This window comes from Engystomops pustulosus, chromosome 9 (genome assembly GCF_040894005.1).
Source record: "Engystomops pustulosus chromosome 9, aEngPut4.maternal, whole genome shotgun sequence".
In the NCBI taxonomy this organism is placed as follows: domain Eukaryota; kingdom Metazoa; phylum Chordata; class Amphibia; order Anura; family Leptodactylidae; genus Engystomops; species Engystomops pustulosus.
The window spans coordinates 2,556,653-2,700,831 of NC_092419.1; the positions used below are offsets into that span (position 1 = coordinate 2,556,653).

At 51.6% G+C, this 144,179-nt stretch overlaps 4 protein-coding genes across 7 annotated transcripts; 2 read left to right on the plus strand and 2 right to left on the minus strand.

Annotated features, from left to right (window-relative positions):
* Positions 1–15,166: 15,166 nt before the first annotated feature.
* On the plus strand, positions 15,167–27,848 carry EGFL8 (EGF like domain multiple 8). Of its 2 annotated transcripts, none has more exons than XM_072124842.1 (9): positions 15,167–15,201; positions 16,745–16,823; positions 17,226–17,354; positions 17,428–17,540; positions 22,702–22,797; positions 22,934–23,107; positions 23,720–23,784; positions 27,136–27,298; positions 27,664–27,848. In XM_072124842.1, exons 2-9 carry the CDS (start codon positions 16,762–16,764, stop codon positions 27,711–27,713), a joined length of 852 nt encoding a protein of 283 aa, XP_071980943.1. In that variant the 5' UTR covers positions 15,167–15,201; positions 16,745–16,761; the 3' UTR covers positions 27,714–27,848. The 2 variants fall into 2 exon arrangements, with proteins under 2 accessions (XP_071980943.1, XP_071980944.1); XM_072124843.1 differs by lacking the exon at positions 15,167–15,201 and adding an exon at positions 16,549–16,609.
* A 3,690-nt stretch (positions 27,849–31,538) lies between these two features.
* On the minus strand, positions 31,539–85,369 carry AGPAT1 (1-acylglycerol-3-phosphate O-acyltransferase 1). The gene is made up of 9 exons (XM_072124841.1): positions 84,925–85,369; positions 84,523–84,572; positions 60,384–60,456; positions 54,754–54,943; positions 49,648–49,781; positions 49,318–49,493; positions 37,792–37,887; positions 34,811–34,883; positions 31,539–32,373 (listed from the first exon to the last, which is right to left on the minus strand). The coding sequence occupies exons 3-9, from the start codon at positions 60,433–60,435 to the stop codon at positions 32,216–32,218; spliced, it is 879 nt and encodes a 292-aa protein (XP_071980942.1). The 5' UTR covers positions 60,436–60,456; positions 84,523–84,572; positions 84,925–85,369; the 3' UTR covers positions 31,539–32,215.
* A 16,952-nt stretch (positions 85,370–102,321) lies between these two features.
* Positions 102,322–108,227, plus strand: RNF5 (ring finger protein 5). Its single transcript, XM_072124848.1, has 6 exons — positions 102,322–102,492; positions 103,965–103,983; positions 105,081–105,193; positions 105,279–105,339; positions 107,142–107,259; positions 107,903–108,227. The coding sequence occupies exons 1-6, from the start codon at positions 102,392–102,394 to the stop codon at positions 107,995–107,997; spliced, it is 507 nt and encodes a 168-aa protein (XP_071980949.1). The 5' UTR covers positions 102,322–102,391; the 3' UTR covers positions 107,998–108,227.
* Positions 108,228–121,259: 13,032 nt separating this feature from the next.
* On the minus strand, positions 121,260–142,451 carry PBX2 (PBX homeobox 2). Of its 3 annotated transcripts, none has more exons than XM_072124836.1 (9): positions 142,076–142,451; positions 133,547–133,620; positions 124,253–124,497; positions 123,964–124,154; positions 123,746–123,881; positions 123,444–123,597; positions 122,864–122,923; positions 122,516–122,543; positions 121,260–122,049 (listed from the first exon to the last, which is right to left on the minus strand). In XM_072124836.1, exons 1-9 carry the CDS (start codon positions 142,270–142,272, stop codon positions 121,914–121,916), a joined length of 1,221 nt encoding a protein of 406 aa, XP_071980937.1. In that variant the 5' UTR covers positions 142,273–142,451; the 3' UTR covers positions 121,260–121,913. The 3 variants fall into 3 exon arrangements, with proteins under 3 accessions (XP_071980937.1, XP_071980934.1, XP_071980935.1); XM_072124833.1 differs by having other exon boundaries at positions 122,516–122,599; positions 122,835–122,923; XM_072124834.1 differs by lacking the exon at positions 122,864–122,923 and having other exon boundaries at positions 121,909–122,049; positions 122,516–122,599.
* Between the last annotated feature and the right edge of the window lie 1,728 nt (positions 142,452–144,179).

The window sequence follows — 144,179 nt, forward strand, 5'->3', positions numbered from 1 at the left end:
GATTCATCCAGGTCATGATGTCAAAGCAAGATAGTGATTCATTACGGGTAAGAACGGTCACTTTCTTGAGTTTGCTCTGGCGGGACACTGCTTGCACAGCAAAGTCCCGCCACTCGGGCTCGTTGTATCTCAGCTCATAGTTAGACCAGAAGAGCTCAAGCCCCTCCGGCCGAACAAAGCTGATATCAAACTCAGATGTACCATAGGTATGGATCAAGGCAAAGATGTCAGCCGCCTTGAAGTCCATCTTCAGCAGCAGCTCAACTACCCGTACCCGAGGGGGACACACATCACTGCCACACCACCGAAGACGGACCACATTCCTACGGTTAGCACCCGGCCCGGTTGTCGGGAGCGACCATGATGTCTCCCTGCCTTTTTGCTCTCGGAAGGCAGACAGGCCGTGCCTCTCTATCCAAAACGACAAATCAACCTCCTGCCCCGCTACATTGATCGTCCTTTCTCCCTTCTGTAAGGCCTGCAGGAGGCGCCGTTGCAAAAAGCCGTCCCCAGAGCCCAGAGACGAGGATGATTGACCCCTACATCCCCCAGCAGCGACACTGGCATAGCTCTTAATAGGGGCCGCCACTGGGGGAGCAACCGGACCAACCCCTGCACCCACCACATTAACACTACCCACCTCCATGTTACACTCAGCCGCGCCACTCACACCACCAGTCACTCCATCACTCACCCCCAAAGCTGGAAAAGATTCTCCACCACTCACACCATTCACATTATCCACCACAACATTACTGACTCCACTCACACTGGCTGGACCAGCAGCAATATTAGCAGACAAGACCACCTCCGCATCTTCAGGCACAAGGGACGGGGGTCCCCCCGCAGCGCATCGCCCAGAGGGGACCCCAACTTGTGTCACACTTGTGCCCTCCACATCATCGGTAGCAGATGTTATTTTACTTCTCCTGGGGCTTGGTAACATTCGCCGCTGTTCTTTAGCCGGTGTGAGGCGCCGCTGATCTCCAATTTCCGTAGAATTCACATTATCCCCAACACCAACACAGAATAACACTTTTTGTCTGGGAGGTCCGGAGCCCTCAGCCTCAGCGACCCCTCCACACTGCCGCCGCTCCATAACCAAGTGATCAGCGGCAACAGCATGAAGAGGCGCCGAGGCACCGGAAGCTGCCACCAGTGCCGGGCTATCCCCCCCTCCCACCAGGGGACGCACCAGAGCACTGGATTTTGATGTTATCGCCACTGCCGAGCCGCCCTTACTGTCCGGCCTTGCGGCCGATGCCTCCCCTGCTCCCCCACTGTTACCACAAACAGAGACGGAGCCCATCGCCACATCAGATGTCACACCTGTAATCTCCCTGCACCTTTGCACCGGGTCCACAGCAGAACTCGGGGGGGTTTGGGTAGCAGGGCTTGCACAGTGAGCTGACCCTGCGCTTTGCCCGGGGGGGTGTACAGGGAGGGGGGTAAAGATGAAACGTACCTCTTCCTGCTGCTTGGGCCTGGTCTTCGTACTCTTCCTCCGGCTGCTCCCCCCAGCGGCTTCCTCTGGGAGTTCATCACCAAACGAAAAGTTCTCCATGCGCACTGGGGACTAGAGCAGCCGGATCTCCGCCATGAGCGCCCCTCCCTGGCTGCCGGTGTCACTGTCCTCCCCCGAGCGAGGTGTTACTGCTGGCTGTCCTGCAGGGGGCCCACTGCACGAGGCCTGCTGATCTTCCTGCAGGCCGCCAGGTGGGAACTGCTGCTTGTCATCATCATCCTCCTCCTCCTCCTCCACCTGGCTCGCAGGCTGCAACCCCTTCAGCCTTTGCTCTCTGGTATCAGCCATTTGAGCAAATCTATCATCATTTACAAGTTTTTCTTTAAACGGACCGCTGTTGTCTAATATGAAAGTTTTTCTTTTATCAAGCTTAGCAATCTCTGCCTTCAGGTGGTTAATTTCTCCATTAATTTCTATTTTGCGCTTCTTTGGCGCTGTGTTCGCCCTGGCGCGGGCACAACGCAGCTCCTCCCGGAGCCTCCTGATGGTCTTAGTCGCCTCTTCATACTCACAGAGGTGGCTCTGGACCCGGGAGGCATAGGTGGACAAAGACTCCCGGGGCCCCTGCACCGCCCAGCCTCCCACCGCATGGTCAGCCTTACCTCTGTGAGCACTCCGCTTCATGGCTCCAGCCCCGGAAGGACCGCTCTCACCCGCACCATCATGGACGTCCGGCTTCTGGGTTTGCCTCTTTACACTGGACCCAGGGGGAGCAGGAGCAGTATTACTACGACTCCTGGTGGAACGTCTCACCCCTGAGTGCTCCATAGCGCTGGCCGGTTCCTGGCTACCCCTGCCCCCCGCCGGCCTGGCCCGGGAAGCAGGAGCCTGGGGCTTGCCGCTCTGGCTCATGCCTGGAAACCCACCCCCTCCCTGGGAGAGGAGAGAGCAGGCCCCAGGTGGAGGTGGATTATTCCTGGAGCTCAGAGCAGCAGCAGCACACAGCCTCTCACAGCAACAGACAGCTAACGATGTAACGAGCTCCAGAGCTGCACTCACTATTCTGCTGCTGGTGCAGTCACTGTGTACATACATGACATTACTTATCCTGTACTGATCCTGAGTTACATCCTGTATTATACTCCAGAGCTGCACTCACTATTCTGCTGCTGGTGCAGTCACTGTGTACATACATGACATTACTTATCCTGTACTGATCCTGAGTTACATCCTGTATTATACTCCAGAGCTGCACTCACTATTCTGCTGCTGGTGCAGTCACTGTGTACATACATGACATTACTTATCCTGTACTGATCCTGAGTTACATCCTGTATTATACTCCAGAGCTGCACTCACTATTCTGCTGCTGGTGCAGTCACTGTGTACATACATGACATTACTTATCCTGTACTGATCCTGAGTTACATCCTGTATTATACTCCAGAGCTGCACTCGCTATTCTGCTGCTGGTGCAGTCACTGTGTACATACATGACATTACTTATCCTGTACTGATCCTGAGTTACATCATGTATTATACTCCAGAGCTGCACTCACTATTCTGCTGCTGGTGCAGTCACTGTGTACATACATGACATTACTTATCCTGTACTGATCCTGAGTTACATCCTGTAGATCTTTTATTTTATATAAAAGTAAAAAACATAACAATACAAACAAAACATAATATACACTATATACAATATCTTACCTGCTGGTCCAGCCCCATTCATACCTAGCAAAAACAATAACTTACAATACACCGAAATGATTAAACACCAAATACCACAACCCCCACCCAACCGATTATCACAACCTAAACCAAACCAATAAACAAAGACAAGCCACACCCACAAATAAAACATAAATGACTATAAATATACATAAACCCACCCCACACCCTCTAATAACAAACCACCCCACACCCATTTTTATTTTTTTTTTTAAATATATAATAACAAATACACATAACACTAAACTAAACTAAATCCCTCGCCCGCACCCTCCCCTTCCCCCCAGACACTGGTCTAACGTCCAAAGTTTGCGTTAAGTAGTCCAGACCAGTGTCCAAGGTCAGTTCATAAGTCCCACCACCATCACCCCCCTCCCAACCTAACACTATGTCCCAAACCCCACTATATACAATATATACACTAATTACAACATAACAAAGAAAACAGAATACAAATTAAACCTGAACAACATTAATCAAAACCACATAAAGCCCAGGTTCGGCGCCTGCAAGCCCCAACATCACTACATGCCCAGATACAAAACAAAAATCTACAGTGCAGCATCAGCCCAACACCAGGAGAGGAGATGACAGACTAAGGGACACTAAAGGAGAACCCCCTCCAAAGGAGAGAGGCCCTCCCCGTGCCCAGCCTCTCATACTCCAGAGAGCGCACCTTCACCAGGTCACCCAGAATGTTCCTAACCACCTCATCCACCGGGAGGATTTTACGCTGCGTCGATACTAAACACCGTGCGTTCCACGTGTGGTACCTGACCACTAGACTAACTAGGAATAACGTGCAGCGGTCCCGGCCACCAAGGCCTCTGAATGCTCCATAGGCCCACTCCGCATAGGAGAGACCGGCCAACCCGGGCCAATGGATGGAAGCGCCCACCCGGTTGTACACCTCTGTGTTAAAGGGGCACTGAAGCAGGAAGTGGTCCATGCTCTCCAGCAGACCACCGCACTCCTCCCGGGGACAACCCCTTTCCTCAGAGCTCCTACACTTCAGATTGTCCCTCACACACAGCTTTCCATGGAAGCAGCGCCAAGTCACGTCCCAAAACTTCAAGGGGATCCTGATGGAATTCAATAAACTCAAACCCACCCCCAGATCCCGACTTGGGCAATCCCTGAGGGCCAGAGGCTTCTGGAAATGGGTCAACAGAACCCTCTTGTCAAGGACTTTCCTCGACATGGTCCTGATCTCCCACATTCCCAGACCCCACCGGCGAATCACCTTCAGAACCGGGGTAGCGTAAGCCGGAAGATGCCCATGTGGTGTACGAAGATCCTTCACTCGCCCTCCTGTCTCCCATTCCTGGAAGAAAGGCCGAAACCATCCCCTGCAGGAGTATACCCACGGAGGAGCCCATCCCCTGCAGGAGTATACCCACGGAGGAGCCCATCCCCTGCAGGAGTATACCCACCGAGGAGCCCATCCCCTGCAGGAGTATACCCACGGAGGAGCCCATCCCCTGCAGGAGTATACCCACGGAGGAGCCCATCCCCTGCAGGAGTATACCCACGGAGGAGCCCATCCCCTGCAGGAGTATACCCACGGAGGAGCCCATCCCCTGCAGGAGTATACCCACGGAGGAGCCCATCCCCTGCAGGAGTGTACCCACGGAGGAGCCCATCCCCTGCAGGAGTATACCCACGGAGGAGCCCATCCCCTGCAGGAGTATACCCACGGAGGAGCCCTCTCTTTCCAGAGGTTTGCTACATTGATCTTAAGAAAGGTATTCACTAGGAACACCACAGGGTTGACCATACACAACCCTCCTTGTCTCCTCGTGCGGTAAGTAACCTCCCTCTTGATAAGGTTCAGCCTATTCCCCCATAACAGCTGGAAGAACAGACTGTAAACCCGAGTCCAGAGGGGTTCTGGCAACATGCACACACTGCCCAGATATATCAGTAATGGGAGCAGGTAAGTTTTAATCAGGTTAACCCTTTCTCTGAGGGTCAAAGACCAACCCTTCCACTGGTCCACCCTCTGAGCGGCGATCTTAAGCCTGCCGTCCCAGTTTTGCATGGGGTAATCCCCCTGGCCAAATTCGATGCCTAGAACTTTGGCAGAGTCCTGGGGCCCTGGAAGAGTGTCCGGGAGATCAAAGCCTGGATCCCCCTCTCCCAGCCAGAGACTCTCACACTTATTCCGGTTGATCTTGGACCCAGAAACCTCTGAGTAGCGGTCAACCTCTGACATCACCCACTGCGCCTCCCCTCCCGAGGACACGAAAACGGTGACATCATCAGCATACGCTACCACCCTTAGAGTGGCTTCCGGTGCTGCCCGATCCATCCCGACTCCCACCAACGGCCCACGATCAACCCTCCTAAGGAATGGGTCAATCGCGAACACGTATAAAAGTGGGCTCAGAGGACAACCCTGGCGAACACCAGACCCGACCTCAAAAGAGCGGGAAACCAACCGTTCACAAGCGGGAAACTCTCTGCCCCTGCGTACAAAACTTTCAGCCAATTGACAAACCCACCCGGCAGGCCATACCTCAGAAGGACAGACCAGAGGTACTCGTGGTTAACCCGATCAAACGCTTTTGCCTGATCCAAGGACAGCAAGTACCCCTTCCAGTTACCAGCCCTGCCCTGCTCCACTGCCTCCCGGACACAAAGCACAGCACTAAATGTACTGCGGCCTGGAACAGAGCAGTGCTGGGTCCCCGAAAGGAGCCGGGGCGCAAACTGCACCAGCCGATTAAACAGCACTTTTGCCAAAACTTTTCTGTCCGCATTGAGAAGCGCTATGGGACGCCAGTTCTCAATACGAGATCGGTCCTTACCCTTTGACAGGATGATCAGGGCTGACCTCCTCATTGACTTCGGCAGAACGCCCGAGGAAAGACACTCATTGAATACCTCAGTCAAGAGGGGAACCAAGGCGTCCTTAAAGGTCTTATAAAACTCAGATGTTAAGCCATCCGGGCCTGGCGATTTCTTGAGGGCGAGCCCTTCAATCGCCCGGCTGACTTCCTCTTCCCTGATCATCTCTGTCAAAACATCAAGAGAGGGGTCTACTCCTGGCTCAGGGACAGCTTCAGCCAGGAAAGCCGACATCACATCCCGATCTAGATCCTTCCTGCCCAAGAGGTGCCAGTAGAAGGATCTGACGACCTCCAGAATCCCTGATCTGGACCTTTTCAGGGATCCCGTATTGTCAACCAGTCCTGTGACAACTTTACCATTCACTGACATCTTGCAGTTTCTGTAAGGGTCGGGCGAGCGGTATTTCCCGTAATCCCTCTCAAAAACCAAAGATGCGTGTCTATCGTACTGACACCTCTTCAGCAAGGATTTCACTCTGGAGATGTCCTCACGACTACCTCCAGTCGAGACGAGATGCTCGAGTTTCCTCCTCAGGCCCTGATACAGGCGGTACCTGTCCAGGCTCCTGAGGCTCGAGAGCTGGCGGAAGAATCTCGCCACCCTTTTCTTGAGCATCTCCCACCACTCTGACTTACTGCTACAAAGGCCCAGCAATGGTACCTGGCTCTGAAGAAAGTCCTCAAAGGATTGTCTGATCTCCGCTTCTTCCAGGAGAGACGAATTGAGCTTCCAGTAGCCTCTTCCCATCCGGGGGGTCTCTGTAACATTCAGAGAAAACAAAATTAAACAGTGGTCGGAGAATTCCACCTCAACAACGGACACTGCTGAAGAAATGGCTTCCTCCTTTAAATAAAACCTGTCTATTCTAGACCTGCAGCTACCCCTATAATAGGTGAACCCCGTGTGGCCTGGGGTGTGCCGGATGTGGACATCCACCAGGCGAGCCTCACTGGCTATGCTATTAAGAGCGACGCTATCATAAGTCAGCTTGTCTCTGGAACCTCCCCTATCCTGGGACCTCGTGACAGCATTGAAGTCCCCTCCAAAGACCACCTGCCGACTTGTAAAAAGGTAGGGCTTGATCCTCATAAAGAGACACTTCCTGTCCCACTTGGACTGGGGACCATAGATGTTAATTAGGCGAAGTTCTTGTCCCTTCATGAGGACATCCAGGATCAGGCACCTCCCCATTTCTAACTCAATAACTCGTCGGCATTCTACCGGTGCGGTAAAAAGGACCGCCACTCCGCTATACGGCTCGGCCGCAAGAGACCAATAGGAAGGCCCGTTTCTCCATTCCCTCTTAGCTTTAAACACGGCCGCCAAATCTGGCAGCCTGGTCTCCTGCAAAAATAAAATGTCGGCTTCAACACGGCCGAGAAAATCAAAGGCCGCAAATCTAGCCGCATCAGACTTAATGCTGGCGACATTAATGGACGCCAGCGTCAATGGAGTGGGTGCCGCCATCATGAGTGATTGAGTTGGACGGCTTTCTTTTTACCCATCTTACCACCACCCTCGGGAAATGAACACCCCCTTTTTAGACATATTGTGGTGTCCATCTCCCGCACCTCTGATGCTTCAGGGGCAGATCCAGGACCTGCCCCCTCATCCTCGTCTCCAGACTCTGGGCCAGTCTCCCCTCCTGAGGACCCTGACTCCCCAGGGGGAGACTCGGCACCCCCTGCAGGCTCCGCCACCTCTGGCCCTTCACCCTCAGCCCCTCCATCGGCAGGAGAGGCTCCATCCAGGGCCAGGAATCGATTTGAAAGTTCGACCAGCGGGGGGTCGGTTGCACCTTCCTTAGGTACCTTAGTCAGGGAGGGAGAAGATCTTACACCTCCCTTCTTTTTACCCTTTTTCTTCTTTTTGGCGCCACGCTTACGCTTTTCCTCTAGCCACGCCCTATTATCCTCGTCCATACTCTCATAATGGGAGGAGTCTGAGGACGTGGTACCTTCCTCTCTCTCGATCCTCCTGACCTCCTCATCCAGCACATCATCCCCTGGGGCCTCAGCGACAGGTGAGGTCTCCAGGAGAGCGCCAGAGGTTGTCCCAGCAGCCCGAGACTCCCCCCGCTCTCTCTCCTGTTGACGCTTCTCTAGACGCCTTAGCTGGGCAGGCGTCTTTTTCCTGTCTTTCTTCCCTGGCCCCTCCATTCCTCTGCCTCTGCTAGTCCCCTCCCCAGCAGATTCAGCCTCATGGCTTTCATCCGCTGAGGTTGAGCCCGCATTAGCGAAGGAAAGAGGACAACGACTGTACGGGTGACCGAGATCACCACACAGGTTACACCTAATCTGCCCTGTACAGGATGCAGCGAGATGGCCGACACACAACGCACACTTCTGCACAGTGCAGTTTGCGCTGAAATGTGTGGGGTCACCGCACCTGTGACACAGCTTAGGCTGCCCCCGGTAGAAGATCAGGATCCGATCCCTCCCCAGGAAGGCTGATGAAGGGATGTGGGCGACTGAGTTACCTGAACGCCTCAACTTCACCATGAAGGTCCAGGCCCCTGACCAGATACCAAACTCGTCTCGATTTTTCTCTGGTACTCCCATTACCTCTCCATAACGATTCATCCAGGTCATGATGTCAAAGCAAGATAGTGATTCATTACGGGTAAGAACGGTCACTTTCTTGAGTTTGCTCTGGCGGGACACTGCTTGCACAGCAAAGTCCCGCCACTCGGGCTCGTTGTATCTCAGCTCATAGTTGGACCAGAAGAGCTCAAGCCCCTCCGGCCGAACAAAGCTGATATCAAACTCAGATGTACCATAGGGATGGATCAAGGCAAAGATGTCAGCCGCCTTGAAGTCCATCTTCAGCAGCAGCTCAACTACCCGTGCCCGAGGGGGACACACATCACTGCCACGCCACCGAAGACGGACCACATTCCTACGGTTAGCACCCGGCCCGGTTGTCGGGAGCGACCATGATGTCTCCCTGCCTCTTTGCTCTCGGAAGGCAGACAGGCCGTGCCTCTCTATCCAAAACGACAAATCAACCTCCTGCCCCGCTACATTGACCGTCCTTTCTCCCTTCTGTAAGGCCTGCAGGAGGCGCCGTTTCAAAAAGCCATCCCCAGAGCCCAGAGACGAGGATGATGGAACCCTACGTCCCCCAGCAGCGACACTGGCATAGCTCTTAATAGGGGCCGCCACTGGGGGAGCAACCGGACCAACCCCTGCACCCACCACATTAACACTACCCACCTGCATGTTATACTCAGCCGCGCCACTCACACCACCAGTCACTCCATCACTCACCCCCAAAGCTGGAAAAGATTCTACACCACTCACACCATTCACATTATCCACCACAACATTACTGACTCCACTCACACTGGCTGGACCAGCAACAACATTAGCAGACAAGACCACCTCCGCATCTTCAGGCACAAGGGACGGGGGTCCCCCCACAGCGCATCGCCCAGAGGGGACCCCAACTTGTGTCACACTTGTGCCCTCCGCATCATCGGTAGCAGATGTTATTTTACTTTTCTTAGAGGAAGGTAGGAGTCGCCGCTGATCTTTGGCTGGTATGTGGCGCCGCTGATCCCCACCTTCCTCAGCACTTCTCTGCAGATTATCTCCAACTCCTACGCAAAACAGGACTTTAGGTTTGGGAGGTTCGGAGCCCTCAGCCTCAGCAACCCCTCCACGCTGCCGCCGCCCCATAACCAAGTGATCAGCGGCAACAGCATGAAGAGGCGCAGAGGCACCGGAAGCTGCCACCAGTGCCGGGCTATCCCCCCCTCCCACTGGGGGACGCACCACAGCACTGGATTTGGATGGTATCGCCACTGCCGAGCCGCCCTTACTGTCCGGCCTTGCGGCCGATGTCTCCCCTGCTCCCCCACTGTTACCACAAACAGAGACGGAGCCCATCGCCACATCAGATGTCACACCTGTAATCTCCCCGCTCCCTGGCACTGAGTCCACTGCAGGACCCGTGCTGGGCTGGGTAACGGGGCTCGCACAGTGAGCTGACCCAGCGGCCGACTCGGGTTTTACGGGGAGGGGGCTGTAGACTAGACTCACCACTTCCACGGATTTGGTCTTCTTCTTTCGTGGTTTGCTGCCCCCCGGTGCATCCTCCGGCAGATCGTCTCCAAAAGTAAAGTCCTGGAGGTGCACAGGGGACTCGAGCCGTCGGATCTCCTCCATCAGCGCCCCTCCCTGGTGGCTGTCACTATCCTCACCCGGGCCGGCAGAACCGCAGCCAGATGACAAGGCCGCTTGTCCTGCAGGGGGCCCACTGTACGGTACCGGACTTTCCTCCTCCGTCTGACTCTCTGGCTGAAGCCCCATCAGCCGCCTCTGCTTCTCCTCCTCCATCTCCCGGAACCTCTCATCATTAAGGATCTTTTCCTTGAATGGACCGCTCCTCTCTAGCAGGTAAGCCTTCCTCTCCTCCAAGGCCTGGATGTCAGTCTGGAGCCTGGAAATTTCTGCCAGAATCTGCTCCTTCTTCCTCTTTGGGGCAGAGCTTGCCCTGGCATGGGAGCACCTGAGCTCCTCCCGCAGTCTCCTCACCGTCTTGCTGGCTTCTTCGTACTCAGAGAGGTGGCCCAGAGCCCGGGAGGCATAGGTGGAAATAGACTCCCGGGTCCTCAGCATTCCCCAGCCCTCTTCACTGAGGTCAGCCTCACCTCCCTGAGCACTCAGCTTTCCCGCAGTATCCAGCTTTTCCTTGGTACCCAGCTTTCCCGAGGTATCCATCTTTCCCGAGGTATCCAGCTTTCCTGGGGTTTTGGTGCTTTTTGAAGCCTTAGCTGGCCTGGGGGTACTTGGAGCAGCATTGCTGCTGTTCCTCGCAGATCTTCTTACCCCCAAGGCTTCCGCAGCGCTGGCCGGTTCCTGGCTACCCCTGCCTCCCGCCGGCCTGGACCGGGAAGCAGGAGCCTGGGACTTGCTGCCCTGGCTCATGCCTGGAAACCCACTCCCTCCCTGGGAGAGGAGAGAGCAGGCCCCAGGTGGAGGTGGTTTTCCCTGGAGCTCAGGAGCAGCAGCAGCACACAGCCTCTCACAGCAACAGACAGCTAACGAGGTAACGAGCAACACCAGAGATGCACTCACTATCTGCTGCTGGTGCAGTCACTGTGTACATACATGACATTACTTATCCTGTACTGATCCTGAGTTACATCCTGTATTATACCCCAGAGCTGCACTCACTATTCTGCTGCTGGTGCAGTCACTGTGTACATACATGACATTACTTATCCTGTACTGATCCTGAGTTACATCCTGTATTATACCCCAGAGCTGCACTCACTATTCTGCTGCTGGTGCAGTCACTGTGTACATACATGACATTACTTATCCTGTACTGATCCTGAGTTACATCCTGTATTATACCCCAGAGCTGCACTCACTATTCTGCTGCTGGTGCAGTCACTGTACATACATGACATTACGTATCCTGTACTGATCCTGAGTTACATCCTGTATTATACTCCAGAGCTGCACTCACTATTCTGCTGCTGGTGCGGTCACTGTGTACATACATGACATTACTTATCCTGTACTGATCCTGAGTTACATCCTGTATTATACCCCAGAGCTGCACTCACTATTCTGCTGCTGGTGCAGTCACTGTGTACATACATGACATTACTTATCCTGTACTGATCCTGAGTTACATCTTGTAGATCTTTTACCTTCCATATCTATCTGCACCTCCTAGTTATGCTGCCATCAGGGGCAGAGGGAGTGTAGCGCCCACTGATGGACGATGAGGGCATGAAAAATAGAGAAGTGAAGACACGGACAGAGATGAAAGGGAAAGTGTTAGATGAGGGAGCGGAGGGCAGGAAGGAGCAGAGGAAGGAAGCCTTGTGTGCAGGGTGAGGGCTGGGAGCGAGCTGGAAGGTCAGGGCCACATGTCAGATCTGGGTTTCGGGCCATGACGCTGGGGGGCATATATTGGGCATGGTGCCACACACAGGGCAGACAAGAGATCCCCTTGTCTCCTGCCCCCCACCTCCTGAGATTCCAGACAGTGGGGGTAGCGCTGGCACTGACCTCACCCCTCTCCCTCCAAACTCCAATATTCCTCCTGAAAAGGCTTCAAAACCTCCTCGGGACCCTCCTTGGTGCCGGGAAGTGAATGGGGAATATTATACTGGCAGGAGCCCCCCTGCCCGGGGCACACGGGAATGTGAGGGGTTACAGGGGCTGAATGGAGAATATTATATGATACAGGACCTCCGGAGCAGCGCTCCCTTCCATGACCGAGCACTTTCTCATGGGATCTCGCAGCTTTGGAGAAGTTTTTATGCAGAGCAGGAAGACGATAGGGATCCAGATAGCGAATGTTGTGAGGGAAGGGAGACTGTGATAGCAACATGACAATGTGAGCGGACACTCAGCAGCTGGAGGGGATAGCACTGGAGGGGATGGCACTGGAGGGGATAGCACTGGAGGGGATAGCACTGGAGGGGATAGCACTGGAGGGGATAGCACTGGAGGGGATAGCACTGGAGCGGATAGCACTGGAGCGGATAGCACTGGAGGGGATAGCACTGGAGGGGATAGCACTGGAGCGGATAGCACTGGAGGGGATGGCACTGGAGGGGATAGCACTGGAGGGCATAGCACTGGAGGGGATAGCACTGGAGCGGATAGCACTGGAGGGGATAGCACTGGAGGGGATGGCACTGGAGGGGATGGCACTGGAGGGGATAGCACTGGAGGGCATAGCACTGGAGGGGATAGCACTGGAGGGGATAGCACTGGAGCGGATAGCACTGGAGGGGATAGCACTGGAGGGGATAGCACTGGAGGGGATAGCACTGGAGGGCATAGCACTGGAGGGGATAGCACTGGAGGGGATAGCACTGGAGGGGATAGCACTGGAGGGTATGGCACTGGAGGGGATAGCACTGGAGGGGATAGCACTGGAGCGGATAGCACTGGAGGGGATGGCACTGGAGGGGATGGCACTGGAGGGGATAGCACTGGAGGGGATAGCACTGGAGGGGATAGCACTGGAGGGGATAGTGCTGAGGGGATAGCGCTGGAGGGGATAGCGCTGGAGGGGATAGCGCTGGAGGGGATAGCACTGGAGGGGATGGCACTGGAGGGGATAGCACTGGAGGGGATAGCGCTGGAGGGGATAGCACTGGAGGGGATAGCACTGGAGGGCATAGCACTGGAGGGGATAGCACTGGAGCGGATAGCACTGGAGGGGATAGCACTGGAGCGGATAGCACTGGAGGGAATAGCACTGGAGGGGATGGCACTGGAGGGGATAGCACTGGAGGGGATAGCACTGGAGGGGCTTCACATCTAACATTGGCTACAGGCAGGTACTTACCTACTAAGTGCTGGAGAGGTCTGAGGAGATGAGGGTCATCCCTGAGCCCATGAGGATGTGGTCCATAGCGATGAGCAAGGTCATTGGTAGAAGACGGAAGAAAAGGGAGGACATTTGGTGCTACACTGGTTAGTGGGGGCTCCTGGACCCCCTTGAGATATAAGAATTTAGAAAAAAAACGAAAAGACAGATGTTATAGACCGAAAATAATAAGTTTATTTAATGAAAATCAAAATCAAACATGGAAATAAAAACAATTAAAATTCCCATTATAGGGAAAACAGTGGACCCCTAGTGTCCAGCCCAGTATAAAGTGCATGTATAATGTAATGGAGAGTAGTAAAGGACCATAGAAGTGATAGAAGTCACATTACCCATTAACAAGGGCTGGAGGGACCGGGGGGTCACACGTGGCTTCCCCTGAGGGAAAATAACGTATTATTTTTTGTCTATAACATCTGTCTTTTCGTTTTTCTAAATTCTGATTCAATTTTTCAGATGTTGTCATTATTCTCTTTGACCCATTTTTTTGTGAGCCCCCTTGAGATATAAACCATGAAGGTCCATGCAGCTAAGTGCCTTCTACAACCTCGTGAGATGTAGACGGGAGAGTAGGACGTGTGATCGTAGGACCTCAGTGCAACTAAACTCTGAAGGAACCTCAGAACCATGAATTATTGTGCGTCTGTAGAAGACAATATTAGGAGGCCCAATGTCCGGAGGTCTCTTATTACCCCGGCTGAACATCTAAGCATCATGTCATGTGACCAGAGATGGGTCGGGGGTCTCCTCTCATTAAGCATGGCCAGTACAGGAGGGCAGAGGGGTCCAAATGCTGCAACTCATGGCCCAAAGCCCCGGGTCAATGTATAGACCCACCAGTCGGGTTCTGATGACCATGGACTCCTGACTATATCCATGACCCTCACTAGGACTATATACCAGGCGGTCACTAATTAACCCTGGGAACGCTGGCGTGAGATTTGGCTTGGAATTCGGAGCGGCCAATGTTGTCAGGAAACTCAAGTCAAAACTGTGAGGAACAAGAGATTGTGGAATGTGAGGTCCAGTCACAACACGACGATCATCTAGAAGAGGGCGCCGACCCAACAGGCAGCGCGGGGTGTACAGGCAGGAGGAGGGGGCATTAGAGGGCGTCATGGGGGGGGGTCCACATTAAGGTGAATACACTGAGCCCCGCACTCGTCATACAAGGCGATTGTGGGGTCACATGATCCAGGCTCGGCACCGAGGACCGAGGAGTCTCACATCCTCCTGAGGACGAAGAACACTCAGAACTGGAGTCACCAGCAACCACCAGGTGCATGAGGCCTCTCCGTGTGTCTGTAACCATCAAGCATTTCCATTACATCCACTGCATCTCTGAAGAAGAAGCAAATGAAAGAAGGGACTGAAGCTGCTTGGCTTTAATGTGGACTTACAGACCAGTATCAGAACCTTCCTCGCGGCTTCTTAGGGGATCATCTGCTTTAGGCTCCACAAAAGGAGCATTTTTGTCTATTGGGTGGGATTTGGCTCTATCTGCATTTACATGGGGGCAATAACATGAATGATGCTGGGGCTCGTCTGGAGTTTTGGGGTTACTGGGCGTCTGTTCAGTACATCAGAGGGGACATTTTGCACTTAGTGGGCACATGTTGGGTGCAGTGGGGGGTGTTGCTGGCACTACATGGGGGTCACCCATAGCATTGTCCTGCGAGGGGAGTCGCTGTGCACGAGGGGCGGTCACTTCCTCCTCTCACATTCTCTCCTCTCTGCACCACATGAGATTATTCATCCCGGGCAGGACCTCCGCGCTGGTCACAGTGAGTGCATGTAATGTATCCAGATGTAGCAGAGCTGAACGCGTCGCTCTCACCTGCCTGTGATCAGGGCACGCACTCGGCTCTGCTACATCACCGCTCTTTCTGCTTTGCCTTTATACTTGGATCTTACGTCCCATAACAATTTCCACTGGATAATTTTTCAGTTTATTTTATTACTTTTATTGATTTTATATTCAGAACATTTTATATGATATTATTTGCATTTTTATAGTGACTTTATTATTAGTCGTGTTATTGGGGTCATTTTTGGGGGGGATTTTTTTTTTACTTTCTGCGCATCCTCCAGCTCTTCTGGGAGAAAGTTTAATTTGATACAAATATTGTTGTTGTATTTAGTGTTTTTCTTACTTTTTGTTTGTTTTTGCTCAGAAATGCGATTTTCTTTTGTTTTTATTAACTTTTTCCCAGTAATTAACATGAGGGTAGAGAGACCCCCCCCCCCTTTATGAAATGTAAAAATGAAGCCCCTGTCTGTAGTCCTGGCATTGGGACACCCCCAGCAGCCCCTTATCCTGGTGCCCCCTCTGGGTCATTATATTGTAGCAGCTGCATAGAGCGTCCGCACCCTGGCACAGGGTCTCATCCCCCAATATGATGACCCAAGACCACCCTGAGGTGACCCCACATCTCCATGATCTCTATATCCAGCACTTGATAACATCACCATAATATAAAAATACATTAAAACTCTTAAAACCTTCCCGCAGCGCTCCACGCGCTCTCCCAGCGCTGCTTCCTCTCCATACTGAGCCCCTCCGCTTTCCATAAGTGAACAGAACAGGAAATATAAGACTGAGACGGGAAAAGCTGTTGATAAGGAAACTCAATTTTCCGTTTGGTGAAGTTTTTGATGTTTTTGCGGCGCAGAGTGTGAGATGCGGCACCTGTCCACCCATTCATCACATCCTCATGGATTGCATTCACAGCTACGAGGGGGTCACGCTCCTATGTGGGGCCCCTGGATATGTTTTAGAGGGGCCCTTCCTGGCCCATAAGTTACAATACTGCTATTATTACAATTACAGTTACTTGAGTAACAATCCCTGTAATACAAAGAGAACTTGTCTCCACCTCCACAAACTCTCTGGACCCTTCAATAGTCGTCGCTCCACTGATTCCGGCGCACTTGGAATTTTTTCTCTTGCTCCAGGTTCCCGAGGAATCATTTACATTACTGTCAGTAATCAATATCCTAATTAGGCTCTGTATTGTCAGGTGGGCGGTGCCAGGCAGACCGTTCCAGCTTAGGACCGCCCACCTGCAGAAAACTTGAATTTCTCGGAATTGGTGAGGGTTAGAGAAAGAGTTCCAACTGCTCCCGGATCAGCGAATCCGTACAATTCTATAAGTTCTGGGTCGGTGGAGCTGATGAGAGATCATCCTTAAGGTGACATTTGCCTTTAAGTACCGTCCATGTGCTCCATAACCCGCTGCCTGCAGCCCCCGCCCCCTCATCCCCCTCATCCCCGGCATCTATAATATACAGGACTCATTATAACAAGGTCACATGTTCTCTCTGCAGCGGGATCGGTGGTCACAATGTCCGTCTGGTCGGCCCTGGTGCTGCTGCTGGGGGTCTCGCTGCAGGTCTGGGGGTCCAGGTCAGTGACTCTCCTTATTATCCTCCTCCATGATCCTTTCTGCGGTATATACAGTATATTTCCTCCCTTTCCTAATGTTTGTATGTAGAATTTTTCATGAAGTAACAATGTCAGATCATTTTTCATTAGAACTTGTTCCATTTCTCTGTTATTCTGAATTTTTATGACTGCATTTACAACTGGGTGTTATCCTTGGCAAAGGGGAGTGTCCCTACATAGTATGATACAGTCATCCCTGACTAGAGCGTCCCATACTGTGCAGGGGGTGGATCCTGGAGCCTCAGGGGCCCCATGTGAGTCCTGTGACTCCTGATAGTTGGGAGCTGGTGTAGATGTGACTTACTGCTAGGTGTGAATACTCCCCACATCTGTAAGTGTCGTGTCCCGTCTTCTGTCCGGCAGCTCCTTCGTAGGCGTCTGCTCCCGAGCGGTGGAGAGGATCCCGGTCACACACAACGAGACCTTCATCCAGCCGCTGTATCAGCCGTACCTGACCATGTGCCGGGGGCAGCGAGCCTGCAGCACCTACAGGTAAGTACAGGCACCACACGGTGATAACACCCACCACGGATTCCCTCCAATGTGAAGCTTCTGTGTGCCGCAGGACGGTCTACTCCGTGTCAGTCCGGCAGGTGAAGAGGGAAATCGTAAAAGTCAATTCTATTTGTTGCCCGGGATGGAAGAAGAAGGAGCCCGATTCCGAGTCCTGTGAGGAAGGTGAGACTTGTGGGTGCTGATGGGGGTGCTCTATCTGATACGTAGCCCCCCGGGTCCTGTATGTGTGGTGCACGGAGCTCCCCCTAGTGGTGACAATGGGCAGAGGAGATCATGGAGTGTAAGAAAAAGCTTCAAAATTACAGAAACCGGAGACTTTAGTTTCATCAAGTCTATTAGAGAAGTGCTGTAAATCCTCTGTGCTGCTGGGATTCAGTGCTAGGATCACTTTAACCCTTTCACACCCAGGCCCTTTTTTTTATTCTTGCGTTTCCATTTTTTACTCCCCAACTTCAAAAATCTCTAACTTTTTTATTTTCCCATGTGCAGAGCTACGTAACAAATTACCCTTCAAAGTGACGGTATTTACTATATAATTGGTGAAAAAATACATCATTTAGTAGCGAGGCTGTTACTGCAACTGATCCACCCCAACGATGACCTCACAGGGGGCGACAATTGAGGCCAATATGGTGGCGTTGCTGGGATTTAAGTGACTTCGCCAGAGGCATTTACATGGATAACACCCACAATCAGGCGTTACCATTGGGTGTTTGCTGCAATGTACAGTGAGTTACACAGGCTCACCAGATGGATCCTGACATTTAGAGGGCCTTATTCGCAACTACCCCCTTGCCTATACATTGGCAGGGGTGTTGCACATGTGTAGAAGCCCTGTGGTACATCTAGTAGTAGGACCTGCCAGCCAAGGGTTAGTGTTTGGACCCGCCGGCCACGGGGTAGTGCTAGGATCTGCTGGACATGGGGTAGTGCTAGGACCTGCCAGCCATGGGGTAGAGCTAGAACCCGCCGGCCACGGGGTAGTGCTAGGACCTGCCGGCCACGGGGTAGAGCTAGAACACGCCGGCCAAGGGGTAGTGCCGGACATGGGGTAATGCTAGGACCTGCCGGACATGGGGTAGTGCTAGGACCTGACGGCCACAGGGCAGAGCTAGAACCCGCCAGCCAAGGGGTAGTGCCGGCCACGGGGTAGTGCTAGAACCTGCCGGCCAAGGGGTAGAGCTAGAACCCGACCGCCACGGGGTAGTGCTAGGACCCACCGGCCACGGGGTAGAGCCGGATATGGGGTAATGCTAGGACCTGCTGGACATGGGGTAGTGCTAGGATCTGCCAGACACGGGGTAGTGCTAGGACCTGCCAGCCATGGGGTAGTGCTAGGACCTGCCGGCCATGGGGTAGTGCTAGGACCTGCCGGCCACGGGGTAGAGCTAGAACCCGCCGGCCACGGGGTAGTGCTAGGACCTGCCGGCCACGGGGTAGAGCTAGAACACGCCGGCCAAGGGGTAGTGCTAGGACCTGCCGGACATGGGGTAGTGCTAGGATCTGCCAGCCATGGGGTAGTGCTAGGACCTGCCGGCCAAGGGGTAGTGCCGGACATGGGGTAATGCTAGGACCTGCCGGACATGGGGTAGTGCTAGGATCTGCCAGCCATGGGGTAGTGCTAGGACCTGCCGGCCAAGGGGTAGTGCCGGACATGGGGTAATGCTAGGACCTGCCGGACATGGGGTAGTGCTAGGATCTGCCAGCCATGGGGTAGTGCTAGGACCTGCCAGCCATGGGGTAGTGCTAGGATCTGCCGGACATGGGGTAGTGCTAGGATCTGCCGGACATGGGGTAGTGCTAGGATCTGCCAGCCATGGGGTAGTGCTAGGACCTGCCGGCCACGGGGTAGTGCTAGGACCCGCCGGCCACGGGGTAGAGCTAGAACCCGACGGCCATGGGGTAGAGCCGGATATGGGGTAGTGCTAGGACCTGCTGGACATGGGGTAGTGCTAGGACCTGCCAGCCATGGGGTAGTGCTAGGACCTGCCAGCCATGGGGTAGTGCTAGGACCTGCCAGCCATGGGGTAGTGCTAGGACCTGCCGGCCAAGGGGTAGTGTCGGACATGGGGTAATGCTAGGACCTGCCAGCCATGGGGTAGTGCTAGGACCTGCCAGCCATGGGGTAGTGCTAGGATCTGCCGGACATGGGGTAGTGCTAGGATCTGCCGGACATGGGGTAGTGCTAGGATCTGCCAGCCATGGGGTAGTGCTCGGACCCGCCGGCCACGGGGTAGTGCTAGGACCCGCCGGCCACGGGGTAGAGCTAGAACCCGACGGCCATGGGGTAGAGCCGGATATGGGGTAGTGCTAGGACCTGCTGGACATGGGGTAGTGCTAGGACCTGCCAGCCATGGGGTAGTGCTAGGACCTGCCAGCCATGGGGTAGTGCTAGGACCTGCCAGCCATGGGGTAGTGCTAGGACCTGCCGGCCATGGGGTAGTGCTAGGACCTGCCGGCCATGGGGTAGTGTCGGACATGGGGTAATGCTAGGACCTGCCAGCCATGGGGTAGTGCTAGGACCTGCCGGACATGGGGTAGTGCTAGGACCTGCCAGCCATGGGGTAGTGCTAGGATCTGCCAGCCATGGGGTAGTGCTAGGATCTGCCAGCCATGGGGTAGTGCTAGGACCTGCCGGCCATGGGGTAGTGCTAGGACCTGCCAGCCATGGGGTAGTGCTAGGACCTGCCAGCCATGGGGTAGTGCTAGGACCTGCCGGCCAAGGGGTAGTGTCGGACATGGGGTAATGCTAGGACCTGCCAGCCATGGGGTAGTGCTAGGACCTGCCAGCCATGGGGTAGTGCTAGGATCTGCCGGACATGGGGTAGTGCTAGGATCTGCCAGCCATGGGGTAGTGCTAGGATCTGCCGGACATGGGGTAGTGCTAGGATCTGCCAGCCATGGGGTAGTGCTCGGACCCGCCGGCCACGGGGTAGTGCTAGGACCCGCCGGCCACGGGGTAGAGCTAGAACCCGACGGCCATGGGGTAGAGCCGGATATGGGGTAGTGCTAGGACCTGCTGGACATGGGGTAGTGCTAGGACCTGCCAGCCATGGGGTAGTGCTAGGACCTGCCAGCCATGGGGTAGTGCTAGGACCTGCCAGCCATGGGGTAGTGCTAGGACCTGCCGGCCATGGGGTAGTGCTAGGACCTGCCGGCCATGGGGTAGTGTCGGACATGGGGTAATGCTAGGACCTGCCAGCCATGGGGTAGTGCTAGGACCTGCCGGACATGGGGTAGTGCTAGGACCTGCCAGCCATGGGGTAGTGCTAGGATCTGCCAGCCATGGGGTAGTGCTAGGACCTGCCGGCCAAGGAATAGTGTCGGACATGGGGTAATGCTAGGACCTGCCAGCCATGGGGTAGTGCTAGGACCTGCCAGCCATGGGGTAGTGCTAGGACCTGCCAGCCATGGGGTAGTGCTAGGACCTGCCGGCCAAGGGGTAGTGCCGGACATGGGGTAATGCTAGGACCTGCCGGACATGGGGTAGTGCTAGGACCTGCCGGACATGGGGTAGAGCTAGAACCCACCGGCTACCAGCGTTACACAGTCCTTCTGTTATACTTTTTCTAACCGTTGGATATTCTGGCTTTGGCCAAAACAAAAACAAAAACAAAAACTGATCCAAATCCGAAAGTATTAACCTGGGAGCATCGGGGAGACGAGAGAAGACGCCATTGTGGCTGCCATGATGATTGCAGATCCCTACATGTAGATGGGAGAAGGTCTCATCATGACAATCCCCCTGTTTATTCTCTGGTGGATACAAAGAAGCATCTGATCCCTATTCCTGTGTCCTGTATATCCCTGTTTATTCTCTGGTGGATACAAGATCCCTATTCCTGTGTATTCCTGTATATTCCTGTATATCCCTGTATATCCCTGTATATCCCTGTATATCCCTGTATCCTGGGTCCTGTATATTCCTGTGTCCTGGGTCCTGTATATTCCTGTATCCTGGGTCCTGTATATTCCTGTATATCCCTGTATCCTGGGTCCTGTATATTCCTGTATATCCCTGTATCCTGGGTCCTGTATATCCCTGTATATTCCTGTATATCCCTGTATCCTGGGTCCTGTATATTCCTGTATCCTGGGTCCTGTATATCCCTGTATATCCCTGTATATTCCTGTATATCCCTGTATATTCCTGTATATCCCTGTATATTCCTGTATATCCCTGTATATTCCTGTATATCCCTGTATATCCCTGTATATCCCTGTATATTCCTGTATATCCCTGTATATCCCTGTATATCCCTGTATCCAGGGTGCTGTATATTCCTGTGTCCTGGGTCCTGTATATTCCTGTATATCCCTGTATCCAGGGTGCTGTATATTCCTGTGTCCTGGGTCCTGTATATTCCTGTATATTCCTGTATCCTGGGTCCTGTATATCCCTGTATATCCCTGTATATCCCTGTATATCCCTGTATATCCCTGTATATTCCTGTATATCCCTGTATATCCCTGTATATCCCTGTATCCAGGGTGCTGTATATTCCTGTGTCCTGGGTCCTGTATATTCCTGTATATCCCTGTATCCAGGGTGCTGTATATTCCTGTGTCCTGGGTCCTGTATATTCCTGTATATTCCTGTATATCCCTGTATATCCCTGTATATCCCTGTATCCTGGGTCCTGTATATCCCTGTATATTCCTGTATATCCCTGTATATCCCTGTATATTCCTGTATATCCCTGTATATCCCTGTATATCCCTGTATCCAGGGTGCTGTATATTCCTGTGTCCTGGGTCCTGTATATTCCTGTATATCCCTGTATCCAGGGTGCTGTATATTCCTGTGTCCTGGGTCCTGTATATTCCTGTATATCCCTGTATCCTGGGTCCTGTATATCCCTGTATATCCCTGTATATTCCTGTATATCCCTGTATATTCCTGTATATCCCTGTATATCCCTGTATATCCCTGTATATTCCTGTATATCCCTGTATATCCCTGTATATCCCTGTATCCAGGGTGCTGTATATTCCTGTGTCCTGGGTCCTGTATATTCCTGTATATCCCTGTATCCAGGGTGCTGTATATTCCTGTGTCCTGGGTCCTGTATATTCCTGTATATCCCTGTATCCTGGGTCCTGTATATCCCTGTATATTCCTGTATATCCCTGTATATCCCTGTATATCCCTGTATACCCCTGTATCCTGGGTCCTGTGTATTCCTGTATATTCCTGTATATTCCTGTATATTCCTGTATATCCCTGTATATCCCTGTATATTCCTGTATATCCCTGTATCCTGGGTCCTGTATATTCTCGTGCTGACGCTTCTTTCCTCTGATATTTCCTTGCTCCTTCCAGCTATTTGCCGTAAACCTTGCCAGAACGGTGGGACTTGTGTCAAACCCAACATGTGCCGCTGCCCCGCGGGGTGGGGGGGGAGACGCTGCCACGTGGGTGAGTGATCAGTGTACATCATAGAATGTGAATAATACACTGTGCAGGACCCATCTAAGGTCCATAAACCTAAAGTATAGAAATCCCATAACTGTCTCCGTGTGACCTGATTATAACACGTTTTTGTCTTCTGTAGATATAGACGAGTGTCGGCGCCCGTCTCGTTACTGCCACCACTTGTGCGTCAATACCAGGGGCAGCTTCCAGTGTGCGTGTAACGCGGGATACACCCTGGGGCAAGATGGGAAATCCTGTACAAAAGACAAGGAAAACCTTCCCCAAGTGTCGGTCCTGGCCCAACAACCTGAAGGTAACGGAGCAGGGACAGACGGACGATGACATTCATGGGGCCCAGGGTCATGCAGGGCGAGATCCGGTACTTATAGACGCACCATGATCAGGTTTATCTGACCAATGATATCGCGTCGGCCATGATTGTTCATCTAATTATATAAGTTTTCCACAAATGATCTTTCCATTAAAGAAAACTCCCGGAAAGATCGTTGATTCCTTCGCTTCGGCACGACGAGGATTCAGCAGATCCAACCTTCTGATATCTAACGTGTTTCACCACATTTACTCCTAAAACAAGGAATTGCCAAGGAGGAGGAGCTTGTGGAGCTTTATGGCCATCAGACCATGGATAGTGACTATGTACATCTCACACACGTCATGGCCGCTCCTCATTAGCACCATCTCAGTGTCCGACCATCATGGACCTTCTGGGACCTTCCATCATATGAGATGCATCGGGACGTGTGACCGATGACTCCACACGGAGATTGTCCATCACTAGGGATGTCCAGGGACTGTTATTACCATGGAGGTTCCTTGGGGTCCTCACATCCTCCTAGATGACACTCTACTTATTGGGGGCCGAGGTCTCATCACTAATTTCATATTTTTCATGTTTTTTTTATAGAGTCTTCTAATAAGCTTTCCACCGAGGTGCAGGATCTGCGAGGTCTAGTGACGTCCTTGGAGCAGGTGAGTGAGGACATCTACATGAAGATGTATGACCCACCTCTAGGACCCCCCTCTATCTCAGTGATGAGGGTCCTCATAGACCTCTGGTGCCCGGGGGCAGTGAGTGGGGACTGATCATGTATTATATCTAGGAGGGCGACTCCCATAGAAGTGATTGGAGCGGTCACGGACCTTGGCGCCTGTTACAATAGGGGGTTTGGGACCCTCCATTCTGGAGATCGTGCGGGTTCTGGAGGTGGGACACTCATCTACTAGAAAATTAGGATTCACATTTCACATGGGATCATCCACCACCTCCATCCACTCCCTGCATCCACCAATTCCGTCACAGCGGGAATTTTCTCTTTAGCTCCCGCCAAAGTATCTCAATATTAGCAGCTTTCTACTGTCAGGTGGGTGGAGTCACGTTGTCAGTCCCGCCCCCGCTGAGAAGGTCTGCTAAAGCTAATAACTCAATTTACTCAAAGGCTTTAACTAGTGTTACAGGTGACGATGAGGTCCGGTCTGATCTTTGGATATAATTGTATCCACAAAACATCAAGATCTAAACAAACTCACCGTAAATAAGGGAATTCACTGAGAGTGGAGTTCCCCTTTAAGTGTAATGTTAACAGGAAACTGAAGCGCGGCCAATAATACTCAGGAAGTGGCGTTGAGGGTGAAGTCACTGGAACCTGCGGCTGCTCCTGAGGCTTCGGTTCTCTTCTAGTTCTGTACATAGAATCCACTGAACCCACGTAACTAGAGGGCGGAGGTCACACCCCGGGAATTCGCTGAGCAATCACTTTTGTTTGTCGGACTAGTCGCATCTAGACATAAACAAATTCCAATGGAAGGTTCTTACAGAGTTCATTGGGTTCCTTCTTTGGTACCGAACCATCTGTAGATCTTACTGTCAGGACACTATGGGGCTCATTTACTAAGGGCTTTGTGCCGCCCTTTTTTCGGACTGTGCGCGTTCTTCAGCGTTGAAACATCTTGCACAGATATAAGAAGTGTCTGCGCTGTGATTGTGTCGCACGTGATTGTTTTCTCCGCTGCTTCATGCGACACAAATCTGTGGGCGACTGATTCGGACTGAGCGTAGGATTTAACTTTCACATTGTGTCACAATCCCAAGAAGATGGTGAACTCCGGGGACCTGAGCGCGATCTCATACATGGACAATGCACTTTCTATTTAGGTTAAAGGGATATTCTCGTTATATCACACAGGGCTGCTTAGTATCATAGAGAGTAATCAGAGCCGTATGATATAACGAGCCGTGCACCTGTGTGATATATAACGAGCCGTGCACCTGTGTGATATATAACGAGCCGTGCACCTGTGTGATATATAACGAGCCGTGCACCTGTGTGATATATAACGAGCCGTGCACCTGTGTGATATATAACGAGCCGCGCACCTGTGTGATATAACGAGCTGTGCACCTGTGTGATATATAACGAGCCGTGCACCTGTGTGATATATAACGAGCCGCGCACCTGTGTGATATATAACGAGCCGTGCACCTGTGTGATATAACGAGACGTGCACCTGTGTGATATAACGAGCCGTGCACCTGTGTGATATAACGAGCTACGCACCTGTGTGATATATAATGAGCCGTGCACCTGTGTGATATAACGAGCCGTGCACCTGTGTGATATATAACGAGCCGTGCACCTGTGTGATATATAACGAGCCGTGCACCTGTGTGATATATAATGAGCCGTGCACCTGTGTGATATAACGAGCCGTGCACCTGTGTGATATATAACGAGCCGTGCACCTGTGTGATATATAACGAGCCGTGCACCTGTGTGATATATAATGAGCCGTGCACCTGTGTGATATATAACGAGCCGTGCACCTGTGTGATATATAATGAGCCGTGGACCTGTGTGATATATAACGAGCCGTGCACCCGTGTGATATATAACGAGCCGTGCACCTGTGTGATATATAACGAGCCGTGCACCCGTGTGATATATAACGAGCCGTGCACCTGTGTGATATATAACGAGCCGTGCACCTGTGTGATATAACGAGCCGTGCACCTGTGTGATATATAACGAGCCGTGCACCTGTGTGATATATAACGAGCCGTGCACCTGTGTGATATATAATGAGCCGTGCACCTGTGTGATATATAACGAGCCGTGCACCTGTGTGATATATAATGAGCCGTGGACCTGTGTGATATATAACGAGCCGTGCACCTGTGTGATATATAACGAGCCGTGCTCCTGTGTGATATATAACGAGCCGTGCACCCGTGTGATACATAACGAGCCGCGCACCCGTGATATATAACGAGCCGTGCACCTGTGTGATATATAACGAGCCACGCACCTGTGTGATATAACGAGCCGTGCACCTGTGTGATATAAGGAGCAGTACACCTGTGTCATATATAACGAGCCGTGCACCTGTGTGATATAACGAGCCGTGCACCTGTGTGATATATAACGAGCCGTGCACCTGTGTGATATATATAACGAGCCGCGCACCTGTGTGATATATAACGAGCCGTGCACCTGTGTGATATATAATGAGCCGCGCACCTGTGTCATATATAACGAGCCGAGCACCTGTGTGATATATAATGAGCCGTGCACCTGTGTGATAAATAACGAGCCGTGCACCTGTGTGATATATAACGAGCCGCGCGCCTGTGTGATATATAACGAGCCGTGCACCTGTGTGATATATAATGAGCCGTGCACCTGTGTGATAAATAACGAGCCGTGCACCTGTGTGATATATAACGAGCCGTGCACCTGTGTGATATATAATGAGCCGCGCACCTGTGTGATATATAACGGGCCGTGCACCTGTGTGATATATAACGAGCCGTGCACCTGTATGATATATAAAGAGCCGTGCACCTGTGTGATATATAACGAGCCATGCACCTGTGTGATATATAACGGGCCGTGCACCTGTGTGATATATAATGAGCCGTGCACCTGTGTGATATATAACGGGCCGTGCACCTGTGTGATATATAACGAGCTGTGCACCTGTGTGATATATAACAAGCCGTGCACCTGTGTGATATATAACGGGCCGTGCACCTGTGTGATATATAACGAGCCCTGCACCTGTGTGATATATAACGGGCCATGCACCTGTGTGATATATAATGAGCCGTGCACCTGTGTGATCATGGTCAGATTTCCATCCACTGGTAGTTAACATAGAAGCTTTCTATAGAATGACAGCAAGCAGAGATCTAGAAAATTGATACATAACGTACATTGGAAATTTCTATAACTTTTCATCGTACAAACAATAACATTTATTTGCTGAAATGAGAACATCCCTTTAAGTCCCAGGCGGCCATAACAAGATGCGTCTCTTCCACAGAAGTTGGACAGCGCTCTCTCCGCGCTCCAGAGACTCATCCCCATGAAACTATCGGAGATCCGTACGGAGCAGGTGCAGGAATTCTGGGAGAGGATCCGTGGTCTGGATCGCGTGGATTTCCTGAGTGACCAATTGATGTACATGGAGGAGAAGATCGGAGAATGTAAGTGACTGGTGGAGAACGTCCCCCCGAGGGTCTCCTACTCATCATGTGGGATCCACACCTCCAGCCATTCTCACACTCGTGAGTCCATGGTGCCCCACATGATAGTCCCCGAGGAGCCGGTGTGTAGTCGGGACATCTTAGGTACATGACTCGGGTGAACGGGGTTTGGGGCAGGTTGGTGGACGTTACATGCAGAGCCGGATGGTGCCCCGGGTTCCTCCGCGCTGTGCCTGGGGGGCGGTTAGTAATTATTCCGGCACACCGGACATCTTCTCCATTATATTGTCTCCTCCTCCACCGTTATGTCCGGTACCGGCCCATTGATGGTTCCTGACGTTCCTCCTGATTTCTTCCTCCTCCAGGTTCCTGCCGCAGCAATGACGTTGAGATTCCCATTGACCTGACGCGCTGACACCTCTCCGAGACCCTTCCTCCGATTATTTATGTCCCCCACCCTATGGCTCGCACTTATTTATGGCCCCGGTTTCCTATTTATAACCCTCCTTCCTTGACGTCTCGATAATCAATAAATACTATTTGTATACAATGTGCACAGATCCGATTCATCATTTCTTCTAGTGGGGAAAACCTCAGAAACATGGCCGCTGTCATCCACTTCCTGCTGTCCTGCAACACACAGGAAGTGCTGGGGGCGGGTCACTACTCTGCTCAGTGATTGGCTAATAGCAGAGCTCTGAGCGTGTCACGTGACCAGGGGAAGTGTCCGGGATTGGTGGAAGTCTAACCCTTTAATAATTGTTGTATCGGGTCGGAGTCTTGCCTGTTCTTTAGACCGTTGTGCATTGTTCTCCTCTCTCCCACTTACATATTTGCCTCCTTTGTCTATAGACATCTGCAGACTATTCATCCTGCAGCTTATCTCGCCCATTAGTCCGCGGCTCGTATGACGGTCTCGTTCCGTCTCTTCTCGGCATGTGTGAGCCGGAGATAAGGAATCACCCACAATCCTCAGGCCTTCCCCTCCCTTCCTGAGACGTTGGGTGGGGGGCGCAGGGTGGGCCGCATGTAAGGTGCTTACCCCTCCCTTCCCTCGCACAATCATCACAAGATCCCTGGGAAATCTCCGTCTCACACGTCCCGTGGCAGGTGCCACAGACCGGGGGCCAAAAGCTTCAAATAAAACAGGAAATAAAAAATGTTAAATAAAATGTTTTTGGACTTTATTTTGGAAATGTAACGAAATGTCTGAGCTGCACAATGAGGCAAATCCACATCCGTCCTGGCCGGGAGGAGACGCGGCGTCACCTCAAAGATGTTAAAGGGAACCCGTCACCATCTTTACCCCATTAAACTCCTTTCCCCTTCAGGTCGGGAATGAAATGTTCCTTCTAGAATTCCCTCTTTTCTGCGTAATCTCACCACAGTCATGTGAAAATGAGCAGAGAAGAGTCATATTTTGCCTGAGAGGAGTCAAGAGGCCGCAAGGGGGTGACTTTAGATGCCGCCATCTTCAGTTCTCTAGCACCGAGAAGCAAAGATCTGCTTATTAAAAGCAACCCGTCACCACATTTTCACTGATACCACTAGTGGCAGGTCACATAGAGCCCTAGTAACTGACCCCCTTTTTTTTTAACTAAAAATTGTTCCCCTCAGATTCCCATATATTTAACTTTATAATATATATAATTTTACCTGGTATCTAAGCACGGCTACAGTGCGTTGAGGTGGGCGTGGCCTCCTCAGGCTGAATCCATTAGCTCCTCCCCTTGCTTTCTCTTCATGCAGCAGTAATGTCATGTGACCAGGGTGACATCATCGCAGGTCCTTTAGTCTCCGAACATAAGCAAACTGTACACCAAGCATTTATCTCATGAAATCACAGCAGCAGCATGGAGAGGAGCAGAAGTCCATGGAGGCTGCTGTGATATTTTATGTGGTCAGATATGTGCACGGGGTGCGGTTTGCTAATGTTAAAAGGCTAAAGGACCTGTGATGATGTCACCCTGGTCACATGACATTAGGTCACGCCCCTCAGCTCTAGCTACAAGTTTATAGAGAACCTGCCCCCAGCTGTATATGTGAAGATAGAAGAGTCGCATCTTTCAGATCTCCACAGAATGAGCAGTAAAACTGCAGATACAGAACTGGATCATCATCTGCAGATAACATTTCCATCTGGATCTTTAACTACTTGTATTTCTAATTCTGCAGATCCACCCTCCAGCACCAGCACCAAGGTTCTGGGTGCTACAGAACGGAATACAAAGGTGTCTGAAGTGACTGCAGCCTCTAAACTTAACTCATTTCAGGCAAAATGTGACTCTTCTCTGCTCATTGTCACAGGACTTTGGAGATTTTCTTTTAAGTAGGTAAATTTCACATAAAAGAGTGAATTGTAGAAAGAACATTTCATACCCGACCTGAAGGGGGCGATAGTTTAATGCCCCAAATATCAGAGAGAGGATCACAGCGATTCATGTGCAATCTCCACCAGTTATAAGGGGCATTAGACGCCCAGAAGCACAGGGGGGGGGGGGCGCGGAGGGGCTTTATTGGAAATTAAGGAGAATATTTTTACCATATTGCAGCACATGTGGTATTTCTGGGCAGACACTGCTGATCAGCAGCTGCAGGTCTGTTACAGTAGCAGCCAATCTCCATGAGCTGATAGACAGTGGAGCGCTGGCTCCCCCACATGGTGCTGACAGGTACTGCGTCACTCATCACTACACACTGCATTACAGCCCTGTATACTCCTATATACCCCGTATACATTGTACATATGGGATGGGGGTGCACTGCTCCCATAATGCACTGCACCTGCCATCAATGTATAGAATATATTTTATTATTGTAATTACTTGGAGGAGCCTCTAGGGGGCTGCACTGGGGGGTCATGGGGGGTAAAGGGAGTGTGAATAGGGGGATAACGTGTGTATTGCTCGGGTCACTTCCCCATGAATCCATAGAACCAGGACAAGTTCCAGAACCAATGATTGGAGGAGCGGGTCGCACATGGCCGGCGCCGCTCCAGTCACGGTTTATGGCACAGACAGAAGTAGCTGAGAACCCGATATCTCCATCAGCGGCAGAGAGATGTGCGGTCAGCAGCTCTGTACATCGGGGGACCCCCTAGTAGTGACCGCTGAGCCCCCCGAGATCTGCAACGATCCGCAGAAATAAAGAGCAGACACTTTGATGACCCAGAAAAATTTGTGCAATGCTAATTGACATATACATGAGATAATAAGCCCCTCCCTCCCACCACGCCACGTCCCCCCCCCACGTCATACCCACAAGACATCCGCTGCCCACTAATGGCTAGGAACACATTGGCACATGGACTCCTCCTCGCACCGGGACGTGGCAGGTGGAGGGGCCGACGCGAGGAAGGGGCCGCGCCGAGTGTAACAAAACACGGATCATCTCAGGCCACAAGACAAGGATCCGGGGAGAGTCCGGAGGTCGCGGGTCGGTGGTGATGGCAGCACGGGGGCACGGGAAGGCTTCCTGGGGTAAGGGGGGCACAGCAGTTCCATGGTTCCTGCCCCCATTCCAGGTCCATAATATCTGAAGAGATGGAAGGCGCAGGAGGGCGGCTGCGTAGGGGCCACATCCTCTGCCGGCCCCAATCCGGGCAAATCAGTGGAGAACGAGAGAAGAGAGGGAAGACGGAGAAGGAGGAGGAGGGAGGTGGAGAGCGCAGCAATAAATATACATACAGGATAAGGCACCCCCTCACTACCCACTGACAGCCGTCTCCCCCACAACGGAATGTAATCCCCATCATCTGCATGAACCTTCAGGGGCAGTCCCCATCCCCGGGATCACACATCATGGACCATCGGGGGCAGTCCCCATCCCCGGGATCACACATCATGGACCATCGGGGGCAGTCCCCATCCCCGGGATCACACATCATGGACCTTCAGGGGCAGTCCCCATCCCCCGGGATCACACATCATGGACCTTCAGGGGCAGTCCCCATCCCCGGGATCACACAGCATGGACCATCGGGGGCAGTCCCCATCCCCCGGGATCACACATCATGGACCATCGGGGGCAGTCCCCATCCCCCGGGATCACACATCATGGACCATCGGGGGCAGTCCCCATCCCCCGGGATCACACATCATGGACCATCGGGGGCAGTCCCCATCCCCCGGGATCACACATCATGGACCATCGGAGGCAGTCCCCATCCCCCGGGGTCACAGTACACGTCATGGAGCTTCGGGTGCTGCCCCTCCTCGGGATCACAGTACACTTCATGGACCTTCAGGGGCAGTCCCCATCCCCCGGGGTCACTCATCATGGACCTTCAGGGGCAGTCCCCATCCCCCGGGATCACACATCATGGACCTTCAGGGGCAGTCCCCATCCCCGGGATCACACAGCATGGACCATCGGGGGCAGTCCCCATCCCCCGGGATCACACATCATGGACCATCGGGGGCAGTCCCCATCCCCCGGGATCACACATCATGGACCATCGGGGGCAGTCCCCATCCCCCGGGATCACACATCATGGACCATCGGGGGCAGTCCCCATCCCCCGGGGTCACAGTACACGTCATGGAGCTTCGGGTGCTGCCCCTCCTCGGGATCACAGTACACTTCATGGACCTTCGGGGGCAGTCCCCATCCCCCAGGTGTTGCCCCTCCTCGGAGTCACAGTACACGTCATGGACCTTCGGGGGCAGGCCCTATCCCCCGGGTGCTGCCCCCTGTTGGGCTCAGGATCCCTTCATCTTGCAGGTGACATCTTCTCATTTAAAGGGAATGTTATCAATAATCACAAAACTAACGCCAATTCCTATCATCTACATCTCCTCCTCCTCCGAGGAAAGGCGCAGCCGCTCCCGTCCCTTTAGGGTGGGGGGTGTAATGGGATCCGCTCTCTCCTCTCTCTCGGGGGATGGGGTGCCCTGGCCATGGATGACACTTAGGGGCTCAATGTCCGCCCCCGGGCTCCTTTCCTGGGCGCTCGTTTGAAATCTGAAGGAAAGCCTCAAGCATCAGCCCTCGGACTTTGTCAGCCAAATCAGGGACTTCATCGGCGCTCAGCCCTCGGGTGGGCACCCCGGGGAGGATCTGCACCGTACACTTTCCTGGAAGACACAGAAGGAGAACTGTTATTCAAAGAACGACAATAGCAAAACCCACAGATACTGACAAGACCTGTCCTCACACTGCTGTACTCTGTGCTCTCTGCAGCCAGTGTTATGTACTGTCCCTATAGAGATGTGTAATCAGTCCTCACACTGCTGTGCTCTGTGCTCTCTGCAGCCAGTGTTATGTATTGTCCCTGGAGAGATGTGTAATCAGACCTCACACTGCTGTGCTCTGTGCTCTCTGCAGCCAGTGTTATGTCCCTGGAGAGATGTGTAATCAGACCTCACACTGCTGTGCTCTGTGCTCTCAGCAGCCAGTGTTATGTATTGTCCCTGGAGAGATGTGTAATCAGACCTCACACTGCTGTGCTCTGTGCTCTCTGCAGCCAGTGTTATGTATTTTACCTGGAGAGATGTGTAATCAGACCTCACACTGCTGTGCTCTGTGCTCTCTGCAGCCAGTGCTAGGTGTAGTCCCAGGAGAGATGTGTAATCAGACCTCACACTGCTGTGCTCTGTGCTCTCTGCAGCCAGTGCTATTTATTGTCCCTGGAGAGATGTGTAATTAGACCTCACACTGCTGTGCTCTGTGCTCTCTGCAGCCAGTGTTATGTATTGTCCCTGGAGAGATGTATAATCAGACCTCACACTGCTGTGCTCTGTGCTCTCTGCAGCCAGTGTTATGTATTGTCCCTGGAGAGATGTGTAATCATACCTCACACTGCTGTGCTCTGTGTTCTCTGCAGCCAGTGTTATGTATTGTCCCTGGAGAGATGTGTAATCAGACCTCACACTGCTGTGCTCTGTGCTCTCTGCAGCCAGTGTTATGTATTGTCCTTGGAGAGATGCATGTGTAATCAGACCTCACACTGCTGTGCTCTGTGCTCTCTGCAGCCAGTGTTATGTATTGTCCCTGGAGAGATGTGTAATCAGACCTCACACTGCTGTGCTCTGTGCTCTCTGCAGCCAGTGTTATGTATTGTCCCCAGAGAGATGTGTAATCAGACCTCACACTGCTGTGCTCTGTGCTCTCTGCTTTAAGCTAATCCTCTCCCCCACCCCTGTGCTCTATGTAAATGCTTTAGCTATAAATCCCACGCTCCTCATGCGGACGCAGCGGAATGGTTACACATATTTCCCGGGACATCCCCCACTGACTGCAGAAGGTACAGAGCACAGCAGTGTGAGGACACATCCCCTGAGGAATCTACAATCCTGGAATATAAATCTGGATATCACAGTCCTGCTGCTCCATAGTAATGTAGTCGTGTGAGCCCCTCCCTGCTGCATGGTTACACGCTCCGCCCCCTTGTCACACACAGTCAGGGGGCGGCGCTCTTATTATAGCGGTGACCTCAGCCGTCGCTTCTATACACAGCGCACGGAGGAACGTTCAGTCTGGTGAAACCGGATCCCGGCTCCATCCATCCGGACACGCGATGTTACACCGGGGAGCGCCGGCTCCTCCCACATCTATCTCCCCGGGCCTGAGCAGTATACTGACACTGCAGCACTGATCCAGGGACTGGTCTCTACACGCTCTCACCAAGCACAGCGCCGCACATTGTGTAGTGGTCACACTGGGTATTGCAGCTCGTTATCCACAATAACGGCCCCAGACCTGAAAACAGCAGCAGCCGGAACGGCGCTTACTGGACCCGATACTGTGGAGGTCCAATCACAGATCTATAGCACCTCCAGGGGGCGTGCTCGGCTCCCAGCATCAGAAACCCCTGCTTGTGATCGGATGAGATCCCAGGGGGATGCACACAGGATCGGGGGCACCTGTCTGGTCAGTGGGGGGGTCTGGCTGCTGAAGCCCCCGCATATCACAAGAACAGGGGTCCCACTCTGTACAGACACACTGCTGACATCTATGGGAGCCCCCCATTCTTACATTTAGTGGGGTCAATAACCGATCAGTTGCTGCACCCCTATAACACGACTGGAATATTCCTTTAAGCATTTCCCCAGCCCGGGAATGACAGTAGAGATCCCTTTATGTGGAGGCTGGAGCCGGCTCTGAAAGTAATAAAGGACCTTCTGTAGGAAACAAAGGGTCCATTATACTGTACACGGGGGGGTCAGACCCCCAGACACCCCCCCCCCCACCCCGTATACGTCACCAGCAATGGCTGTAGAGGAGAATCCGACCTCAGCGATGGTGGGAACAGAGGGCGATGTGATGGGTATGACTGGGGGGGGGAATCTACATGGGAAGTACCGGACCCCCAGGACCACCTACTGATATGCACCATGTAATGTACTGGAACACAATACTGCCCCCTGGCTGAGATGCAGGGATATGGGGGTGATGCCCCCCGTGCATCCCCCCGGAGCCCCCTGTGCACCCCCCGGAGCCCCCCAATGCACCCCCTGTGCACCCCCCGGAGCCCCCCAATGCACCCCCTGTGCACCCCCCTGAGCCCCTCACCTGTGGTGAACTTTCGGTCTTTCTTGCTGTAGAAATCCTTATAGGAAGACATGACGACTGGAATCACCGGCACCTAAGAGACAGAAGGGGGGAAATAGCGCGAGATGAGTCACATGACAAGTCACATGACACGTAGAACAATGGTGGCCGCACCCCGCTCATGTGGCGCTGCACACAGCGGGGAATTTATCATAAAAAGATCATAATAATGACCCCGGTGTGTGCCGTGTATTCTGTATGTGTCACATGACACGTCACATGACTGGCAGGAAGAAACCGTGCGGATGGCGGAGGATCCGGATGTCTACGACTATACAGACACAAAGATGCACAATTATCAAAACTAGTGCGGGGTCCGGTGCACTATGTGCGGGGGGATGCACTATGCGCAGTGCCGGGGGGTCATGTGATGTCACACAGGTGCACGGCTCGTTATATCCCTGGCCATGTGATGTCACACAGGTGCACGGCTCTCTATATCCCTAATCATGTGATGTCACACAGGTGCACGGCTCGTTATATCCCTGGTCATGTGATGTCACACAGGTACACGGCTCGTTATATCCCTGGTCATGTGATGTCACACAGGTGCACGGCTCGTTATATCCCTGGTCATGTGATGTCACACAGGTACACGGCTCGTTATATCCCTGGTCATGTGATGTCACACAGGTGCACGGCTCGTTATATCCCTGATCATGTGATGTCACACAGGTGCACGGCTCGTTATATCCCTGGTCATGTGATGTCACACAGGTGCACGGCTCGTTATATCCCTGGTCATGTGATGTCACACAGGTGCATGGCTCGTTATATCCCTGGTCATGTGATGTCACACAGGTGCACGGCTCTCTATATCCCTAATCATGTGATGTCACACAGGTGCACGGCTCGTTATATCCCTGGTCATGTGATATTACACAGGTACACGCCTCGTTATATCCCTGGTCATGTGATGTCACACAGGTGCACGGCTCGTTATATCCCTGGTCATGTGATGTCACACAGGTGCACGGCTCGTTATATATCTGGTCATGTGATGTCACACAGGTGCACGGCTCGTTATATCCCTGGTCATGTGATGTCACACAGGTGCACGGCTCATTATATCCCTGGTCATGTGATGTCACACAGGTGCACGGCTCGTTATATCCCTGATCATGTGATGTCACACAGGTGCACGGCACGTTATATCCCCAGTCATGTGATGTCACACAGGTGCACGGCTTGTTATATCCCTGGTCATGTGATGTCAGACAGGTGCACGGCACGTTATATCCCCAGTCATGTGATGTCACACAGGTGCACGGCTCATTATATCCCGGTCATGTGATGTCACACAGGTGCATGGCTCGTTATATCCCTGGTCATGTGATGTCACACAGGTGCACGGCTCGTTATATATCTGGTCATGTGATGTCACACAGGTGCACGGCTCGTTATATCCCTGGTCATGTGATGTCACACAGGTGCACGGCTCGTTATATCCCTGGTCATGTGATGTCACACAGGTGCACGGCTCGTTATATATCTGGTCATGTGATGTCACACAGGTGCACGGCTCGTTATATCCCTGGTCATGTGATGTCACACAGGTGCACGGCTCATTATATCCCTGGTCATGTGATGTCACACAGGTGCACGGCTCGTTATATCCCTGATCATGTGATGTCACACAGGTGCACGGCACGTTATATCCCCAGTCATGTGATGTCACACAGGTGCACGGCTTGTTATATCCCTGGTCATGTGATGTCAGACAGGTGCACGGCACGTTATATCCCCAGTCATGTGATGTCACACAGGTGCACGGCTCATTATATCCCGGTCATGTGATGTCACACAGGTGCATGGCTCGTTATATCCCTAGTCATGTGATGTCACACAGGTGCACGGCTCGTTATATATCCCTAGTCATGTGATGTCACACAGATGTACACAGGGGTGTAACTACAGCTGTAGCAGTCGCAATGGGGCCACCAGGGGCACTTGTGTGACATCACATGACCAGGGATATAACGAGCCGTGCACCTGTGTGACATCACATGGCCAGGGATATAACGAGCCGTGCACCTGTGTAACATCACATGGCCAGGGATATAACGAGCCGTGCACCTGTGTGACATCACATGACCGGGGATATAACGAGCCGTGCACCTGTGTGACATCACATGGCCAGGGATATAACGAGCCGTGCACCTGTGTGACATTACATGACCAGGGATATAGCGAGCTGTGCACCTGTGTGACATTACATGACCAGGGATATAACGGGCCGTGCACCTGTGTGACATCACATGACCAGGGATATAACCAGCGGTGCACCTGTGTGACATCCCATGACCAGGGATACAACAAGCCGTGCACCTGTGTGACATCACATGACCAGGGATATAACGAGCCGTGCACCTGTGTGACATCACATGACCAGAGATGTTAGCATCACAGCTTAGTTATAGCCAAATCTGTTGAATTGCCCCGCCCCTGGGGCACTTGCAGGCTGATGTGCACATACAAAGATGCTCCCCGTATACAGGCGGTCCCCTACTTAAGAATACTCGACTTACATACGACCCCCCTAGTTACAAACGGACCTCTGGATATTGGTAATTTCCTGTACTTTAGTCCCAGACTACAATAATCAGCTGTAACAGATATCACAGGCGTCTGTAATGAGGATTTAGTGTTACTCCTGATTCTTATGAGATTCCAACATTTTTAAAATCCAATTGTCACAGAGACCAAAAAAAGTTCTGGCTGGGGTTACAATGATAAAATATACAGTTCCGACTTACATACAAACTCAACTTAAGAACAAACCTACAGACCCGATCTTGTACGTAACCCGGGGACTGTCTGTAGTTTTGTTGGTTTGTGCTCGCTCCGACCTCCACTGTCTGATATCAGTAGCCAAATGCAAGAATAGAATATCAGCAAATGCCCCGGGCCCCCCCTACACCAGCAGCACTGCCCCGCCTCACCTGTGCCTGCACCGCCAGATGGAAGGCCCCCCGCTTGAATGGCAGCAGTGACCCGTTGTGATTTCGAGTGCCCTCCGGAAAGACCCAAACACGAACCTAAGATCAGACAGAAGAGACACAGAACCGAGAAGATGTTACATCACAGGGGCAAGAGGGCAAGTGGCACACAACACCACCTACACCTGCCCCATACCCCTCATTACTTATCCTGCATTATACTCCAGAGCTGCACTCACTATTCTGCTGCTGGTGCAGTCACTGTGTACATACATGACATTACTTATCCTGTACTGATCCTGAGTTACATCCTGTATTATACCCCAGAGCTGCACTCACTATTCTGCTGCTGGTGCAGTCACTGTGTACATACATGACATTACTTATCCTGTACTGATCCTGAGTTACATCCTGTATTATACTCCAGAGCTGCACTCACTATTCTGCTGCTGGTGCAGTCACTGTGTACATACATGACATTACTTATCCTGTACTGATCCTGAGTTACATCCTGTATTATACCCCAGAGCTGCACTCACTATTCTGCTGCTGGTGCAGTCACTGTGTACATACATGACATTACTTATCCTGTACTGATCCTGAGTTACATCCTGTATTATACCCCAGAGCTGCACTCACTATTCTGCTGCTGGTGCAGTCACTGTGTACATACATGACATTACTTATCCTGTACTGATCCTGAGTTACATCCTGTATTATACTCCAGAGCTGCACTCACTATTCTGCTGCTGGTGCAGTCACTGTGTACATACATGACATTACTTATCCTGTACTGATCCTGAGTTACATCCTGTATTATACCCTAGAGCTGCACTCACTATTCTGCTGCTGGTGCAGTCACTGTGTACATACATGACATTACTTATCCTGTACTGATCCTGAGTTACATCCTGTATTATACCCCAGAGCTGCACTCACTATTCTGCTGCTGGTGCAGTCACTGTGTACATACATGACATTACTTATCCTGTACTGATCCTGAGTTACATCCTGTATTATACTCCAGAGCTGCACTCACTATTCTGCTGCTGGTGCAGTCACTGTGTACATACATGACATTACTTATCCTGTACTGATCCTGAGTTACATCCTGTATTATACCCCAGAGCTGCACTCACTATTCTGCTGCTGGTGCAGTCACTGTGTACATACATGACATCAATTATCCTGTACTGATCCTGAGTTACATCCTGTATTATACTCCAGAGCTGCACTCACTATTCTGCTGCTGGTGCAGTCACTGTACATACATGACATTACTTATCCTGTACTGATCCTGAGTTACATCCTGTATTATACCCCAGAGCTGCACTCACTATTCTGCTGCTGGTGCAGTCACTGTGTACATACATGACATCACTTATCCTGTACTGATCCTGAGTTACATCCTGTATTATACCCCAGAGCTGCACTCACTATTCTGCTGCTGGTGCAGTCACTGTACATACATGACATTACTTATCCTGTACTGATCCTGAGTTACATCCTGTATTATACCCCAGAGCTGCACTCACTATTCTGCTGCTGGTGCAGTCACTGTACATACATGACATTACTTATCCTGTACTGATCCTGAGTTACATCCTGTATTATACCCCAGAGCTGCACTCACTATTCTGCTGCTGGTGCAGTCACTGTGTACATACATGACATTACTTATCCTGTACTGATCCTGAGTTACATCCTGTATTATACCCCAGAGCTGCACTCACTATTCTGCTGCTGGTGCAGTCACTGTGTACATACATGACATTACTTATCCTGTACTGATCCTGAGTTACATCCTGTATTATACCCCAGAGCTGCACTCACTATTCTGCTGCTGGTGCAGTCACTGTGTACATACATGACATTACTTATCCTGTACTGATCCTGAGTTACATCCTGTATTATACCCCAGAGCTGCACTCACTATTCTGCTGCTGGTGCAGTCACTGTGTACATACATGACATTACTTATCCTGTACTGATCCTGAGTTACATCCTGTAGATCTTTTATTTTATATAAAAGTAAAAAACATAACAATACAAAAACATAATATACAATATATACAATATCTTACCTGCTGGTCCAGCCACATTCATACCTAGCAAAAATAATAACTTACAATACACCAAAATGAATAAACACCAATTACCACAACCCCCACCCAACCGATTATTACATCCTAAACCAAACCAATAAACAATAAGACAAGCCACACCCACAAATAAACATAAATGACCATAAATATACATAAACCCACCCCACACCCTCTAATAACAAACCACCCCACACAGATCACATCCCACACCCTTTTTTTTTTTTTTTTTTTTTTTTTTTAAATATACAGAATACACACAACACTACACTAAACTAAATCCCTCGCCCGCACCCTCCCCTTCCCCCCAGACACTGGTCTAACGTCCAAAGTTTGCGTTAAGTAGTCCAGACCAGTGTCCAGGGTCAGTTCATAAATCCCACCACTATCACCCCCCTCCCAACCTAACACTATGTCCCAAACCCCACTATATACAATATATACAATATATACAGTATTTACAACATAACATAAAGAAAACAGAATACAAATAAAACCTGAACAACATCAATCCAAACCACATAAAGCCCAGGTTCGGCGCCTGCAAGCCCTACATCTCTATAACCTCAGATACAAAACAAAAATCTACAGTGCAGCATCAGCCCAACACCAGGAGCGGAGATGACAGACTAAGGGACACTAAAGGAGAACCCCCTCCAAAGGAGAGAGGCCCTCCCCGTGCCCAGCCTCTCATACTCCAGAGAGCGCACCTTCACCAGGGGGGAGAGGACAGACTAAGGGACACTAAGGAGAGAGGCCCTCCCCGTGCCCAGCCCCTCATACTCCAGAGAGCGCACCTTCACCAGGGGGGAGAGGACAGACTAAGGGACACTAAGGAGAGAGGCCCTCCCCGTGCCCAGCCTCTCATACTCCAGAGAGCGCACCTTCACCAGGTCACCCAGAATGTTCCTAACCACCTCATCCACCGGGAGGATTTTACGCTGCGTCGACACTAAACACCGTGCGTTCCACGTGTGGTACCTGACCACTAGGCTGACTAGGAATAACGTGCAGCGGTCCCGGCCACCCAGGCCTCTGAATGCTCCATAGGCCCACTCCGCATAGGAGAGACCGGCCAACCCGGGCCAATGGATGGAAGCGCCCACCCGGTTGTACACCTCTGTGTTAAAGGGGCACTGAAGCAGGAAGTGGTCCATGCTCTCCAGCAGGCCACCGCACTCCTCCCGGGGACAACCCCTTTCCTCAGAGCTCCTACACTTCAGATTGTCCCTCACACACAGCTTTCCATGGAAGCAGCGCCAAGTCACGTCCCAAAACTTCAAGGGGATCCTGATGGAATTCAATAAACTCAAACCCACCCTCAGATCCCGACTTGGGCAATCCCTGAGGGCCAGAGGCTTCTGGAAATGGGTCAACAGAACCCTCTTGTCAAGGAGTTTCCTCGACATGGTCCTGATCTCCCACATTCCCAGACCCCACCGGCGAATCACCTTCAGAACCGGGGCAGCGTAAGCCGGAAGATGCCCATGCGGTGTACGGAGATCCTTCACTTGCCCTCCTGTCTCCCATTCCTGGAAGAAAGGCCGAAACCATCCCCTGCAGGAGTATACCCACGGAGGAGCCCATCCCCTGCAGGAGTATACCCACGGAGGAGCCCATCCCCTGCAGGAGTATACCCACGGAGGAGCCCATCCCCTGCAGGAGTATACCCACGGAGGAGCCCATCCCCTGCAGGAGTATACCCACGGAGGAGCCCATCCCCTGCAGGAGTATACCCACGGAGGAGCCCATCCCCTACAGGAGCATACCCACGGAGGAGCCCTCTCTTTCCAGAGGTTGGTGATATTGATCTTAAGAAAGGTATTCACTAGGAACACCACAGGGTTAACCATACACAACCCTCCTTGTCTCCTCGTGCGGTAAGTAACCTCCCTCTTGATAAGGTTCAGCCTGTTCCCCCATAACAGCTGGAAGAACAGACTGTAGACCCGAGTCCAGAGGGGTTCTGGCAACATGCACACACTGCCCAGATAAATCAGTAACGGGAGCAGGTAAGTTTTGATCAGATTAACCCTTTCTCTGAGGGTCAAAGACCAACCCTTCCACTGGTCCACCTTCTGAGCGGCGATCTTAAGCCTGCCATCCCAGTTTTGCATGGGGTAATCCCCCTGGCCGAATTCGATGCCGAGAACTTTGGCGGAGTCCTGGGGCCCTGGAAGAGTGTCCGGGAGATCAAACCCTGGATCCCCCTCTCCCAGCCAGAGACTCTCACACTTATCCCGGTTGATCTTGGACCCAGAAACCTCTGAGTAGCGGTCAACCTCTGACATCACCCATTGCGCCTCCCCTCCCGAGGACACGAAAACGGTGACATCATCAGCATACGCTACCACCCTTAGAGTGGCTTCCGGTGCTGCCCGATCCATCCCGACTCCCACCAACAGCCCACGATCAACCCTCCTAAGGAATGGGTCAATCGCGAACACGTATAAAAGTGGGCTCAGAGGACAACCCTGGCGAACACCAGACCCGACCTCAAAAGAGCGGCCAATCCAACCGTTCACAAGCGGGAAACTCTCTGCCCCTGCGTACAAAACCTTTAGCCAATTGACAAACTCCCCCGGCAGGCCATACCTCAGAAGGACAGACCAGAGGTACTCGTGGTTAACCCGATCAAACGCTTTTGCCTGATCCAAGGACAGCAAGTACCCCTTCCAGTTACCAGCCCTGCCCTGCTCCACTGCCTCCCGGACACAAAGCACAGCACTAAATGTACTGCGGCCTGGAACAGAGCAGTGCTGGGTCCCCGAAAGGAGCCGGGGCGCAAACTGCACCAGCCGATTAAACAGCACCTTTGCCAAAACCTTTCTGTCCGTATTGAGAAGCGCTATGGGACGCCAGTTCTCAATACGAGATCGGTCCTTACCCTTTGACAGGATGATCAGGGCAGACCTCCTCATTGACTTCGGCAGAGCGCCCGAGGAAAGACACTCATTGAATACCTCAGTCAAGAGGGGAACCAAGGCGTCCTTAAAGGTCTTATAAAACTCAGATGTTAAGCCATCCGGGCCTGGCGATTTCTTGAGGGCGAGCCCTTCAATCGCCCGGCTGACTTCCTCTTCCCTTATCATCTCTGTCAAAACATCAAGAGAGGGGTCTACTCCTGGCTCAGGGACAGTTTCAGCCAGGAAACCCGACATCACATCCCGATCTAGATCCTTCCTGCCCAAGAGGTGCGAGTAGAAGGATCTGACGACCTCCAGGATCCCTGATCTGGACCTTTTCAGGGACCCCGTACTGTCAACCAGTCCCGTGACAACTTTACCATTCACTGACATCTTGCAGTTTCTGTAAGGGTCGGGCGAGCGGTATTTCCCGTAATCCCTCTCAAAAACCAAAGATGCGTGTCTATCGTACTGACACCTCTTCAGCAAGGATTTCACTCTGGAGATGTCCTCACGACTACCTCCAGTCGAGACGAGATGCTGGAGTTTCCTCCTCAGGCCCTGATACAGGCGGTACCTGTCCAGGCTCCTGAGGCTCGAGAGCTGGCGGAAGAATCTCGCCACCCTTTTCTTGAGCATCTCCCACCACTCTGACTTACTGCTACAAAGGCCCAGCAATGGTACCTGGCTCTGAAGAAAGTCCTCAAAGGATTGTCTTATCTCCGCTTCCTCCAGGAGAGACGAATTGAGCTTCCAGTAGCCTCTTCCCATCCGGGGGGTCTCTGTAACATTCAGAGAAAACAAAATTAAACAGTGGTCGGAGAACTCCACCTCAACAACGGACACTGCCGAAGAAATGGCTTCCTCCTTTAAATAAAACCTGTCTATTCTAGACCTGCAGCTACCCCTATAATAGGTGAACCCCGCGTGGCCTGGGGTGTGCCGGATGTGGACATCCACCAGGCGAGCCTCACTAGCTATGCTATTAAGAGCGACGCTATCATAAGTCAGCTTGTCTCTGGAACCTCCCCTATCCTGGGACCTCGTGACAGCATTGAAGTCCCCTCCAAAGACCACCTGCCGACTTGTAAAAAGGTAGGGCTTGATCCTCATAAAGAGACACTTCCTGTCCCACTTGGACTGGGGACCATAGATGTTAATTAGGCGAAGTTCTTGTCCCTTCATGAGGACATCCAGGATCAGGCACCTCCCCATTTCTAACTCAATAACTCGTCGGCATTCTACCGGTGCGGTAAAAAGTACCGCCACTCCGCTATACGGCTCGGCCGCAAGAGACCAATAGGAAGGCCCGTGTCTCCATTCCCTCTTAGCTTTAAACACGGCCGCCAAATCTGGCAGCCTGGTCTCCTGCAAAAATAAAATGTCGGCTTCAACACGGCCGAGAAAATCAAAGGCCGCAAATCTAGCCGCATCAGACTTAATGCTGGCGACATTAATGGACGCCAGCGTCAACGGAGTGGGTGCCGCCATCATGAGTGATTGAGTTAGACGGCTTTCTTTTTACCCATCTTACCACCACCCTCGGGAAATGAACACCCCCTTTTTAGACATATTGTGGTGTCCATCTCCCGCACCTCTGATGCTTCAGGGGCAGATCCAGGACCTGCCCCCTCATCCTCGTCTCCAGACTCTGGGCCAGTCTCCCCTCCTGAGGACCCTGACTCCCCAGGGGGAGACTCGGCACCTCCTGCAGGCTCCGCCACCTCTGGCCCTTCACCCTCAGCCCCTCCATCGGCAGGAGGCGCTCCATCCAGGGCCAGGAATCGATTTGAAATTTCGACCAGCGGGGGGTCGGTTGCACCTTCCTTGGGTACCTTAGTCAGGGAGGGAGAAGATCTTACACCTCCCTTCTTTTTACCCTTTTTCTTCTTTTTGGCGCCACGCTTACGCTTTTCCTCTAGCCACGCCCTATTATCCTCGTCCATACTCTCATAATGGGAGGAGTCTGAGGACGTAGCACCTTCCTCTCTCTCGATCCTCCTGACCTCCTCATCCAGTACATCATCCCCTGGGGCCTCAGCGACAGGTGTGGTCTCCAGGAGAGCGCCAGAGGTTGTCCCAGCAGCCCGAGACTCCCCCCGCTCTCTCTCCTGTTGACGCTTCTCTAGACGCCTTAGCTGGGCAGGCGTCTTTTTCCTGTCTTTCTTCCCTGGCCCCTCCATTCCTCCGCCTCTGCTAGTCCCCTCCCCAGCAGATTCAGCCTCATGGCTTTCACCCGCTGAGGCTGAGCCCGCATTAGCGAAGGAAAGAGGACAACGACTGTACGGGTGACCGAGATCACCACACAGGTTACACCTAATCTGCCCTGTACAGGATGCAGCGAGATGGCCGACACCCCCACACAACGCACACTTCTGCACGGTGCAGTTTGCGCTGAAATGTGTGGGGTCACCGCACCTGTGACACAGCCTAGGCTGCCCCCGGTAGAAGATCAGGATCCGATCCCTCCCCAGGAAGGCTGATGAAGGGATGTGGGCGACTGAGTTACCTGAACGCCTCAACTTCACCATGAAGGTCCAGGCCCCTGACCAGATACCATACTCATCACGATTTTTCTCGGGTACTCCCAGTACCTCTCCATAACGATTCATCCAGGTCATGATGTCAAAGCAAGATAGTGATTCGTTACGGGTAAGAACGGTCACTTTCTTGAGTTCGCTCTGGCGGGACACTGCTTGCACAGCAAAGTCCCGCCACTCGGGCTCGTTGTATCTCAGCTCATAGTTGGACCAGAAGAGCTCAAGCCCCTCCGGCCGAACAAAGCTGATATCAAACTCAGATGTACCATAGGGATGGATCAAGGCAAAGATGTCAGCCGCCTTGAAGTCCATCTTCAGCAGCAGCTCAACTACCCGTGCCCGAGGGGGACACACATCACTGCCACGCCACCGAAGACGGACCACATTCCTACGGTTAGCACCCGGCCCGGTTGTCGGGAGCGACCATGATGTCTCCCTGCCTCTTTGCTCTCGGAAGGCAGACAGGCCGTGCCTCTCTATCCAAAACGACAAATCAACCTCCTGCCCCGCTACATTGATCGTCCTTTCACCCTTCTGTAAGGCCTGCAGGAGGCGCCGTTGCAAAAAGCCGTCCCCAGAGCCCAGAGACGAGGATGATGGACCCCTACTTCCCCCAGCAGCGACACTGGCATAGCTCTTAATAGGGGCCGCCACTGGGGGAGCAACTGGACCAACCCCTGCACCCACCACATTAACACTACCCACCTGCATGTTACACTCAGCCGCGCCACTCACACCACCAGTCACTCCATCACCCACCCCCAAAGCTGGAAAAGATTCAGCACCACTCACACCATTCACATTATCCACCACAATATTACTGACTCCACTCACACTGGCTGGACCAGCAACAACATTAGCAGACAAGACCACCTCCGCATCTTCAGGCACAAGGGACGGGGGTCCCCCCGCAGCGCATCGCCCAGAGGGGACCCCAACTTGTGTCACACTTGTGCCCTCCGCATCATCGGTAGCAGATGTTATTTTACTTTTCTTAGAGGAAGGTAGGAGTCGCCGCTGATCTTTGGCTGGTATGTGGCACCGCTGATCCCCACCTTCCTCAGCACTCCTCTGCAGACTGTCTCCAACACCAACACAAAATAGGACTTTAGGCTTGGGAGGTCCGGAGCCCTCAGCCTCAGCGACCCCTCCACGCTGCCGCCGCTCCATAACCGAGTGATTAGCGGCAACAGCATGAAGAGGCGCCGAGGCACCGGAAGCTGCCACCAGTGCCGGGCTATCCCCCCCTCCCACTGGGGGACGCACCACAGCACTGGATTTGGATGGTATCGCCACTGCCGAGTCGCCCTTACTGTCCGGCCTCGCGGCCGATGCCTCCCCTGCTCCCCCACTGTTACCACAAACAGAGACGGAGCCCATCGCCACATCAGATGTCACACCTGTAATCTCCCCGCTCCCTGGCACTGAGTCCACTGCAGGACCCGCGCTGGGCTGGGTAACGGGGCTCGCACAGTGAGCTGACCCTGCGGCCGACTCGGGTTTTACGGGGAGGGGGCTGTAGACTAGACTCACCACTTCCACGGATTTGGTCTTCTTCTTTCATGGTTTGCTGCCCCCCGGTGCATCCTCCGGCAGATCGTCTCCAAAAGTAAAGTCCTGGAGGTGCACAGGGGACTCGAGCCGTCGGATCTCCTCCATCAGCGCCCCTCCCTGGTGGCTGTCACTATCCTCACCCGGGCAGGCAGAACCGCAGCCAGATGACAAGGCCGCTTGTCCTGCAGGGGGCCCACTGTACGGCACCGGGCTTTCCTCCTCCATCTGACTCTCTGGCTGAAGCCCCATCAGCCGCCTCTGCTTTTCCTCCTCCATCTCCCGGAACCGCTCATCATTAAGGATCTTTTCTTTAAACGGCCCGCTCCTCTCCAGCAGGTGAGCCTTCCTCTCCTCCAAGGCCTGGATGTTAGTCTGGAGCCTGGAAATCTCTGCCAGAATCTGCTCCTTCTTCCTCTTTGGGGCAGAGCTTGCCCTGGCATGGGCGCACCTGAGCTCCTCCCGCAGTCTCCTCACCGTCTTGCTGGCTTCTTCGTACTCAGAGAGGTGGCCCAGAGCCCGGGAGGCATAGCTGGAAATAGACTCCCGGGTCCTCAGCATTCCCCAGCCCTCTTCACTGAGGTCAGCCTCACCTCTCTGAGCACTCAGCTTTCCTGCGGTATCCAGCTTTTCCGAAGTACCCAGCTTTCCCGAGGTATCCAGCTTTCCCGAGGTATCCAGCTTTCCCGAGGTATCCAGCTTTCCTGAGGTATTCATCTTTTCTGAGGTCTTGCTGCTTTTTGAAGCCTTAGCTGGCCTGGGGGTACTTGGAGCAGCATTGCTGCTGTTCCTTGCAGATCTTCTCACCCCCAAGGCTTCCGCAGCGCTGGCCGGTTCCTGGCTACCCCTGCCTCCCGCCGGCCTAGACCGGGAAGCAGGAGCCTGGGACTTGCTGCCCTGGCTCATGCCTGAAAACCCACTCCCTCCCTGGGAGAGGAGAGAGCAGGCCCCAGGTGGAGGTGGTTTTCCCTGGAGCTCAGGAGCAGCAGCAGCACACAGCCTCTCACAGCAACAGACAGCTAACGAGCTAACGAGATACACCAGAGCTGCACTCACTATCTGCTGCTGGTGCAGTCACTGTGTACATACATGACATTACTTATCCTGTACTGATCCTGAGTTACATCCTGTATTATACCCCAGAGCTGCACTCACTATTCTGCTGCTGGTGCAGTCACTGTGTACATACATGACATTACTTATCCTGTACTGATCCTGAGTTACATCCTGTATTATTCCCCAGAGCTGCAGTCACTATTCTGCTGCTGGTGCAGTCACTGTGTGCATACATGACATTACTTATCCTGTACTGATCCTGAGTTACATCCTGTATTATACCCCAGAGCTGCACTCACTATTCTGCTGCTGGTGCAGTCACTGTGTACATACATGACATTACTTATCCTGTACTGACCCTGAGTTACATCCTGTATTATACCCCAGAGCTGCACTCACTATTCTGCTGCTGGTGCAGTCACTGTGTACATACATGACATTACTTATCCTGTACTGATCCTGAATAACATCCTGTATTATACCCCAGAGCTGCACTCACTATTCAGCTGCTGGTGCAGTCACTGTACATACATGACATTACTTATCCTGTACTGATCCTGAGTTGCATCCTGTATTATACCCCAGAGCTGCACTCACTATTCTGCTGCTGGTGCAGTCACTGTGTACATACATGACATTACTTATCCTGTACTGATCCTGAGTTACATCCTGTATTATACCCCAGAGCTGCACTCACTATTCTGCTGCTGGTGCAGTCACTGTACATACATGACATTACTTATCCTGTACTGATCCTGAGTTACATCCTGTATTATACCCCAGAGCTGTACTCACTATTCTGCTGCTGGTGCAGTCACTGTGTACATACATGACATTACTTATCCTGTACTGATCCTGAGTTACATCCTGTATTATACCCCAGAGCTGCTCTCACTATTCTGCTGCTGGTGCAGTCACTGTGTACATACATGACATTACTTATCCTGTACTGATCCTGAGTTACATCCTGTATTATACCCCAGAGCTGCACTCACTATTCTGCTGCTGGTGCAGTCACTGTGTACATACATGACATTACTTATCCTGTACTGATCCCGAGTTACATCCTGTATTATACTCCAGAGCTGCACTCACTATTCTGCTGCTGGTGCAGTTACTGTGTACATACATGTCATTACTTATCCTGTACTGATCCTGAGTTACATCCTGTATTATACCCCAGAGCTGCACTCACTATTCTGCTGCTGGTGCAGTCACTGTGTACATACATGACATTACTTATCCTGTACTGATCCTGAGTTACATCCTGTATTATACCCCAGAGCTGCACTCACTATTCTGCTGCTGGTGCAGTCACTGTGTACATACATGACACCCCTGTATTTCCCCCATCCCCCAGTAGTTTTCCCTCACATCCTCCTTCAGCATGGTCTCTGCGGCTTCGCTCATAACGCTGATGGCGTCATCCGTTTTCTTGCGGTTGATGAAGATGACCCCGGCCAGCCAGCACGCCAGCCCTGCGGTGCCCGCATACATCAGCTCCCGCTTGGCAATGGGCACGCAGCGCCCGGGCAGGATCTCCATCATCCCTGGGGCAGAAAGAGGAGGCAAAATGTTACCATGTGACCCCAGAATAATATATAGCAGAACCCCAATGTCTGGAGCCTATGGGCAGACAGGACTCCAAAATATCCCCCTCTCCGGGTCATGTGATCGGCCCACCCTGACCTCTGCCCTCCTTACCCAGCAGGTCCAGTGAACTCTGGTGATTGGACACGACGACGTACGGCTCCTTAATGTTAAAGTTTTCCCAACCGCGAACCTCGATCTTTATTCCATAGAGATATTTAATGTGCAGCAGCATGAAACGCAGGACCCTGGCGGGAGAGAGGAGCAGCAGTGTAAAGCACAGCACACACTGCACAGAGCTGAGAATGTATGGAGAGACTGTGTCTAAGCCTGCAAGAGCTCATCAGCACAGTACAATATATACACACACACACACACACACACACACACACATACACATATATACGCACACACACATATATATATACACACATATATACATACACTTCAGAGAGTCAGCGCAGGACTAGTGGAGCTCATTATAGCAGGATGGGCGGCCACAGATAATGATGCACGATGAGAAAGATTCTGTCCCATTAAGATCTCATCAGCACAGGACAGACACGGTGAAGCACATTACATAGAAGACTGGATCATAACTGGACAATAAGATCTGATAACATATGGACAAGCAGCTTCTGACCTTCAGTATCTCATCAGCACAGGACGGGCAAAGCAGTCAGAAAACTCTGCAAACAAAATCCTTTAGATCATCTAAACTCTCACCTATAGAATCTCATCAGCAAAGGACCAGAGGTCTCTACAAGGAGGGCAGTAGCTGGGGCTAGGCTCTCATACACAGGATAGACAGCAGCCTGTATACACCGGGGGCAGCTGAGGGCTAGGCTCTCATACACAGGATAGACACCAGCCTGTATACACTGGGGGCAGCTGAGGGCAATGCTCTCATACACAGGATAGACACCGGCCTGTATACACCGGGGCAGCTGAGGGCTAGGCTCTCATACACAGGATAGACACCAGCCTGTATACACCGGGGGCAGCTGAGGGCTAGGCTCTCATACACAGGATAGACACCGGCCTGTATACACCGGGGGCAGCTGAGGGCTAGGCTCTCATACACAGGATAGACACCGGCCTGTATACACCGGGGGCAGCTGAGGGCTAGGCTCTCATACACAGGATAGACAGCAGCCTGTATACACCGGGGGCAGCTGAGGGCTAGGCTCTCATACACAGGATAGACAGCAGCCTGTATACACCGGGGGCAGCTGAGGGCTAGGCTCTCATACACAGGATAGACACCGGCCTGTATACACCAGGGGCAGCTGGGGGCTAGGCTCTCATACACAGGATAGACACCGGCCTGTATACACCGGGGGCAGCTGAGGGCTAGGCTCTCATACACAGGATAGACACCAGCCTGTATACACCGGGGGCAGCTAAGGGCTAGGCTCTCATACACAGGATAGACACCGGCCTGTATACACCGGGGGCAGCTAAGGGCTAGGCTCTCATACACAGGATAGACACCGGCCTGTATACACCAGGGGCAGCTGGGGGCTAGGCTCTCATACACAGGATAGACAGCGGCCTGTATACACCGGGGGCAGCTGAGGGCTAGGCTCTCATACACAGGATAGACACCGGCCTGTATACACCGGGGCAGCTGAGGGCTAGGCTCTCATACACAGGATAGACACCAGCCTGTATACACCGGGGGCAGCTGAGGGCTAGGCTCTCATACACAGGATAGACACCGGCCTGTATACACCGGGGGCAGCTGAGGGCTAGGCTCTCATACACAGGATAGACACCGGCCTGTATACACCGGGGGCAGCTGAGGGCTAGGCTCTCATACACAGGATAGACAGCAGCCTGTATACACCGGGGGCAGCTGAGGGCTAGGCTCTCATACACAGGATAGACAGTGGCCTGTATACACCAGGGGCAGCTGAGGGCTAGGCTCTCATACACAGGATAGACAGCAGCCTGTATACACCGGGGGCAGCTGAGGGCTAGGCTCTCATACACAGGATAGACACCGGCCTGTATACACCGGGGCAGCTGAGGGCTAGGCTCTCATACACAGGATAGACAGCAGCCTGTATACACCGGGGGCAGCTGAGGGCTAGGCTCTCATACACAGGATAGACACCGGCCTGTATACACCGGGGGCAGCTGAGGGCTAGGCTCTCATACACAGGATAGACACCGGCCTGTATACACCGGGGGCAGCTGAGGGCTAGGCTCTCATACACAGGATAGACACCAGCCTGTATACACCGGGGCAGCTGAGGGCTAGGCTCTCATACACAGGATAGACACCAGCCTGTATACACCGGGGCAGCTGAGGGCTAGGCTCTCATACACAGGATAGACACCAGCCTGTATACACCGGGGGCAGCTGAGGGCTAGGCTCTCATACACAGGATAGACAGCAGCCTGTATACACCGGGGGCAGCTGAGGGCTAGGCTCTCATACACAGGATAGACACCAGCCTGTATACACCGGGGGCAGCTGAGGGCTAGGCTCTCATACACAGGATAGACACCAGCCTGTATACACCGGGGGCAGCTGAGGGCTAGGCTCTCATACACAGGATAGACACCAGCCTGTATACACCGGGGGCAGCTGAGGGCTAGGCTCTCATACACAGGATAGACACCAGCCTGTATACACCGGGGGCAGCTGAGGGCTAGGCTCTCATACACAGGATAGACAGCGGCCTGTATACACCGGGGGCAGCTGAGGGCTAGGCTCTCATACACAGGATAGACAGCAGCCTGTATACACCGGGGCAGCTGGGGGCTAGGCTCTCATACACGGGATAGACAGTAGCCTGTATACACCGGGGGCAGCTGAGGGCTAGGCTCTCATACACAGGATAGACAGCAGCCTGTATACACCGGGGGCAGCTGAGGGCTAGGCTCTCATACACAGGATAGACAGCGGCCTGTATACACAGGATAGACACCAGCCTGTATACACCGGGGGCAGCTGAGGGCTAGGCTCTCAAACACAGGATAGACAGCAGCCTGTATACACCGGGGCAGCTGGGGGCTAGGCTCTCATACACAGGATAGACAGCGGCCTGTATACACCGGGGCAGCAGAGGGCTAGGCTCTCATACACAGGATAGACACCGGCCTGTATACACCGGGGGCAGCTGAGGGCTAGGCTCTCATACACAGGATAGACACCGGCCTGTATACACCGGGGGCAGCTGAGGGCTAGGCTCTCATACACAGGATAGACACCAGCCTGTATACACCGGGGGCAGCTGAGGGCTAGGCTCTCATACACAGGATAGACACCAGCCTGTATACACCAGGGGCAGCTGAGGGCTAGGCTCTCATACACAGGATAGACACCAGCCTGTATACACCGGGGGCAGCTGAGGGCTAGGCTCTCATACACAGGATAGACAGCAGCCTGTATACACCGGGGGCAGCTGAGGGCTAGGCTCTCATACACAGGATAGACACCAGCCTGTATACACCGGGGGCAGCTGAGGGCTAGGCTCTCATACACAGGATAGACACCAGCCTGTATACACCAGGGGCAGCTGAGGGCTAGGCTCTCATACACAGGATAGACAGTAGCCTGTATACACCGGGGGCAGCTGAGGGCTAGGCTCTCATACACAGGATAGACACCGGCCTGTATACACCGGGGCAGCAGAGGGCTAGGCTCTCATACACAGGATAGACACCAGCCTGTATACACCGGGGGCAGCTGAGGGCTAGGCTCTCATACACAGGATAGACACCGGCCTGTATACACCGGGGGCAGCTGAGGGCTAGGCTCTCATACACAGGATAGACAGCAGCCTGTATACACCGGGGGCAGCTGAGGGCTAGGCTCTCATACACAGGATAGACAGCAGCCTGTATACACCGGGGGCAGCTGAGGGCTAGGCTCTCATACACAGGATAGACACCAGCTTGTATACACCGGAGGCAGCTGAGGGCTAGGCTCTCATACACAGGATAGACACCAGCCTGTATACACCGGGGCAGCTGAGGGCTAGGCTCTCATACACAGGATAGACACTGGCCTGTATACACCGGGGGCAGCTGGGGGCTAGGCTCTCATACACAGGATAGACACCAGCCTGTATACACCGGGGCAGCTGGGGGCTAGGCTCTCATACACAGGATAGACACCAGCCTGTATACACCGGGGGCAGCTGGGGGCTAGGCTCTCATACACAGGATAGACACCGGCCTGTATACACCGGGGGCAGCTGAGGGCTAGGCTCTCATACACAGGATAGACAGCAGCCTGTATACACCGGGGGCAGCTGAGGGCTAGGCTCTCATACACAGGATAGACACCAGCCTGTATACACCAGGGGCAGCTGAGGGCTAGGCTCTCATACACAGGATAGACAGCAGCCTGTATACACCGGGGGCAGCTGAGGGCTAGGCTCTCATACACAGGATAGACACCGGCCTGTATACACCGGGGCAGCTGAGGGCTAGGCTCTCATACACAGGATAGACACTGGCCTGTATACACCGGGGGCAGCTGAGGGCTAGGCTCTCATACACAGGATAGACACCGGCCTGTATACACCGGGGGCAGCTGAGGGCTAGGCTCTCATACACAGGATAGACAGTGGCCTGTATACACCGGGGCAGCTGAGGGCTAGGCTCTCATACACAGGATAGACAGTGGCCTGTATACACCGGGGCAGCTGAGGGCTAGGCTCTCATACACAGGATAGACACCGGCCTGTATACACCGGGGGCAGCTGAGGGCTAGGCTCTCATACACAGGATAGACACCGGCCTGTATACACCGGGGGCAGCTGAGGGCTAGGCTCTCATACACAGGATAGACACCAGCCTGTATACACCGGGGGCAGCTGAGGGCTAGGCTCTCATACACAGGATAGACAGCAGCCTGTATACACAGGGGGCAACTGAGGGCTAGGCTCTCATACACGGGATAGACAGTAGCCTGTATACACCGGGGGCAGCTGAGGGCTAGGCTCTCATACACAGGATAGACACCAGCCTGTATACACCGGGGGCAGCTGAGGGCTAGGCTCTCATACACAGGATAGACAGCAGCCTGTATACACCAGGGGCAGCTGAGGGCTAGGCTCTCATACACGGGATAGACAGTAGCCTGTATACACCGGGGGCAGCTGAGGGCTAGGCTCTCATACACAGGATAGACACCAGCCTGTATACACCGGGGCAGCAGAGGGCTAGGCTGGAGGATGAGGGTGATGGGGAGTCACTTACTTCATGTTCTCCACGTTGCGCCCCCGCACGGCACATATAGGAATGGCGAGGATAGCCAGCGTCAGGATCCAGCCGTTGTAGAACGCCATCTTGCAGAAGTACTTGAAGGAGACGCTCCATTCGTAGAGCAGCGGGAAAGCCACCAGACAGACCACGAGAAGCCACTGCGCCACAGACAGCTCCATGGCACCTGCCGGGAGAGAGGACGGATCATGTAGCGGAGCAGCAGTGTCGTCACATTATCAGAGGGGCAGAGGTCAGGGTCTCCTCGCTGCCTCACACCTTTGTACACACTGCTTACACTTCATTATTCCTCCTCATTACACTCAGTCTGGCTCCTCTATGGAAACACATTTCTTATGCGCACCCCCGCAGAGCCCCAAGCCCCAAAGCACCCCCCCTGCAGTGCCCCGAGCCCCAAAGCGCCCCCCGCAGTGCCCACGAGCCCCAAAGCGCCCCCCGCAGTGCCCACGAGCCCCAAAGCGCCCCCCACAGTGCCCACGAGCCCCAAAGCGCCCCCCACAGTGCCCACGAGCCCCAAAGCGCCCCCCGCAGCGCCCCGAGCGCCCCCCGCAGTGCCCCGAGCCCCCCCGCAGTGCCCCGAGCCCCCCCGCAGTGCCCCGAGCCCCCCAGCGCCCCCCGCGCCCCCGCAGTGCCCCGAGCCCCCCAGCGCCCCGAGCCCCCGTGCCCCCCTGCAGTGCCCCGAGCCCCCGCGCCCCCCTGCAGTGCCCCGAGCCCCCGCGCCCCCCTGCAGTGCCCCGCGCCCCCCTGCAGTGCCCCGCGCCCCCCTGCAGTGCCCCGAGCCCCCGCGCCCCCCTGCAGTGCCCCGAGCCCCCGCGCCCTCCTGCAGTGCCCCGAGCCCCCGCGCCCTCCTGCAGTGCCCCGAGCCCCCGCGCCCTCCTGCAGTGCCCCGAGCCCACCAGCGCCCCCGCAGTGCCCCGAGCCCACCAGCGCCCCCCTGCAGTGCCCCGAGCCCACCAGCGCCCCCGCAGTGCCCCGAGCCCACCAGCGCCCCCCTGCAGTGCCTCGAGCCCCAAAGCACCCCCCCGCGCAGTGCACCGAGCCCCCGCGCCCCCCTGCAGTGCCCTCGAGCCCCCCTGCAGTGCCCCGAGCCCCCCTGCAGTGCCCCGAGCCCCCCTGCAGTGCCCCGAGCCCCCAGCGCCCCCCTGCAGTGCCCCGAGCCCCCAGCGCCCCCCTGCAGTGCCCCGAGCCCCCCAGCGCCCCCCTGCAGTGCCCCGAGCCCCCCAGCAGTGCCCCGAGCCCCCCAGCGCCCCCCTGCAGTGCCCCGAGCCCCCCAGCGCCCCCCTGCAGTGCCCTCGAGCACCAAAGCGCCCCCCCTGCAGTGCCCTCGAGCACCAAAGCGCCCCCCCTGCAGTGCCCTCGAGCACCAAAGCGCCCCCCGCAGTGTCCCGAGCCCCTGCAATTGAAGAAATACTACTCCTTGCAAGCAACCCTCAGCGCCAGATTGTTATGGAACTACATACAGGGGCAGTGTCGTCACATTGTACTACTGTGGTCCTGTATGAAGCTTCTCCTTGCGGTGACCTTACACTCAGGTCAGATCTGCACAGAACAGTAAATCTCCTGGATAGTCGCCTCTGCCCCCGGGCCGCGCTCCGATAACTTCCCTCATCTCTGCACTTAGTAACACGGCCCATATCTCACAATCTTACCTGCCCCCCATAGGCGTGACGTCACACCCCCCTGCCTCCCATAGAGGCGACGTCGCCCCCCCCCCCTGCCTCCCATAGAGGCGACGTCACACCCCGCTGACCCCCCCGTAGAGGCGACGTCCCCCCCCCTCTCGCCCCCCCCCTCTCGCCCCCCCGTAGAGGCGACGTCCCACCCCGCTGACCCCCCCCCCCGTAGAGGCGACGTCCCACCCCGCTGACCCCCCCCCCCCCCGTAGAGGCGACGTCCCACCCCGCTGACCCCCCCCCCCCCCCGTAGAGGCGACGTCCCACCCCGCTGAACCCCCCCCCGTAGAGGCGACGTCCCACCCCGCTGACCCCCCCGTAGAGGCGACGTCCCACCCCGCTGACCCCCCCCCCCGTAGAGGCGACGTCCCACCCTGCTGACCCCCCCATAGAGGCGACGTCCCACCCCGCTGACCCCCCTATATAGGCGACGTCCCACCCCGCTGAGCCCCCTATAGAGGTGACGTCCCACCCCGCTGAGCCCCCTATAGAGGTGACGTCCCACCCCGCTGAGCCCCCTATAGAGGTGACGTCCCACCCCGCTGACCCCCTATAGAGGCGACGTCCCACCCCGCTGACCCCCTATAGAGGCGACGTCCCACCCCGCTGACCCCCTATAGAGGTGACGTCCCACCCCGCTGACCCCCTATAGAGGTGACGTCCCACCCCGCTGACCCCCTATAGAGGTGACGTCCCACCCCGCTGAGCCCCTCGTAGAGGCGACGTCCCACCCCGCTGAGCCCCCTATAGAGGTGACGTCCCACCCCGCTGAGCCCCTATAGAGGTGACGTCCCACCCCGCTGACCCCCTATAGAGGCGACGTCCCACCCCTCTGACCCCCTATAGAGGTGATGTCCCACCCCGCTGACCCCCTATAGAGGCGACGTCCCACCCCGCTGACCCCCTATAGAGGCGATGTCCCACCCCGCTGACCCCCTATAGAGGTGACGTCCCACCCCGCTGAGCCCCTCATAGAGGCGACGTCCCACCCCGCTGACCCCCTATAGAGGCGACGTCCCACCCCGCTGAGCCCCCTATAGAGGCGACGTCCCACCCCGCTGAGCCCCTATAGAGGCGACGTCCCACCCCTCTGACCCCCTATAGAGGTGACGTCCCACCCCGCTGAGCCCCCCCCATAGGAGTGATATCACACCCAACTAGCCCCCCCCAATAGACGTGACACTACACCCGGCCTATGGCGTTACTCCTCCTGCCAGCGGGGGTCCGGCGGACAATCCCTCCTTTGTGTGGCGTTTCCAGGTCATGTCAGCGGCAGTGTAACCCCTCGAGTGCTGGGGGGGGGGCTCCTGCTGTGTATAAGCCCCACGTTATTTCTGCTTCTCGCAGAGGATTAGGATTCTCCGTCTTCTCGGCTTATAGTTAACCCCGTCCTGTGCCAGAGGGTCATCAGCAGGACCCTGCAGCCCCATGACCATGTGTAATGTGACAGGGAACCGAAAATTATCACTTCCCCTTCACCAAAATATCCCAAACACATGAAAGAGCCGCTTCCCTATTCTACGCGGTGGACGGGGATCCCCCATGACATCACCGATGACATCACAGGGCGCCGCTGTGTGGGGGATATACTAGGAATCCCATATATATAGGATTTCTCTAGTCAGTGAACGCGTCCCCCATGACTCCGACCCAAACAGGAGCCCGGCTACACGTCTAAGCGCCATATACCGCACCATCACATGTTTCCTGCTCTCGCAGGTGTCAGCCGCCTCCGGTCTGTGGTTTGGCCTCCATGTGTACAGAGCGAGGACACAACCTCCAGCAATGACTTTATCACTTGTATTGTTTACATGCGAAGGCTGAGACTTCTCACAGCTGAGGGTTTGTTACAATTGTATTCTGTGTTGGGCTGTAGATGGCTATGGGCACCCCGGGGTGTCACAACGGCTTCCGCCAGGCCATGTCCCCCTAATCCTAAACTCCATCTTATAAGTCACCCTGGTTACCCTGGTCCAGTGCCCACTGCCAGCGCCGCCGGGTGGTCCTGGTCCATCTATACAGAACATGCATGTAATACCACATTCCACCCACTGGGGGCGCCATTTATAACTCCTCCACCCCAGATGTGGCTCCTACATGGATATCATCTCAGCAGCTTCATGTGGAGCAGCAGGACAGGAACTAACATTCTCATCCAATGAAATGCATGTGGGGCGTGTCCTCACACTGCTGCGCTCTCAGCAATGGCCCCGCCCATCTGCAGGTCACTGCTCAGAAGGGAGGGGCTGGGAAGCAGTTTAATGCTGAGAGCACAGCAGGGTGAGGACGCAGTGCACATGGAGAAGCTAAAAACATAGAATATCAATCCATATATCACAGTCCTGCTGCTACTAACAACATCCACAGAGGTCTGAGTACCTGACACTGGCTGCAGTCTATGTTCACACCTGCTGACAGGTTCCCTTTATAGCGTGGGGGAGGTGAAAATTAAGAAGACAGAGAAACTAATAAGTGATCTTCTGCAAGCTGCACAGAGCACAGAGCACAGCAGTGTGAGGAGAGAGTTCCAGCTACAATCCTGGAATATGAATACATAGATCAGTTGTCTAGTTATTTAACCCCTTTGATCTAATCTAATCTAAAAGGGGCGGGCCCTGGACTCCATTAAGGGGTAAGTGTCACTAGATGCAGGAGTCACTGTGACCGGGCACTGCCCTCCGCTGCTGCCAGATCCTGGAGCGCCCATCGCCCGGGAGAGATAACAGCTGCCCGGAATGAGTGAGTCAGAGGCCAGACACAGCCGGGGGGGGGGGTGTCAGCCAGGGAGGAGGGGGGGGAGCAGCCAGGGAGGGGAGGGGGTGTCAGCCAGGGAGGGGAGGGGGGGGCAGCCAGGAAGGGGGGGCAGCCAGGTCAGCCAGGAAGGGGGGGGGGGTCGGTCAGCCAGGAAGGGGGGGGGGGGGGGGGTCGGTCAGCCAGGAAGGGGGGGGGGGGGCAGCGCCAGGAAGGTGGGCTGAGCCAGATGCAAGCATGTCCTGATGAATTCACTTGGAAGATCTTAGCTACAGACAGTCTGGAGAGGGAGGAATCACATCTGAGGTGCAGCCGCTGGCCGGAGGAGGAGGGTTGTTACAGTGTACAAGGATACATCTCCAGGTCTCTGGTCAGCACTTGGAGGAGTCACTGATGGATGATCACTAGGGGAATATTTGGTATAATTTATTCATGGGCTTCCATAGGGCACAGTACACACAGCACTCCCGGGTCCGGGGGGACCGCCGGCCCAATTAACACGTCTGGAGGATTCCAGATTGTAAAGGAATGTGTACGGATGTGGAAATCAACACCAGATTTACAACCCGAGTTCTCATGGGAGATGTCCGGCAGACCATTATCCCCTTCTACCCACCTATAACACATGCACTCTCAGCCAAGCCAAGCATGCATGTGGATGAGGGATTGTCCTGAACCTACAAGAAGCAGGGAGAGTCTAAGAACAATGGGGGAATTAATTGATGTGCCGGCCCCTCCACCGCGGCCCCCTGAAGTATCCGGCGGGAGGCAGCGCCTGCAGACAATTCTAGAACTGCACTACAACCTGTGCCGGACAGGCCGAAACGGGCACCGGCTATAGGTAGTGGGCCGGGATGCCCAATGCTGACACCTCCGCTGCCATGCACGCCTCTCCACGCCCCCTAACCCCCCATGTCCCCTCTACACCCATCCCCCTCCATGACCCCCCCCCCCATGTACCCTCCACACCTCTCCGCGTCCCCCCCATGCCCCCTCACCTCTCCACGACCCCCCCCCCATGCCCCCTCCCTCCTCACCTCTCCACGCCCACTTGGCATGGGGGGAAATAAGGGCAATTCCGGGGCGTGCACCAGAAACTGCAAATATTTCGGGCTTGTATAACAGAAAACTGGCGCCAAGGTGTCCCCCAATAAGTAGACAGGTGAATGCTCTGGTGCTTACCTGTCACAGCGCTAGCCAATGGAGAAGCAGCTTTGACGACATTTGATGACATCACACGGAGCTGGACAGACACCTGCAGAGGACACAAGGACAAGTCACCACAACGTGTCACCAAAATCTACAGGGAAATCTGATGAATAACCCGCTGAACGTCCCAGGACTGAGGTCCCGCTCAGGGACTGCCTGTAATCCCAGGACTGAGGTCCCGCTCAGGGACTGCCTGTAATCCCAGGCCTGAGGTCCCGCTCAGGGACTGCCTGTAATCCCAGGCCTGAGGTCCCGCTCAGGGACTGCCTGTAATCCCAGGCCTGAGGTCCCGCTCAGGGACTGCCTGTAATCCCAGGCCTGAGGTCCCGCTCAGGGACTGCCTGTAATCCCAGGCCTGAGGTCCCGCTCAGGGACTGCCTGTAATCCCAGGCCTGAGGTCCCGCTCAGGGACTGCCTGTAATCCCAGGCCTGAGGTCCCGCTCAGGTGAATCCGGCACCGAGAGATGAATAAACCCCCAGTGCTCCTGTCCTGACCCGGTACTGGAGACCAGCGGCGCCGGGGATGGTCACGGGCAGAGAGATTACATTACAGAACTAACAAACATCTGGGATCATTTACTACAAAATGTGTTGGACACAACACGCTTCACCCTGCCGGGACCCGAGGACAGACGCTTCACCCTGCCGGGACCCGAGGACGGACGCTTCACCCTGCCGGGACCCGAGGACAGACGCTTCACCCTGCCGGGACCCGAGGACGGACGCTTCACCCTGCCGGGACCCGAGGACGGACGCTTCACCCTGCCGGGACCCGAGGACGGACGCTTCACCCTGCCGGGACCCGAGGACAGACGCTTCACCCTGCCGGGACCCGAGGACAGACGCTTCACCCTGCCGGGACCCGAGGACAGACGCTTCACCCTGCCGGGACCCGAGGACAGACGCTTCACCCTGCCGGGACCCGAGGACAGACGCTTCACCCTGCCGGGACCCGAGGACAGACGCTTCACCCTGCCGGGACCCGAGGACAGACGCTTCACCCTGCCGGGACCCGAGGACAGACGCTTCACCCTGCCGGGACCCGAGGACAGACGCTTCACCCTGCCGGGACCCGAGGACAGACGCTTCACCCTGCCGGGACCCGAGGACAGACGCTTCACCCTGCCGGGACCCGAGGACAGACGCTTCACCCTGCCGGGACCCGAGGACAGACGCTTCACCCTGCCGGGACCCGAGGACAGACGCTTCACCCTGCCGGGACCCGAGGACAGACGCTTCACCCTGCCGGGACCCGAGGACAGACGCTTCACCCTGCCGGGACCCGAGGACAGACGCTTCACCCTGCCGGGACCCGAGGACAGACGCTTCACCCTGCCGGGACCCGAGGACAGACGCTTCACCCTGCCGGGACCCGAGGACAGACGCTTCACCCTGCCGGGACCCGAGGACAGACGCTTCACCCTGCCGGGACCCGAGGACAGACGCTTCACCCTGCCGGGACCCGAGGACAGACGCTTCACCCTGCCGGGACCCGAGGACAGACGCTTCACCCTGCCGGGACCCGAGGACAGACGCTTCACCCTGCCGGGACCCGAGGACGGACGCTTCACCCTGCCGGGACCCGAGGACGGACGCTTCACCCTGCCGGGACCCGAGGACGGACGCTTCACCCTGCCGGGACCCGAGGACGGACGCTTCACACTGCCGGGACCCGAGGACGGACGCTTCACACTGCCGGGACCCGAGGACGGACGCTTCACACTGCCGGGACCCGAGGACGGACGCTTCACACTGCCGGGACCCGAGGACGGACGCTTCACACTGCCGGGACCCGAGGACGGACGCTTCACACTGCCGGGACCCGAGGACGGACGCTTCACACTGCCGGGACCCGAGGACGGACGCTTCACACTGCCGGGACCCGAGGACGGACGCTTCACACTGCCGGGACCCGAGGACGGACGCTTCACACTGCCGGGACCCGAGGACGGACGCTTCACACTGCCGGGACCCGAGGACGGACGCTTCACACTGCCGGGACCCGAGGACGGACGCTTCACACTGCCGGGACCCGAGGACGGACGCTTCACACTGCCGGGACCCGAGGACGGACGCTTCACACTGCCGGGACCCGAGGACGGACGCTTCACACTGCCGGGACCCGAGGACGGACGCTTCACACTGCCGGGACCCGAGGACGGACGCTTCACACTGCCGGGACCCGAGGACGGACGCTTCACACTGCCGGGACCCGAGGACGGACGCTTCACACTGCCGGGACCCGAGGACGGACGCTTCACACTGCCGGGACCCGAGGACGGACGCTTCACACTGCCGGGACCCGAGGACGGACGCTTCACACTGCCGGGACCCGAGGACGGACGCTTCACACTGCCGGGACCCGAGGACGGACGCTTCACACTGCCGGGACCCGAGGACGGACGCTTCACACTGCCGGGACCCGAGGACGGACGCTTCACACTGCCGGGACCCGAGGACGGACGCTTCACACTGCCGGGACCCGAGGACGGACGCTTCACACTGCCGGGACCCGAGGACGGACGCTTCACACTGCCGGGACCCGAGGACGGACGCTTCACACTGCCGGGACCCGAGGACGGACGCTTCACACTGCCGGGACCCGAGGACGGACGCTTCACACTGCCGGGACCCGAGGACGGACGCTTCACACTGCCGGGACCCGAGGACGGACGCTTCACACTGCCGGGACCCGAGGACGGACGCTTCACACTGCCGGGACCCGAGGACGGACGCTTCACACTGCCGGGACCCGAGGACGGACGCTTCACACTGCCGGGACCCGAGGACGGACGCTTCACACTGCCGGGACCCGAGGACGGACGCTTCACACTGCCGGGACCCGAGGACGGACGCTTCACACTGCCGGGAGCCGAGGACAGACGCTTCACACTGCCGGGAGCCGAGGACAGACGCTTCACACTGCCGGGACCCCAGGACAGACGCTTCACACTGCCGGGACCCCAGGACAGACGCTTCACACTGCCGGGACCCCAGGACAGACGCTTCACACTGCCGGGACCCCAGGACAGACGCTTCACACTGCCGGGACCCCAGGACAGACGCTTCACACTGCCGGGACCCCAGGACAGACGCTTCACACTGCCGGGACCCCAGGACAGACGCTTCACACTGCCGGGACCCCAGGACAGACGCTTCACACTGCCGGGACCCCAGGACAGACGCTTCACACTGCCGGGACCCCAGGACAGACGCTTCACACTGCCGGGACCCCAGGACAGACGCTTCACACTGCCGGGACCCCAGGACAGACGCTTCACACTGCCGGGACCCCAGGACAGACGCTTCACACTGCCGGGACCCCAGGACAGACGCTTCACACTGCCGGGACCCCAGGACAGACGCTTCACACTGCCGGGACCCCAGGACAGACGCTTCACACTGCCGGGACCCCAGGACAGACGCTTCACACTGCCGGGACCCCAGGAAAGACGCTTCACACTGCCGGGACCCCAGGACAGACGCTTCACACTGCCGGGACCCCAGGACAGACACTTCTCGTACGAGTCTCGTCTTACACAAACATTTAGGGGACAGGTCGTCCCGTGCCGGCACCTGGTCACAGTATAGAGGACATGGAATACACATATATATATAGGGTACAGGTCGCCCCTCTGGTCACAGTATAGAGGACATGGAATACACATATATATATAGGGTACAGGTCGTCCCTCTGGTCACAGTATGGAGGACATGGAATATATATATATAGGGTACAGGTCGCCCCTCTGGTCACAGTATGGAGGACATGGAATACACATATATATAGGGTACAGGTTGTCCCTCTGGTCACAGTATAGAGGACATGGAATACACATATATATAGGGTACAGGTCGTCCCTCTGGTCACAGTATGGAGGACATGGAATACATATATATAGGGTACAGGTCGTCCCTCTGGTCACAGTATGGAGGACATGGAATACATATATATAGGGTACAGGTCGCCCCTCTGGTCACAGTATGGAGGACATGGAATACATATATATAGGGTACAGGTCGCCCCTCTGGTCACAGTATGGAGGACATGGAATACACATATATATAGGGTACAGGTCGTCCCTCTGGTCACAGTATGGAGGACATGGAATACATATATATAGGGTACAGGTCGCCCCTCTGGTCACAGTATGGAGGACATGGAATCCTCTGGTCACAGTATGGAGGACATGGAATACACATATATATAGGGTACAGGTCGTCCCTCTGGTCACAGTATGGAGGACATGGAATATATATATATAGGGTACAGGTCGCCCCTCTGGTCACAGTATGGAGGACATGGAATACATATATATATAGGGTACAGGTCGCCCCTCTGGTCACAGTATGGAGGACATGGAATACATATATATATATATATATATAGGGTACAGGTCACCCCTCTGGTCACAGTATGGAGGACATGGAATACACATATATATAGGGTACAGGTCGTCCCTCTGGTCACAGTATGGAGGACATGGAATATATATATATAGGGTACAGGTCGCCCCTCTGGTCACAGTATGGAGGACATGGAATACATATATATATAGGGTACAGGTCGCCCCTCTGGTCACAGTATGGAGGACATGGAATACATATATATATATATATATAGGGTACAGGTCGCCCCTCTGGTCACAGTATGGAGGACATGGAATACACATATATATAGGGTACAGGTCGTCCCTCTGGTCACAGTATGGAGGACATGGAATACATATATATAGGGTACAGGTCGCCCCTCTGGTCACAGTATGGAGGACATGGAATACACATATATATAGGGTACAGGTCGTCCCTCTGGTCACAGTATGGAGGACATGGAATATATATATATATAGGGTACAGGTCGCCCCTCTGGTCACAGTATGGAGGACATGGAATACATATATATATAGGGTACAGGTCGCCCCTCTGGTCACAGTATGGAGGACATGGAATACATATATATATATATATATATATATAGGGTACAGGTCACCCCTCTGGTCACAGTATGGAGGACATGGAATACATATATATAGGGTACAGGTCGCCCCTCTGGTCACAGTATGGAGGACATGGAATACATATATATATATAGGGTACAGGTCGCCCCTCTGGTCACAGTATGGAGGACATGGAATACATATATATATATATATATATATATATATATAGGGAACAGGTCGCCCCTCTGGTCACAGTATGGAGGACATGGAATACATATATATAGGGTATAGGTCGCCCCTCTGGTCACAGTATGGAGGACATGGAATACATATATATATAGGGTACAGGTCGCCCCTCTGGTCACAGTATGGAGGACATGGAATACATATATATATAGGGTACAGGTCGCCCCTCTGGTCACAGTATAGAGGACATGGAATACATATATATAGGGTACAGGTCGTCCCTCTGGTCACAGTATGGAGGACATGGAATACATACATATATATAGGGTACAGGTCGTCCCTCTGGTCACAGTATGGAGCACATGGAATACATATATATATAGGGTACAGGTCGTCCCTCTGGTCACAGTATGGAGGACATGGAATACATATATATATATAGGGTACAGGTCGTCCCTCTGGTCACAGTATGGAGGACATGGAATACATACATATATATAGGGTACAGGTCGCCCCTCTGGTCACAGTATGGAGGACATGGAATACATATATATATATATATATATATAGGGTACAGGTCGTCCCTCTGGTCACAGTATGGAGGACATGGAATACATATATATATAGGGTACAGGTCGCCCCTCTGGTCACAGTATGGAGGACATGGAATACATATATATATAGGGTACAGGTCGCCCCTCTGGTCACAGTATGGAGGACATGGAATACATATATATATAGGGTACAGGTCACCCCTCTGGTCACAGTATGGAGGACATGGAATACATATATATATATAGGGTACAGGTCGCCCCTCTGGTCACAGTATGGAGGACATGGAATACATATATATATAGGGTACAGGTCGCCCCTCTGGTCACAGTATGGAGGACATGGAATACATATATATATATATATAGGGTACAGGTCGCCCCTCTGGTCACAGTATGGAGGACATGGAATACACATATATATAGGGTACAGGTCGCCCCTCTGGTCACAGTATGGAGGACATGGAATACATATATATATATAGGGTACAGGTCGCCCCTCTGGTCACAGTATGGAGGACATGGAATACATATATATATAGGGTACAGGTCGTCCAACTGGTCACAGTATAGAGGACATGGAATACATATATATATAGGGTACAGGTCGTCCCTCTGGTCACAGTATACAGGACATGGAATACATATATATAGGGTACAGGTCGCCCCTCTGGTCACAGTATGGAGGACATGGAATACATATATATAGGGTACAGGTCGCCCCTCTGGTCACAGTATGGAGGATATGCAATACACATATATATAGGGTACAGGTCGCCCCTCTGGTCACAGTATGGAGGACATGGAAAACATATATATAGGGTACAGGTCGCCCCTCTGGTCACAGTATGGAGGACATGGAATACATATATATAGGGTACAGGTCGCCCCTCTGGTCACAGTATGGAGGACATGGAATACATTTATATATAGGGTACAGGTCGCCCCTCTGGTCACAGTATGGAGGACATGGAATACATATATATATAGGGTACAGGTCGCCCCTCTGGTCACAGTATGGAGGACATGGAATACATATATATAGGGTACAGGTCGCCCCTCTGGTCACAGTATGGAGGACATGGAATACATATATATATATATATATATATAGGGTACAGGTCGTCCCTCTGGTCACAGTATGGAGGACATGGAATACATATATATATATAGGGTACAGGTCGTCCCTCTGGTCACAGTATGGAGGACATGGAATACACATATATATATAGGGTACAGGTCGCCCCTCTGGTCACAGTATGGAGGACATGGATTACACATATATATAGGGTACAGGTCACCCCTCTGGTCACAGTATGGGGGACATGGAATACATATATATATAGGGTACAGGTCGTCCCTCTGGTCACAGTATGGAGGACATGGAATACATATATATATATGGTACAGGTCGCCCCTCTGGTCACAGTATGGAGGACATGGAATACATATATATATATGGTACAGGTCGCCCCTCTGGTCACAGTATGGGGGACATGGAATACATATATATATAGGGTACAGGTCACCCCTCGGGTCACAGTATGGAGGACATGGAATACATATATATAGGGTACAGGTCGCCCCTCTGGTCACAGTATGGAGGACATGGAATACACATATATATAGGGTACAGGTCGCCCCTCTGGTCACAGTATGGAGGACATGGAATACACATATATATAGGGTACAGGTCGCCCCTCTGGTCACAGTATGGAGGACATGGAATACATATATATATATAGGGTACAGGTCGCCCCTCTGGTCACAGTATGGAGGACATGGAATACATATATATATATAGGGTACAGGTCGCCCCTCTGGTCACAGTATAGAGGACATGGAATACATATATATATAGGGTACAGGTCGCCCCTCTGGTCACAGTATGGAGGACATGGAATACATATATATATAGGGTACAGGTCGTCCCTCTGGTCACAGTATGGAGGACATGGAATACATATATATAGGGTACAGGTCGCCCCTCTGGTCACAGTATGGAGGACATGGAATACATATATATATAGGGTACAGGTCGCCCCTCTGGTCACAGTATGGAGGACATGGAATACATATATATATAGGGTACAGGTCGCCCCTCTGGTCACAGTATGGAGGACATGGAATACATATATATATAGGGTACAGGTCGCCCCTCTGGTCACAGTATGGAGGACATGGAATACATATATATAGGGTACAGGTCGTTCCTCTGGTCACAGTATAGAGGACATGGAATACATATATATATAGGGTACAGGTCACCCCTCTGGTCACAGTATGGAGGACATGGAATACATATATATAGGGTACAGGTCGTTCCTCTGGTCACAGTATAGAGGACATGGAATACATATATATATATATAGGGTACAGGTCGCCCCTCTGGTCACAGTATGGAGGACATGGAATACATATATATAGGGTACAGGTCGTCCGAGGACATGGAATACATATATATAGGGTACAGGTCGTTCCTCTGGTCACAGTATAGAGGACATGGAATACATATATATAGGGTACAGGTCACCCCTCTGGTCACAGTATAGAGGACATGGAATACATATATATATATAGGGTACAGGTCGCCCCTGTGGTCACAGTATAGAGACATGGAATACATATATATATATAGGGTACAGGTCGCCCCTCTGGTCACAGTATGGAGGACATGGAATACATATATATATAGGGTACAGGTCACCCCTCTGGTCACAGTATGGAGGACATGGAATACATATATATATATATATATATATAGGGTACAGGTCGCCCTTCTGGTCACAGTATGGAGGACATGCAATACACATATATATAGGGTACAGGTCGCCCCTCTGGTCACAGTATGGAGGACATGGAATACATATATATATATAGGGTACAGGTCGCCCCTCTGGTCACAGTATGGAGGACATGGATACATATATATTGGTACAGGTCGCCCCTCTGGTCACAGTATGGAGGACATGGAATACATATATATATAGGGTACAGGTCGCCCCTCTGGTCACAGTATGGAGGACATGGAATACATATATATAGGGTACAGGTCGTCCCTCTGGTCACAGTATGGAGGACATGGAATAATATATATAGGGTACAGGTCACCCCTCTGGTCACAGTATGGAGGACATGGAATACATATATATAGGGTACAGGTCGTCCCTCTGGTCACAGTATAGAGGACATGGAATACACATATATATAGGGTACAGGTCGCCCCTCTGGTCACAGTATGGAGGACATGGAATACATATATATATAGGGTACAGGTCGCCCCTCTGGTCACAGTATGGAGGACATGGAATACATATATATAGGGTACAGGTCGCCCCTCTGGTCACAGTATGGGAGGACATGGAATACATATATATATAGGGTACAGGTCGCCCCTCTGGTCACAGTATGGAGGACATGGAATACATATATATAGGGTACAGGTCGCCCCTCCTGGTCACAGTATGGAGGACATGGAATACATATATATATAGGTACAGGTCACCCCTCTGGTCACAGTATGGAGGACATGGAATACATATATATATAGGGTACAGGTCGCCCCTCTGGTCACAGTATGGAGGACATGGAATACATATATATATATAGGGTACAGGTCGCCCCTCTGGTCACAGTATGGAGGACATGGAATACATATATATAGGGTACAGGTCGTCCCTCTGGTCACAGTATGGAGGACATGGAATACATATATATAGGGTACAGGTCGCCCCTCTGGTCACAGTATGGAGGACATGGAATACATATATATATATATATAGGGTACAGGTCGTCCCTCTGGTCACAGTATGGAGGACATGGAATACATATATATAGGGTACAGGTCGTCCCTCTGGTCACAGTATGGAGGACATGGAATACACATATATATATAGGGTACAGGTCGCCCCTCTGGTCACAGTATGGAGGACATGGAATACATATATATAGGGTACAGGTCACCCCTCTGGTCACAGTATGGAGGACATGGAATACATATATATATAGGGTACAGGTCGCCCCTCTGGTCACAGTATGGAGGACATGGAATACATATATATATATATAGGGTACAGGTCGCCCCTCTGGTCACAGTATGGAGGACATGGAATACATATATATATAGGGTACAGGTCGCCCCTCTGGTCACAGTATGGAGGACATGGAATACATATATATAGGGTACAGGTCGCCCCTCTGGTCACAGTATGGAGGACATGGAATACATATATATAGGGTACAGGTCGCCCCTCTGGTCACAGTATGGAGGACATGGAATACATATATATATAGGGTACAGGTCGCCCCTCTGGTCACAGTATGGAGGACATGGAATACATATATATAGGGTACAGGTCGCCCCTCTGGTCACAGTATGGAGGACATGGAATACATATATATATAGGGTACAGGTCACCCCTCTGGTCACAGTATGGAGGACATGGAATACATATATATATAGGGTACAGGTCGCCCCTCTGGTCACAGTATGGAGGACATGGAATACATATATATATAGGGTACAGGTCGCCCCTCTGGTCACAGTATGGAGGACATGGAATACATATATATATAGGGTACAGGTCACCCCTCTGGTCACAGTATGGAGGACATGGAATACATATATATATATAGGGTACAGGTCGCCCCTCTGGTCACAGTATGGAGGACATGGAATACATATATATATAGGGTACAGGTCGCCCCTCTGGTCACAGTATGGAGGACATGGAATACATATATATATATAGGGTACAGGTCGCCCCTCTGGTCACAGTATGGAGGACATGGAATACATATATATATAGGGTACAGGTCACCCCTCTGGTCACAGTATGGAGGACATGGAATACATATATATATAGGGTACAGGTCACCCCTCTGGTCACAGTATGGAGGACATGGAATACATATATATATAGGGTACAGGTCGCCCCTCTGGTCACAGTATGGAGGACATGGAATACATATATATATATAGGGTACAGGTCGCCCCTCTGGTCACAGTATGGAGGACATGGAATACATATATATAGGGTACAGGTCGTCCCTCTGGTCACAGTATGGAGGACATGGAATACATATATATATATGGTACAGGTCGCCCCTCTGGTCACAGTATGGAGGACATGGAATACATATATATATAGGGTACAGGTCGCCCCTCTGGTCACAGTATGGAGGACATGGAATACATATATATAGGGTACAGGTCGCCCCTCTGGTCACAGTATGGAGGACATGGAATACATATATATATAGGGTACAGGTCACCCCTCTGGTCACAGTATGGAGGACATGGAATACATATATATATGGGGTACAGGTCGCCCCTCTGGTCACAGTATGGAGGACATGGAATACATATATATATATATAGGGTACAGGTCGCCCCTCTGGTCACTGTATGGAGGACATGGAATACATATATATATAGGGTACAGGTCACCCCTCTGGTCACAGTATGGAGGACATGGAATACATATATATATAGGGTACAGGTCGCCCCTCTGGTCACAGTATGGAGGACATGGAATACATATATATATATATATAGGGAACAGGTCGCCCCTCTGGTCACAGTATGGAGGACATGGAATACATATATATATAGGGTACAGGTCACCCCTCTGGTCACAGTATGGAGGACATGGAATACATATATATATAGGGTACAGGTCACCCCTCTGGTCACAGTATGGAGGACATGGAATACATATATATATAGGGTACAGGTCGCCCCTCTGGTCACAGTATGGAGGACATGCAATACACATATATATAGGGTACAGGTCGCCCCTCTGGTCACAGTATGGAGGACATGGAATACATATATATATATATATAGGGTACAGGTCGCCCCTCTGGTCACAGTATGGAGGACATGGAATACATATATATATAGGGTACAGGTCGCCCCTCTGGTCACAGTATGGAGGACATGGAATACATATATATATATAGGGTACAGGTCGCCCCTCTGGTCACAGTATGGAGGACATGGAATACATATATATATATAGGGTACAGGTCGCCCCTCTGGTCACAGTATGGAGGACATGGAATACATATATATATATATATATATATATATATATATAGAGTACAGGTCACCCCTCTGGTCACAGTATGGGGGACATGGAATACATATATATATATATATATAGGGTACAGGTCACCCCTCTGGTCACAGTATGGAGGACATGGAATACATATATATATAGGGTACAGGTCGCCCCTCTGGTCACAGTATGGAGGACATGGAATACATATATATATATAGGGTACAGGTCACCCCTCTGGTCACAGTATGGAGGACATGGAATACATATATATATAGGGTACAGGTCGCCCTCTGGTCACAGTATGGAGGACATGGAATACATATATATATAGGGTACAGGTCGCCCTCTGGTCACAGTATGGAGGACATGCAATACACATATATATAGGGTACAGGTCGCCCCTCTGGTCACAGTATGGAGGACATGGAATACATATATATATATATAGGGTACAGGTCGCCCCTCTGGTCACAGTATGGAGGACATGGAATACATATATATATAGGGTACAGGTCGCCCCTCTGGTCACAGTATGGAGGACATGGAATACATATATATATAGGGTACAGGTCACCCCTCTGGTCACAGTATGGAGGACATGGAATACATATATATATAGGGTACAGTCGCCCCTCTGGTCACAGTATGGAGGACATGGAATACATATATATATAGGGTACAGGTCGCCCCTCTGGTCACAGTATGGAGGACATGGAATACATTATATATATAGGGTACAGGTCGCCCCTCTGGTCACAGTATGGAGGACATGGAATACATATATATAGGGTACAGGTCGCCCCTCTGGTCACAGTATGGAGGCATGGAATACATATATATAGGGTACAGGTCGCCCCTCTGGTCACAGTATGGAGGACATGGAATACATATATATATATAGGGTACAGGTCACCCCTCTGGTCACAGTATGGGGGACATGGAATACATATATATATAGGGTACAGGTCACCCCTCTGGTCACAGTATGGAGGACATGGAATACATATATATATATAGGGTACAGGTCGCCCTCTGGTCACAGTATGGAGGACATGGAATACATATATGAGTACAGGTCACCCCTCTGGTCACAGTATGGGGGACATGGAATACATATATATATAATAGGGTACAGGTCACCCCTCTGGTCACAGTATGGAGTACATGGAATACATATATATATAGGGTACAGGTCGTCCCTCTGGTCACAGTATGGAGGACATGGAATACATATATATATAGGGTACAGGTCGCCCCTCTGGTCACAGTATGTTGGGTGTCGGGGGGTGCACAGACCTCCGTGCACTTCTCATGGAGACAATCTTCTCCATCTTAAACTTCTCATTTCCCCTCATCGGCTGTGGCTTTGTCTCCTCTCAGTTTTCACTACCCCCCTCATCCTCCTCCTCCATTGGCATCAGTGACCGAGGCCTCGTCTCCGCCACCCCCCCCCCCCTTCTCCCACAGACAGTCGCAGCTGCTGACGTCTTTCCCGGCCCGGATCATTGTCCTATTTACTGGATAACTCCCCACAAACTCCAGGGAATCTTCCATCCTCCATGCCTGTGCCGGGGGACGGAGACCCCCACATACAGAACCCATCACCGGAGACCCCAACAATGCACCCGGATAATGGCTGATACTCACGGGTTTGGGACTTAGTTTCAGGAGTTGCAAACAACTGTGCCATATAATTGCTAAAAATCCAATTCCATCTTTATGGCCGAAGGAGGACAAGTTATTTCCTTCCTCCCTGCTGTGAGCAATCACTAGATTTAGAGGAAATGGAGTATTACACATCCCGGATCACCCCAAAATCAGTGGATTCAGCTCCGATTCCTCACAGTCAGAGAAAGGGGGAGACCGGTAATAGGGCTGGCGGTGATAACCGCACCGTGTACTGGCACCCAGTATTGCCCGGCACCCAGCAGTTACCCGGCACCCAGCAGTTACCCTGCACCCAGCAGTTACCCGGCACCCTATCAGGTCATTATATGTGGTTATAGCTCACCCACCTCCTTTTACAAAAAAAATCTCCAATTCAAATGCAGATGAACAGAGACGAGTCACCTTTCGTCTGAAATAGAAGCCTCACTTCAAACACCTCTCCTTAGGGCTCCGTAGCACTTAGAACAATAGTTCTGGGGTGGAGTTATGCAAAGATGTGAATCTCATCTTTTTAAACAAGACTGTGATTCTGTGTGTTCTAGAACCGGACATTCAGCCGCTGTAGTCGTGGATGAGGCTCCAGGTGAGTTTTAAAAGAAGAAATTCTCATCTTTACATGACACCAATAACATTGTTCTGCTATAGAGTCCGACCTATGGGCATCCGAAGTGAAGTGGCCTCTGAGGTATCTGACCATTTCGGAGTCTCAGTTATAATGATGGTGCGGGACAACAGTGCTGCTCTGCTACATGTGAACACCGTCCAAGAAGTTACAGCCAAGGTTTTATTCTTGATTGTTATTTTTAGGACTTTCATGGTAATTTGCAGGTGGTAAGAACGGTGCAGGCAGGAGGCATCACATGGTCACCAGAGACACGAGCCAAGTCCAACACAAACACACACTCTACAAATATTTGATCCCAAGAAGCAGATCCACACATGGCGGCCATTGCCCGAGAGCCGGCCAAGACTTCCAAGAAAAAAGGTTTAAAGTCAAAAAGAAAGTTTAAAGGAAATTACCACTAGGATCAGGGATTGTAAAAATTATGCAAATGAGCCTGAGGGGCTCCAGGTTCCATTGACATCAGTCTCATTTGCATAATTTTTTTAAACTTTTTTTTAAGGTCCTAAGAAGCTAAAAGTTGAGCAAATCTTCCCCACGCAAACCAACATGAAGAAGAAGCTTCTGCCCTTCCATCGTAATCCGTGACCCCGATGTGTCCCCAAGGCCTGAACACGAAACCAACAAACCAGGACACAGCAGCTCCACACGAATTTCATCCATCATAAGTTTCTAAGAATTTTACTTGACAATAAGAACGAGTAGGAGGGGAAGGGGCAGCGACCTGGACCAGAGGCACTTGGCTGCACATACAGTCTCCTCTAGGAGCAGAGCAACAAAAACAAGGGAAGGACACACAGCGGGGGCGCCCCGGCCTCCAAACATCATGTGGCACAGGAGAAGAGGGCAACACATTACTCCACAGCACACCAGCAGCAGAATAGTGAGTGCAGCTCTGGAGTATAATACAGGATGTAACTCAGGATCAGTACAGGATAAGTAATGTCATGTATGTACACAGTGACTGCACCAGCAGCAGAATAGTGAGTGCAGCTCTGGGGTATAATACAGGATGTAACTCAGGATCAGTACAGGATAAGTAATGTCATGTATGTACACAGTAACTGCAACCAGCAGCAGAATAGTGAGTGCAGCTCTGGAGTATAATACAGGATGTAACTCAGGATCAGTACAGGATAAGTAATGTCATGTATGTACACAGTAACTGCACCAGCAGCAGAATAGTGAGTGCAGCTCTGGGTATAATACAAGGATGTAACTCAGGATCAGTACAGGATAAGTAATGTCATGTATGTACACAGTGACTGCACCAGCAGCAGAATAGTGAGTGCAGCTCTGGGGTATAATACAGGATGTAACTCAGGATCAGTACAGAATAAGTAATGTCATGTATGTACACAGTCACTGCACCAGCAGCAGAATAGTGAGTGCAGCTCTGGAGTATAATACAGGATGTAACTCAGGATCAGTACAGGATAAGTAATGTCATGTATGTACACAGTAACTGCACCAGCAGCAGAATAGTGAGTGCAGCTCTGGGGTATAATACAGGATGTAACTCAGGATCAGTACAGAATAAGTAATGTCATGTATGTACACAGTGACTGCACCAGCAGCAGAATAGTGAGTGCAGCTCTGGGGTATAATACAGGATGTAACTCAGGATCAGTACAGAATAAGTAATGTCATGTATGTACACAGTCACTGCAACCAGCAGCAGAATAGTGAGTGCAGCTCTGAGTATAATACAGGATGTAACTCAGGATCAGTACAGGATAAGTAATGTCATGTATGTACACAGTGACTGCACCAGCAGCAGAATAGTGAGTGCAGCTCTGGAGTATAATACAGGATGTAACTCAGGATCAGTACAGGATAAGTAATGTCTGTATGTACACAGTAACTGCACCAGCAGCAGATAGTGAGTGCAGCTCTGGGGTATAATACAGGATGTAACTCAGGATCAGTACAGAATAAGTAATGTCATGTATGTACACAGTGACTGCACCAGCAGCAGAATAGTGAGTGCAGCTCTGGGGTATAATACAGGATGTAACTCAGGATCAGTACAGAATAAGTAATGTCATGTATGTACACAGTCACTGCACCAGCAGCAGAATAGTGAGTGCAGCTCTGAGTATAATACAGGATGTAACTCAGGATCAGTACAGGATAAGTAATGTCATGTATGTACACAGTGACTGCACCAGCAGCAGAATAGTGAGTGCAGCTCTGGAGTATAATACAGGATGTATACTCAGGATCAGTACAGGAATAAGTAATGTCATGTATGTACACCAGTAACTGCACCAGCAGCAGAATAGTGAGTGCAGCACTGGGGTATAATACAGGATGTAACTCAGGATCAGTACAGAATAAGTAATGTCATGTATGTACACAGTGACTGCACCAGCAGCAGAATAGTGAGTGCAGCTCTGGGGTATAATACAGGATGTAACTCAGGATCAGTACAGGATAAGTAATGTCATGTATGTACACAGTGACTGCACCAGCAGCAGAATAGTGAGTGCAGCTCTGGAGTATAATACAGGATGTAACTCAGGATCAGTACAGATAAGTAATGTCATGTATGAACCCAGTAACTGCACCAGCAGCAGAATAGTGAGTGCAGGCTCTGGGGTATAATACAGGATGTAACTCAGGATCAGTACAGAATAAGTAATGTCATGTATGTACACAGTGACTGCACCAGCAGCAGAATAGTGAGTGCAGCTCTGGGGTATAATACAGGATGTAACTCAGGATCAGTACAGAATAAGTAATGTCATGTATGTACACAGTCACTGCACCAGCAGCAGAATAGTGAGTGCAGCTCTGGAGTATAATACAGGATGTAACTCAGGATCAGTACAGGATAAGTAATGTCATGTATGTACACAGTGACTGCACCAGCAGCAGAATAGTGAGTGCAGCTCTGGGGTATAATACAGGATGTAACTCAGGATCAGTACAGGATAAGTAATGTCATGTATGTACACAGTGACTGCACCAGCAGCAGAATAGTGGAGTGCAGCTCTGGGGTATAATGCAGGATAATTAGTATAATGTATTTGTTCTGTGGAATATCTCTATATATATCCTGCAGGTTATGGAGCAGTGAGTGAGGTCCTGACCCCTCGGGTGACTATAAATCCTAGAGGTCGCAGTGGGTTATGCTGGAACATTATATGAAGGATAGGAGATTTGATGGATGTGAGGACAATATATAAACCTATGAAGAAACATTTTCTCCAGTCTAAAGTCCACCTAGATCTCCCACTTGCTGGGAGGTGAATGTGATCTATTGCTCCCTGTTATCAGCCACTTGTCTGGGTTGAGAACATTCATTCTTGGGTCACTGTAATAAGTAGTGATTATTCCTATGTGTCAGGTAATTGTTGTATGAAGATGTCAGCTCTGAGGTCCCTGTGGTGATTGTGTGACAGGATAATGGAGGCAGCGCAGGATGCCAAGGCCCGTCCTCTATGGCAGGGAATAGGAGAGCAGAGCAGCCAATCACAGAGCAGGTTTTATTTTCAAAACTGCAGTGATGAATTTAAACACTGATTCTGATTGGTTACTATAGACAACATGGCTAACATTTCCTCTGGTACAGCCCACAGCAACCAATCACAGCGCAGCTTTCATTTTCCAGGAGCACGTTAAGAAATAAAAGCTGCACTCTGATAGGCTGCCATGGAAAAACTACTGAAAATTTCACTTCTGTTTTCATGAAGAATTGCTGAATTATCTGATAAGAAGCGAACATGATAAACCACCATCTATCTCTCAGGAAACTGGCGGTATATCTGTATGACGCCCAGCCGCCAGCATGAAGAGGAGCAGTCACCCCAAACCATGGTCTGATGGATGTCTTCTCACCGCAGAGGGTTTGTTACAGTAACATCCGTCACGACTATCCTCTATGAAACTCATCAGCAGAAACCTCTCCAGGTAATAGGTGGAGACCACTGTAACAAACCCTCAGCTGTGGAAGTAACAGGATTCCTAAATTCGTCTTGATAGGGTTGAAATATAAGGAAATAAGGCGCAAAGGACATAATATTCACCCCAAACTACAGCACAGCGGCCTCAGATGCCCTCATCAGTGTCTGCCATTATCAGAGGCACCAGCCAGTGACTGACGCCCAAGCGGCTTTATGGTGGTGTTCACACTAAGCTGTAAACCTGCTCTAAGGGCATGAACCAGGCTGTCATGGCAGATATGGTAATAGACCTACACTGGCGCCTGCAGGGGCTCCAGTCCATCAGGATGATCCTGAAAATTCAATAGCGAATTCGATTCACGGAAGGAACGGCGTTTGTACCACCCTATAGTGCAGGTTATTTCTGATTTAGTCCCAAAGCTTTATTTACTTAATTCTATGGGGCTGCCGAAATCAGAGGCACATTCCCTTAGGGTGAAGACACACATGGCGTTTTTGGGCCGTTTTTGGGCCGTTTTTACTAAGTGCGTTTTCAGATCGTTAAAAACGCATGCGTTTTTGTCCGTTTTTCCGAAATTACGCATTTTTTTAACGCATGCGTTTTTAACGATCTGAAAACGCACTTAGTAAAAACGGCCCAAAACGCCATGTGTGTCTTCACCCTTACCGAACACAGACTACTGGTAACACGGCGTGTCTGAATACGCCCCAACTTGTGATGTTACAGGCAGCAGCGCGGGCGACGCTCTGGGAGCACATCACATGCGGAACAGAAAACTGAGGGATAACACAACTTTTATTAGGAAGTAAAAGTTGTTTTTTGGTAAAATAAGCCCCATCAGCAGGACTGCCCGTGACTGCGACGCTTTCTAGGAACTGATGAGGAAACTGCCGGGGAAAGGTGAAGTCCTGGAGCTAGTAGAACTGATAAGAGAAAGCGGCTTTGATACGACCGCTTGCCTGTGGCTGCACCGCCGCCGGGTATAATGGTGTCAGCGTAGACTTTCTGGATTAAGATCAATTCATATTCCAATTCCATATTGGCCCTTGGACCCAGAGGCTTAGCTCAAAGTGCCGGGGCTGCACTGCCAAATACACAACGGGGCCCCCACTTAAAGCAGCGGTATCATTATGTGCAGAGCAGATTCTGGGCCCCCCCTTAGGATACCTTTGCACCTCCCCTGTGGCTTTGCTCCTGTCTGGACCCACATAGTCGCCATGAAAACACAAAACCGGACAGGAACCAACACCCGGCAGTAGTGCAGCCTTGGGCTTGGATCACTCTACAAGATCTAAAATTACAATTTCCAGACTCGGTAAACGCCATTTTAAAGGAATTGTTCACCATTTTTGTGTCTCAGTTGGTCAACAGTTCCCAATGAGAGGACACACTCTGGCCACAAATCGGATCAGAACAGTGACCCATGAGGGGACTATGAGCTGAAAATCTAGGGGACACGTCACAGCCAATCAGGAGACAGCGCTCGCTAAACGTAGACAATGAAATCCGTGTTCTGACTCTGCACTGCTCGTATGCGAGGCCTAGTCTACGGCCGTTTTTTGAACAATAGAACTTTATTTAGGAAAAAAACAACAACAAACAAACACTGGTTCTAAAAAGCAACAAAAAGTAAAACTATAACTAATAACATTCTACTTGGATCGATTGCTCTCATGGTCCTCAGCTAATCAGGAGATACGGCCGCCCATCCCCCACGACAATAAATATGATCCCGCTATCCGCATCACAATACGTGTAACACCGCCATCGGCCGCCCCTTACTATATGACAGGAGGGTTATTAGCGGCAGTAAACAGGCGCACACAAGACCATCAGGAATTTCCACTACATTTTTTACATTCTTTCATCTTTTTCTCACACATGAGACGTTGCGGTGCGATGACCTTCCATAATACACGCTCTATGTGTCTACAGCACTTACACCACAGGGCAGTAGTCCAGACTGTGACTGCTGAGGTGGAACTACAACTCCCAGCATGTCCTACCAGCCCTGGGCCTCAGCTAACGAGCCGCAGGTTATAGAATGCCTCCTTTTACATTTTGTAAAAATTATTACACGTACGATCCACTCTAATTGGGTGTCAAGCTATCAGGGCATGATGGGAGTTGTAGTTTCACCCCAGCTGGAGAACAACAGGGTCCTTTTCAGTTATATATACGCTATTACATACAGAGCCCTCCACCTGTACAATATATAGACATACAGGCGGTCCCCTACTTAAGAACACCCGACTTACAGACGACCCCTAGTTACAGACGGACCTCTGGATGTTGGTAATTTCCTGTACTTTAGCCCTAGGATACAATAATCAGCTGTAACAGTTATCACAGGCGTCTGTAATGAAGATTTATTGTTACTCCTGATTCTTATGACAACCCAACATTTTAAAATCCAATTGTCACAGAGACTGAAAAAAATTCTGGCTGGGATTACAATTATAAATATACAGTTCCGACTTACATACAAATTTAACTTAAGAACAAACCAAACAGACCCGATCTTGTATGTAACCCGGGGACTGCCTGTATATAACACTATTATACTGTATCATCACATTTTATAACACTGTTAGGCATCAAGTTGACAGTGAATGCTGGGTGTTGTAGTAACAGCAAAGCTGGAAAGCAACAGGTTAAAAGGCAACTTCCTACTCAGTATTATATACTCTATACCAGTGATGGCGAACCTTTTAGAGACCGAGTGCCCAAGTTACAACCAAAATCCGCTTTTTTAATCGCAAAGTGCCAAAATGGCAGTAACGTATTGCTACTTGTTCTTCCAATCTTATTGGCCCCGAGGCAAGCAATACAGTTGAAAGAAAGAGTACAAATTCAGACTTTTGTTGTAGCTTCTCACCAGGGTCTCTCTGTAGAGAAAGAATGAAGGGTCCAGCAGGGGGACCTCAAAAAGATACTGCAACCCTGTCCATGCCTTCTCACTTTTCCCGCAGTACCAAACAGCCAATAAATTGTTCCTAAAAAATAGCGCTGAGAGCAGCATCTCTAAAGATGCCTGGGACTGCAGAAAGATTTGATGGATTTGTTTCTGTCTGGTGACCTCTGTCCTGGGGTGATAACCTGAGTGCCCAGAGAAATGGCTCTGAGTGCCACCTCTGGCACCCGTGCCATAGGTTCGCCACCACTGCTCTATACCATATAATATATTATGCAGATTATTACATGAACAATATGCTGAAACACGTAGTGAGACGTCAGGCAGTGCATGCTGGGATCTGTAGTTTCACCCCATTTGGAACAACAAAAGACTATAATATACAGTCTAAGACATACAGAACCCTCCTCTGTGCTATACACTCCAGTGCTATACACTGTATCCCCCCCCCCAGATCCTCATACACTCCAGTGCTATACACTGTATCCCCCCCCCAGATCCTCATACACTCCAGTGCTATACACTGTATCCCCCCCCAGATCCTCATACACTCCAGTGCTATACACTGTATCCCCCCCCCAGATCCTCATACACTCCAGTGCTATACACTGTATCCCCCCCCCCCAGATCCTCATACACTCCAGTGCTATACACTGTATCCCCCCCCCAGATCCTCATACACTCCAGTGCTATACACTGTATCCCCCCCCCCCCCAGATCCTCATACACTCCAGTGCTATACACTGTATCCCCCCCCAGATCCTCATACACTCCAGTGCTATACACTGTATCCCCCCCCCCAGATCCTCATACACTCCAGTGCTATACACTGTATCCCCCCCAGATCCTCATACACTCCAGTGCTATACACTGTATCCCCCCAGATCCTCATACACTCCAGTGCTATACACTGTATCCCCCCCAGATCCTCATACACTCCAGTGCTATACACTGTATCCCCCCAGATCCTCATACACTCCAGTGCTATACACTGTATCCCCCCAGATCCTCATACACTCCAGTGCTATACACTGTATCCCCCCTCCCAGATCCTCATACACTCCAGTGCTATACACTGTATCCCCCGCCCAGATCCTCATACACTCCAGTGCTATACACTGTATCCCCCGCCCAGATCCTCATACACTCCAGTGCTATACACTGTATCCCCCCCAGATCCTCATACACTCCAGTGCTATACACTGTATCCCCCCAGATCCTCATACACCCCAGTGCTATACACTGTATCCCCCGCCCAGATCCTCATACACTCCAGTGCTATACACTGTATCCCCCCAGATCCTCATACACTCCAGTGCTATACACTGTATCCCCCGCCCAGATCCTCATACACTCCAGTGCTATACACTGTATCCCCCCCCCAGATCCTCATACACTCCAGTGCTATACACTGTACCCCCCCCCAGATCCTCATACACTCCAGTGCTATACACTGTACCCCCCCCAGATCCTCATACACTCCAGTGCTATACACTGTATCCCCCCCCCCCAGATCCTCATACACTCCAGTGCTATACACTGTATCCCCCCAGATCCTCATACACTCCAGTGCTATACACTGTATCCCCCCCCAGATCCTCATACACTCCAGTGCTATACACTGTATCCCCCCCCCAGATCCTCATACACTCCAGTGCTATACACTGTATCCCCCCAGATCCTCATACACTCCAGTGCTATACACTGTATCCCCCCAGATCCTCATACACTCCAGTGCTATACACTGTATCCCCCCCCCAGATCCTCATACACTCCAGTGCTATACACTGTATCCCCCCAGATCCTCATACACTCCAGTGCTATACACTGTACCCCCCCAGATCCTCATACACTCCAGTGCTATACACTGTATCCCCCCCCCCAGATCCTCATACACTCCAGTGCTATACACTGTATCCCCCCCCCCCAGATCCTCATACACTCCAGTGCTATACACTGTATCCCCCCCCCCCAGATCCTCATACACTCCAGTGCTATACACTGTATCCCCCCCCCCCAGATCCTCATACACTCCAGTGCTATACACTGTATCCCCCCCCCCCAGATCCTCATACACTCCAGTGCTATACACTGTATCCCCCCCCCCAGATCCTCATACACTCCAGTGCTATACACTGTATCCCCCCCCCAGATCCTCATACACTCCAGTGCTATACACTGTATCCCCCCCCCAGATCCTCATACACTCCAGTGCTATACACTGTACCCCCCCCCAGATCCTCATACACTCCAGTGCTATACACTGTACCCCCCCCCCAGATCCTCATACACTCCAGTGCTATACACTGTATCCCCCCAGATCCTCATACACTCCAGTGCTATACACTGTACCCCCCCCCCAGATCCTCATACACTCCAGTGCTATACACTGTATCCCCCCAGATCCTCATACACTCCAGTGCTATACACTGTACCCCCCCCCCCAGATCCTCATACACTCCAGTGCTATACACTGTATCCTCCCAGATCCTCATACACTCCAGTGCTATACACTGTATCCCCCCAGATCCTCATACCCTCCAGTGCTATACACTGTATCCCCCCAGATCCTCATACACTCCAGTGCTATACACTGTATCCCCCCCCCCCCCCAGATCCTCATACACTCCAGTGCTATACACTGTATCCCCCGCCCAGATCCTCATACCCTCCAGTGCTATACACTGTATCCCCCCAGATCCTCATACACTCCAGTGCTATACACTGTATCCCCCCAGATCCTCATACACCCCAGTGCTATACACTGTATCCCCCCAGATCCTCATACACTCCAGTGCTATACACTGTATCCCCCCAGATCCTCATACACTCCAGTGCTATACACTGTATCCCCCCCCCCCCAGATCCTCATACACTCCAGTGCTATACACTGTATCCCCCCCCCCCCAGATCCTCATACACTCCAGTGCTATACACTGTATCCCCCCAGATCCTCATACACTCCAGTGCTATACACTGTATCCCCCCCCCCCCAGATCCTCATACACTCCAGTGCTATACACTGTATCCCCCCCAGATCCTCATACACTCCAGTGCTATACACTGTATCCCCCCAGATCCTCATACACTCCAGTGCTATACACTGTATCCCCCCCCCCCCAGATCCTCATACACTCCAGTGCTATACACTGTATCCCCCCAGATCCTCATACACTCCAGTGCTATACACTGTATCCCCCCCCCCCCCCAGATCCTCATACACTCCAGTGCTATACACTGTATCCCCCAGGACTGACCTGTACTCAGAGGGTCCCGCGGGCTCCGGCTTCCTGACGTGCTGCAGACCCTGGGAGGAGAGAAGAGAGAGGATTGGAGCCCCTGGCACTGTGGACACACTATATACAATGTATACTATACAAACTATATACAATGTATACTCTGTTACTTCCTCCAGTTCTTCCCTCCTCTTCTAGAAGTGACAGCTTCCTTCTCCATCACAAAGTTTCTGCCCCCCAGACCTTCTCTTCCCCTCCCAGACTTGCCCTTTCTGTGCTTCTATCCTGCCCCTCCACCCCCAGGGAGAATCTGGTGTCTCCACCATCAGGTACCATCTGCTCCAGCGCTCGCCTCCTCCCCCCTCTGATGCTGATGTAACGGTCCGCTCCTATTGTAAAAGTAACAGAATGGGCTGTACTAACTGTCCACTTGGGGGGGTTGTTGGGATCCAGTGTACCCCCAGAGAAAATCTGGGGGGCAGCCAAGTCCAGCAGCTGCTGCGGGTCTGAGGAGCGATGAATGGAGAGCAGCGGGGAGGGGGCGATGTCACCCGGGAGGGGGCGCACAGGGGATGGCACCGGCCACGGGATGCAATGACAGCACCGGGAGACAGCGGGGGGAAAAGGAGGGAAAGGGGCAGAGGAGGGAGGGGCCTGGGGGACAGGGGAGGGAGGGGCCACAGGACGGAGAGGGGCAACAAAGGCCAAACAGCGGCGGATGCAGGGCAGGAGGCCGCCGGGAGGCAGCAGGGGGCGGCAGCAGCAGCGGGAGCACAAGCCCCGGACACCACCGCTAGCTGCAGATGGAGAGGCACTGACAGAGGGCGGAGCCACGCCGCGGCATCATGGGAAGTGTAGTCCTCAGCCGCCACCGCCGCAAAGCATTGTGGGAGGAGCCACTGATCTCTGCGCTCTGATCCCTGCGGCCTCATTCCCCCCCCCCCCCCCCCCCGGGCATTAACCCCTGCGCCGCCACACTGCTGCCACATTAACCCCTGCACTGCTGCCACATTAACCCCTGCACTGCTGCCACATTAACCTCTGCACAGCACACACTGCTGAATATTAACCCCTGCACTGCCACATTAACCCCTGCACTGCCACATTAACCCCTGCACCGAAACACTGCTGAATATTAACCCCTGCGCCGCCACACTGCTGCCACATTAACCCCTGCACCGCCATGTTAACCTCTGCACTACCACACCGCTGCCACATTAACCCCTGCACCGCCACACTGCTGAATATTAACCCCATGCACTGCCACATTAACCCAGGGCCGGTTCTAGACAAATTGGGGCCCTGGGCAAAACTAGAAGTGGGGCCCCAAAATAAAACAATTTTATGACAAGTCAGTAAGTGGCTCCCTTTAGTATGGTAAAACATATGGATGGCGATAAACAGATGATAGGGAGATGATAGGCAGCACAGTGGTTCCGTGGTTAGCACTACAGCCTTGCAGCGCTGGTCATCATCGGCAAAGAGTTTGTATGTTTGTGTGGTTTTCCTCTGGGTCCTCCGGTTTCCTCCCACACTCCAAAAAATTACTGGCTGGTTGAATAGATTGTGAGCCCCATTGGAGACAGGGACTGATCTGGCGGCTCTGTGCAGCGCTGCGGTATCTGTGTGCGCCATGTAAATAAAGAATTATTAATTATAATTATTATTATTGGTAAATAGAGAATAGGCGACATATATAAATGGTCAGATTATAGGAGATAGATAACTAGATAGATAACTAGACATAATACAAGTCACTTATAGATGTGACCATTGTATTATCTGCACAATAACAGAGCCCTCCGCGCTTCATAGGAATGAGAGGGAGAACCTTATAACATGGGGGTAAGTAATGGAGGATGGGGGGAATAATAACTATATATCCATAACCCAAGCTAATGACATAATACAAGTCACTTATAGATGTGACCATTGTATCAGCCGCACAATAACAGGACCCTCCGCGCTTCATAGGAATGAGAGGGAGAACCTTATAACATGGGGGTAAGTAATGGAGGATGGGGGGAATAATAACTATATATCCATAACCCAAGCTAATGACATAATACAAGTCACTTATAGATGTGACCATTGTATTATCTGCACAATAACAGGACCCTCCGCGCTTCATAGGAATGAGAGGAGAACCTTATAACATGGGGGTAAGTAATGGGGGATGGGGGAATAATAACTATATATCCATAACCCAAGCTAATGACATAATACAAGTCACTTATAGATGTGACCATTGTATTATCCGCACAATAACAGGACCCTCCGCGCTTCATAGGAATGAGAGGAGAACCTTATAACATGGGGGTAAGTAATGGAGGATGGGGGGAATAATAACTATATATCCATAACCCAAGCTAATGACATAATACAAGTCACTTATAGATGTGACCATTGTATTATCCGCACAATAACAGAGCCCTCCGCGCTTCATAGGAATGAGAGGGAGAACCTTATAACATGGGGGTAAGTGATGGGGGATGGGGGGAATAATAACTATATATCCATAACCCAAGCTAATGACATAATACAAGTCACTTATAGATGTGACCATTGTATTATCCGCACAATAACAGGACCCTCCGCGCTTCATAGGAATGAGAGGAGAACCTTATAACATGGGGGTAAGTAATGGGGGATGGGGGGAATAATAACTATATATCCATAACCCAAGCTAATGACATAATACAAGTCACTTATAGATGTGACCATTGTATTATCTGCACAATAACAGAGCCCTCCGCGCTTCATAGGAATGAGAGGGAGAACCTTATAACATGGGGGTAAGTAATGGAGGATGGGGGGAATAATAACTATATATCCATAACCCAAGCTAATGACATAATACAAGTCACTTATAGATGTGACCATTGTATTATCCGCACAATAACAGGACCCTCCGCGCTTCATAGGAATGAGAGGGAGAACCTTATAACATGGGGGTAAGTAATGGAGGATGGGGGGAATAATAACTATATATCCATAACCCAAGCTAATGACATAATACAAGTCACTTATAGATGTGACCATTGTATTATCTGCACAATAACAGGACCCTCCGCGCTTCATAGGAATGAGAGGAGAACCTTATAACATGGGGGTAAGTAATGGGGGATGGGGGGGGGGGAATAATAACTATATATCCATAACCCAAGCTAATGACATAATACAAGTCACTTATAGATGTGACCATTGTATTATCCGCACAATAACAGGACCCTCCGCGCTTCATAGGAATGAGAGGAGAACCTTATAACATGGGGGTAAGTAATGGAGGATGGGGGGAATAATAACTATATATCCATAACCCAAGCTAATGACATAATACAAGTCACTTATAGATGTGACCATTGTATTATCCGCACAATAACAGAGCCCTCCGCGCTTCATAGGAATGAGAGGAGAACCTTATAACATGGGGGTAAGTAATGGGGGATGGGGGGAATAATAACTATATATCCATAACCCAAGCTAATGACATAATACAAGTCACTTATAGATGTGACCATTGTATTATCTGCACAATAACAGAGCCCTCCGCGCTTCATAGGAATGAGAGGGAGAACCTTATAACATGGGGGTAAGTAATGGAGGATGGGGGGAATAATAACTATATATCCATAACCCAAGCTAATGACATAATACAAGTCACTTATAGATGTGACCATTGTATTATCCGCACAATAACAGGACCCTCCGCGCTTCATAGGAATGAGAGGGAGAACCTTATAACATGGGGGTAAGTAATGGGGGATGGGGGGAATAATAACTATATATCCATAACCCAAGCTAATGACATAATACAAGTCACTTATAGATGTGACCATTGTATTATCCGCACAATAACAGGACCCTCCGCGCTTCATAGGAATGAGAGGAGAACCTTATAACATGGGGGTAAGTAATGGAGGATGGGGGGGAATAATAACTATATATCCATAACCCAAGCTAATGACATAATACAAGTCACTTATAGATGTGACCATTGTATTATCCGCACAATAACAGAGCCCTCCGCGCTTCATAGGAATGAGAGGAGAACCTTATAACATGGGGGTAAGTAATGGGGGATGGGGGGAATAATAACTATATATCCATAACCCAAGCTAATGACATAATACAAGTCACTTATAGATGTGACCATTGTATTATCCGCACAATAACAGGACCCTCCGCGCTTCATAGGAATGAGAGGAGAACCTTATAACATGGGGGTAAGTAATGGGGGATGGGGGAATAATAACTATATATCCATAACCCAAGCTAATGACATAATACAAGTCACTTATAGATGTGACCATTGTATTATCCGCACAATAACAGAGCCCTCCGCGCTTCATAGGAATGAGAGGGAGAACCTTATAACATGGGGGTAAGTAATGGAGGATGGGGGGAACATGTGAGTGTTTGGTGTTACATATAACTTTATGGACATGTTCTGGTCGCGGTGTTACTATGTAGCGACATTAGGGGAATGTTCATCGGATCAGTCAATATTCACAAAATAAAAGGCAATAAGAGAGAAAGTGTGTTCTTAGATAGTTCTGCACAGAGAAGGGTTAAAAACATGAATATTAGTTGTTATTATCCCTTATCACAATGTAGTAACATATAAAGTGATTATTTCCATTATCTGTGAGGTGCAGCAAATTCTCCCTGAATCTGGAGGGGGGGGGGGACACTTCAGGGGGCTGTATCTCTGGCTCTGTGATACATAGAACATCACTTCTTTTTTCCTATGAAAGAAGAGACTTTCCTCTTTTATATGAATCTAAATTTGTGTCGGTTGTAATTTTTCTATATATAAAATGGCACCTGATATTCTCACTATAAACCTGAATATCTCTGGATCCCTGGCACCTAGAGACACAATTCAAGATTCATTTGAAAGAAGAGATTCTGGGCAATTGCCCACTTTGCCCACCCATAGCGCCGGCCCTGCATTAACCCCTGTACCGCCATACTGCTGAATATTTACCCCTGCACCGCCACATTAACCCCTGCTCTGTCACATTAACCCCTGCGCCGCCACACTGCTTCCACATTACCCCTTCACTGCCACATTAACCCCTGCACCACCACACTGCTGCCACATTAACCCCTGAACCTCCAAGCATTAATCCTTACTGCACCTCCAAGAATTAACCCTTACTGTGCCGCACCTTTGAGTATTAACCCACTCTTCACCATAGATCTGAGCATTCACTTTTACTTCCCCAAGCCTCTGAACATTAACCCATTGTTTACCAGAGATCTGCCTCATTTAATACTTGCTGCACCACAAGAAAGTGTCAACCCTTTTCTTTACCACGGATTTGCCGTGCTTGGCCTCTTACCTCTGAGGACCACATACCTCTAGATCTAAAGCACATTAACCCCTCCTTCATCCGAGATCCCTAAAGATGCTCAATGTCACAGCACTCACCCCTCCTGCCCCCAGGCACAGATATATAGTGACAGCCATAACCCTTTAGGCAGCTCTGACCCCCTGGATCTGCTCAGACTGGGCCCATTAACCCTTCCCACCCTGCGGTCTGCACCCCTTATACTCCCTGCTGTCCTGATTTTCTTGCAGTTCGGATGACGTTAACCCTTTCCAGTATTTGTGGAAGCTCCCGGCACATAGGGTGGAGGATCGCTGACTACGACAGGAACAGAACACGACAAAGGTTGTGATTGATCCATCAATCAAAGGTCAATTTTAATAATCACATGTCCATCCGCTGCCAATAGGAAGACGTCAAATGGGGAAACTTTGTGCGACTTTGCTGGAGGGAATGGCGGATTAACCCTTTTTGTGTGTGGTTTGGGTTCCATTACTTTTGGATCCTTTGATACAAGTATCAGTCTGCGAGTGACCACATCCGGAATATCTGCGGTGAAAAACATGTAACAAATTTACTGCACATCATCCACAGCGTATAAAAATATCAGAGATCTTATAGAATAACAACTGAGTCTCGCAGACGACTTTCCGCTCGGAAAATCCTCAGGTATCTGGACATTGTGCAGGGTCCTAGGGTCAGACAATTTGTAGTATGAGTCTCTGAACCTTCCTGAAATCCTGAGACTGCAACAATATGTAACATTGTGGATCCGATATCCTAAGGACGATTGTGGAAAGATGACGCAACTCCTTGTCCAGTTTATTGCCCCGGGGATTAAACATAACCTTCCCGAAGCATTAGAAAAGTCCATGCGGCAAGTGTGTTTTGAAGGAAATCTTTACACCTGTGAGGGCGCATTCACACGTTGCGTTTTGGTTGTGTTTTCATTGCGTTTGAAACGCATATACAACAGCTGATGAGAGGTAATTTGCCTAATTACATTACCGTTTACGTTTGTAAATGCAATGTTAACGCATGCGTTAATGCTTTGGTAACGCGTGCGTTAACATCGCGTTTATGATGCGTTTTGTAAACATAAATGTTAACAGTGATGTAATTAGGCAAATCACCTCTCCTCAGCTGTTTAAAACGCAATGAAAACGCAGGTCAAAACGCAACGTGTGAACGCGCCCCCAGCATTTGGTGATCCTCCCCGTCCTCTTGAAAGTGCAAAAGGATACACCCTCTGGCTGGCACCACACGTAGCACTTTGTCTGCGCTTGTAAACGCAAACGCAGACAAAGTCACGCCCACCATAGAAACGCCAATGCGATCGGGCCAAGGCGTTTGCAAGCGCAGACAAAGCACTGCGTGTGGCGCCAGCCTCTGGTTGCAGGTTTTTGCAGACAATGAAAAAGATCCAGCACTTTTTATTAATGAAAAAAATTCTTGCTTCTTTAATAAATCATCATATAAAATCGATCAGCACATAGTGGGATCCACAAACAGCTGCGCGTTTTGAGTAAAAAAAACTCTTCATCAGCCACAAATAGCGCAGCTGTTTGTGGATCCCACTATGTGCTGATCGATTTTATATGATGATTTAATAAAGAAGCAAGAATTTTTTCATTAATAAAAAGTGCTGGATCGTTTGAATCTTTTTCATTCCCGAAGCATTGGTTGTGTAAAAACTACACCCAGTAGCAGCAGGTCTGTGAAAAATGCTCACACTGCTTTGCTCTTAGCTCTCTGCATGTATCTGCTCCATAGGATTATAATTGGATACTCTTAGGGGAGGAGATGTGGAGGAGTTCAATGCAACAGCTAAGAGAACAACAATGGATGAGCACATGCCCCTGAAAGAATCCTGGCAAATAAATCCCTATTTCACAGTCCTGCTGCTACTAACACAGACGTGTGATCACACAGATCTCCAGGGTCAGTATATATCAGTGGCTGCAGCCTGTATGATCACACCTGCTGACAGGTTCCATTAGGCAGCAGTATGGTGAACCCCCACATTGGGGCAGATGCCAGGACTGATGCGTTTGGGGGGTCCCTGGTGAGTGTTGATTTCCCACCTGGGTTGTATTCTACCCCTGGGGTCAGAGGACTACACACCCCTGGGGTCAGAGGACTACATACCCCTCGGGTCAGAGAACTACATACCCCTGGGGTCAGAGGACTACATACCCCTGGGGTCAGAGGACTACATACCCCTCGGGTCAGAGAACTACATACCCCTGGGGTCAGAGGACTACATACCCCTGGGGTCAGAGAACTACATACCCCTGGGGTCAGAGGACTACATACCCCTGGGGTCAGAGGACTACATACCCCTGGGGTCAGAGGACTACATACCCCTGGGGTCAGAGAACTACATACCCCTGGGTTCAGAGGACTACATACCCCTGGGGTCAGAGTACTACACACCCCTGTGGTCAGAGGACTACATACCCCTGGGGTCAGAGGACTACACACCCCTGGGGTCAGAGGACTACACACCCCTGGGGTCAGAGGACTACGTACCCCTGCGGTCAGAGGACTACACACCCCTGGGGTCAGAGGACTACATACCCCTGGGGTCAGAGAACTACATACCCCTGGGGTCAGAGGACTACATACCCCTGGGGTCAGAGAACTACATACCCCTGGGGTCAGAGGACTACATACCCCTGGGGTCAGAGGACTACACACCCCTGGGGTCAGAGGACTACGTACCCCTGCGGTCAGAGGACTACACACCCCTGGGGTCAGAGGACTACGTACCCCTGGGGGCAGAGGACTACATACCCCTGGGGTCAGAGGACTACATACCCCTGGGGTCAGAGGACTACATACCCCTGGGGTCACAGTACTACATACCCCTGGGGGCAGAGAGGACTACATACCCCTGGGGGCAGAGAGGACTAAATACCCCTGGGGTCAGAGGACTACATACCCCTTGGGTCAGAGTACTACATACCCCTGGGGTCAGAGGACTACATACCCCTGGGGTCAGAGGACTACATACCCCTGAAGTAAGAGGACTACATACCCCTGGGGTCAGAGGACTACATACCCCTGGGGTCAGAGGACTACATACCCCTGGGGTCAGAGAACTACATACCCCTGGGGTCAGAGGACTACATACCCCTGGGGTCAGAGGACTACATACCCCTGGGGTTAGAGTACTACATACCCCTGGGGTCAGAGGACTACATACCCCTGGGGTCAGAGGACTACATACCCCTGGGGTCAGAGTACTACATACCCCTGGGGTCAGAGGACTACATACCCCTGGGGTCAGAGGACTATATACCCCTGGGGTCAGAGGACTACATACCCCTGGGGTCAGAGTACTACACACCCCTGGGGTCAGAGAACTACATACCCCTGGGGTCAGAGGACTACACACCCCTGGGGTCATAGGACTACATACCCCTGGGGTCAGAGGACTACATACCCCTGGGGTCAGAGGACTACACACCCCTGGGGTCAGAGGACTACATACCCCTGGGGTCAGAGGACTACATACCCCTGGGATCAGAGGACTACATACCCCTGGGGTCAGAGGACTACATACCCCTGGGGTCAGAGGACTACATACCCCTGGGGTCAGAGGACTACATACCCCTGGGGTCAGAGGACTACATACCCCTGGGGTCAGAGGACTACATACCCCTGGGGTCAGAGGACTACATACCCCTGGGGTCAGAGGACTGATGGGGACAGGCGATTACCCACCCACCAAATTTATTGTTAGCATCAGCACCCGGGGAGCCCATACAGAGGATTCTTGTAGCTGCAGGTAAGAATCCACAGCCGGCAGCTGAGTGATGTAACGCTGTGTACAGATATGTAATTAGTAGGAGAATAGTCATTGCATCTATTATGTCCTCATATATTACTACACACCTGGAGTCCTCATATAATACTACACACCCGGAGTCCTCATATATTACTACACACCCGGAGTCCCCATATATTACTACACACCCGGAGTCCTCATATATTACTACACACCCGGAGTCCCCATATATTACTACACACCCGGAGTCCTCATATATTACTACACACCCGGAGTCCTCATATATTACTACACACCCAGAGTCCTCATATATTACTACACACCCAGAGTCCTCATATATTACTGCACACCCGGAGTCCTCATATATTACTCCACACCCGGAGTCCTCATATATTACTACACACCCGGAGTCCTCATATATTACTACACACCCGGAGTCCCCATATATTACTACACACCCGGAGTCCTCATATATTACTACACACCCGGAGTCCCCATATATTACTACACACCCGGAGTCCTCATATATTACTACACACCCGGAGTCCTCATATATTACTACACACCCAGAGTCCTCATATATTACTACACACCCAGAGTCCTCATATATTACTGCACACCCGGAGTCCTCATATATTACTGCACACCCGGAGTCCTCATATATTACTACACACCCGGAGTCCTCATATATTACTACACACCCGGAGTCCTCATATATTACTACACACCCAGAGTCCTCATATATTACTACACACCCAGAGTCCTCATATATTACTGCACACCCGGAGTCCTCATATATTACTGCACACCCGGAGTCCTCATATATTACTACACACCCAGAGTCCTCATATATTACTACGCACCCGGAGTCCTCATATATTACTACGCACCCGGAGTCCTCATATATTACTACACACCCGGAGTCCTCATATATTACTACGCACCCGGAGTCCTCATATATTACTACGCACCCGGAGTCCTCATATATTACTCCACACCCGGAGTCCTCATATATTACTCCACACCCGGAGTCCTCATATATTACTACACACCCAGAGTCCTCATATATTACTACGCACCCGGAGTCCTCATATATTACTCCACACCCGGAGTCCTCATATATTACTCCACACCCGGAGTCCTCATATATTACTCCACACCCGGAGTCCTCATATATTACTCCACACCCGGAGTCCTCATATATTACTCCACACCCGGAGTCCTCATATATTACTCCACACCCGGAGTCCTCATATATTACTCCACACCCGGAGTCCTCATATATTACTACACACCCGGAGTCCTCATATATTACTACACACCCGGAGTCCTCATATATTACTACACACCCGGAGTCCTCATATATTACTACACACCCGGAGTCCTCATATATTACTACACACCCGGAGTCCTCATATATTACTCCACACCCGGAGTCCTCATATATTACTCCACACCCGGAGTCCTCATATATTACTCCACACCCGGAGTCCTCATATATTACTCCACACCCGGAGTCCTCATATATTACTCCACACCCGGAGTCCTCATATATTACTCCACACCCGGAGTCCTCATATATTACTCCACACCCGGAGTCCTCATATATTACTCCACACCCGGAGTCCTCATATATTACTCCACACCCGGAGTCCTCATATATTACTCCACACCCGGAGTCCTCATATATTACTCCACACCCGGAGTCCTCATATATTACTCCACACCCGGAGTCCTCATATATTACTCCACACCCGGAGTCCTCATATATTACTCCACACCCGGAGTCCTCATATATTACTCCACACCCGGAGTCCTCATATATTACTCCACACCCGGAGTCCTCATATATTACTCCACACCCGGAGTCCTCATATATTACTCCACACCCGGAGTCCTCATATATTACTCCACACCCGGAGTCCTCATATATTACTCCACACCCGGAGTCCTCATATATTACTACACACCCGGAGTCCTCATGTATTACTACACACCCAGAGTCCTCATATATTACTACACACCCGGAGTCCTCATGTATTACTGCACACCCGGAGTCCTCATGTATTACTACGCACCCGGAGTCCTCATATATTACTACACACCCGGAGTCCCCATATATTACTACACACCCAGAGTCCTCATATATTACTACACACCCGGAGTCCTCATATATTACTACACACCCGGAGTCCTCATGTATTACTACACACCCAGAGTCCTCATATATTACTACACACCCGGAGTCCTCATATATTACTACACACCCGGAGTCCTCATATATTACTGCACACCCGGAGTCCTCATATATTACTGCACACCCGGAGTCCTCATATATTACTACACACCCGGAGTCCTCATATATTACTACACACCCGGAGTCCTCATATATTACTACACACCCGGAGTCCTCATATATTACTACACACCCGGAGTCCTCATATATTACTACACACCCGGAGTCCTCATATATTACTACACACCCGGAGTCCTCATATATTACTACACACCCGGAGTCCCCATATATTACTGCACACCCGGAGTCCTCATATATTACTACACACCCGGAGTCCTCATATATTACTACGCACCCAGAGTCCTCATATATTACTACACACCCGGAGTCCTCATATATTACTGCACACCCGGAGTCCTCATGTATTACTACACACCCAGAGTCCTCATATATTACTACACACCCGGAGTCCTCATGTATTACTACACACCCAGAGTCCTCATATATTACTACACACCCGGAGTCCTCATATATTACTACACACCCGGAGTCCTCATATATTACTGCACACCCGGAGTCCTCATATATTACTGCACACCCGGAGTCCTCATATATTACTACACACCCGGAGTCCTCATATATTACTACACACCCGGAGTCCTCATATATTACTACACACCCCGAGTCCTCATATATTACTACACACCCGGAGTCCTCATATATTACTACACACCCCGAGTCCTCATATATTACTACACACCCGGAGTTCTCATATAGTTCTCAGTCCTGAATACTCGGATCACATGGAGTATCGCTATCCGGAGGGATGAAGGGAAGCACAAATAACCAGCAGAGATAATACTCCAATCCAAAAAATACTCAGCACAAGGTTATATCCGAAACTCGTCCAGGCTTTATTAATAATCCAGATCATACATCAGATAAATAGCAAAGATCGACGCGTTTCAGTGTTTCATGATCGAGGCGAATGCCAAAACCTCTGGATCTTTGCTGTGTTTATCCAACGTATCCGGATCCTCAATACAGCCGGAGCCATTTTTGGATAGGAACGTTGTGCTGGATATTTTTGGATTCAAGATGAATCTACTGACCCAGTATTATAGAGGATGAGACCAACCAGGACCCGACTTACACAGCCAGGACCCGACTTACACAACCAGGACCCGACTTACACAACCAGGACCCGACTTACACAACCAGGACCCGACTTACACAACCAGGACCCGACTTACACAGCCAGGACCCGACTTACACAGCCAGGACCCGACTTACACAGCCAGGACCCGACTTACACACCCAGGACCCCGACTTACACACCCAGGACCCCGACTTACACACCCAGGACCCCGACTTACACACCCAGGACCCCGACTTACACACCCAGGACCCCGACTTACACAACCAGAACCCGACTTACACAACCAGGACCCGACTTACACAACCAGAACCCGACTAACACAACCAGAACCTGACTTACACAACCAGAACCCGACTTACACAGCCAGGACCCGACTTACACAACCAGGACCCCGACTTACACACCCAGGACCCCGACTTACACACCCAGGACCCCGACTTACACACCCAGGACCCGACTTACACAGCCAGGACCCGACTTACACAGCCAGGACCCCGACTTACACAACCAGGACCCCAACTTACACAACCAAGACCCCGACTTACACAGCCAGGACCCGACTTACACAGCCAGGACCCGACTTACACAACCAGGACCCCGACTTACACAACCAGGACCCTGACTTACACAACCAGGACCCGACTTACATAACCAGGACCCCGACTTACATAACCAGGACCCCGACTTACATAACCAGGACCCCGACTTACACAACCAGGACCCCGACTTACACAACCAGAACCCGACTTACACAGCCAGGATCCTGACCAGCCGCCATTCCTGTACATGTGACCTCTGAGGCCAGTGATAGGATACTCACCAGTGTATATGTGACCTCTGAGGCCAGTGATAGGATACTCACCAGTGTACATGTAACCTCTGAGGCCAGTGATAGGATACTCACCAGCGTACATGTAACCTCTGAGGCCAGTGATAGGATACTCACCAGTGTACATGTAACCTCTGAGGCCGGTGATAGGATACTCACCAGTGTACATGTGACCTCTGAGGCCAGTGATAGGATACTCACCAGCGTACATGTGACCTCTGAGGCCAGTGATAGGATACTCACCAGTGTACATGTAACCTCTGAGGCCGGTGATAGGATACTCACCAGTGTACATGTGACCTCTGAGGCCGGTGATAGGATACTCACCAGTGTACATGTAACCTCTGAGGCCAGTGATGGGATACTCACCAGTGTACATGTGACATCTGAGGCCAGTGATAGGATACTCACCAGTGTACATGTGACCTCTGAGGCCGGTGATAGGATACTCACCAGTGTACATGTAACCTCTGAGGCCAGTGATAGGATACTCACCAGTGTACATGTGACCTCTGAGGCCAGTGATAGGATACTCACCAGTGTACATGTAACCTCTGAGGCCAGTGATAGGATACTCACCAGTGTACATGTGACCTCTGAGGCCAGTGATAGGATACTCACCAGTGTACATGTAACCTCTGAGGCCGGTGATAGGATACTCACCAGTGTACATGTAACCTCTGAGGCCGGTGATAGGATACTCACCAGTGTACATGTAACCTCTGAGGCCGGTGATAGGATACTCACCAGTGTACATGTAACCTCTGAGGCCAGTGATAGGATACTCACCAGTGTACATGTGACCTCTGAGGCCAGTGATAGGATACTCACCAGTGTACATGTGACCTCTGAGGCCAGTGATAGGATACTCACCAGTGTACATGTGACATCTGAGGCCGGTGATAGGATACTCACCAGTGTACATGTAACATCTGAGGCCAGTGATAGGATACTCACCAGTGTACATGTGACCTCTGAGGCCAGTGATAGGATACTCACCAGTGTACATGTGACCTCTGAGGCCAGTGATAGGATACTCACCAGTGTACATGTGACATCTGAGGCCAGTGATAGGATACTCACCAGTGTACATGTGACCTCTGAGGCCAGTGATAGGATACTCACCAGTGTACATGTAACCTCTGAGGCCAGTGATAGGATACTCACCAGTGTACATGTGACCTCTGAGGCCAGTGATAGGATACTCACCAGTGTACATGTGACCTCTGAGGCCAGTGATAGGATACTCACCAGTGTACATGTGACATCTGAGGCCGGTGATAGGATACTCACCAGTGTACATGTGACATCTGAGGCCAGTGATAGGATACTCACCAGTGTACATGTGACCTCTGAGGCCAGTGATAGGATACTCACCAGTGTACATGTGACCTCTGAGGCCAGTGATAGGATACTCACCAGTGTACATGTTACCTATGAGGCCGGTGATAGGATACTCACCAGTGTACATGTGACCTCTGAGGCCAGTGATAGGATACTCACCAGTGTACATGTGACCTCTGAGGCCAGTGATAGGATACTCACCAGTGTACATGTGACCTCTGAGGCCAGTGATAGGATACTCACCAGTGTACATGTAACCTCTGAGGCCAGTGATAGGATACTCACCAGTGTACATGTGACCTCTGAGGCCAGTGATAGGATACTCACCAGTGTACATGTGACCTCTGAGGCCAGTGATAGGATACTCACCAGTGTACATGTGACATCTGAGGCCGGTGATAGGATACTCACCAGTGTACATGTGACATCTGAGGCCAGTGATAGGATACTCACCAGTGTACATGTGACCTCTGAGGCCAGTGATAGGATACTCACCAGTGTACATGTGACCTCTGAGGCCAGTGATAGGATACTCACCAGTGTACATGTTACCTATGAGGCCGGTGATAGGATACTCACCAGTGTACATGTGACCTCTGAGGCCAGTGATAGGATACTCACCAGTGTACATGTGACCTCTGAGGCCAGTGATAGGATACTCACCAGTGTACATGTGACCTCTGAGGCCAGTGATAGGATACTCACCAGTGTACATGTGACCTCTGAGGCCAGTGATAGGATACTCACCAGTGTACATGTAACCTCTGAGGCCGGTGATAGGATACTCACCAGTGTACATGTAACATCTGAGGCCAGTGATAGGATACTCACCAGTGTACATGTGACCTCTGAGGCCAGTGATAGGATACTCACCAGTGTACATGTAACCTCTGAGGCCGGTGATAGGATACTCACCAGTGTACATGTGACCTCTGAGGCCGGTGATAGGATACTCACCAGTGTACATGTAACCTCTGAGGCCAGTGATAGGATACTCACCAGTGTACATGTAACCTCTGAGGCCAGTGATAGGATACTCACCAGTGTACATGTGACCTCTGAGGCCAGTGATAGGATACTCACCAGTGTACATGTGACCTCTGAGGCCAGTGATAGGATACTCACCAGTGTACATGTGACATCTGAGGCCGGTGATAGGATACTCACCAGTGTACATGTGACCTCTGAGGCCAGTGATAGGATACTCACCAGTGTACATGTGACATCTGAGGCCAGTGATAGGATACTCACCAGTGTACATGTGACATCTGAGGCCAGTGATAGGATACTCACCAGTGTACATGTGACCTCTGAGGGCAGTGATAGGATACTCACCAGTGTACATGTGACCTCTGAGGCCAGTGATAGGATACTCACCAGTGTACATGTTACCTCTGAGGCCGGTGATAGGATACTCACCAGTGTACATGTGACCTCTGAGGCCAGTGATAGGATACTCACCAGTGTACATGTAACCTCTGAGGCCAGTGATAGGATACTCACCAGTGTACATGTGACCTATGAGGCCGGTGATAGGATACTCACCAGTGTGTATGTGACCTCTCAGGCCAGTGAAAGACTGCAGGAATCATATGATCCCCACAGTTCTGGTAAAGTTGGGACCATAATCGATGGAATGGGGAGGCAGCCGGGGCCCAGAATACCGGAGTGGCTGGCGGTTGCGGCCTAGGACACGCTGTGGTCACGGTTCTTGGTATGGGGACCGGAGAGCTGTCCTACAGCCTGGCAGGTCTCCAGCAGGTGGTGTGTGCAGGAAATATAAACGGAGAGGCTGATGTACTGGTTCTCCTTGGGGCAACCCCTTAGTGTCCGTAGTATATGTCCCTGGGTAATGGATGGGAAGCCCGTGGTGGTGACAGCAGTATCCAGGGATAAGACGGAGGCAACGTTGTGCAAAAGTAACTCACGGTTGTTTATTGGAACAACTGCAGACAACGGGCCAAACGATTTCAGAACAAATGCCGGATTACTGGAGTGGTCATGGAGAGTGATCCTCAGGAGTAGATTCACCAGCCTGGTAGTAGGTGCAGATGTAGCTGTGTCCTGGGTGTTCTGTGTGTCCGTGCTGGTTGTGCACTGACACCCTGTCCCGGGTCACTCAGTGAGTGTTCTGGGAGATGAGCTGAGGCCTTGGAGATCTGGTGTCAGATCTACCTGGAACTAAAGAGGACTTGCCCCTACCTGTCCAGCTGATGGTCACTCTCCAATCACACTCCAGCTCAGGCTCGGACTGGCCCACAGGTGAACAGGTGGATCCACCGGTGGGCCCTGAGTACCTAACCCAGGGTAGGATACCTGCATGAGTGGTGTTGGACAAGGTCCGCTCTCTGTAATTTATACATATATTTAGCATAGAGCATCTCAACTATCCTATGTATTTATATGATATATTAATAGATTATGTAACATACTTATAGCTGTGGTGAGCCGCTAGGTCAGATTTTACTGGTGGGCCCAGGGTATCCCGGTCCGACACTGCTCCAGCTTACAGATTGGAACATTATTGGATAATAATATTAAATACAGATTTAACCCTTGCCTGTCCAGGCAGAATCTACCGCTGCTAATTACCTCCAGGTAGTGAGTTGTGCAGGCTCACCTGCTGGGGAGAGACAGACAAGGGGTGTTGCAAATGCAAAATGTAAACAGCCAAGGTAGAATACCTGACAGGAATATAGAATAGTTCTGACACCTGAAATAAAAGAAGGAAAAACTAAAAAAAAAAAAAAAAAAACTCAGCCGGGGAGGGGTTAATGATGACGTTATTATGTGTTTGTTTACAAAGAAGATCTGTTCGTTGTGACTTGTACTGTGTGACGATAAAGTTGTTTGAATCCAGAAAAAAATGACATTCTCGTCACATCCAGCGCCATGTGATTATGTAATAGACATAAACAGGGCGGGGCTGATCTTTGACAGACAGCGATCCCGCCCACTTATCGCATGCGGTTCCTCCTTTCAGCCAATCAACGCCTTTCTTCACGGATTACACCTGATTGCATCAAACAACTGAGGCGGAACAGAGCTTGTCCAATGAGTGACTGTTTACGTGATGTAAGGGCATTCGGACCAATCGGGTGGTGAATCGGTTTTCGGTTTCATCCAATCAGTGTCTTGACCTCTCCCGTTAGGCACCGCCTTTGCCCGGCTAGGTTCCGGTCTCTCGGTTGCCATGGCGGCGGCTGCTGGCAGCCCCGGTGCGGCCTATGAATGTAATATCTGCCTGGAGACGGCGCGGGAGCCGGTGGTCAGTGTGTGCGGACATCTGTACTGGTGAGTGCCGGAGGTGTGCGGGGTCACAGAGGTAACGGCCAGTGACGGGTGCGTCTTAGGGACTTGTTCACACTGCGCGGCAATGACGGGCAGCGGGTTTTACCCATAAACTGCCAGCACCCCATTCAGAAGCAGGAATATTGCCTGTATACTGTATATAGGGAGTGTGCGTCCTCAGTCCTCAAGGGTTGTGTCCTCACCCTGCTGTGCTCTGTGCTCCCTTCAGGCAGGTATTGTCCCCTGGGAGATGTATATATACTCTTAGTAGCAGCTGAGCTGTGGTATGCATGTATATTCCAGAATTGTAGCTTCTCCCAGTACTCTGGGGTTGTGTCCTCACCCTGCTGTGCTCTGTGCTCCCTGCAGACAGGTATTGTCCCCTGGGAGATGTATATATACTCTTAGTAGCAGCTGAGCTGTGACATATGCCTGTATATTCCAGGATTGTAGCTACTCCCAGTCCTCAGGGGTTGTGTCCTCACCCTGCTGTGCTCTGTGCTCCCTGCAGGCAGGTGATGTCCCCGGGGAGATGTATATACTCTTAGTAACAGCTGAGCTGTGATATATGCGTGTATATTCCAGGATTGTAGCTACTCCCAGTCCTCTGGGGTTGTGTCCTCACCCTGCTGTGCTCCATGCAGGAAGGTGGTGTCCCTGGGGAGATGTGTATATATACTCTTAGTAGCAGCTGAGCTGTGATATATGCGTGTATATTCCAGGATTGTAGCTACTCCCAGTCCTCTGGGGTTGTGTCCTCACCCTGCTGTGCTCCATGCAGGCAGGTGGTGTCCCTGGGGAGATGTGTATATATACTCTTAGTAGCAGCTGAGCTGTGATATATGCGTGTATATTCCAGGATTGTAGCTACTCCCAGTTCTCTGGGGTTGTGTCCTCACCCTGCTGTGCTCTGTGCTCCATGCAGGCAGGTGGTGTCCCTGGGGAGATGTATATATACTCTTAGTAGCAGCTGAGCTGGGATATATGCGTGTATATTCCAGGATTGTAGCTACTCCCAGTTCTCTGGGGTTGTGTCCTCACACTGCTGTGCTCTGTGCTCTTCCCCATTGCTCTGAATAACTGCTGTAGCATTCAACCAGTGAGTTACAGCGATGGGGAGGGACGTGGAGCAGCTCGGTGCACAGCAGTGTGAGGACACACTAGAAGAACTGCATCACACGCGTCCTGTGTGGACCAGGACTTAGATCGGGGGTCACTTAGTTTATGACTGGAGTTGTCAGTAATTGGCAGTGAGCGCAGAATGAATGGATCCGGGTGTTCTGCTGTGTTGTCGCGCGTCACATCCTGGTCCGGAGTTTCTGGTCCGGCAGGTTTTATGTCTGTTTGTGACGCCAGGTTTACCCCGGGGTGTCCTATATTTTCCATGTCTTGTTGGCAGCAGGGGCGCTATACTTCGTGTAGCCGTGTCTATGATGATACATGTACTCACCTTGTCCTCTCTTGTCTCTTCCCAGCTGGCCCTGTCTCCATCAGGTAAGTCGCTGCCTGGATATCCCTGTATATTACACACATGGACAGGCTGCGGACCATACAGTGCTGGAGAGATCCCACCTCAGTGTGTGCTGTTAGTAGCAGCAGGACTGTGGATTATGGATTTCTAATCCAGGATTGTAGTTTACAAGTGTAGCATCCTCACATCGATGTCATCTGTTAGCTATTTTCCCTGGAGAGATGTGGGTTATTAGAAGCAGGACTGTGAAATGTGTCTCCAGGAATCCATCCTGATAAAGCAGGGAAATCGCTTGTATCCGGGCACCGGGACTGGGGGATCTTCTTATATTTGTTATCCCCGGCCTCCTCCCTTCCAACATCAACTTTTTAAATTATACTAATGAGCTATGGGGGGGGGGGGGGGTTACTTCCAAGGCTGTTACACTGTCTCCCCTTCTCCCTCCACACTTCATTATAGCATAATAGCTCATTATAACGGCCTGTGAAGTTGCAGCACAGAGGGGCTCTGATAATGCCGCCATAGCACTTCTGGATTATTAGCATAATATTAAAAGTTGATTTTAGAAGGAAGGATACAGCAGTGTGAGGATACAGCCCCAGCTTGGCCCCTGCCGTGTTCTGGTCTCCTCCTCGGTCGGCAGCTGCAGTGTACGGGGGGTGAGGGCAGAGGTGCAGCCGTACAAAGTCATGGCCGCACTCCTGCATCATCTCTGCCTGCTCGGGACCCCTGATAACCGGGCCGCAGCCCACCCAGTCCTGGAAGTGGCTGATAACAGAGAGCAACCAGCAGAGAGCCATGGAGATGCTCTAGGAAGCCGGATCCTACAGTCTTCCCTCTGATCAGTCCCCTGCACAGTCACTGATGTGTAGTTAATGTGTTCTATTACTCCCTGTTATCAGCCATTACAGGTAGGAGAGAAGATGGTGGGAGGAGGTCACTTATGTACAGGGCCCAGACCCCAAAGACATAATCTAACCCTGACTGCACTGTGCACCTGAGGCGAGACCCCTGACCCCTGAGCCTGGGTGATAGGGGCAGGGCATCTGAGGTCACACTGAGGGTTCGGGGGTCACGGTCACCCCTGTGGTAGTTACTATTGGTGCATTTATCTTCCCAGTGGTTCGAGACGCGGCCGGAGCGTCAGGAGTGTCCGGTGTGTAAGGCGGGGATCAGCCGGGAGAATGTCATCCCTATATACGGCCGAGGGGACAGCAACCAGGAGGACCCCAGGTAAAGGTCGTGTTAGTAGCTTGACCCCCGTCCCTCACTGTAGTCCAGCCGCGTTTATTCTCGCATCTTATACGTTTTCTTTCAGGTTGAAGACTCCTCCAAGACCTCAGGGACAGCGGCCGGAGCCAGAGAACAGAGCAGGAGGGGTAAGTCCTTCTTCTAACCAAACTTCAGGAGTCACGAGTGCTGCCCTCTCCAAATCTAGAGCTAGTCAGTGACTGGTCGTCAACATTAACTTCTCTGAGACCGGGTGACAGCGCCATGTGTGCCCTCAGGTAGCGCCTGGTACTGCAGGGTGACTGGTGTGTGACCGGGTGACAGCGCCATGTCTGCCCTCAGGTAGCGCCTGGTACTGCAGGGTGACTGGTGTGTGACCGGGTGACAGCGCCATGTGTGCCCTCAGGTAGCGCCTGGTACTGCAGGGTGACTGGTGTGTGACCGGGTGACAGCGCCATGTGTGCCCTCAGGTAGCGCCTGGTACTGCAGGGTGACTGGTGTGTGACCGGGTGACAGCGCCATGTGTGCCCTCAGGTAGCGCCTGGTACTGCAGGGTGACTGGTGTGTGACCGGGTGACAGCGCCATGTGTGCCCTCAGGTAGCGCCTGGTACTGCAGGGTGACTGGTGTGTGACCGGGTGACAGCGCCATGTGTGCCCTCAGGTAGCGCCTGGTACTGCAGGGTGACTGGTGTGTGACCGGGTGACAGCGCCATGTGTGCCCTCAGATAGCGCCTGGTACTGCAGGGTGACTGGTGTGTGACCGGGTGACAGCGCCACGTGTGCCCTCAGGTAGCGCCTGGTACTGCAGGGTGACTGGTGTGTGACCGGGTGACAGCGCCATGTGTGCCCTCAGGTAGCGCCTGGTACTGCAGGGTGACTGGTGTGTGACCGGGTGACAGCGCCATGTGTGTCCTCAGGTAGCGCCTGGTGCTGCAGGGTGACTGGTGTGTGACCGGGTGACAGCGCCATGTGTGCCCTCAGGTAGCGCCTGGTACTGCAGGGTGACTGGTGTGTGACCGGGTGACAGCGCCATGTGTGCCCTCAGGTAGCGCCTGGTACTGCAGGGTGACTGGTGTGTGACCGGGTGACAGCGCCATGTGTGCCCTCAGGTAGCGCCTGGTACTGCAGGGTGACTGGTGTGTGACCGGGTGACAGCGCCATGTGTGCCCTCAGGTAGCGCCTGGTACTGCAGGGTGACTGGTGTGTGACCGGGTGACAGCGCCATGTGTGCCCTCAGGTAGCGCCTGGTACTGCAGGGTGACTGGTGTGTGACCGGGTGACAGTGCCATGTGTGCCCTCAGGTAGCGCCTGGTACTGCAGGGTGACTGGTGTGTGACCGGGTGACAGCGCCATGTGTGCCCTCAGGTAGCGCCTGGTACTGCAGGGTGACTGGTGTGTGTGACCGGGTGACAGCGCCATGTGTGCCCTCAGGTAGCGCCTGGTACTGCAGGGTGACTGGTGTGTGTGACCGGGTGACAGCGCCATGTGTGCCCTCAGGTAGCGCCTGGTACTGCAGGGTGACTGGTGTGTGACCGGGTGACAGCGCCATGTGTGCCCTCAGGTAGCGCCTGGTACTGCAGGGTGACTGGTGTGTGACCGGGTGACAGCGCCATGTGTGCCCTCAGGTAGCGCCTGGTACTGCAGGGTGACTGGTGTGTGACCGGGTGACAGCGCCATGTGTGTCCTCAGGTAGCGCCTGGTACTGCAGGGTGACTGGTGTGTGACCGGGTGACAGCGCCATGTGTGCCCTGGGGGGGGGGCGCGTCCTGTGCCATTGGGGGGGGGGGAGGGCGCGTCCTGTGCCATTGGGGGGGGGGGCGTCCTCACTTCCCATAGGGTGAGTTCTGGTGAATGTAGTGCATCTGGTGCCATATTCTGTGGACCTGTTATATGATTAGACAGTAGACTCTTCCCTCTTTTCTATGGGTCTGTGGTCTTTCTCTTTTGCAGGGGGTCCCGGGGTTCACAGACACCGGCTTCCACATGTCTTTCGGCATCGGTGCTTTCCCGTTTGGATTTTTTACTACAGTCTTTAACACTAATGATTTCCAGTCGGCGCCTCGTGCAGGTAAGTGCTCCCTGACCCGATATATAGCGACTGAGGGAAGGGGCAGCACCTTACATCACATCTACTATGAAAATCCATCCTGATAACCCGGGACATCACTGATAGATCCGGGCACCGGAACTGCGGCATCTTCTTATATCTGTTATCCATGGTCTCCTTCCTTCTAACATCACCTTTCAAATTTATGCTAATGAGCCTGAGGGTTCTCCTGTGGACCTTACCAGATCCCCTCCATGCTGCAGCTTTAAAGGCCGCTACTCTGTGCAGGAGCAACCCCTCCCGCTGTGTGAGGTTACATCAGGCAGAGGGAGAGGGGATACAGCACGGAGGACTCTGGTAACACCCCCTGGAGCCCTTCTCCCTCATTAGTATAATTGTAAAAGTTGATGTTAGAACAGCAGAGGCCATGGATAAGATATAAGAAGACCCCACAGTCCTGGTGCCGGATCTATCAGTGATGTCCCGGGTTATCAGGATGGATTCTGATGGTGGATTTCCTTTAACGTGCAGTGAGCCGGGCGGCTTCCAGCTCCCTCCATAGATGATTTTTGGGTGTTTTACCCCCCACTGGTCCTCTTGTGTATAGGTCAGAAATAGTTTACTCCCTCTCACTGCTTGTATGTCGTCTCTGTTGACCTTGCAGACGCTGGACTCCCCCAGGGACGGATGTTCGGGCTTCCTGACTCCCTCTTCCTCATCATCGCTGCCTTCTTCTTCCTGTGGTTGATCAGCGTGTGATGGCTGCAGTACACGCCGCTCGCCAGCAGGGGGCCTCACACTCCAGGCTCTGCCTCCATCCTCTATATCCCTGCAATCACTCCTCGGCCTATGAGACGGTTTTACTATCCCCCCCCCCCCCCCCCCCCCCCGACCCCTCTAAACCCCCCAAAAATTCCTCCAATCACATCTCTATCTATGGGCACCTTATAAATCTCCGGGACCTCTGTTAAATCTTTTTACATTTGTAAGTATTTGTCTGACTGGTTTTCTATTATTTTTTTTGGGCACATTGTGAATGGCTGCAAGGATTCCCTGTGCGGGGGATGTATGGAGACGACCTCCCGGATCCTCCTTGTACTGATACGGGGGGGTTCTCCTCTGCTCCCGGGGGGTTCTCCTCTGCTCCCGGGGGGTTCTCCTCTGCTCCGTGTATACGATGTCCAGCTCCTGGGGGCAGGATGCACTTGGCCTGACGACTGGTCAGTTTTGGTTCCTGTAATCAGGGCTTTGTGTTAGTAGCAGCAGGACTGTGATATGTGGATCTATACTCCAGGATTATAGCAGGCTGCTGATTGGATACCAGAGGGCAGGGAATTAATGCATCACAGTCCTGCTGCTACTAACAGTATACACAGCGGTCTGATTATACATCTCTCCATAGACCGATCACCCTAGTAGATCTATACTGCAGTACCAGACACGACCTGTGGCCCGGTGTCTCCTCCACCGTGTTACATGAATGGGGATGAGCGCTTGCCCTGTGTAAATACAGAGAAGATGAGAGTCATGTCAGGGTCCTAGCACGGCCTCATACAGGATGATCCCCTCCCCCACTTTCATCTTTACCCTTTCCACGCCGGGTCCTTCGAGGGGGCAGCTATTTTCTATAAAACCTTCACAGCAAAATCTCAACATAAAAGCAAAAATTTGTATTTGATTTCTCACTTGTAAATATTGTGGAAGGCAAAATGTATTATACATCGCCTGTTACTACTATTAAACGGAACCAAATCTGATACATGCGAGTGCAATGTCTATATATACTCACCAGATGTCATATGTACACGGAATAGCGAGTGCAGCTCTGGAGTATAATACAGGATCAGTACAGGATAAGTAATGTCATGTATGTACACAGTGACTGCACCAGCAGCAGAATAGTGAGTGCAGCTCTGGAGTATAATACAGGATGTAACTCAGGATCAGTGCAGGATAAGTAATGTCATGTATGTACACAGTGACTGCACCAGCAGCAGAATAGTGAGTGCAGCTCTGGGGTATTATATAGGATGTAACTCAGGATCAGTACAGGATAAGTAATGTCATGTATGTACACAGTGACTGCAGCAGCAGCAGAATAGTGAGTGCAGCTCTGGGGTATAATACAGGATGTAACTCAGGATCAGTACAGGATAAGTAATGTCATGTATGTACACAGTGACTGCACCAGCAGCAGAATAGTGAGTGCAGCTCTGGGGTATAATACAGGATGTAACACAGGATCAGTACAGGATAAGTAATGTCATGTATGTACACAGTGACTGCACCAGCAGCAGAATAGCGAGTGCAGCTCTGGGGTATAATACAGGATGTAACTCAGGATCAGTACAGGATAAGTAATGTCATGTATGTACACAGTGACTGCACCAGCAGCAGAATAGTGAGTGCAGCTCTGGGGTATAATACAGGATGTAACTCAGGATCAGTACAGGATAAGTAATGTCATGTATGTACACAGTGACTGCACCAGCAGCAGAATAGTGAGTGCAGCTCTGGGGTATAATACAGGATGTAACTCAGGATCAGTACAGGATAAGTAATGTCATGTATGTACACAGTGACGGCACCAGCAGCAGAATAGTGAGTGCAGCTCTGGGGTATAATACAGAATGTAACTCAGGATCAGTACAGGATAAGTAATGTCATGTATGTACACAGTGACTGCACCAGCAGCAGAATAGTGAGTGCAGCTCTGGGGTATAATACAGGATGTAACTCAGGATCAGTACAGGATAAGTAATGTCATGTATGTACAGTGACTGCACCAGCAGCAGAATAGTGAGTGCAGCTCTGGGGTATAATACAGAATGTAACTCAGGATCAGTGCAGGATAAGTAATGTCATGTATGTACAGTGACTGCACCAGCAGCAGAATAGTGAGTGCAGCTCTGGGGTATAATACAATATCCTATATGTTTGCACTCTCCTTAGGAATACGGGTCGCCATGTATGGGAGATGGAGAGGATTAGGTCGCTCTGACAGTGTCTGTTACATGACGAGCTCTTCCTTGGGCCCCGTGTGGCGGCTGTGAGGCCCCTCTGTACTCGCTGTGTGGGGTCCGCACCCTATGTAAGAATAATCCCTACATAAAGATCAGGAGACCTCCTGCCCCTGTAGTCCTGTCTGCTGTGCACCAGGTGGCAGCACTGAGCCGCTCCCTCATGGTTGGGGGCAGGGAGGTGCCTGGAGGACACTTCCTGTGTCTGCACCTCTTACACCAGCTCCCTGCACCCTGCACCCACATCTGAGGACAGAACTACGGCCTCAGGCCCCTTCCCCCCCCCTCCCACTATAGGACGCACCTATAGGATCCCCGGGGGCTATAATATAAGGAATCAGGAGGAAGCAGATTTTCTCCTCTCACATAAGGATTTTATAGTAAAAGGATTAGGGCAACAGTATGAAGACGTATAGTGGTTATATATAGTGCAGCAACTTGTCCTATCTGCAGGCGGCATGTTATAGAGCAGGAGGAGCTGAGCAGATTGTACATAGTGTCCTATATGCAGGCAGCATGTTATAGAGCAGGAGGAGCTGAGCAGATTGTACATAGTGTCCTATCTGCAGGCAGCATGTTATAGAGCAGGAGGAGCCAAGCAGATTGTACATAGTGTCCTATCTGCAGGCAGCATGTTATAGAGCAGGAGGAGCTGAGCAGATTGTACATAGTGTCCTATCTGCAGGCAGCGGGTTATAGAGCAGGAGGAGCTGAGCAGATTGTACATAGTGTCCTATCTGCAGGCAGCATGTTATAGAGCAGGAGGAGCTGAGCACATTGTACATAGTGTCCTATCTGCAGGCAGCATGTTAGAGCAGGAGGAGCTGAGCACATTGTACATAGTGTCCTATCTGCAGGCAGCATGTTATAGAGCAGGAGGAGCTGAGCACATTGTACATAGTGTCCTATCTGCAGGCAGCATGTTATAGAGCAGGAGGAGCTGAGCAGATTGTACATAGTGTCCTATATGCAGGCAGCATGTTATAGAGCAGGAGGAGCTGAGCAGATTGTACATAGTGTCCTATCTGCAGGCAGCATGTTATAGAGCAGGAGGAGCTGAGCAGATTGTACATAGTGTCCTATCTGCAGGCAGCATGTTATAGAGCAGGAGGAGCTGAGCACATTGTACATAGTGTCCTATCTGCAGGCAGCATGTTATAGAGCAGGAGGAGCTGAGCAGGTTGTACATAGTGTCCTATCTGCAGGCGGCATGTTATAGAGCAGGAGGAGCTGAGCAGATTGTACATAGTGTCCTATATGCAGGCAGCATGTTATAGAGCAGGAGGAGCCGAGCAGACTGTACATAGTGTCCTATCTGCAGGCAGCATGTTATAGAGCAGGAGGAGCTGAGCACATTGTACATAGTGTCCTATCTGCAGGCAGCATGTTATAGAGCAGGAGGAGCTGAGCAGATTGTACATAGTGTCCTATCTGCAGGCAGCATGTCATAGAGCAGGAGGAGCTGAGCAGATTGTACATAGTGTCCTATCTGCAGGCAGCATGTTATAGAGCAGGAGGAGCCGAGCAGACTGTACATAGTGTCCTATCTGCAGGCAGCATGTTATAGAGCAGGAGGAGCTGAGCAGATTGTACATAGTATCCTATCTGCAGGCAGCATGTTATAGAGCAGGAGGAGCTGAGCAGATTGTACAGAGTGTCCTATCTGCAGCCAGCATGTTATAGAGCAGGAGGAGCTGAGCAGATTGTACATAGTGTCCTATCTGCAGGCAGCATGTTATAGAGCAGGAGGAGCTGAGCAGATTGTACAGAGTGTCCTATCTGCAGCCAGCATGTTATAGAGCAGGAGGAGCTGAGCAGATTGTACATAGTGTCCTATCTGCAGGCAGCATGTTATAGAGCAGGAGGAGCTGAGCAGATTGTACATAGTGTCCTATCTGCAGGCAGCATGTTATAGAGCAGGAGGAGCTGAGCAGATTGTACATAGTGTCCTATTTGCAGGCAGCATGTTATAGAGCAGGAGGAGCTGAGCAGATTGTACATAGTGTCCTATTTGCAGGCAGCATGTTATAGAGCAGGAGGAGCTGAGCAGATTGTACATAGTGTCCTATTTGCAGGCAGCATGTTATAGAGCAGGAGGAGCTGAGCAGATTGTACATAGTGTCCTATCTGCAGGCAGCATGTTATAGAGCAGGAGGGGCTGAGCAGATTGTACATAGTGTCCTATCTGCAGGCAGCATGTTATAGAGCAGGAGGGGCTGAGCACATTGTACATAGTGTCCTATCTGCAGGCAGCATGTTATAGAGCAGGAGGGGCTGAGCACATTGTACATAGTGTCCTATCTGCAGGCAGCATGTTATAGAGCAGGAGGGGCTGAGCACATTGTACATAGTGTCCTATCTGCAGGCAGCATGTTATAGAGCAGGAGGGGCTGAGCAGATTGTACATAGTGTCCTAGTGTCTGCAGATAGGACACTATGTATAATCTGCTCATCTCCTCCTGCTCTATAACATGCTGCCTGCAGATAGGACACTATGTACAATCTGCTCAGCTCCTCCTGCTCTATAACATGCTGCCTGCAGATAGGACACTATGTACAATCTGCTCAGCTCCTCCTGCTCTATAACATGCTGCCTGCAGATAGGACACTGTGTACAATCTGCTCAGCTCCTCTGCTCTATAACATGCTGCCTGCAGATAGGACACTATGTACAATCTGCTCAGCTCCTCCTGCTCTATAACATGCTGCCTGCAGATAGGGCACTACAATGTGTACATTCTGCAGGCAGCATGTTCTACCCTGCAAAAATCAATGGAGAATCCTAGGGGGAGACACATATAGAGCCGCCTATAGGTGAGGAGACCCATAAACCGGATCTGTCACCTGCACGCACTATACAGTCATACACAATGTTTACTGATGGCCGGAGCCGCCTCCAGCCCCGGAGCAGGTGCGGAGATCACTTAAAGGGGAAGTCCAGGCAGAGTGATAGATGAAGATAAGACGTCTGTCACTCTGCTCTCCTAGACTCCTGAACGGCACATGGATACGAATGTATAGACAGGGAGCCCAGATATTATTTGTCTCCTGGCGGGTCCTGGCGGCCATATTGGCTGTCGCCCCTTCCCCCCTATAACATGACGGCTGCGGCGTCCCCCATTACGCATGGATGTATGGAAATATATGGATCATATGTAAAACACTTTATGAATATATCTGGCGAGATGTAAATATCCGGCGGCGGCGGGCGGGGGGGGGGGGGTAATTTATGGTAATAAAACCGGTTCAGTGTGTGCGGCCTGTGACCTCCGGCTCCCCAGCTGCTGGCAAACTACAACTCCCAGCATAGCACAGGGAATGCTGGGAGTCTGCCACTAACCCCCCTGTATGATGGGGGTGACATCCCCCCCATTCCCCTCCCCGTGTCTTGTACTCAGGAGCCTTGGTGTCACCGCTATCTGCTGCTAATTAGACTAATTAACATTCCTAATTAAAATGCAATTAGTAGACCAGTGATGACGGATTTCTGCCATAATTAGTATTCATTAGAAAGCTGTTTGATGCAGAGAGGTCCCCGCGGAGCTATAGAGAGGAGAGGTCCCAGGTGTCTCCTATGTGCATCGCCCCTGCTGCTCTATACTGACGCCAACAAAAGGAAAGTACATGCAGTATCTGTGCCATGGGGTGAGCCGCAGTACCAGGCACTGCCTATCCACAGGAGGGGGCGCTGCGCTGTAATAGGAGATTGTACATGAAAGATGGTGACAACCGCATCGCGACTGGTCCCTAGAGGAGGGGGAACCCAATGTCACGCAGCAGCCGCAGCAGCATTGCCCGGTGGCCAGGTGTCCCAGTAGTCCCAGCTAGTCCTGGGGTTGTATGAGGGTCCAGAGACGGTGCATCCTAAGTCATAGCCTTCTGTGCCCAAGCACTGACGCATTTTGGGTCCTAGGTCCTGGCCCGTTATCTCCAAGCACTGCCGCATTTTGGGTCCTAGGTCCTGGCCCGTTATCTCCAAGCACTGCTGCATTTTGGGTCCTAGGTCCTGGCCCATTATCTCCAAGCACTGACGCATTTTGGGTCCTGATCCTGGCCCTTTATCTCCAAGCACTGACGCATTTTGGGTCCTTGGTCCTGGCCCGTTATCTCCAAGCACTGCCGCATTTTGGGTCCTAGGTCCTGGCCCGTTATCTCCAAGCACTGCCGCATTTTGGGTCCTAGGTCCTGGCCCGTTATCTCCAAGCACTGACGCATTTTGGGTCCTAGGTCCTGGCCCATTATCTCCAAGCACTGACGCATTTTGGGTCCTTAGTCCTGGCCCGGTATCTCCAAGCACTGCCGCATTTTGGTTCCTAGGACCTGGCCCGTTATCTCCAAGCACTGACGCATTTTGGGTCCTAGGTCCTGGCCCGTTATCTCCAAGCACTGACGCATTTTGGGTCCTAGTACCTGGCCCATTATCTCCAAGCACTGACACATTTTGGTTCCTAGGACCTGGCCCGTTATCTCCAAGCACTGATGCATTTTGGGTCCTAGGTCCTGGCCCGTTATCTCCAAGCACTGACGCATTTTGGGTCCTAGGACCTGGCCCGTTATCTCCAAGCACTGATGCATTTTGGGTCCTAGGACCTGGCCCGTTATCTCCAAGCACTGACGCATTTTGGGTCCTAGGTCCTGGCCCGTTATCTCCAAGCACTGACGCATTTTGGGTCCTAGGTCCTGGCCCGTTATCTCCAAGCACTGACGCATTTTGGGTCCTAGGTCCTGGCCCGTTATCTCCAAGCACTGACGCATTTTGGGTCCTAGGTCCTGGCCCGTTATCTCCAAGCACTGACGCATTTTGGGTCCTAGGTCCTGGCCCGTTATCTCCAAGCACTGACGCATTTTGGGTCCTAGGTCCTGGCCCGTTATCTCCAAGCACTGACGCATTTTGGGTCCTAGGTCCTGGCCCGTTATCTCCAAGCACTGACGCGTTTTGGGTCCTAGGTCCTGGCCCGTTATCTCCAAGCACTGACGCATTTTGGGTCCTAGGTCCTGGCCCGTTATCTCCAAGCACTGACGCATTTTGGGTCCTAGGTCCTGGCCCGTTATCTCCAAGCACTGCCGCATTTTGGGTCCTAGGTCCTGGCCCGTTATCTCCAAGCACTGACGCGTTTTGGGTCCTTGGTCCTGGCCCGTTATCTCCAAGCACTGACGCGTTTTGAGTCCTAGGTCCTGGCCCGTTATCTCCAAGCACTGATGCGTTTTGGGTCCTTGGTCCTGGCCCGTTATCTCCAAGCACTGACGCATTTTGGGTCCTAGGTCCTGGCCCGTTATCTCCAAGCACTGCCGCATTTTGGGTCCTAGGTCCTGGCCCGTTATCTCCAAGCACTGACGCGTTTTGGGTCCTTGGTCCTGGCCCGTTATCTCCAAGCACTGACGCGTTTTGGGTCCTAGGTCCTGGCCCGTTATCTCCAAGCACTGACGCGTTTTGGATTTCCCCTCCTACGATTCTGTGATAAAGAATTGGTCAGTCCATCCTTAGTCCTAGCTTCCCATTATCATGTTCTTAGTCCCAGACACATTTTGGTCAGTCCCCACATCAGGGACTGTCACATCTTGATGGGGGGACCTGCTTGCTGCAGGCCGGTCCTCAGTCCTAGCTCTCGGTCCCGGCTCATGTTTGTCGTCTTAGTGTCCAATTCCTCGATTATGTTCCGTTTCTTGCCGCAATGCTATAAATGTCCATATGGAGGCGCTACAACCCCCAGGGGGAGCGGCCATCTTATCACATCTCAGGGGCACAGGCCGGGGGGGAGCGGCCATCTTATCACATCTCAGGGGCACAGGCCGGGGGGGAGCGGCCATCTTATCACATCTCAGGGACACAGGCCAGGGGGGGCGGCCATCTTATCACATCTCAGGGGCACAGGCCGGGGGGGGGGAGCGGCCATCTTCTCACATCTCAGGGGCACAGGCCGGGGGGAGCGGCCATCTTATCACATCTCAGGGGCACAGGCCGGGGGGGGGGGGAGCGGCCATCTTATCACATCTCAGGGGCACAGGCCGGGGGGGAGCGGCCATCTTATCACATCTCAGGGGCACAGGCCGGGGGGAGCGACCATCTTATCACATCTCAGGGGCACAGGCCGGGGGGGAGCGGCCATCTTATCACATCTCAGGGGCACAGGCCGGGGGGAGCGACCATCTTATCACATCTCAGGGGCACAGGCCGGGGGGAGCGACCATCTTATCACATCTCAGGGGCACAGGCCGGGGGGGAGCGGCCATCTTATCACATCTCAGGGGCACAGGCCGGGGGGGAGCCGCCATCTTATCACATCTCAGGGGCACAGGCCGGGGGGGAGCGGCCATCTTATCACATCTCAGGGGCACAGGCCGGGGGGAGCGGCCATCTTATCACATCTCAGGGGCACAGGCCGGGGGGGAGCGGCCATCTTATCACATCTCAGGGGCACAGGCCGGGGGGAGCGGCCATCTTATCACATCTCAGGGGCACAGGCCGGGGGGGAGCGGCCATCTTATCACATCTCAGGGGCACAGGCCGGGGGGAGCGGCCATCTTATCACATCTCAGGGGCACAGGCCGGGGGGAGCGGCCATCTTATCACATCTCAGGGGCACAGGCCGGGGGGGAGCGGCCATCTTATCACATCTCAGGGGCACAGGCCGGGGGGAGCGGCCATCTTATCACATCTCAGGGGCACAGGCCGGGGGGAGCGGCCATCTTATCACATCTCAGGTGCACAGGCCGGGGGGGGGAGCGGCCATCTTATCACATCTCAGGGGCACAGGCCGGGGGGGGGGAGCGGCCATCTTATCACATCTCAGGGGCACAGGCCGGGGGGGAGCGGCCATCTTATCACATCTCAGAGGCACAGGCCGGGGGGGAGCGGCCATCTTATCACATCTCAGGGGCACAGGCCGGGGGGGGAGCGGCCATCTTATCACATCTCAGGGGCACAGGCCGGGGGGAGCGACCATCTTATCACATCTCAGGGGCACAGGCCGGGGGGGAGCGGCCATCTTATCACATCTCAGGGGCACAGGCCGGGGGGGGGGAGCGGCCATCTTATCACATCTCAGGGGCACAGGCCGGGGGGGGGGGGGAGCGGCCATCTTATCACATCTCAGGGGCACAGGCCGGGGGGGGGAGCGGCCATCTTATCACATCTCAGGGGCACAGGCCGGGAGGGGGGAGCGGCCATCTTATCACATCTCAGGGGCACAGGCCGGGGGGGAGCGGCCATCTTATCACATCTCAGGGGCACAGGCCGGGGGGAGCGGCCATCTTATCACATCTCAGGGGCACAGGCCGGGGGGAGCGGCCATCTTATCACATCTCAGGGGCACAGGCTGGGGGGAGCGGCCATCTTATCACATCTCAGGGGCACAGGCCGGGGGGGAGCGGCCATCTTATCACATCTCAGGGGCACAGGCCGGGGGGGGGAGCGGCCATCTTATCACATCTCAGGGGCACAGGCCGGGGGGGAGCGGCCATCTTATCACATCTCAGGGGCACAGGCCGGGGGGGGGAGCGGCCATCTTATCACATCTCAGGGGCACAGGCCAGGGGGGAGCGGCCATCTTATCACATCTCAGGGGCACAGGCCGGGGGGGGGGGGAGCGGCCATCTTATCACATCTCAGGGGCACAGGCCGGGGGGAGCGGCCATCTTATCACATCTCAGGGGCACAGGCTGGGGGGAGCGGCCATCTTATCACATCTCAGGGGCACAGGCCGGAGGGAAGCGGCCATCTTATCACATCTCAGGGGCACAGGCCGGGGGGGGGGGGGGGGCGGCCATCTTATCACATCTCAGGGGCACAGGCCGGAGGGAGCGGCCATCTTATCACATCTCAGGGGCACAGGCCGGGGGGAGCGGCCATCTTATCACATCTCAGGGGCACAGGCCGGGGGGGGGGGGAGCAGCCATCTTATCACATCTCAGGGGCACAGGCCGGGGGGGGAGCGGCCATCTTATCACATCTCAGGGACACAGGCCGGGGGGAGCGGCCATCTTATCACATCTCAGGGGCACAGGGCGGGGGGAGCGGCCATCTTATCACATCTCAGGGGCGCAGGCCGGGGGGGGGAGCGGCCATCTTATCACATCTCAGGGGCACAGGCCGGGGGGGGGGGGGGGGAGCGGCCATCTTATCACATCTCAGGGGCACAGGCCGGGGGGAGCGGCCATCTTCATTTATCTTTCAGCAGCAATTACTATGGCGTCTGCTGGGTCCTGATCAATGTCAGCCGCTGCCATCTGTGGTCAATACCAAGCGCCATTTACCGATACGTCTAATATTGACCTCATTGATTTTCATCAAATTATGTGGAGGCCACAGGGCAGGTCCCCCGGGCCTCGGCCCGATATCTGTGCAGGTTACGTGGTGTGTGACCAGAATCTACATGAAGACTGAGAGGGATTCTTCTAACTTCATTACAATATACAGGAACATGCGGGATGGGAACCCTGTATAACGTGTGTGTATATATATACCGTCACATCATACACATACTACACGGAGACGCACAAACAGGCCGAGCCCATTGTGACTTATGCAGCTGGAAGGCTACAGCTCTGAAGGGGTTAATAGGGAGGGGGTGCTTTTATACAAAGGAATCTAAAGACAGTGACAGTTGCCATGGAAACCGGGGAGGCAATTTCTAAAATCATTAGAAGATACAGGGAGGAGGGGGGGGGGGGGGAATAAACAGAGGGACTGACAGCGATGGAGAAAACCAGAGCCGCCGAGGGGGTGACGGGTACAGGGGGACACAACAATAACAGACATGGACACGGTTTCTTAGTGATTCCTTTTAATAAATGTGAAAGAAAAATAAAACCTGGTTCTAAAAATCCCCCCCCCTCCCAAAAAATAAAAATTGAAAGAAACCAAGAAGAGACCCCCAACAAAACCAGGGAGGAGCAGAAAGTAATAATGATAATGCACTCAACACAATGTCTCCCCTAAACACAGCGTCCTAGGCCGGAGCCCGGAGTACAGGGGGAGAGGGGGGAGGTGTGTACATAAACAACATGTATACACTCACGTACACCTGGCCATATACACACACAGAGCCGTACACCGATACCGACCCACCCCGGTCACCCATAACCACACAGATCCATACACAATACTGACCCTCCCCTGTCACCCATACACTAAACTCCAGACCCTCCCTGTCACCCATAACCATCCAGATCCATACACTGGTACCGACCCACCCTGGTCACCCTTACACTGAGCTCTCTACCCTTCCCACTCGCCCATAACCATACAGATACCGACCCTCCTCGTCACCCATATCCACACAGATCCATACACAATACAGACCCTCCCCGGTCACCAATAACCACGAAGATTCATACACCGATACCGACCCTCCCCGGTCACCCATAACCACACAGATCCATACACCGATACCGACCCTCCCCGGTCACCAATAACCACAAAGATTCATACACTGGTACCGGCTCTCTACCCTTCCCACTCACCCATAACCATACACTGAGCTCCCAACCCTCCCTGGTTGCCCATACTCATGGAGGCCGCCATACGCCATACATTCATTAGAGTGGACATTTTTGGAAAGGCTACCCCATAGCTTGTCCCAACCTGGAAGATACACCAGGTAATATTAGACCAATATAGAAATCTGCACATCTCCGGCCTGGGACATGTTGATACTGCTGGACACCCCACAGACATTACATGGTGGGGAGTTTGAAAAAAGTCTGGAGTCTTTTTGTGGCCATAGACCAAAGTCAAGAGTGGATATAAATTAATTGAGGTGTTACATTGACCAAAGCTTGGCCGTACACGCTAGAGTAGCTTGAGAGAATGGAAGTCTTCAAGAGGTGATGGATATGAAATCCCTCACACAATCAAAGCCCTTGGAAACTATTGATGACCTAATTCCTTCCAGACCAAGAATCTGAGGGTCTCTAAGCACTTGGATCCAATGTCATCCTGGTTACATCAGGACCATGAAGATGTTCAGGTCCAAGCTCATCAGTCATATATGTAATGCCATCTCTATGGAACAGTAGATGCTGCTGGTCCACTGTCCACGATTTAACAGACAGTTGGATAAAATGTTGGGTGTCCTCACACATTTTAGCTTCATGTTGGTATCTTACTAGACTTCCGTAGGTCACCCATGATGGCAGCACCCTCAGCGACATCGGATGTCTGTGGACAGATTTTTAGGCGTTTCCCTCACTAGTATCCCTAGGTTACCGGTGTGAGACCTCAGATGTTTATGACCACAAATATCTCCCTGAGAAGAATAAGATGCTGATGTTTAATTAAGTATCTATAAGCCACCAAAAGAGGGGAGTTATGAAAGGAGGTACCCAAAGAGTGCCACCATTTACAGGTTTCTGCACATCTGTCCTACTCTGGGGTCTCCATAAATATTATTCTGCTTTCTGGATTCTCCATGTTAGGTCAAGTACCAATAGTCGCCCATTCTCGAGGCTATGGAGTAATACAGGCTTTCTGATACAAGTATCACCCATTCCGGATCACTCACCCGCTCATAGTATATATGTACACCCTCACACACGTCCTCCCCTCTCCTGTTCTGTAACTTGTTCTCCAAAAACAATAGGAAAATAAAAGACATCCCTCCCCAAAAAACACAAAAATGTTCTAAAATCAACCATACTCATAACCCGGCACCCCAAAAAAATAGAAAAGAATTAGGGGGAGCATAGGGGATTAGAGGGAGACAAAATTCTCACACACCTCACGACCACCCCCCGTGCAGAAGTGAGAGATATATATAATTTTATTTTTTCCCTTTGGAGGTAGTCAAACTTGCGAACGCGTGAACAAAAAGAAAACTCAGAAAAAAAAAAGCAAAAAGAAAAAAGTCTTCTCTATTGGTTATGTGAGCCGCTATGAGGTAATAACGCTGTTCTTTGATTGGCTGAGCCTCAAAGGATTCTGGGTAGACTTTGGAGGGAAGGAGTGAGGAGAATTAAAGTCGTTTCCTTTTTGCTTTCCCTCCTCTTTGTAGCTCTTGTGGCGTCGCCTGTATTCGTGCTGCTCCTCCTCGTTTTGCTTCTCCGCACCTTCCCTCACTTTCATCCTTTTTTTTGTCTCTTAGGTCTGCCACGTCTTGTAACCTGTGTAATTTTCCCTCTTCCATCCACTCTTTTTCTTGGCTTGTCCCCTACGAGCAACTCCCCTCTTCCACCTCCTCTTCACGTCGATAGGATGTCCCACCACCGATTAACAGTTTCTAAAATTTTTTACAAATTTTTTTTTTTCTAGCCCATGAAGATTGGGTTGTGTAATACATTCATGTTAATCCACCCAACACTTTGGTGGACGCTTTCTAAGCAGGATAATATTTAGGTGTCCATTTCCTTTCCGAAACAGGAAGTCATCATTTTCTATTAACATGAAGATCTTTAGTCTTTTGGGACTCTCCTCATGAGCAGTTTCTGAAGACCATGGTACCTTTCCATGAAGGATGTGTTTACTGCTTCAGCACTTCATGGCCCAAAAGAGGACATCATGGGGTCAACCAGCTCATTACAAGGTCAGGCTTGAGGAACTGCTGCCCATATCAGCGAAGTTTGGTTGAAAGTAGGAGGGGACGGAAAGAGAGGTCCCACACTCTCTGTCCTGTTTAGACCCAAGTTACAGAGTTCAGTTGATGGACAAACCATAGTTTTTTAGAGGGGCGATAGGGGAGAAGCATAGAGAGGAGGAGAGTGCTCAGTTAGAGGTGTCAGAGTGTACACTGCCTGGTCCTTCTGTTGGGGAAGTGACAGAGGAGGGGGTGACGGCCTCCTGCCACCCTCCATTGGCCTAAAAACAATGGAAATTATGTTGTTATAAATACAGTAATTAAGCATATAAATTATACCATCCAGAAAGATCGAGGAACAGTCATTACTCTAACGTAGCCTGGTCTATGTGCCGAAGGGATTTACTGACCCAGACTCCACAAAGCTGAACTCAGCAGGTTATCTCTGCTCAGCGGAGAGTGGAGGTGGAGCCAGTAAATCTGGCTGGCACCGGGTCCAAGATTCCTGGGCATAAATATTTGATTACACGTTGGAAGAACCTTTCCAAAAAGATTGGTGGTTGTTCAACCAAAGTTCCAGCGACTGCACTAAATTCTTAGAACTTCAGTTGTCATCAGTTGGACGATTGTGTGTCGATACTGATCAGACCAGTGATCGTTTGCTCGAAACTTTACTTTTTGATTAACTCTAGACCAATGTGAATGGCCACCTCTACACATATCCATGAAATCCCTCCTTAATCTTACCCGGATCTCCCTAGGGCTGTACATTTGATTTGCCGATAAACTGTCACTGTAACCAGGGCCCATCGTGTGACGCAAGGACTCCACCTTAAGGAAAAAATAGAGGTCACAGGTTTAGGGCAACTTGAAATTGATGAGAAGAAAAAGTAGAAAGGCGAGTAAAATAGTGGAGAAGATTTTTTTTTTTTATAAAAAGTAAATATACACCTGGATAACAAATGGAAGAAGAAATTTACACAATGGAGAAGACTGAGCAGATTATGTAGAGAGCAAGGGAAACACAAACAATAAATAATAGCAGTTAACGGGACCTAAAACTGACCTGTGAAGAGGGGTAAGAATCCCCGTTTAAGCCCTGCATCGCCATGAACATGTCATTAGATCCAGACAAGTTGAATGAGCCACCAGAACCTGAGAGAAGAACGAGATCGAGGAGAAAATATAGAAGATCGAAGAAACAAAGTGGTGGAGTTAGAAAGACAATAGATGAAGGAAGAAACAATGAATCATGAGTAAAACAATGAGGTTTGAGAAGGTGAAGTCCAAGGATGAAGACGTAGAATGGAGTCAATGAGAGGTGAAGTTGAGAAGGTTTTGGTGTATTGGGACAAGGTCAGACCATTGGTGGTTGGTACAGAATCGGGTGTGGGGGATTTATGGTCATCCAAGTGGATAGAGTTTGGATATATGTTGGCAAAAAAAGAGAGGAAGGAGAAGAAGAATTTGGATGAAGAAAAGAATGGAAAAGCAGAGAATTGAGAAGGAACAAAGAACAGTAGTTAGATGGGACTGTAGCCTAAAGTTACGGCTCAGTTAACTATCCACCCAGGTGTAAGATGACTATTTTATAGAGTGTTTTACACTGAAGCTCTAGAGCACATCATTATAGAAGAGTCCCCAGAATTACCCAGAAGCACTGAGGGCAACGTACCGGCCGATGTTGGTGTTGTTGGAGAGTTGGCTCCGCTGTGGCCTCCCTGTGTTACGGTAACTGCGGTCTTCACTGCGTAGATGTTGGCCTCTTCTTGGAATTTTCCAATGTTTTTCTTGTACCGAATTCTTTTATTTCCAAACCAATTGGACACCTGTACAAGGAAAACGCAAATATTCTGTAAGAGTTCAAGATCGGTAATAAAAATTAACGAGTGAACCAATAAAAAAATGGTCAAACTCCCCGGGAAATACTCAAAAAAGTTGTTCGCTATTGGAGTATGGCAGAGCGGTATAACTTACCTGTGACACAGTGATTCCACACTTCTTCGCAAGTTCCTCTTTTGCCTCTTCACTAGGGTAAGGGTTGCTGAGGTGTGAGTAGAAGTACTCGTTGAGGACCTCTGTTGCTTGTTTACTAAAGTTCCTCCTCTTCCGTCTACGGATTAAGAAAATTGTATCACATATATAGTTAAGAACAACCGGTCTACTGTTCCGTCACAAACAACCAGACTACTTACCTTGCATCTAAGAACCGGGAACGAAGGATCATAACGGCTTCACACGTGGACTGCTTCAGCTGCATTTGGATTGAACTAAACTTTCTATGGATAATTGAAACCATCCTCTCGATTTCTTTGGGGGAGATGGGTCTGGTTCTACTCTGTTCCCGTAAAAGGTTCATGACGTGTGTGGTGAATTCGTTACATGCCTAAAAAGTGAAGGGGAAAACATTTTTTTTTTAAAAAATATTCATCAAAGTTAATTCCATTTCATGTGTGACCTCCTCCTGGTCTTCATCCGACTCACCTGCTCGTACTTCTCCAGCTCGGCATGGTATATTTGCCTGATCTGGGAGAGTTTGTTCCTGTAGTCTGAGTGTTCTATAGAGTTATCTGGAGACACTCCACCGGACGCCGCAGCTGCTGCAGCCGCCGCCGCCGATCCGCCTCCCTTCTCTGGTCCCGCTACACCTTCTGCTAGCAACATATTGTCCAAACGCATCAACTGAGGGTCGACAGGTTCCTCTTCCTGATTGTTTCGGATGCTGAGACCTAGGTGTAAGGGAAACATAAGGTCACTGTACAAGTAGGGCGTCTGTAGGGCGCTACAATAAATACAATGAATAAGCAGTAGTGGGAGCAGGGTGGTTAGATATGGAGTTTAATGGTCTCATACTTGGGTGATTTCCCAGAGAACATGAGGAGAAAAAAACCCAATAGCCCAGAATATGCCAAATGACGTGTGCGTTACTCCACCGATCTCATATTGTGGGCGTTTCTGAAATACGTAGGGGCGTAACACAGCAGGCAAGTTACGACATGATCCTACAGCACATACACTGGTGGCTGAGTATGAGGTGGATGACGTGGGTCTCCTTATACAGCCTGAGACTTAGGCCCAGACATATGTAGTCCTTAGGACGTATAAAGGAGATTAGATGCATCTCCAATCCTCCTATCGACGGCTGACGAGATCCTCTTGCACCACAATGTCCCGAGGCTTGGGAATGTTTTTTTTTTTTGCGTTTTGGAAGGAATAACACAAATTTAATATGAAATACTTAATCCGATGATTTAATTACATGTTTTTATTAAGTGTCTGGCACAAAACCCAGGAATCCAGGAAGAGCGGGTGCCAAGAAAGCAATAAAACTACAGAAACAACAGAAACTGATGGTGGAAGTCTACAAGTCTACATTGTGAAGGCTCAGGGGATACGGCTAAATGTCGACCAGCAGAACACGGTGGTCTCGTCTCTCCTCGATCACTTACCTTCTTTTAAAGGGGCTTTCAAATTTTGGTAAAAAATAAATAAAATTGAAAAAAAAAAAAAAACGCAACAACTACGGCTCCTCTCTGGTGCTCTTGGTCCGTACATTGCGCGCTCGAAGCCTGAGCCAATTACTGACCTTGGTGGTCACATGTTCGTTCTGGCAATAGTCGGGTTTGGTTCAATGGTTATGTGGCACCGGAGCTCGAGAGCCCCCGCTGCTTCTCCACGTGCTTTGGGAGATCATTTTGGGTGGTCGTGATATAATATTGAAATTAAGATGAATATTTATCAGATGGAGAACCTTGGTTTTTGACCTATCAGAAGGTTGTGGTGATACATTTTAGTTTCTAGTCTAGTTCCCTCTCTGTGGAACCGATTTGTCTCCAAACCTTTGTACTACAACTCCCAACAAGCTCTGCTCTCCTCTAAATGCTCCTCCAATGTGTGAGGTAAGGCAAAGGTCTAGCCTTGCCCCTGATACCTGCCTTCCCAAAGATTATATAACATAACGTAAACGTGTGACATTAGGTGACAATCTCGTCATTACGGAGAAGTGTGAGACTTTGCTCCGTGGATGCAGCGTTTCCCGTCTTTCCAGCCCTTCCCCCCTCTTCGCCAATCCCCACACTCAGACAAGCAGCGGCTCCCAGCCACCGTCGCTGTGGAGACGACCTAGCGACGACCTTTTCTCCCGCCACAGCAACGGCAGAGGAAACATGGCTGCCATAGCAACCAGAGGAGGGGGGGGGGGTCCGTAATATGGGTTCTCCAAAATGGGGAAAAATAGGGAAAGATGTGTGAAAGGAAAGGGTCAGAAAACGGGAGACAGGAAAAGGGACGTAGCCGAGAGATGGGGGGCGCTGCACGTACTGGGGGCCGGGGATAATTGTACCAAGCGTCATTAGGCCCTGGAAAATGGCGCCACTTGTATTGGTGGCGAATGTAGATATGGCAATGCATTGTTTATGCTTCTTATATTCTGTCCAATAGTCCGGAAATATTTCAGCATTGAGGTGGAGGCCGGATTTAGCCGGATACATCATTATTATTAATTACTAATCTGTCACCAAGACGATGACATTATTCCCGAGCGTCAGAATAAAGGAACAGATCTTATAGGCAGCTGGAAAGTCTCGCGTGGAATTGTCCGTAAATGTGTTTTTAGCTCATTCATTAAGGTTTCAGAGTCTCCCGGACTCTGAGTGACAGCTGCAGCCCCGGCCCTGGGATTGCAGCTGTCCTGATGGAGACCGGGGTCCTCAGTACATTGTGGTATGACATGGAGACGCGCATGAGACTGGTCGCTCGTCTGGACATTCGGTGGATCGTAGCCCATGGACTACAATGCAAATCAGATTCACCGTATGAGAACTTCAACCCCAATTTTTGATTGAAACCCAAGACTGGAATCAGACGGGCAAATGTAAACGTCGGCCATATTTACCAGACTGTTTAGTGCCCCAGGACCCGTACTCATGGCGTCATATAAAGTCACTGACAACTTTCCCCCTCGCACCCGGCAGGACTGTGCCCCATTAGACCCATGGAAGGGCAGGGACTCCTCGTATGATGGACGGCAGGTCGGGGTCCCCACGTTCTGACAAGTATGGTCACTGTACAGTCCACAATTTATGGAATGAACACAACTCAAACATTGTACATTGAAATGCAATTTGACTGCATCAGGGAAGATTTTGCTCCGGAACGTAGATGCGTTCAGATGCTCAGGAAAACTTCTTTTGCATCATTGACCAGAAGAACGTGTTGCCAGATCCTGACCACAAGCGTTTAGGTCTAAAGGCATCTTTGTTCTGGAGCAAATCCTCCCCAATGATCTTAAATCATGTTTCAGAATTCAAGCCCAACGTGTGAACGTGTCCTTAAAATGTCATACGGAAGGTTTAACCATCGAATCGAGATACCGGAGCCCAGCCTAAGGGCAGGAGAGGACCTGGAATTTCTGGGGCTCAAAGAAAACTTTGTTTTGGATAGCTCAACCCCAAATGCTTTCTGCTCTGCCACAAAGTTATACTATGGAGGAAGCCAGGACGGGGCGGCCGTGACCTCGGGGATTTCGAGTCATTGCTGACCTGCTTTATGGGTCTATCCCGACTGGCCTTAGTGTTGGTGACATTTATACAGTTATGGTGCGGATTTGCACGTGGAATGAAGCTCAAAAAATCTGCAGCTGCTCTGTGAAGATGGAAACTTTGAAAATGTTCTTAATTTCCTTGAAACACCCAAGTTCCCCAGATCTAAGGGTCCGCATAGCGACCATCACGTCCATGTGGCTCTGTCCAAATTAATTGCACGACTTCCAGTGCCAACATGACGGTCATTACCCCGTGGGATCGGACATATGGATAATATACAGTCTTACATCCCATAATTCTCACTGCCGGAGCAGATCAGACACGGGGGTCAATTGATGGCACCAAACATTAGTGACATTATTTGGGTTCCTATATTTTTGGGGCCTACAACAAGTCCCGGCCCTAACCTTATAGACATAAAAATCCCAATTATGAAGTCTACAAATTTTCCAAAATGTAAATGTTTTATCTTTAAATTGGGGAAAGGACCAGGACTGCGGCTGTGGAAGGAGATGCGTACGTTACATGGAGCAGACAAGGCCACACAGCAGAGGTTGTGCTTCAATGTGCAGGGGGCTGTCCGGCGCTTAACGAGACCTGATTAACGAGCCTCCTTGTTTACTCTCCCAGATGAAGCAGATTCATAACAGATAATTACCCCCCCCCCCCCTCACGGCCCTGTCACAATTATGTAATTAACACCAAGATATTAATGGGGAGGCCGGGCAGCAGTGTGACACGGATATTATGTGCGGGGGCACAGCTGTGCCTGCGGATATCGCTCACAGTGCAGGCTGGCACGCCAGGTAATGCCCATCGTATGCGGCCGCTCCATTCACCAGGTCCTGCGGCCTCGCAGCCAGACGCCAACGCTTCCAATTACTCCTGCAGAGCACAAAGTGCCAATGGATGGCGTCTGATTTCACCAAATAAGTAACAGATTTAAGCCTATTGCTGTTGTTCCCTGTTATCAGCCAGATGCCACATGCACACAGATGACTTGGGAAATACTAGAAACAGCGCCACCCCTGTGAATGTGTAGTGTCCGGCACCGCAGCTCAGATCCATTAATATAAATGGTGCTACAGCGCAATACCGCACACAACCTATGGACAGGTGGGGCGCTGTTCCTAAAAGAAAGGAAGCAGCTATGATTTCCTAGCCCTGGACTTCCCCTTTAAGGCTTCGGATATAGAGCAACTTGTGGCCACATGACATAAGATTGCAACGTCGTGCTGCTAAATCACTACTAATGATAGGAATGTGATCGTATTACCGCGACTGCTAACAACAGCTGGCGGAAATCCAAACCTGCAGGATTTCGGCATGACTACATCCATTATCATTAGCTGTGATTTTAGCAGCAGGACCCGGCAATCTTCTGCAGCGCGGTCATGTGTTGCCATGTAGCCTTTACCCCAAGGTCTTTCACACAGAACCATTCATTTCAATGGGGAATCAGGCCTGTCAAAAAGGCTACAAAAGTCACACACTGGAGGACCACGGCCCTTGCAATACTTCAATTCCCCTGCGGAGGTGCTGCAGATACAGCAAACACTTGCACTCAGGGCCTTTCCATGTTTACAGCTGTTGATCAGCGTATTACATTGGGGAAATAGAACAAAATAGACAATCCCTCAAAGAGATTTCCGCCAACTGACCCCCCAAAAAGAGTAGAGACAGATTCAGAGATTTACTCTCCATTAAAGTATACGTTTTAGGTTCAGACCTGACCTTATTAGGGTGACCACTAAAGTTTAATCGGAAGAAGCCACCTTTAAGAAGATCATAGACGTTTTTGGAGCTTTACCTGTTGTCCAGATAGGACAGGAGGGAATTTTTTCCTGGAATAAACGTTCTGAAGGCCCCAACCTCCCTCAGAATAACCTGACTCAACTTTCTCGCAGAACACTGACTCTTCTAATCCGGTTAATTAGAAGAACCCGTCTGGGCAGGGAAGGTGCGCGGCCGAGGCCCCCGAGGGGTGGGGCCCATGTGCTCTCGTTAAAATACCGCCCTGCCCCAGGTATTCTGTGTGTGTGACATCTGAGAAATCATTGTCATGTTCATATTCTTAAAAAGTCACCAAACCACGGAGAGATGGAGGAGCCATAAGAAGGGTCTGGATTCTCGGTGGAGCAGAACCTGTATTATTACTGGCTGTTCTACAGATGTAAATGGAACATTATTATCATAAGTAAATAACGCGGAGTTATAGGCCCCCACGCCAAAGCCAACCATAGACGTGAGGAACATCGGCAGGTCCTGGAGCCCATCGAGAACCTGATGACTATGGGGACATCACCCGAGGCCTCACTAGAAGCCGCTATATGACCTGACACTATTCCCTGGATAAGGGTGATGCCACACATGGCGTTTTTGGGCCATTTTTAGTCTGTTTTTACCAATTATCTTAATAGATAAACAGGTTGTAAGCAGCCAAATGCATGGTAAACGGCCAAAAACGCCATGTGTGGCATCACCCTAAGGCTACATTCACACGATGTATGCCCGCCGTACCGTAGTACGGCGGGCATACATCGGCGCTGCGGAGAGGAGCAGGGGATGAGCGCTGCTCACCCCCGCCCCTCTCCATAGGGAGATACAGCGCACGGCGCCGTAATACGGGAAAAGATAGGACATGTCCTATCTTTTCCCGTGCTACGGATCGGTACGGTGCCGCACGTGTGCTGCACCGTACCGCTCCCGTACAGGGCCGTGAGCCCATAGGAGTGTATGGGGGACGTATATCGGCCGTATATACGTCGGCCGTATATACGTCCCCTATACGTTCGTGTGAATGTAGCCTAAGGGTGAAGACACACATGGCGTTTTTGGGCCGTTTTTGGGCCGTTTTTACTAAGTGCGTTTTCAGATCGTTAAAAACGCATGCGTTAAAAAACGCATCCGTTTTTTAAAAACGCATGCGTTTTTTGAAAACGCATGCGTTTTTGTCCGTTTTTCATTGCGCAATTTCGGAAAAACGGACAAAAACGCATGCGTTTTCAGAAAACGCATGCGTTTTTAAAAAACTGATGCGTTTTTTAACGCATGCGTTTTTAACGATCTGAAAACGCACTTAGTAAAAACGGCACAAAAACGGCACAAAAACGCCATGTGTGTCTTCACCCTAAGGGTTTACCTAGTGTCAGTCTTCACTGCAGTCCCAGCATTCATATCCCAGGAAGATCATCCGATCACCAATAATTCCAGATAATTGTGATATACATGCAGTAAAACACCCCCCCCCGGATATAGGACGACTCTAACCACAGGCTCCATGTTACATTATTCTGCAGGCTGCAATTTTATTCTTTTTTTTTTTTTAACCAATTGAAAAGATTTTTGTTGCCCAGAAACCCTTGTTTGTAATTGCTCATTACACGGTTACACTAGAAATTATTCCAAGAAGTGCTCGGATTATTGTCCTATCAACCGAGAAGCTAATTGCGTTTCCGCCCATGGTAGCAGCGATGTCTGCTGCCTGCCAACTTCTATTTTAGCAGATAGTAGTGAGGGCTCCTGCCGCCATCTCCTCATGATATATTCATACAGGTCAGGCCCCACCAGAGGGACGATCACTCAGGACCAGGCGGCGAAAGTTACTGCCGAAGGCCGAAATCCAGACTCGGCAAAATCGATTGTTCGGTGTGGGGTTATTATTATAAGCAGACGGTGCTGAGCAGATCGAGGCCTAGTCAGGGTTATGAGGTAAACATCCTAGATATCTTCAGAGGGTTTTCATGAAGTGTGACCGCGATATGATGGCTGCCGGGACTACTTTTACCTCAGACATCGCAGGCATAAAGTCTCATGGAAAACGCAGCAGATTTTCCTCTCAGATTTGCGTGTGGTAAATAGTTATCACATATAATATATATACAGCGAGGAGAGATTCCACATGGAAAGGGACAGAACTTGCAGATTTTCATGTCAATTGTCCACAAGAAGAGAAGATGTGAATCAGCAAGTGTATTATTATATACGATTCCCTCTGAGATTTTCCAGCTTTCTCCTTGGAATGAGAAGAGGGCGACGTGTTCACGGCGACATCCACAGACGTCTATGGTGTCAAAGCAATATACCGGTACATGTCCCACCAGAAGAGTCTACGTGTAGATTGTATGGCCATAAACCCAGAGTCTGAACAATCTATACACGCAGTGAAGTGTAAGCTGTGGGGTTTACCCAAAACCATGAAGCCATTAATAGTCAGGAATCCATTCATCCTGAAGTGTCCCTTAGGCAATTCTGTATTAATGGAGGTTCATAATCCTCATCTCTTGGGAAGAGTGGAGCGTGTTTATAGAGCGTCCCTCACGTTGGAGGACCTGGGCTGTCCTCCACTACACAGGCCGCCCCTGGATATTAATACCCATGGTGTAATACTGAATCTTCTCAGTGGTGGCGCTGTAGGGAAATACTTACTGCTAGGTTTCATCATAGATCAGAGCTGATCACTGGAGGTCCCAGCTCAGGGATCTTACTGTAGGGATGGTCTAAAACAAAGCAACTACTAAATGTGTTTTACATTCTGCCGAATCTTTCTTAGGAAGTCCCGAAATAGAGATCACAAAGAGAAACAGGATCATTTTTTGTGATAATGCCCATATGATAAGTAAAGGAGCGGCAGACAATGGTGGCGAGGGAGCCGGCAGCAGCGAGCAGAGGAGGCAGCCGGGGAGATGGAGGCCGCACAAGATTATATGTGTGTGCACTGTCAGACATTTGATCTGTTCTTGCCCTCCCCCGCTCCATTACCAACCTCACCATGGGGGGGGGGGGGGGGGGACTCTCATTAAACTGGAGAAGAGGAGGAGGAGGAGGAGGGGAGACCGGAGTCCATGATCCTCTATTGTTATACAAATTATAGGCCGCCCCCTGCTCACCATCAGAGGCCCCTGTACATATGTAAACAATTCTGGGCCCGACATGTGGTAACACAGTGGAGGCCGGCGCGGGGCAGGATATGTATAATATATACAAATACGTTAGGCCGCAACGCGACAAGACCCCTCATAGGTCAATATTATAATATTATGTGTCCATATTAATGGGGGGGGGATGGAGATAAGCGGCAGCTCCGTCTTATAGGCACATCCACGCTCGCCTGAGCCCAATATGAATATTTATAAGGGAAGCGAGGAAGAAAGACGAAGGATCATTAGTCTGACAGAGATCTGATGTGCACAACCATCTTGGTATGAGGGACGTCCTAGTACACATCCTATGAGAGCATGTACAATGGTCGCGGATATTGGGGGACACATATGGGGGATACGTATAAGACGCCCTATAATCTTGTTATTGGTTGTTTTCAATGTGATCTTGAATAGTGACTGAGAGGCGCAGCGCCGCGCTCCTCAGCGACATGACAGGGGGCAGGTTGTCACCTTAGTTGCCATAGTAGCCAGCAGGCGAGGGCAGAGAGCGGCGCACTCGTACCCCAAGTCCTGGGCCCGGCGCTGCTCGTCAGATAAAGCCTTCCCGCTGTGTGAATGCCAATAGCAGAATAGTGAGCGGCGGCGGAGGGGGCTGAGTACGACCTAACGAGAGAATCCTACTAAAGCCATTTTCACACCTCCCGACACATCGTCCATAGAAATAAAAGGCCAAAAGGACACCATGAACTCCTACCCCGAAGCATAAAGGGGTATTCCAGGAATCAGAAGTTATACGTTTCTATGACAACCACCCCCCATCAGTCGGCTGTGGTAGTGCCACGTGGCCCCAGAGATGGCGGTGTACGGTTTTTGTTATCGATCGCAGTCGCACAGAGGTGACTAGAACGGATGGACATGACCACCAGCCGATACATTCATTAGGGGGTCTCCAGTCAGACATCATTCTATTGATATTTGAGACTGAGCTGAGCTCTATTCCAATATGGCGGCTTTTACATCTTCCGTGGAGGCCGTCACCCCATTTTCCCAAATTCACTGTCCTAAAATTATGGAGAAGACTCCAGCATGAGCGTCATGTGTGGGAATCAGCGATGGTGGTCGTGCTAGGGTGGTCTTGGTTGGTTAGTGCACTGTAGAGTATCCACCATTACTGTACAACCTATTATACAGAGCCCCCCTGATAACATAGCCGCGTTTGGGGGTGCTCGCCCTATGACAGGTGGACGGCCGTGACTGACTGTCCAGGTCTCGCTTAGACCTATTGTCACACTGCAGGCGCTATGGCCACTGTAATTAAAGGGGCGGTGGGGGGCGGCTTGTGCGGGTCTCACCTGTTTTCTCCTTGATCTCGCACAGGACACTGAAGAGCGCCGGCTTCATCCGGTGACAATTTAAGGCGTGTTTCCTGTACAGAGGGAAAAGCGAAAATATTAATGGAGAGAAAACCATAAATATAATAACTTAGAATTGTGTAACATGAGGTTCCGCAGCAGCTGCTGGTAAGAATAATGAGGTTCTGCAGCAGCTGCTGGTGAGTATCATGAGGTTCTGCAGCAGCTGAGGTCTGTGTTATGAGGTTCTGCAGCAGATGAAGTGGTATCACAAGATTCTGCAGCAGCAGCTGGAGTGCATCGAGAGGTTCTGCAGCAGCTGCTGGTGAGAATCATGAGGTTCTGGAGCAGCTGCTGGTGAGAATCATGAGGTTCTGCAGCAGCTGCTGGTGAGAATCATGAGGTTCTGCAGCAGCTGCTGGTGAGCATCATGAGGTTCTGCAGCAGCTTTTGGTGTGTATCATGAGGTTCTGCAGTAGCTGAGGTGTGTTCTGCAGCAGCTATGACATCTATCAAGCAGCAGAGATGGCTTTAGCTTTCTCTTACATTCATCCATGACCCTCCTGCCCCCCTATACAAAGATGAGACCCCATACTATAGATATACACTTCATATTCATGGCCCCTCATTGGCTGATTAACCATCCCGGCAGCTGTAAAGATAATTATCTCCGTACATAACGATGATGAGGACTGTTGTCAGGACTACAGCGAGGACCAAGAACTGCTGCCATCAGCAAAGTACAATGGGCAGCGAGGTGTATATATAGGACGGCGTATACTGAGGTCAGTGTCCTTGGGCAGAGCCTTGGGACAGGGCCGGGGGGCGGAGCATGACATTTGGTTCCCAAAAATTATCTCTGTCCCACCCCACCCCCTCCGGCCCTGCACAGAGGCCCTCGCTTCCTTAAAACTCTCATTATTGCCCTTAGCAACCAATCACAACTTTATACTTTTTAACTGCTTTGGAAATATGAAAGCTGAGCCCTGATTGGTGGCTGAGGGCAATGAGAATAAAAGATCGGACATGTTAAAATCCATCTGCCCAACCTTTTCCTTCTAAATATCTATGAAACATTGGAACAACCAACACAACATGTCATCAAATGTGTCCGACCACCGTAAGAGAAGCCATCATCCACATAACGGGACAATCTCCAGGCTGATAACAGCGGACAATAGAGATCTTAGCATCATGTATATTATGTCACCCCTCGTCTCTATGATATTCAGCGGGATCCGTGGTTCCCTCATTACACCCCCCTCCACATGAGATTATCCATCGAGCGGCGGCGTCATCAGTTTTCTCCATGCAGAAAGCTCATCCCATCTCGTCCTGATCAATAATCCCCATTTTCATTCTACTCTTGATCTATGACATCAATCCTGGATGGAGCGGCTCAGGATAAAAAAAGAAAATTAAAGTAGAGGCTTCTCCTGCTCGCAGCGAGGGAGGACAATAAAATACCCGAGAGCCATCCGCCAACAATCACAGATCCCGTCCAACCCCTCAGTGATTCTGATATCCAATGTCCTCATCATGGCCGCCATCTACCCGAGGCCCAGGTCATGGCCGCCATCTACCCGAGGCCCAGGCCTTGTAGCCGCCATCTACCCGAGGCCCAGGCCTTGTAGCCGCCATCTACCCGAGGCCCAGGCCTTGTAGCCGCCATCTACCCGAGGCCCAGGCCTTGTAGCCGCCATCTACCCGAGGCCCAGGCCGTGGCCGCCATCTACCCGAGGCCCAGGCCATGTAGCCGCCATCTACCCGAGGCCCAGGCCGCCATCTACTCGAGCCCCAGGTCCTGGCCGCCATCTACCCGAGGCCCAGGCCATGTAGCCGCCATCTACCCGAGGCCCAGGCCGTGGCCGCCATCTACCCGAGGCCCAGGCCGTGGCCGCCATCTACCCGAGGCCCAGGCCGTGGCCGCCATCTACCCGAGGCCCAGGCCGTGGCCGCCATCTACCCGAGGCCCAGGCCGCCATCTACCCGAGGCCCAGGCCGTGGCCGCCATCTACCCGAGGCCCAGGCCGTGGCCGCCATCTACCCGAGGCCCAGGCCGTCATCTACCCGAGGCCCAGGCCGTGGCCGCCATCTCCCCGAGGCCCAGGCCGTGGCCCCCATCTCCCCGAGGCCCAGGCCGTGGCCCCCATCTCCCCGAGGCCCAGGCCATGGCCGCCATCTACCCGAGGCCCAGGTCCTGGCCGCCATCTACCCGAGGCCAAGGCCGTGGCCGGCATCTACCCGAGGCCCAGGCCGTGGCCGCCATCTACCCGAGGCCCAGGCCGTGGCCGCCATCTACCCGAGGCCCAGGCCGCCATCTACCCGAGGCCCAGGCCGTGGCCGCCATCTACCCGAGGCCCAGGCCGTGGCCGCCATCTACCCGAGGCCCAGGCCGTGGCCGCCATCTACCCGAGGCCCAGGCCGCCATCTACCCGAGGCCCAGGTCGTGGCCCCCATCTCCCCGACGCCCAGGCCATGGCCGCCGTCTACCCGAGGCCCAGGTCCTGGCCGCCATCTACCCGAGGCCCAGGCCGTGGCTGGCATCTACCCGAGGCCCAGGTCCTGGCCGCCATCTACCCGAGGCCCAGGCCGTGGCCGCCATCTCCCCGAGGCCCAGGCCATGGCCGCCATCTATCAAACAGAATAGCCCTATATGGATACGTCTAGTATCTGTCCACCATTGTACAATGTGGACAATACCCAACGTGTGAGGGCAGATAGAGGCCTGGCGTCTATACTTTATGGCACATTCAGCTATACATGTACACTCGTTCTGACTGAGCATGAGCAAACGTTCTTAGTAGAGGTGACCAAAAAAGTGGACACATTAAAATCTGCCTTCTCGAGGGGCTCCAATATATGATGAATAGTCAGAACGGCCCAGGCAATGATTGGGTTCTTCAGACATTAATCTCATGTCTCAAGTGACCGATCTGTAATACCAGACAGATATATAGAGATTTCTTATACCAGCACTGGACAGGCCCAAGAGGTCCCCAAGTGCAACCCATCTCTTACACTCAACCCAAGAGGGAGTCCATAGGTTCTATTTCCTAGGGATCCATGGATTTTGTGCTCTCTAAATCATCCCAACTTGTGAACCCAAGAAACCCGAGCCTGACACCATCTCATACCCAGGGCCAATTCAGACGTCATGGCCTGGGAAACCAACCACAGCTCTGGTCTGTCATGAGCCCCAGATGGAACGCACCGGACAGACGAGGGGGCAGGATGGAAGTCATACCCCAAGCCATGGAACTCCTGGAAATGCGCCACCACATGGATCATCCAGAATGTAAACAGGGACTTTTCAATTCCAAGGAGGAGTTAATTCAGATTTTGATGAAGTAGAAGATCTCAAAGTACAGAAGAACCTTAAGATGCGCTATCGATTGCCTCTGTAACATGAAGTCACGGAAGGCGTTGAGTCCAGCTCTCCTGCAGATTGGATTTCCCCTCTCAGTTGTTGGGTCCTGACCCTCTAGAAGTCCTATGTTGTACAATACAAAGTGCTAGGGATCTGGGCTACACATTGGATCCCAATCTTTTTGGACTATAAGTAGCCATCGCCGGTGCCCCCTCCCTGCCTCCTCGCCATCCCTGGTGCCCCCTCGCCATTGCCGGTGCCCCCTCCATGCCTCCTCGCCATCACTGGTGCCCCCTCGCCATCACTGGTGCCCCCTCGCCATCACTGGTGCCCCCTCCATGCCTCCTCGCCATCCCTGGTGCCCCCTCGCCATCGCCGGTGCCCCCTCCATGCCTCCTCGCCATCCCTGGTGCCCCCTCGCCATCACTGGTGCCCCCTCCATGCCTCCCCGCCATCACTGGTGCCCCCTCGCCATCACTGGTGCCCCCTCCATGCCTCCCCACCATCACTGGTGCCCCCTCCATGCCTCCCCGCCATCACTGGTGCCCCCTCGCCATTGCCGGTGCCCCCTCCATGCCTCCTCGCCGGTGCCCCCTCCATGCCTCCTCGCCATTGCCGGTGCCCCCTCCATGCCTCCTCGCCGGTGCCCCCTCCATGCCTCCTCGCCATCGCCGGTGCCCCCACCATGCCTCCTCGCCGGTGCCCCCACCATGCCTCCTCGCCATCGCCGGTGCCCCCACCATGCCTCCTCGCCATCGCCGGTGCCCCCTCCATGCCTCCTCGCCATCGCCGGTGCCCCCTCCATGCCTCCTCGCCATCGCCGGTGCCCCCTCCATGCCTCCTCGCCATCGCCGGTGCCCCCTCCATGCCTCCTCGCCATCGCCGGTGCCCCCTCCATGCCTCCTCGCCATCGCCGGTGCCCCCTCCATGCCTCCTCGCCATCGCCGGTGCCCCCTCCATGCCTCCTCGCCATCGCCGGTGCCCCCTCCATGCCTCCTCGCCATCGCCGGTGCCCCCTCCATGCCTCCTCGCCATCGCCGGTGCCCCCTCCATGCCTCCTCGCCATCGCCGGTGCCCCCTCCATGCCTCCTCGCCATCGCCGGTGCCCCCTCCATGCCTCCTCGCCATCGCCGGTGCCCCCTCCATGCCTCCTCGCCATCGCCGGTGCCCCCTCCATGCCTCCTCGCCATCGCCGGTGCCCCCTCCATGCCTCCTCGCCATCGCCGGTGCCCCCTCCATGCCTCCTCGCCATCGCCGGTGCCCCCTCCATGCCTCCTCGCCATCGCCGGTGCCCCCTCCATGCCTCCTCGCCATCGCCGGTGCCCCCTCCATGCCTCCTCGCCATCGCCGGTGCCCCCTCCATGCCTCCTCGCCATCGCCGGTGCCCCCTCCATGCCTCCTCGCCATCGCCGGTGCCCCCTCCATGCCTCCTCGCCATCGCCGGTGCCCCCTCCATGCCTCCTCGCCATCGCCGGTGCCCCCTCCATGCCTCCTCGCCATCGCCGGTGCCCCCTCCATGCCTCCTCGCCATCGCCGGTGCCCCCTCCATGCCTCCTCGCCATCGCCGGTGCCCCCTCCATGCCTCCTCGCCATCGCCGGTGCCCCCTCCATGCCTCCTCGCCATCGCCGGTGCCCCCTCCATGCCTCCTCGCCATCGCCGGTGCCCCCTCCATGCCTCCTCGCCATCGCCGGTGCCCCCTCCATGCCTCCTCGCCATCGCCGGTGCCCCCTCCATGCCTCCTCGCCATCACTGGTGCCAGCCGCACTGCCAACCCCTGGACTCTCTATTAATGACGGTGCAGAATTACAGCGGGTGATATGATATTCTGGGATTTCTCACCCCCGGCTGCTATATATAGTCCCGTAATGGCACTTCACTTATAAAGAGGGTTTTATGGAGTCAATAAACTCGCAGCGATTCCTCTTATCACAAGAGATACTGGAATTATTCCGGGACATTTAAAGGAGAAGTCCGAGAAGATTTTCCTTATTCTGAAAATCCCAGAACCTGCAGCATATAGGCGCCTGTTGTTCTAGGCAGGGAATTGCTGTTCTGTATAATTTGCATTCATTAGCATAAAATAACAAGGCCAAAAGACACAAGGAGACGGCGCCCCCAGTGGCCGAGGAGTGAGAGCCACGAAAAAAGACACAAGAAGGTAAAAACCTAATAACGAGACCCCTTATATAATAATATCCATAGCACACGATTCTCTATAGTGACCATTATCCCCCCCTCGCCTCGTGTTGGGTGTCAGCCCGGACTATTCATAGGTGTAGGGATGTTTGCTCAGGACCGTCACACATTCCAAGTCACTGACTTAGATCAATAAAAGCGAACTTATTACATGCAAGGTACAACACAGCGACCTTTTCATACTGGGGTCGCCCCCTCCCCGGCAGCGGGTGTCTCCATGGGACGAGGGTCCCGCACCTTGTCATACGATGGCCCATATTCCAGGTGTCATTAACCCCCCAATGTGTGAACAGTCCTATAAAGGGTCATATGTAAACGACGCCTTCCTGAGCCAATGATTAGGATTTATAGGGTTAATAACGGGTCGTCTCTGTACATAGTAATAGACAGGGGGTCGAGTGTTACTGGGCCTGAAGTATGAGGGGGCCCGGGGCTGTATATAGAAAGGGGCCCTGCTGCTTCCCTAATGGACTCTCACCCCGGCCCCCAATCCATGAACACTCTATTGCCCTCCCTAGAGTCTGTTACCCCTTTCCCATGGTTACATAAAGAGGCCCGGTCATGTGTCACATGTTCCTCTGGGGATTATGGGTAGGCAACATGTGCCCAAAAATAGAGGTGCCCACCAGATTACCAGAGGATCCCCCGGTGGGTCCAAGGTCAAACTAAATGATGAGCCCCCATTGACCCCAATGACCGGCTACTAGGGTCCATTTCCATGGGAATGGGGCACCAGAATCATTTGTACTGATGGTCCCAAGGAACGTTAGTCGGACATCAGTCATCACTTTAAGTGGATCCAATTATCATGGGAATTAAAGGGGCTTTCCAGGAATCTCTGGCTCAGGTACTTCCTGTTTTCTGGCCAGTGTAAGGGGTCACAGGACCTGCTTCAGCCAATGAGAAGCCTCCTTTGGGTAACAAAGGTGTTCATTGGTCCAAGGAGTCTTGATGAGTCCGGTGCAGGGACTGGGAGCCAGAGCGCGGTTCAGAAAACCCCCTTTAAGCGAGGACCGGTCACCAGTCCTGACAAGTCGATTTCCTATCGGATAACAATTCAGAATCTTTTTATAGCTTTCTGCGCTGTTCCTACATTATTGTCCCCTGTGTAGGACCACAACTCTCTGAGAAAGGCCAAGGTAACACCCACTTGTCCATTAAGTCTGAATAACAACTAATTCCAACTGTTCCGGAATTATAATTTCATGGAGTCATGGGGATCCTATAGACAAAGGCCTCGGCCCCTATAGACTCCACCTGTCCCATATGTAGGCCCATAATACCCACAGATATAGGAATATGGTACGTGCCGCCATATCCCCCCCCCCCGCCCCCCACTGTACATGGAATCCCCCTCTAAGCATGACATCGGCCCTATAAATCCCCATCTCAGGAGATCCCAGAAACTCCTAGCGCTCCACATGTTCCCTAAGAGATCGCAAGAAATGATATTAAAATATATGACACGCAATCCGCTATAAATAGCGAAACCCCCGGCGCTTCCCGAGGCGCGAGAGGTTTATAGGGTAAGTGTATCCCCCTGCCCCACCAGGACCGGCCTCTTACAACAACACGGGATTAGCAGCAGAGTCATCAAGACGCCTTTTATAGGGGGAATTAAATGTCAATAATTATCCAACCAAATACCCGGAGCGTCGCTCGGCCCCGACCCAGCGCTGTATAAAGGTCATGGGTCACGTATAGGGGTTTAAAGGAATACACAAAGGACTATTGTCCTGGGGAGGGACTGGGTGACGCTCCACGTTACATGAAATGCCCAGATCTTCAGGTTTATTGAGTTATGGATTTATTAATAAACACTTTTTTTTTTATTACTCACTTTAGACTTTTCTTTTAATTTTTACAACTTTTTATTTATTTTTTTATTGTTTTATTTTATGTGATTTAACTGTTTAAGTGATAACAAATCAAGGGTGGGAATTAGTTACACTTTGGGTTTTTTTAAGGTAAAAGGGCCATAGGACAGCAAAAAAATAAAATAAAATAGAACACATAAGGTGTAATAATAATAATATAATAAAAATATTTAAATAAAAAACTCAAATTAAAGTTTATTACATTTTTTTATCAGCTGTAAGGACAATATTAATGAATTGTTACCATGTTACTGATTACTATTACAGCAGATTATTGTTCGGATTATTTTTACTATTATTATTGTCCTATAGTCTCCGCGACCCTTCGCAGTAATGAAAACAACGTGAACGCCACGGGCCACGTGCTGGAGAGTCACAGACTCATCTACGTCAGGACATTATATCAGCAAAGGGCAAGGATTCATTTTATTGCTATTATATTAATATATTGCATCAAGGAGAAGGATTTTTTTTTGCATTTTCTATGTATTTTATATTTTAGTTCCCTTAGAGATTAGAAAGGGAAACAAATAGTAAACAAAAACAATCTGAACAAAGGCCGATAATAATAATAATAATAATAACATTGTTACAATGTTATAAATGGACACAAATAAACACCATTGTTTGCTGGACACTATCCTTCCCTCAGGTTTTTGGGACTTTATTGTAGTAAGAAAAATAATGGAAAAAAAATATCTTTTTTTCTACTTTGATAAGTTAATGTAAAACTAATTTGTTTCCTGTGATTTCCTGAGGGACTTGTGTGGATTCATTTAGCGCTGATAATTGATAGAATGATATGGATGTGACTGTGTGACTCTTGTTCTCGGCTTTTTCCAAACTTTGAACACTTTCATAGGGGGAGCAGAGGCACCCAGGGAGCTTCCAGGGTAAATAAGCGGGATAAAGGGTCAGGAGCACTGGGGCTCATTCGCTAAGGCTCTTATAACGCAATGAGACCTTTCCAAGGGCCATACGCCTCGTGATGGAGGGATTATGGGGTTAATAGCAGCACATTGTATAGGTGAGCACACAGCAGCCCCCTCCCCACCCCCAGCAGCCCCCTCCCTCCATGCACTCACTTTGCTTGGGCCTCATCCAGGCTCTGGTCAGTGATGGTCATGATCTGCTGTAATATATCTCCAATGTCCTGCTTCCTGGGCTCCCCATTGTCTGCTGGGGGGTCATGCATGGGGTGGGGGGTCAGGGGTCCCCCATGGATAGGGTGCCCTGGGATGCCCACCCCCCTGCTCTGGAGAAGCCTTCCTTGCTCATCCATCTCCTTGGCTTGAGATCTTGGCTCTTCTCAGCTATTGATCTGTTTTCTTCTTCCTTCCAGCTTCTTGTCTTGTAGAAGTCTCTCCTGTCCTTCACCCAACTCCTTCTCCTCCTCCTCCTCCTGGAAGTCACAGTGTGGGGAGAGGGTCCTGGGCCCCGCTGTCCTCGCACCGATCAGATCGCTCCTGCTGGGGGTGCTGCCCCTCTTCCTGGTGTATTGGGGTCTCTCCCAGGATCCAGCAGCGATGTTCCAGGCTGGGAAGAGAGGAGGGTAAAATGGTGAATAGCTGGGGAGAAGGAGGGAGGAGAGAAGAGGAGGAGGAAGAAGAGGAGGAGGAGGAATGTGGCTGCTGCTGCCTCTCCCCTCCTGCAGGATTCTCAGCTCTCTGCTGCCTCCTGACTGTCACATTCACACACACCCATTCATGCTGCTACACTGTGACGACACCTCACCTCTGCTACACTGTGACGACACATCACCCCTCCACTGCTACACTGTGACGACACCTCACCTCTCTGCTGCTACACTGTGACGACACGTCGCCTCTGCTACACTGTGACGACACGTCGCCTCTGCTACACTGTGACGACACATCACCCCTGCACTGCTACACTGTGACGACAAATCACCTCTGCTACACTGTGACGGCACATCACCTTTGCTACACTGTGACGACACATCCCCTCTCCGCTGCTACACTGTGACGACACATCAGCCCTCCTGGACTAAGCAGGAAGCTGCTACATTGTATGAATGGAAGCGTCTGCCATAGTAACTCTGCTGTCATATTACAATGTATCATCCTCACATTGTACACATCAGGGGAGCCCCGGCTGCTGTATTATCTGTTACACTGTGACGACACATCAGCCCTCCACTGCTACACTGTGACGACACATCAGCCCACCACTGCTACTCTGCTGTCATATTACAATGTATCATCCTCACATTGTACACATCAGGGAAGCCCCCGCTGCTGTATTATCTGTTACACTGTGACGACACATCAGCCCTCCACTGCTACACTGTGACGACACATCAGCCCTCCACTGCTACACTGCCGTCATATTACAATGTATCATCCTCACATTGTACACATCAGGGGAGCCCCGGCTGCTGTATTATCTGTTACACTGTGACGACACATCAGCCCTCCACTGCTACACTGTGACGACACATCAGCCCTCCACTGCTACTCTGCTGTCATATTACAATGTATCATCCTCACATTGTACACATCAGGGAAGCCCCGGCTGCTGTATTATCTGTTACACTGTGACGACACATCAGCCCTCCACTGCTACACTGTGACGACACATCAGCCCTCCACTGCTACTCTGCTGTCATATTACAATGTATCATCCTCACATTGTACACATCAGGGAAGCCCCGGCTGCTGTATTATCTGTTACACTGTGACGACACATCAGCCCTCCACTGCTACACTGTGACAGCACATCACCTCTCCACTGCTACTCTGCTGTCATATTACAATGTATCATCCTCACATTGTACACATCAGGGGAGCCCAGGCTGCTGTATTATCTGTTACACTGTGACGACACATCAGCCCTCCACTGCTACACTGTGACGACACATCAGCCCACCACTGCTACTCTGCTGTCATATTACAATGTATCATCCTCACATTGTACACATCAGGGAAGCCCCGGCTGCTGTATTATCTGTTACACTGTGACGACACATCAGCCCTCCACTGCTACACTGTGACAACACATCACCTCTCCACTGCTACTCTGCTGTCATATTACAATGTATCATCCTCACATTGTACACATCAGGGGAGCCCCGGCTGCTGTATTATCTGTTACACTGTGACGACACATCAGCCCTCCACTGCTACACTGTGACGACACATCAGCCCACCACTGCTACTCTGCTGTCAT

What these genes read in the sequence shown, in the direction of transcription:
- EGFL8 (XM_072124842.1), top strand. Translation starts at nt 16,762, where the DNA reads ATGTCCGTCTGGTCGGCCCTGGTGCTGCTGCTGGGGGTCTCGCTGCAG. An exon ending in TTCCGAGTCCTGTGAGGAAG is followed by an intron (nt 17,541 to 22,701) that starts GTGAGACTTGTG and finishes TGCTCCTTCCAG; the next exon opens with CTATTTGCCGTAAACCTTGC. An exon ending in GGAGGAGAAGATCGGAGAAT is followed by an intron (nt 27,299 to 27,663) that starts GTAAGTGACTGG and finishes TTCCTCCTCCAG; the next exon opens with GTTCCTGCCGCAGCAATGAC.
- AGPAT1 (XM_072124841.1), bottom strand. Translation starts at nt 60,435, where the DNA reads ATGTCATCAAATGTCGTCAAAGCTGCTTCTCCATTGGCTAGCGCTGTG. An exon ending in AGACCATGCTGAAGGAGGAT is followed by an intron (nt 37,888 to 49,317) that starts GTGAGGGAAAAC and finishes GTCTGATCTTAG; the next exon opens with GTTCGTGTTTGGGTCTTTCC. An exon ending in ATCTGGCGGTGCAGGCACAG is followed by an intron (nt 34,884 to 37,791) that starts GTGAGGCGGGGC and finishes TCTGTCTCTTAG; the next exon opens with GTGCCGGTGATTCCAGTCGT.
- RNF5 (XM_072124848.1), top strand. Translation starts at nt 102,392, where the DNA reads ATGGCGGCGGCTGCTGGCAGCCCCGGTGCGGCCTATGAATGTAATATC. An exon ending in CAGAGAACAGAGCAGGAGGG is followed by an intron (nt 105,340 to 107,141) that starts GTAAGTCCTTCT and finishes TCTCTTTTGCAG; the next exon opens with GGGGTCCCGGGGTTCACAGA. An exon ending in CCAGTCGGCGCCTCGTGCAG is followed by an intron (nt 107,260 to 107,902) that starts GTAAGTGCTCCC and finishes TTGACCTTGCAG; the next exon opens with ACGCTGGACTCCCCCAGGGA.
- PBX2 (XM_072124833.1), bottom strand. Translation starts at nt 142,272, where the DNA reads ATGGATGAGCAAGGAAGGCTTCTCCAGAGCAGGGGGGTGGGCATCCCA. An exon ending in CGAGATCAAGGAGAAAACAG is followed by an intron (nt 124,498 to 133,546) that starts GTGAGACCCGCA and finishes CCTTACACCTAG; the next exon opens with GTCTCAGCATCCGAAACAAT. An exon ending in AACAACACCAACATCGGCCG is followed by an intron (nt 122,924 to 123,443) that starts GTACGTTGCCCT and finishes TTCTTCTCTCAG; the next exon opens with GTTCTGGTGGCTCATTCAAC.